General features: G+C 40.9%; 5 protein-coding genes across 7 annotated transcripts; 3 read left to right on the top strand and 2 right to left on the bottom strand.

The window, feature by feature from the left end:
- The first annotated feature begins 4,179 nt into the window (after positions 1 to 4,179).
- Positions 4,180 to 13,602, top strand: LOC129330186 (acidic mammalian chitinase-like). Of its 3 annotated transcripts, none has more exons than XM_054980172.1 (12): positions 4,180 to 4,204; positions 4,814 to 4,843; positions 6,148 to 6,349; positions 7,863 to 7,919; positions 8,034 to 8,199; positions 8,824 to 8,948; positions 9,925 to 10,048; positions 10,182 to 10,367; positions 12,215 to 12,334; positions 12,428 to 12,569; positions 13,298 to 13,321; positions 13,352 to 13,602. In XM_054980172.1, the coding sequence occupies exons 1-12, from the start codon at positions 4,180 to 4,182 to the stop codon at positions 13,600 to 13,602; spliced, it is 1,452 nt and encodes a 483-aa protein (XP_054836147.1). The 3 variants fall into 3 exon arrangements, with proteins under 3 accessions (XP_054836147.1, XP_054836148.1, XP_054836146.1); XM_054980173.1 differs by having other exon boundaries at positions 13,298 to 13,342; positions 13,400 to 13,602; XM_054980171.1 differs by having other exon boundaries at positions 13,298 to 13,602.
- A 6,939-nt stretch (positions 13,603 to 20,541) lies between these two features.
- CHIA (chitinase acidic) lies at positions 20,542 to 30,783 on the top strand. The gene is made up of 11 exons (XM_054980016.1): positions 20,542 to 20,566; positions 21,322 to 21,351; positions 22,182 to 22,383; positions 23,233 to 23,289; positions 23,678 to 23,843; positions 25,996 to 26,120; positions 26,926 to 27,049; positions 27,216 to 27,401; positions 29,499 to 29,618; positions 29,730 to 29,871; positions 30,521 to 30,783. The coding sequence occupies exons 1-11, from the start codon at positions 20,542 to 20,544 to the stop codon at positions 30,781 to 30,783; spliced, it is 1,440 nt and encodes a 479-aa protein (XP_054835991.1).
- A 4,859-nt stretch (positions 30,784 to 35,642) lies between these two features.
- On the top strand, positions 35,643 to 46,386 carry PIFO (primary cilia formation). The gene is made up of 6 exons (XM_054979938.1): positions 35,643 to 35,979; positions 40,456 to 40,598; positions 43,067 to 43,165; positions 43,881 to 44,014; positions 45,066 to 45,183; positions 46,304 to 46,386. Exons 1-6 carry the CDS (start codon positions 35,913 to 35,915, stop codon positions 46,373 to 46,375), a joined length of 633 nt encoding a protein of 210 aa, XP_054835913.1. The 5' UTR covers positions 35,643 to 35,912; the 3' UTR covers positions 46,376 to 46,386.
- Positions 46,387 to 48,728: 2,342 nt separating this feature from the next.
- Positions 48,729 to 64,050, bottom strand: LOC129330071 (acidic mammalian chitinase-like). Its single transcript, XM_054979937.1, has 12 exons — positions 63,967 to 64,050; positions 62,003 to 62,041; positions 61,150 to 61,179; positions 59,761 to 59,962; positions 58,305 to 58,361; positions 57,895 to 58,060; positions 57,101 to 57,225; positions 56,462 to 56,585; positions 55,733 to 55,915; positions 52,664 to 52,780; positions 50,561 to 50,696; positions 48,729 to 49,129 (listed from the first exon to the last, which is right to left on the bottom strand). The coding sequence occupies exons 2-11, from the start codon at positions 62,037 to 62,039 to the stop codon at positions 50,562 to 50,564; spliced, it is 1,176 nt and encodes a 391-aa protein (XP_054835912.1). The 5' UTR covers positions 62,040 to 62,041; positions 63,967 to 64,050; the 3' UTR covers positions 48,729 to 49,129; position 50,561.
- Positions 64,051 to 71,019: 6,969 nt separating this feature from the next.
- Positions 71,020 to 94,178, bottom strand: LOC129330525 (acidic mammalian chitinase-like). The gene is made up of 11 exons (XM_054980583.1): positions 94,133 to 94,178; positions 93,214 to 93,243; positions 87,210 to 87,414; positions 84,251 to 84,307; positions 82,191 to 82,356; positions 78,820 to 78,935; positions 77,403 to 77,523; positions 77,129 to 77,314; positions 75,202 to 75,324; positions 72,387 to 72,522; positions 71,020 to 71,397 (listed from the first exon to the last, which is right to left on the bottom strand). Exons 1-11 carry the CDS (start codon positions 94,155 to 94,157, stop codon positions 71,123 to 71,125), a joined length of 1,440 nt encoding a protein of 479 aa, XP_054836558.1. The 5' UTR covers positions 94,158 to 94,178; the 3' UTR covers positions 71,020 to 71,122.
- Between the last annotated feature and the right edge of the window lie 15,842 nt (positions 94,179 to 110,020).

The raw sequence follows: 110,020 nt of genomic DNA, 5'->3' as shown, positions 1-110,020 counted from the left end.
ATGGTCTCCCAAGTTTTAGGGCGATTGGACTTCGGGGGCCATGTTATGCCCCCCCCAAAGAAGGTCCCCCCAGCCGCATTATTCCCTATGAGGACTAACTTCACACCAGAGAATCACAATAAGAAAAAATCGATTAAAAATACACAAACCCATATGAAGCAAGTGAGTGAGCAACTAGAAGTGAACTAATGATCAACCTCCCTCAATACAGCCAAACTGATGAAAGGAGATCAACTTCTCTCCAGAGAATCATTCATTGAATTCAGCCCAAACCAAATGGGCAGTTCTAGGAGGCTGGGGGTGGCATTTTGGAAGCAAAATGCACCAAACCTTCAGAGGACCCTCTCCCAATCCTCCTCCCATGGCCTCCCAGGTTTCATGGAGATATGACTCTAGGGGCCATGTAATGGCTCCCCAAAGAAGGTTGACCACCCCACTTGTTTGTTTCTGTTGTGGGAAAATCCAGACTCCCACAGTAGAAACACATGGAATGTGGCATCCATGGCCTCAGGCAGAAACCCCCTTTCAATTAACTGCCCAACAGCCCAACAAAACCAAAGACAAACTCCCCAAAATTCCCCAGCGCCCCCCCCCCCGAGCTGGCTGGCCAGCCACTCCCCATGTTTCTCTATGATGAGAACTTTTAAAATGTCTTTCCCAGGGGCACTTATGCACAGACAGGGGGTGCCACAGCAGAGGCACACTTCTAAATGCATGTTCATCCCTGGGAAAGCACAACAGAAGCAAAGAAACAGACCTCAAAATTCCCCAGCACCCCCAGAGAAGGCTGGCCAGCCACTCTCCATGTTTCTCTATGGGGCCAACCATCACAACAGAAAATCTCACACACACAATTAATTTTAAAAAAAATATTTCTTGGTAACAGCATTAAAAACATCACATCAATGTTAAATCACAATGTACAGTCCTAGATTAAATCAACCCCCACCATCACACCAGAGAATCAAAAACACACTAAAAACACAACCAAAAACACACCAAAAATATTTTTTTTAATTTTATTTCTTGGATTTCTGCCCCCCCCCACACACACACACAAGTGGGCTGAGGGCAGGTAGAAGCATTAATAGCACATTCAGATCACACAACAGACAGTCCCACATTGAAACAAAATGTAACATCACACCAAAAATAATTTTTTAGAATTTTATTTCTTGGATTTATGGCATAAGTCAGACAAGCCCCCAATTCATACCAGCTAGTCACTGCAGCAGCAGTGGGGGTGGGGGTCAAAAATAATGTCCTCCCAGAGAATCACCCAAGAGCTTCTTGCTGCTGCAGTGACTGGCTCTTTATCTCAGCCAATCAGTCCCTTCCCTGACTCACCACCACTCACCAGTCACCACCCTCTCCCCCTCCTTCTCCTAAACACAGGAGAGGGAAGAGCTCTTTGAAGCCTTTTTCCTCTTGCCTTGGCAAGAGAAAAAAGGCTTCACAGAGCAACCCGAAGCAACCCAAATCACTTTGGGTTGCTCTGCTTTGGGTTTCCTGAATTGGGCCAGATCATCCCTAGAACCGATCTTTGTCACCTGGAAATCTGTTGTAATTCTGGGAGATCTCCAGCGACCATTTGGAGGCTGGCAACCCTACCGGTTGGTGCTAAACTTCAGGGACAGTTTCTGCAGAAAGCAGGGGAGGGACAGCGAATGAGATCCCAGTTTTCACTCTCATACAAAACACACATATAATTCATGGTCTTGCAGAAGGGGCATCAAGGGAAGGGGGACAGTTCAGAATATGTATGGACTGCAGGAGATCCGCATTCTGCAGAGAAACAGTTCCTCTGCTGGTGGCAATATTATAGATTAGCCACAGGGAAAAGGGAAAGAGTTCCTTCTTTCTGGTATATGGGGCAGGCTCCTGCTGCTCCATGTCATGTACATTTAAACTCAGACCCCTTAGCTGTTGGCCAGCACAATACACAGAGCTAAGATCTTCAGAGAGAGGGAGGCAGGTGGTTAAGGGAAGCCAAGGGCCAGGAGGTTCTGTGACAGCCTCCTCCCCCCACCCCCCCCACACACACTGCATTCCATGTTTTTCCCTAGGATCCCACCCACTTTCACAAGGGTTTTGTTGGGCACATGGAACTGGAGAAAGAAGGGGAAAGCAAACTTCATTCCACTTGCTGAAGTTTGCACCTAACTTTTATGTAGTTTTTTACACTTCTCTGCATTTTTGAGTATCATTCTTTTGCCTACATGCCCATTTTTTTAAAAGAGGAAGAAACAAGGAATGGACATGAATGCAAGCTTGAACCAGTAATTAATGTGATGATGCTTATATGTGAGCACAGCTGAAGATTTGTCTTTCCATATGCCTCTTTTCACTCTTAGTGGTCCACTGAAGAAACTGATATATGGGAAAGAGAGTAGAGATATATGTGGAAATGACATCCAGGTGCAACTCGTTTTGTTGGTTAACTGTTTTGTTTGGGTTCATTTACATGGTTATATATAACAAGAGGCCAATTACAATAATAATAATATTAGATTTATATACCACCCTTCAGGATGACTTAACACCCACTCAGAGCAGTTTACAAAGTATGTTATCATTATCCCCATAACAATAATCACCCTGTGAGGTAGGTGGGGCTGAGAGAGCTCCTAGAAGCTGTGACTGACCCAAGGTCACCCAGCTGGCTTCAAGTGGAGAAGTGAGGAATCAAACCCAGTTCTCCAGAGTCCCGTGCTCTTAAACACTACACCAAACTGGCTCTCACATGGTATTGTTACATTGGTATTTTATTTGGATGGCTAACACTATGTCTTTGTAAACTTGTGTTTATTTACTCTATGGCATTTTTTATGAAATTGTCCTTGATACTGACTGTACTATTCTCACACTGTGTAATCAGCCTTGAGTCTCAGTGAGAAAGGTGAACCATACATGATATAAATAAAATTAAAAATACATTGGTTTTAATGGAAAATGCACTGTCACCAGTAATTTTGTCTTCCAACCAAGGGATGAAATTCTTAAGGATCATATTCTTAAGTATTGTCCCAAGACAACCTCCATCCCAGATAGCAGGCAAGCAAGGGGGGGGGGAATCCCCACTCAAGAAGCAATTAAAGGCATAATGCATTTCTGGCTCTAATTCTCACCTACCCCCATCCAAACGGGAAGAAGTTTTGGGGGATAATAGTTCTCACCCAAGGGCTGCTCTTTGTCAAATTTAAGACAGAGAGGAGAAACAGCCCACTTTTACAAACTATTAACATATTCTTATGCAAGGTAGACACATGCAGATGCTATTATAGTTATTGATTATATTTCTGTTGACAATTCAGTCCATCTATTTATTTCCCCCAACATTTCCAGGTATGTCTCAGTGCTCAACAACCACTCAACCTGGCACATGAAGTCCCCCAACCAAGCATTTCTCTCTTAACAGAATAAGGATTTAGTTGGCCATTTAGAGACATTAGAATCATAGAGACAGAAGGGTCTTTAGAGGCCTTATAGTCCACGACCATCTATTCCTACTGTTCATTGTAGGAGATCCAAAGCTATATCATCCTGGACAGATGGTTGTCCATTTTCTGCCTGAAAATTTCCTATGAGGGAGTAGCCCATCGATACGCTCAAACAGCAATATTTAAAAAACTGTCTTGTAATGTTCAACTGAAATTTACCTTCCTGTAACTAGAACCCAATTATGTCTAGTCACACTTTCTAGAGCTGCAGAGAAAACATTTTCCTTTTCTATGCCCCCTTCCCCCTGCATGGAGAGAAATGTGTCCCCTTTTTGTTACATCCCTGTCTTTGAGAAAGGACAGGCTGCTAAGGGAATAAATGAATCAGTGGGATAAACAGATTATATAACAAAGTATTTATCATCAATCTACACATTTAATCAAAATGGGAACTGGTACAGTAAATATCCAATATTGATTTCTATCTGCAGTTACTCAATTTCTGCCAGGTGTCCAACAGCACTAGTAAAATAAAAGTATTGATAACCATGTTTTCTTAAGTCAGATTTGATGGAGCCATTTTTCCGTATCAGTAATGGAATTTTTTGCATGCTGCTAATTTTAGACAAATGTCACTATCGTGAGATTTCTTTGGTCACGAGGCACTGAAATGGTAGAAGTGCAAATATGTGGTATAAAAGAGAGAGAAAAACAGTACTGGGTCAGTACAGAGACAAAGATGGCCAAGTTGATCCTGCTTACCGGTAAGTGCAAATTTGAAACTCATAGTATTAGCTATATTTCCTCAGTTAAAACTATTCTGGAAGATGGAGTATTTTCATAAATACTCATTCTCATTTTTAAAAGAGAATGATGCACTTTTAACTGAGTAGATAGCAAACCAATCCCAAAAGTGAAATCTGGACCTCATTGACATTATTTTAAGTTTGTCAGAATTTCACTTGAAACAATAATTTTTATTCTTATTGTTCTTTGGGAAGAATTCCTTGCAATACTAATTTTACTTATCTCACCATGTATATGTCAACACAATCCTTTTGTGAATCCTAGCAATAAAGTTCATTGAACCATTATGGAAGGCATTGTAGAAACAAAGAAAATATCCCTCCTCCAATAGCTTCAAAAGAGTGAATACTCACTTTTTTTGGAGGGGGGGGCGGAATTAGACCAAGTGCTCATTAAAATAATTTCTGAACTATATAAGAGTGGGCCAATTAAAGGCCTCCAAAAATATCAAGACAGGATTTGTTAATTCTGCTCTAAAGATCAAAAGTAAGCTATATGGAGAAATTATATATCAATCCATTATACATATATGATCAGATCTCAATTTACCAACTTTTTCTTTGTAGGTCTGGTGCTCCTGCTGAATGCACAAATAGGTATGAATTTTACTTCCTAATGCAAACACACAGTCTAGACCATGCTTTAGGAAATGAGATCAATCAAATACCTGTCTGGCATCATGATCTTCCCTTACAGTGCAATCCAAAGAAGAGTTACTCCAGTCTAAACCCATTAATTCCATTGGGATTAGAACGGAGTAACTCTTCTTAGGATTGTACTGTCAGTGAATTAAATACTGAAATATAATAAAGGATATACTGGTAATTGCTAAGTTGATAGTGTTATTCAAGATGCCACTATACGTGATAAAACACAAAGATTTTGAATAACTTCCCAACAGTATGGAAATTGGTTTAACTTTATTGTAAATATTTGTCAGAATTTTTGTAAAATGAAGTGTTAGTGTCTATGTGTATGGAAATAAACACCATCCACTGCTCCTCCTTCTCCAAACACAGAAGGCACTTCTAAATCCCTTAGAGTGTGTGGCAAATTTATATACTCCAGAGTTTTTAAATAATGATGTCCTTAAACTTCTCTTGATCCTCACATCTTTTTTTTTCCTGGGCTTGCTTGTGCCCTATGCATTCTTTCCAGGGATCAGGGATCAGATCTTATAGGTCACACTCTCTGAATCAAAGATCCAGAGGAGTTAGCCGTGTTAGTCTGTAGTAGCAAAATCAAAAAGAGTCCAGTAGCACCTTTAGATGTTCTTTGGGGACATCTTTGTCAGATGCATCTGACAGGGAGAGCTGTGGTTATCGAAGGCTTATACTACATAGGAATTGGATGGTCTAGCTGTTTTACTGCTGCAAACTAACAGGGCAAACTCCCTTGAAGCCTCACTCAAGCCAACTGACCCCAAAAGGACACCAAAAGGAGATGTTTACATTTACTAGCAAAGGAATGTTTTGATTGCACCCTCCCTCTCCCCCCCTAACTGCATCTTCTCTCTCCTCCCCTCCTCTTCTATATTTGACCAGTTTCTGTACCATGCATCTGACGAAGAGAACTTGATTCTCGAAAGCTTATGCTACAATAAAATTGGTTAGTCTTAAAGGTGCTACTGGACTCTTTTTGATTTCTCTGAATCAAGATTCTTTGGCAGATAAGACTTATGCCACACATTCTATAAGACCGTCTCTCCCAAACATCAGAGCTCTCTCTCTCTCTCTCTCTCTCTCTCACACACACACACACACACACACACACAAAGAAATGTATCTATTAAGGCCTGCCACAAACACATTTTTCAATTTGGCTCAGTGGAAACATGTCCACCTTTTTTCCCCCTACTCATTTGAAACTGCACATTAATCTCTCTCACTCTTCTTGGTAGGCTCTGCCTATGTGCTTTCATGCTACTTTACCAACTGGGGCCAATACAGACCAGGTCTTGGGAAATTCAAGCCTGACAACATTGACCCTTGCCTGTGTACTCACTTGATCTATGCCTTTGCTGGGATGAGAAACAATGAGATTGCCACCATTGAATGGAATGATGTCACTCTTTACAAATCTTTCAATGGCTTAAAAAAACAGTAAGTACCGAGGCATAAGGATTGCCTCTTCCTACATTTTTGCTTCTTCTAATGTGCAGATAAGTTACATAGCATATTGTGCATATTGGAGCAATTGTCTTCTTTGTGTAGAATTTAAAGGCCAATCCCCATAACTAGTACAGTGTTTGAAATAAAGACTGTTTTGTTAGCTGAATCCTGAGTGCATTATTCCTTTTATATATTTGCATCTTGCCATAGAATTCAATGGGTCCTCTGAATGGCTTACAAAATTTACAATCATATGTTTGCTTCACCAGAGCCAGTTTGGTGTAGTGGTTAAGAGCATGGGACTCTAATCTGGAGAACCAGGTTTGATTCCTCACTCCTCCACTTGAAGCCAGCTGAGTGACCTTGGGTCGGTCACAACTTCTAGGAGCTCTCTCAGCCCCACCCACCTCACAGGGTGTTTTGTTGTGAGAATAATAACATACTTTGTAAACCACTCTGAGTGGGTGTTAAGTCATCCTGAAGGGTGGTATATAAACCAAATGTTGTTGTTGTTGTTATGAGGAGAATGGATTACTGTCAAGTCTATGATGACCTAGTGCCAAACTACACAATATGGTTTTTTGGTGAGTGTGTTTGTGCCGCTGCAGAGCATTTTAAAAATCAGTGGGAACCTGAATCAGCTTGAAAATGCAGCACAGAGGGGACAGGCTGCTGCCTCCCTGCTGCACACACTATTTTCCAAAACTGAAATGGCCAGGTCAGAGAGTTATCTATATAACTTTGAAGCTGTATTTGCCTGTGCTTAGAATACTTCAAGGGCCACTCCAAATTATGCAGATAACTCCCTGCCAGACCAATTAGGGAAAATGGAGCAGGAGGGGAAGCAGGACCCACAAACACACTGCAGTTCCAAGTCAAATTGGGCTGTGATTGATTTTTAAAATAACATTCATTGCAGTTGCTATGTGGCTGCAAAGAAAGTAAATTGGGTCTGGGAAACCTGGCTCTGCTTAGGCCCTTGGAAAGTAATCCTATTCAGATCTACTCAGAACCTTACCCAGCTGCATCCAGTGGGTCTTACTCCCAGGAAAATGTCCTTTGGGTTGCACTGACAAAAGTATTATACCATCACCAATGGTCCAACATGTGCTGGAAAAAAAATCATGCAACAATGTTACCCCAGATTAAATTTATTTATGGTTCCACACAAGAGAGAAAGTGAGGCAACACTTTTTGATGCACCAGCTTTTTAAAAAGTTGCTATTGTCATTGCTTTTGATCAAAAGACATCATAAGCTTGGATTAGTTTGTAGTAAACTAATTGAATCTACTACTATTTAGTATACTACAAGTAACTTTAAATAGGTTGTAAATTGGCCTTCAAAACCTACAGTAGATTCTAGATTAATTACTGGATCATCTATCATTAAAATGTACTTCAAGATGATTTCTTAAAGATGGACAGCAAGATAGCATTGATATGTAGCTGTTCCTTGAGCCAGAAGGAGACAAATATATTCATCTCTAATGTTTTCCATCCTAGGAATGGAGAATTGAAGACTCTCTTGGCGATTGGAGGCTGGAACTTTGGAACAGCACCGTAAGTTTGAAGCATTCTCCTAGTACTCTATTTTGTTATTACAAAGAAGAATGTCTATAACAGGTAAATAACTAAATAATTCTCTTTACACTACCCTCTATGACATGTTTCCAGATTCACTGCAATGGTTGCCACTCCTGCAACCCGCCAAACTTTCATCAACTCTGTCATCACGTTCTTGCGCCAATATGACTTTGATGGGCTGGACTTTGACTGGGAATACCCTGGATCTAGAGGCAGCACTCCTCAAGATAAGGCACTATTCACTGTCCTGGTTAAGGTAAGCCACTGGCAATGGGGCTTTTAATTTCTTCCATCTCAGGGAATACAAGGCTGACTGGGCGCTCCAGTGCCAGTCTCCTCTGGCCTTTCTCCTCTTAATCTCAGGGAGGGAAGCTGTTCTCAGTACAGTTGTTGGAATGAGTGACTGTTGGCCTACTAAATCCACTAGGAAAAAAGCAATAGCCCTAATTCTCCCACTGCCACACCTAAACAGAAATAAGGTTAAATTTTTATAACTGGCTCCCATGAAACAAGAACTTTGTTTTTTGGATAGGAGGGTGAAGCTAAGCGTTTATGTAATGCTACAGCACAATAATTCTATAAGCAATGTGCAACTACACTTACGTGCAACAGATACAATATTTTCCTCAGGCAAAGAGAGCAGAAAGCACTGGACATTTGCATTTGATTCTACTCTCCTGTGTTGGTACTTCATAAAAAAATCCAAATGTTTCTTAAGAGCATGGAAATGTTACCAGCACAACTATCTTTTGGTTGTAGCTGATAGATCATCAATAGATATCAAGCCAACCTCACAGCAAGAGTTTGCTCAAAACTTAAGTGGCAACATGAGTAAGATATGGGTTGCGCTGCAATTAATATTTATCTTGCTATCTTCTAGGAAATGTTGGAAGCCTTTGAACAAGAAGCCAAACAAGTGAACAAACCCAGGCTGATGGTCACTGCTGCTGTTGCTGCTGGACTTTCCAATATTGAGTCAGGCTATCAGATTCCTGAGCTTGGCCAGTAAGCAGAGTTATTTTAGATGGATGGGCTCTCTTTTCCAAATCAAATTTCTGCCTTTTTTATCTGTATAGGTGAAAATCCCCCATACCCCAACTTTGCACTAACCACAAATGGGTTGGATGCAGCAATCTGTCAGCAGGACCTGCACGGAAGAATAGCTGAAGGAGTTGGGAGGCTGTAGTGAGAAGGGGAAGGGGATGAAATGCCCCTTCAGTTTCTTCTGTCAGCGGGTCACATGACCCTAATAATTGACTTTCTCAGGGCTGGGAAAGATCCAGTCTTTGCCCAAAGATCCCTAACCCTTGTGCCAGTGGATAAGTGGCCCAATCTCATGTGTGAAATATATTATAGGTCAGGTGTACACTGGCTGCATATTAATATGAAACCAATCTGGTGAACTTGCAATGGTGAAATCACTGTGCCAACTTCTTCATGAGGCCAATACTTATGCTGTATTTTCCCACATAGCACTATTAGTTTAAGAGGTACATAGAGGTACAATCCTTCCTCCCAATGCCAGCTGTAAGGGGCTACAGCAGGAAATGTAATGATAGATGCTATTGCTTGTACTCATTAACCCCAAAATGTTGGAAATGCTCTAGATACTCATTCAAAGAGAGAAATCTGATAGCCTCAAGAGATAGAATAGAAATCCCAATGATCATATTAAGTATATAGTCAAACAATAGTATATAATCATTGCAAATTTGATGAGAAAGCTGAACCTGAGAAGAGCTTACAATATGATGCTGTATTAATAACTCTAATTATACATCGAATAGCAACTTTTTTGAGTAAAAAAAGACAAATGTAATAGCAGAATTGTTGCCCAAGAGAGAATAGTAAGAGGAAGTATGCTTATGAACAGGGGGCGCACAAAAGCCTGGTCCGCGTGGAGTCTGGAAAACAAATCAAAGTTGTTAAAATGATTTAAAAACCAATGTATTAGAGACCAATGTATTTAATCTCTTTACAGGTATTTGGACTATTTCCATGTGATGACCTATGATTTCCATGGCTCCTGGGAGGGATATACTGGAGAGAACAGCCCTCTGTTTAGAGGCCCCGCTGACACTGGTGGAAACATCTACTTCAACATTGTAAGCATACTATGAATGCATAAACCATTTAGTTCAAAGCCTCCAATGTAATGTAATGTTTTAAAAAGAAAACAACTGAGAAATCAATTTTCCACTTGCAAAGAGAGGATTGACTCATGCATTATCTTTATAGGACTATGCCATGAACTACTGGAAGAACAATGGTGCCCCAGCTGAAAAGCTCATTGTTGGATTCCCAACATATGGACACACCTTCATCCTCAGCAACCCATCCAACACAGCCATTGGTGCCCCCACATCTGGGTCTGGGCCTTCTGGACCTTACACAAGACAAGCTGGCTTTTGGGCTTATTATGAGGTTTGTGCACTTATGCATACTACATAACTAAGGTTAAGATATTCAAAACTGTTAGTAATATCTTTTATTAAAGATTGATTAAAATTGAATTTGGGTAATTGTATAATTTGCTGGTTAGAATACACAGTGTATATTCCCTTTGGTTCCTGGCCCATGGGAATATGCTAACAGCAGGCAGTTTATACAGATACGTCCTTTCAGAAGTGGATGTTCTCAGCTGACTCTCTTGCTATTGTCTAGGAACCATAATTGATTTATGAATACTTTCTATTTTATTGATAAGATTAAAAGCCCAATAAAAAAGGTAGAAAAACGTGAGTAAAGAAAAAGGAATACAAAAAAAGAGAAAAAGAGAAGCACAAAAAATAAAGAAAAATAATACATATTTCATTTTCCATTTTTTCTCTACAACACCTGTCATATCTTTACAAACATTATACTTATAGTTCTGATACCTCCAAAATTTACCTTTTCAGTACTGCCCCCTTTTTATTTTTCCCAAATTTATCTTCTTAAAAATCAAATCCACAACTCATAATTTCATTTTTTTCTCATTTCATGCAGAAAGTCAATGAGGAATTTCCAATTAAACCATAAAGGTAGACAATGTTTTATTTGATCAGAGCTGTAAGTTTAGCCTTCTCTGCTAACTCCATCATTTTCAAAATCCAGTCATCTATTGAAGGCAATACTGTACTTTTCCATTTTTGCCCATATAAAAGCCTAGCCATTGTTGCTATATATATAAATAGGATACCATGTTTATTTTCCAACTGTTTGTCCATTAGTCCCAGCAAAAAGGCTTCTGGTTTAAATTGTATCTTCAAAATTTTCTGTATTATCATATGAGTTTGTGACCAAATTTTTTTTGCTTTAGGACAAGTCCACCAAAGATGATAAAATGTTCATGTTGCTCACATTTCCAACATGTTTGACACACCTTTACTCATTTTCGCTAATTTATCAGGAGACATATACCACCGATACATCATTTTATAGAAATGTTCTTTAAGTGTGGAACTCAAAGTGAATTTCAGCCCCTTTACCCACATATTTTCCACTGGTACATTTGTATATTATACCCAAAATTTTTAGTCCATTTTACCATACAGTCTTTTACACATTCTTCTTCCATTTCAAATTTCAACAAAAGTTTTTACATTTTGGAAATAATGTGTTCATCATTTGTACAAAGCTCTTTTTCAAGCTCCATCTTTTCATAGTCAAAACCCCATTTTTTAATCTTATTTAAATCTTTCTAGTAATTGTGCATGGAAAAAACATTGACATTTATAACCTTTACCTATTAGATCTTGCCTTGTCTTCATTTACAATCTCCTTGTGAGAACTCTAATAAATCTCCATAAGTCAACCATCCCAGTTTAGTTGTCATTTCACCTTTATAAAACGCTTTCAATGTTGAAATCTAAAGCAGTGTCTTCTTTGATAATCTCAGTTTATATTTGTTCCAAATTCTCAAGATGGCGCTCCTAATATAATGATTTTTGACATCTAGGATGTTATTTTTGTGCCAGACAATACCTGTTTTAACTTCAGAAGTACCATTGGCAAAACGATATTTCAATATTTATATGGCAAGGGAAAAAAACAAGAGTTAAATACAAAATTTTACAAGATGTGAAGGAGAGAGGTGGCCTAGGTTTACTAGACTTGAAGTTGTATTTTGCTGCCTCATGTCTAATGTGGATGAAGGAATGGATGCTTCTGAGAAATGATAGGCTCTTGACTTTGGAAGGTCATGACCTGAGATTTGGATGACATGCTTATTTGTAGTATGTTAAAGGAAACAACTGATTTACAAGATGTGGGTTTTTTTTCTCTCTTAGATCTGCACCTTCCTTAAAAATGGAGCAACTCAAGCCTGGGATGCTCCTCAAGATGTGCCTTATGCCTACAAAGGTAATGAGTGGCTTGGATATGACAATATCAAGAGCTTCAATATCAAGGTATGATGTACTGTACCAATGTCATTAAATACAAGACTCCCATTCTCCAGTACCATAGAAACTGATTTTGGCCTCTTGTTTGGCATTTAACAGGCTGAATGGTTGAAGAAGAACAACTTTGCAGGTGCAATGGTTTGGTCCCTTGACCTGGATGACTTTACCGGCACTTTCTGTAATCAGGGGAAATATCCCTTGATCACTACTTTGAAGAATGCTCTTGGACTGCAGAGTGCTAGTAAGTAGTAGTACAAGTAGGAGTTCTAAAACGTCTAAGAGGTAAACACCAAAATTCTAGCAAGAGTTTACAACGTTAAATAGGCATGTTGACCCACCGTTGTTTATTGAAGGACATATCTTCCAAACTAAATGTCAGATTTTCAAAGCCTGACAGGCCATGAATATTTTTGATGGACAAATATTCAAAATTATCCATTCTTTAGCATTATGATTAGCAGCATGGACCCTATTCTGCTTACTCTGAAGTCATAAATATAAACAAGCAAAACCAGGATAATCATCAAGTGGGATCTTCTTGGTAGCACAGATAGGGTTGCCAGGAGCTCCAAGGGCTGGGGGAAGCAGGGTACTTATGTCCCTTGCATTGCACAAAGCACACACATGCTCCCCCATTGTGCCAAAAATGACATCATTTTCTGGTGAGACCGAGGAGACACTGGGCATGCCGAAGCCAAGCTCAGTGGGAATAGCCTCCGAATGGGTGATTTCTACTGAGCTCAGCTTCAGTGCACCCATCAGCTCCTCCATTGCTAGTGTAATGGAGGGCATGGGAGCATGTGTATGTGCTTCTTCCTCCCAGTGACTCCCCCACACTGGCCAAGTGATCAGGGCTTGGGGGATGGCAAGCCTAAATACAGATCATAAATATTCATGCAGAACTCCTTATATCAAGCCCTAAATGATGCAGAAGAATGACCCAAGATTGATTATTTTCTTTTTTTTCAGGCTGTACAGCCCCTTCCAACCCCAGTAGTGGGAGTGGGAGTGGAAGTTCCGGAGGCAGCCCCAGCAGCGGCTCCGGAGGCAGCCCCAGCAGCGGCTCTGGAGGCAGCCCTAGCAGTGGCTCTGGAGGCAGTCCCAGCAGCGGCTCTGGAGGCAGTGGGTTCTGTGCTAACAGAGCTGGAGGCCTCTATCCAGACCCAACAAATCAGAACAAATTCTACCATTGTGTGAATGGGAAGACCTTTGTGCAGAACTGCCAGACCGGACTTGTCTTTGATGTCAGTTGTTCTTGCTGTAACTGGGCATGAAGAGATCAGGGTTACTAACCTACCCAATCTGACCAAGTTGCCATGTAGCTGCAACAATTAAATAAAATTCAGCAAAAACAAAGAGTGTTGTCTTCCATTTCAGTTAATTCATACAGTGTATAATGTTTACCTTTCTCATTTCTTCTGCTTTTGGAAGGAACTTGAAGATATTCTCTTTTTCTACCTGCATCACCTTCAGAGTTTTCAGTTATACTGCAACCATATCATATTATATCCAGAGTGAAAAAATAACACAACATAGGACATATTTGTTTATTTATATCTTTCTTTTCTCCCCAATGGGAACCCAAAGTGGCTTACATCATCCTTCTTTCCTCCATTTTATCCTTGCATCACCTCTGCGGGGTAGGTTAAGCAGTGTGTGTGACTGGCCCAAGGTCATCCAGCAAACCTCCATGGCAGAGCAGGCATTTGGACCTGTGCCTCCCAGATCCTAGTCTAACGCTAACATTATACTGCACTGGCTCTCTTTCAAGCCCATAAATCAGCATGGCTCTGCAGGCATAATATGCAATTCCACAAGTATCTGTGCTTAAAACTTCTATGCACTAGTTTATTTTTCCATGTTTCTAATCTCTTTATTTTTGAATAACTATATGAGATGATACTTTTATCCCATCTTTGTAGTACTGGGTGATCTTTTCCAAGAGAAACAGTATAGGAATATATTTTTGACTTAACAGATACAGGTTCAACATCCCTCCCTGCCCAAAAAACTTAATTTGTGTGCGGGGGGGGGGCAGGGGGGGAATTCCTACTGGCTCCTTATTCATACTATATTGGTATTTATTAGTATTATTTAGTACTAACATATTAAGTCTGCAGTACAGCAGCTGTCAATAGCCCAATTAATGAGATGGACTGCTTCTTTACTTTCAAAAACTCAGATGAAAGGCTCTCAGTTTGAAAGAAGCTGGATGGCCAAGGGATGGGAGAGACAGGATGGATCTGAATATTGCAGGGTGTGTATAAGTGCACTGTGGAGGTATAGAAACCAAAAAAAGTCAGATTCAGAGTGGAATCATATGTTATATTAGGAGACAAATATGGTTGTTGTTTTCCATTGGTTTAAATGGGAAACAGGTTTTGGGGTGCACCTGCCCCTCTTTTATACACATATACTCAATATGGATGAAATTCTCACCCCTCACTCAAGGACAGAGGAGAGAGAACTATATAAACCGCCCAGAACTCCTTGGAGAAATTGTTCATTAAAAACATGATTACAGATAGAAGAAAGTATCCTTGTTGTATAGACAATTAAAATTAAATTTCTTGCATGCAGAGTAGGCCCAAGGAGATAAGAATTGGCATGTTGAAGTTTCATTCTGTTCCCAAGATCCTCGATTGGAGCTCAGCATCTGGTTTTTCACAAAGTGTGAGAGGAACTGGTGAGAGGAACTACACCCTGCCCAGTCCCACACCTTAACTGTTATTTATTTATTTGAACATATTATTTATTTATTTAGAAAATGTTTGTGCCACCTCTTCTGAGATTCCGTCCGAAGTGACTTACAAAGTAAAGGATAATAAATAAATATATAATTTAAAAAACATAAAATGTTAAATTTTTCAGTTGGATTGCGCATATATTGATTGAATCACTCTCTGCCCTTGCTGCCCCTTCCTTTCTGTAAAACAAAATGGACATCAAGGCACTAGAATAGCCATCAGACCTGAAAACTTCCGCTGATTCCCAAATGTCGGGTATAATTATGTTCAGATTCTGAACATTTACTGTGTTTCAGAATGGGGTATTGTTTGTGTTGGTTTCAATTAGGAAATTTCCAACTCCATATCCCTGGTAGACAGAGGCACATTACAGCTTACTGTAGCATCCCTGTCAGTGGAAGCCAGGCCACCCAAGGTCCACACTGGGAATAAATTTGACTTCCATCAGAAAAGTTACCCTAAGTACAGTGTTGCTTGACTTTTTCCAAAGAAGCAAATGGCAACTATACAAGAAAGCAAAGGGATGCAGTGTGATGGGTAGGAGAGAGGTTCTCCCCTCCTAACAGTGTCCTTGAATTTATATTCCCCCCCGCCCCCCGCTCCATAGAATCTTGTGAGAACTAACAAATCTACCCCTTTGACATAACTTGTCCAGGTTTTTGCTTCTTGGTCACACTAAGATGTTACCTAGATTGTGACAAAGAAGCTGAACACAAAAACAGCACCAGCAGAAATATTCGAAACGATCATCACTTATGAAGAGCTATAATTTGCTTTTATTTATTTATTTTTTAAAAGGTAGTTCTTTCCTACAACTCTGCTGTAACAGAGAGGTCCAGTTCTGCCTCTCCCAATAAAGAGCTAACAGGAGATGACAGAATGTTGGGAGAGACTGGCAAGTGAAAGCCATGAAAGACAGTCAGAGAGAGAGGGAGCTGAGAGCTGTGAGTCTGAGGAGATGGATTTGTGAAGCAATCAGCCTGGATTACAGGGCTGACTTCTGTGAAATATTATTTCGAAACCATCCACAGCAGTAATGGTCTGGGATCAACAGTTCATTTATTAAACACAATGTATCTAAATGTTGAATTCACTCCAATAATATTTAAGTTGTAAATACATTTTTTCTCTGTGGAGTGAAGCTCAACTGTGTCAGGGATAACAACACATCACACACAAAACCTAGTCCAGAGACACAACCAATATCTATAATGAACTACATGGTGGTAGCGTAAAAGGAAAAAGATAATTGAGTTGCCTATTCCAATAGCTCTGGGCATCAACTGAGTGAGGAGGGATGAATTTAGGGAACAGCTACCTAGTCTGGTGAAGTCTTAGGAAGATGAAAGAAGGGACCCTGTCAGTGAAATCCTATGCAGAGTTACGCCAGTCTAAGCCCACTGAAACCAATGGGTTCAGAGTGGAGTAACTCTGTTTAAGATTGCACTGTGTGTGTATTAGAGTCAGGACGCTCTCCCTAACTGCCTTGAATTCTGACTACTTTGAACTGCTTGTGTAGCCCATAACATGTAAAGGGAGGTTTATGGTGAGGGGCAGAGTATAAGAATGTCAAACATGCCTTAATAGGAACTTTGTTCTTTAGAGCATTTAATGAAGTTGGTAGAATAAAATAGCAATAAATACTGGAAGCAAAGTCTAAAACCATTGTAGTATAATGGTTAGATTGTTGTACTGGGATCTGGGAGACTCAAGTTCAAATCTCCACTACGAGCCAAAACACACGTTAAGAAATACCTAGGTTCAGCACGTGTTCTCTTACCTCAAGGTTTGCCGGGATCTGTAGGCGTCCTGGAAGCTTAAAGTAGGCGTCCTGGAAGCTTAAAGATCCTTAAAGATTCCTGTGTGTTCTTTTCTTTGCAGTTATCATTAGCCTAATTTGCAACTGGGAAAAATAAGTTTTTGAGTCAATTTAGAAATGTTTGAAGATCTTGAAACCATTATGCTTATGAACTACTCTGAAACCATTACACATATATACCTACGAAATCTATTTTTGATTAAGTAAAACATCTATTTTATCTAGTATCAAGGATCCTTTTTTTATTTCACAGCCATCCCCACATGCTGACCATTCAATCATTCTACCAAATATAACAAAGTCTGTCAAGCTGAGAGATCTAAGGCTAAAAAGTATTTGGGAGCACTAAGTGAGTCAGCATACTGGCCATTTTGGAGCATTATAGAGAGGTGCCATTACAGATGTTACATACCAGCAGTCTCAAAAAGGAAGCACACAAGCAGATTGACACTGAGAGGTATTTTTAAACCACCCAGTAGGCAGGAGTGGGAGAAAGAGAATTGACAGATATATCTGCTCCTCTACCACTTGTCAATTATCAGCACTGTAAGAATGTCACTGTTCGCCAAATTTAAATATGCAGAAAGAATACATAGTACACCTTTCTGGACTGCCCTTGTTCAGACTGCCAGGAGGGAAACTGCATGACTGAATGCTTCTTCCATGTGAAAGATTCCCTGAACACAAGGAAGGTTAGGATAAAAACATTTAATTTAACATGCTAACTTTTCATGCAGCATTTGCATGGGGGAACAGTTAAAGTAAATCTTCACTGTATTTTGAACTTTCCAAGGACTCTATCAGAGCCAAATACATCATTATGGTGGCTGATTCACGTAATACCTTCCCCACATGAACACATGAAATGGCCATATACTTAGTCAGACCAATGGTCAATCAAGGTCAGTGTTACCTACTCTGATTGGCACTGGCTTTCAAGGATCTCAAATGGAGGCCTTTCATAATACTGCTAACTGATCCTTTTAACTGGATATCAGGGGTTGAATATGGTACCTTTTCTGCATGCAAAGCAGATGCTGTATGACTGAGCCACAGTCCCACCTGTGTGATCACAAAAAAAGTCATCTGTACATTCATCATGTCTGTTGGGATACACATGGGGGTGTCCACTAAAAGAAATTTGGTATTATTCAGATCTGGGTATCTAGAATACCAAATGCATTCAGTATTCCTGATATTCAGGTCCAAAGATACCAGTATAGTATTTGGTTTGGGGTTTTATTCAGGAATCTGAATATATTGGTTTCATTGTTTCATATGGATGAACCTCTCTGAGCAGCTGAGGGTACTTTTTGTGCAAACTCCACCAAAATTATCAGGAGCCTACGTCTTTCTGTCCACTACAGAGAAGTTTCAAGAAGATTGGACCAAGGGGTCCAATTCTATGGACCCCTGAACAAAGTGCCCCCAGTCACTCTCCATTATTTCCTATGGTGAGAGGGGAAATTCCAAGGCTTTCCAGGACAAAGAAACCTTAACCAAACACACAGGGGCAACCCCTGGCCCAAAGCCAAACACAATGCAAGCTGAACCAATAAAGCCCAATGGAACCAGTGTCATGTACAGATGCCAGGCAGAACCCAGAGCCAATGCAAGATCAACAGAACCAATATCAAACCAGAGAATCCTAGCATCCAACCTGGCAAGCCAGAAATACCAAGGCAGCAAGCCAGACCTAGCAATGGCATATGGCAAGCAAGCAACACTGATACAGACACAGAGAGAGAGAGAGTAATGCTGCCTCCCTCCCCCCTCCTCCTGTTGCCTGGGAAGCCTGCGGGAGAGGGGAGCTGTTTCAACCTTTAAAATGAAATTCTTGGTTATTCCTGAATATAATCAGATTATTCAGAATGTAAATACAGGTTTATCCAAATATATCCAATAAGCCAGAAATATCCAAATATACTCGAATAATGCCCAAAAGGTATTTTTCGGTTATATATTTGGCTTGAGAATGCCAAATTGTACACCCTTAGTTACATATACAGTTAAATTTCACACACACAAAGGCTATCTCCATGTTAGAAAAGATATATGGAATCATTTGTGTGAATTAGTCTATCTGGAAAAGAAAACACATTAATAAGATTCTATCTTGCTTTTAATTGTATTGACATTCTGATAATGGTTTCAGTCGGAATGGTAAGGCTGACACCATTAATCACTGAGACTTAAGATCCTTTCTGTGCAGCAATACCATGGGATGGGATCCAGTGAATGCAGTGTTCTTTCTTTCAAACATTATCTTACATTGTGAAGTGACTTGGCTGCACTGGATAACCTACAGGTTTAAACATACAAGCTAAATACTGTTGACTATTTTTGGAAAAATATTAATTCAACTCCTTGACTTCATAATACTGGCCTCAAAAAGAGCAGACCAGCATTACATATATGTTTTTAAAACATTAAACTCAGCAAAAACATTTTCGCCTCAATCCAGCAAGGGTTGGATCCAGCAAGGGCAAATGTTTTCCTGCATCAAAGTATATGTAAATATAAGACCTTATATTCCAGGCAATTACATTTGTAATGTCCTCTCAATATCACCGAAATTTATTTCATGTTTATTTCACAGAATTTTTTTAGGATCAGACTGTGGCTGAATCCACATTACCTCAGCGCGTCCCGGTGTTGCACTAAATGTTCGCTAAACACGCGGAAGTATAGCATCTTTCAAGTGCGATTTCTGAATCGCGCTAGAAAGATGCTATACTTCCGGGTGTTTAGTGAACATTTAGTGCAACACTGGGACGCGCCGAGGTAATGTGGATTCAGCCTGTGAGTGACCTTAACATTAAAATACGTTATTTAACTGGTTCACCATCTGGGTTATAAAAGCAACAAATATGTGAAGTTAATCCCTCACCTATAAATGTTTTTTTAGATCAAGATGGGTAGCTGTGTTAGTCTGTCTGTAGCAGTCTATCAATTAGCATTGATAATGAGTCAGGAAGTCTATGTCTTGATTCAGTCCAGGTGGATGCATTGTCTTCTGCTTCGTTATCGGTTGTTTTTAATCAGACTTCACTGAAATCTATAGTAAAGAGTCCTTTCCTTCAAAAACTCACAAATTAGACCATGAATATTTCTATATGTCAAGGCCAGATGAATTCAACATAAACTGTGGCTGAACACAGAATTTCAAACTATGGCCTGCCAGAAGCTGGCAAAATGAATGCCAGCATCAGCATGACAGGAATATAAATATTCTTTAGGTTCCCTCTCCTTCAAAATTCTCTTTCAGATAAAATTATCTACAGCTTTTCTCTCCTCTAATATTTAACAAAGTTATTCAAAAGTCCATTTACATAGCAATACAAATACTGTTAAAATTGCTAAGAACACAATAAGCCACTAACACCTCTTAGATCACACACATCCCCAAACTTGTTATCTTGAGGATATTGCTTTAGCACTATTATTTAGACCCAATGAAGGAGACAAAATAGTGTATTACAAAGGTGGGATGGAAATATCCATTTATTTATCCATTACCTACCAATTACATTTGTTTAAATGGCCTATGTGGTTATCTTGAAGATAAGGAACCAAGTGATAAGAAGAGAACACTCACTCTATAAAAGGTAGTGAGAGACCGTGGAACAGTGGTACATTAATTAATCATGGCCAAGCTGATCTTCCTTACAGGTAAGGCCACATTTTCTACTTGATATTTATATATATTATTATTGGGACATGAACTATGCAACTTTATTCTTAAATACTTCATTGAAGAACTAATCAGGGGTGTTATTATGGATAGTGCAGGTCCCTAGAATCCCATGGGGGTTATGAAGTATGGTTTGATGGTAAGGACATGTGATATGTCTAGATGGGCTACCGTGATAAGCAATGGCTTTGTTCTCTTTTCATGATGCCAGATCAAAATTTTAAAAATAGGGGATAATGTGGAATTTTGGTATCTGAAGTTAAGGTCTTCTATTACACGCTTTAGATATCTGGTCTGATGTTCAGTACAGGCATCTGTTAAATTCAGTCTCAGATGTGATCTCAGATTACAGTCTGTTAAAATAAGAGACATTCAGTATCTTAAAGCCTCTAGATACCAAGGGTGGGAACAGGTACATCAATTATGCATTTGACAATAGGAATTTCTTTTAAATTGAGAATGCTTTTACTGAATGAATGAATTCAGACCTCTGATAGACTAGGCTTGGGGCCTGAATCTCCTTTAGCAATCCGACAAAAAAAATTATAACATTTAGATCTGATCTAGTAAATGTTGATCAGAAGTTTCCAGAATATTTTGTCATGTAGCTTCAAACACGATTTAGTAGTTTTCTTGCATGAAAACTCAAGGAGATACCACCCTATGTAAAATATTGTATTAGGCTCAGAATAATTAATTTGAATGACAATTAATTACTTAATTTTCTTCATAGGTCTGGTCCTTTTGCTGAATGTTCAGCTGGGTAAGTAACGAGTGAGAATATAAGCAATGAATTTACTGGGTGACCTTGGGCATCTTCTGTGCCAGTGTGGTGCTGCCCTAGGAGGAGAGAAATAACTAAAATAAATAAGCCTAATGATATTGTGGATATGCCAGTTCCAAAAAAAAGAGCATAAAAGTAAGCTGATGCTTATAAAATATTTCCCTATCTAGCAGTGGAAAGGTGCTGTACAGAAATATTAGGGAGCTTCCCCCTTGAATCTCTTTCGTTATTAACATGCCCTATTGTTGCAGTCCTCAGCTTTTAGTGCACCGCAGCATTTTAAAATTCTGACCCTGCCAAGATTTCTATGAGAACTCTGACTACCTAGAATGGATACAATATTTCACTAACAATGGCTGTTGATCAGTATCTACATTATATCCCTGTAGAATTCAATTATCCAACGGCTAAGCCTCCATTCTGAGTGCTGATTCACATGACCGCATGGATATGTTCAAACTGCAGCTTGATCTGCTCCACACAAGGTGTTGAGCTGGTTGTCGCAATGGCTTCAGCACACAATTCGTTTCACACTCATTTGCTGTGCCAACATTAGATCAATACTGAGCAACTTTGTATTGGGAATTGTGGACTAACCTGCAAACTGAACCCATATTAAAGCCATCACTACATATCCTCTCTGTCAAATGACAAACTCTTCTGAAATCACAAACCCATGAGTGAACTGCCTGTAGTGTAGCTGAGTCAAACTTTTTTGTTCATATTTAAAGAACATTTATTTTCATGGAGCACTATAGTTTTTGATGTCAAATCTCCTACTACCATCTCCACTTCTCTCTTGATCACAGGTTTTTCCTACCAGCTGACATGCTACTTCACCAACTGGGCCCAATACAGGCCAGGTCTTGGGAAATTCAAGCCTGACAACATCGACCCATGCCTATGTACCCAGCTCATTTATGCATTTGCTGGCATGAAGAACAATGAGATTGCCACAATTGAATGGAATGATGTAACCCTTTACCAATCTTTCAATGGACTGAAGAACCAGTAAGTAGCTTGATGTCAAGACATTGTTGCCTTATCTTCTTACAATGCTGTTTAGAGATCAGTTCACCAGAGGAATTCTGAAAATGTTGCACTCTCATGCTGGTATCCTCAGATTATAAAGGGAAGGAAGCAACCATGGGCCCTTTCAAAGTTCTGAAGTCAAATTAAAATGAATCTAGCATACCTGCTAACAGAGACAGTGTGGAATTTCTTCATATACATCTCCTACCATGAATAGTATAATAAAAGGTTCAGAGCTCTGGAGCTTTCACTTTGGAACTTTGATAAGGTATCACTGTTTGATGAGAATGGAACAGCAAATGAAATTCAAGAAATGGGCCATTTTGCCAAGTGCTCTCAACTTGTTCTCATGGTCAGCCCTCTGATATATTACTTTCATTTTGACTTACACCCTAACCTATATACGAAAGTATTCGTCCATCATTTTAGATGATACCATAATATTACAGGATCACTTTTAGGCCAGCTGTACTAAAACAGATAGTTAAGAGTTGTATTATCCTGGGAGTAATCTTAAGCTCGCTCAAGTACTAGATCCTCAACTGCTATATACAGTTGTTAAAAAAGAGAGAGAGAAAGGAAACAAAATACTTCATTCTTCTCCACTATAAATGAAACACTATACATTGATCCAGCAAAACTAAAACAGTAGTGAATGGAATAACCTTATTAGACTGACCAATGGTAGAAGTAAAAATGTATTGCATAAGATAAGGTGTATCAAGTAATTATAAACATAATAGTATCCCTTCTCTCTCAGGATGATAAAGGATGCCAAATCAACAAGCACAGAATTGCACTGAACTTCTTCTTGTTGTCTCTTCATAGGAATTCCCAACTGAAGACTCTCCTGGCTATTGGAGGTTGGAATTTTGGAACTGCACCGTAAGCCTTAAACCATTTGTGGACGGGGGCAGTGATAGTGGAGGCCCCCTGCCCTTTCTTCTGCGAATTGATTTGTTGACTTGACAGTTCTAGGTTTTTTTTTTAACTTTAGCATCAGTCTATGGAGCCTCTGCTATATGATTATAGGACTCTTGTTCAGAATTGTATGGGTTGATCTCTGTGAGGATGATCTCTGTGGGGGATGCTGAATGGATTGTCTTACCTTGAATAGCAGATTAAATTACATTGTCCTTTGAAGTTTTTTTTTAAATGAAGTCTGATATTGTCTCTTCTTGATGTATTCAACAACAAGACAACATTCTATAACAGAGAGGAGTGTATTCTGTATACCAGAACTGCTTCTAACTTTTCTCTGATTCTTGTCTAGATTCACTGCAATGGTTTCCACTCCTCAGACTCGCCAGACTTTCATCAACTCAGTCATCAAATTCCTTCGCCAGTATGAATTTGATGGGCTGGATTTTGACTGGGAGTACCCTGGTTCCCGAGGCAGCACTGCGCAGGATAAGTCCCTCTTTACTGTTCTGGTAAAGGTAAGGTGGCATCATAACTTCATTTCAACAAGCAGCAATGTTTATGATTAACTAAGTCCACTTTAACATTGGTTAGTTGGTGAAACACTTGCAGCAGCTAGTAATAACTGTCACTGCCATTAATCAACTACATTATTCATCTATGGAACTTTAGATCTATGGATCTTTCCACGAAGTATTAACTGCTCTGCAAGTTAATTAACGAAAACAAAATAAATTAGTCAATTATGTTTTTTTTAACCAACAAAAGAGAAAAAAAGCCCTTAAAACATATTGGATAGGACTCCTAAAACCTCCACAAATAGTTCAGCCGTGTCCAAGAGATAATTTGGGTTTGTATTTTACAAACGGCACTCCCCCTCTTCCCTTGCATGCTTTCTAAAGAACCCAGTAATAAGACATAGGGGTCTGGCGCATGAAGTCAAATATGCCCATCCTTTTTGGATCCCAGCCATTCATTCATTCATTTTAATTGTTACGGTCCTTAGACCAGACATACATTAAAAAATATATAATTAATAGCCACATAATTAAAAATAATTAAAAACATTAAAAATGTTTAAATAATATACGAATGTAAAACTGTTTAACAATAAAATTACAATCTAAATAATAATAATAATAATAATATTTGATTTATATACTGCCCTTCAGGACAACTTAATGCCCACTCAGAGCGTTTTACAAACTATGTCATTATTATCCCCACAACAAAACACCCTGTGAGGTGGGTGGGGCTGAGACAGCTCCAAAGAGCTGTGACTAGCCCAAGGTCACACAGCTGTCTTCAAGTGGAGGAGTGGGGAATCAAACCCGGCACTCCAGATTAGAGTGCCACGCTCTTAACCACTACACCAAACTGGTGTAAATAAAATGTCCTTAGCCTGAGGATTGACATACAGAAACTGGCAACTTGGTAGGTAGTCTTGGTATCTCTATCAGATAGAAGAAACTCAAGTCTAGCTTTTTCTGAGAGGCCCAGATTTTTTTCTAACAACGGGGTAATAAACTCGTTGTATGCCACCTTATAGAACAGACATGTAAAAAACATATGTTCCAGGGTCTCAACCTCCCTTAGCTGACAAGTACAAAACCTTTCAGTAAAAGGAATATTCTTGTACTTGCCTTCAAGAACAGCGAAGGGAGGGTAGAGCACCTTGCCAAAGAGAAGGCGCTTCTAAACCCATTTACTTCCAGAGATGTTAAATAATTTGCCAGTTCTGCAGAATATTTGATGTTTACCAAATTTACCAATGGATTCCAGCCATTGTTTCATCATAAAATTTTTCAATGTCTCTTAATCCTTTACAGCTGCTATAGCATAGTGGCAAAGTAGTTGGGTTGTAAATCCACACTTTGCTGGTTTGACTCCCACTCAGGGCCGGCACGCCCATTGAGGCAGGTTTGGGCCCCGCCTCGAGCGCTGAGGCACCGGAGGGGGCGCTGGGGGCGAGCGTGCACGCCGTGGAGCTAGTGTGCCTGGCCTGTGGCTGCTGCAGCCTCCCACGCTGCTGCCGCTGCCGCTGCCACAACACGCCCCTGGCCAGGTGCAGCAGCCATGGGCCAGGCGCAGCAGGCATTCAAGGCCGCGTGTGGAACAACCCTAGCCACCCGCTACGCCCGACTGGGAGTGCAGGCAGCCTCCGCGTGCCATCCCAGCCACTCGCTGGCCAATGGGGCAGGCTTGCTGCATGATGACATCACATGCAGTGATGTCATCATGCAGTTCGGGGGGGGTAGGGGCAGCCTTGGGCGCCAGAAACCCTAGCGCCACCCCTGCTTCCACTATTGCCATAAGCTCTGCAGAACCAGGTAGCCTTGAGTAAGCCCCAGCTCCCCAGCTGGGGATAATAATAATATTGACTTTGTTCACTGTTCTGAATGGTCACTAAGCTGTCCAGAAGGCTGGTATGTAAGTGCACTATTATTACATTTTAGAATGTGATATATAAATATTAAAATAGCTGAGATTTACTTATGGATCAGGATACTGAGAGTATTAGGAAGAACTCTAAACTCCAGCACCTTGATACTAAAAAATATTAATACATTTACTACTGTCATATATTATAAATGTCTTTTTTATATAAAAAGCAAGAGGACAATGTACACTGGTACAGACTTTTGGGGGGGTGCTGCTTGTGTTTTATAGGAAATGCGGGAAGCCTTTGAGCAGGAGGCCAGCCAGACAAACAAACCCAGGCTGATGGTCACTGCTGCTGTGGCTGCTGGACTTTCCAACATTGAATCTGGTTATCAGATTCCTCAGCTTGGCCAGTGAGTACTACAATATCAGATAGACTGATGAGTGGCCCTAGGCAGATGCTTAAAGCAATATAGGTTTAAACATACAGCACTTTTATTCCAGAAAAATAAGGCCTTCCTCTGTTGCATTGCTTCTGCTGTTGTGGATGGAACTGATGGAGAAACTGATACAGTAGTGAAGAAAGGGAAAAGGGAATAGCGGGGGGGGGGGGGACAGCTAACGAAGAATAGAGTCCAGAATCTAAATACAAGATGGGCTGGTGATAACAGGGTTTGCCAAAGGCTAGGAAGGGGCAATGTGATGACAAAGACCTCATTATTGGCTATGGCAGACAGCAGCAAGATGGAGATGCAAAGATTCTTGAGCTTGTCCATCCTATTCCAAATCTCCCAGTTAGCTTGACACTCAGTGTTTGGATATTTTAGGGATAGAAGTGCAAGATGCAAAATATGCAAGAAGAGAAGGGAAAGACAAGGTACCATAAAGCGCTACCTGTAGAAGATCTAACAAGCAGTCTCTTCTGTGGTGTGAAATAGGTAGTGTCACCTGATGTGTAAGAAGAGGTACAAGACTAGCCAAAGGCATTCCAGATCTCACTGTGGGAACAGCTGTGTTAACTGTTTTACAGAACGAAGCTATATAAGAGCTCAGACTAAAGCCTCGTATGACCAATTGCATAGGGTCTGCCCTGGATCAACCCTTCTTTAAAGAAAATGCAAAATCCCTTATTGGACAATATCATGTCCAATAACCCAGCAGAATAGAAAACAATTTGCACAAAACTTGAATGCTGTTGTACTATTCCGTCTCCTACAGGTATCTAGACTATTTCCATGTGATGACCTATGACTTCCATGGCTCCTGGGAAGGATACACTGGAGAAAACAGCCCCCTGTATAAAGGTCCTGCTGACACTGGAAGCAACATCTACTTCAATGTTGTAAGTATATTTTGAAAATTTAGTCACTTATAATGTAGCTAAACTTGCCCCCTAAAGCAGATCATACTAAGCTAAGAGCTCCCAGAAAGAAGAATTAACTAACAGAGGTCAATTAAACTTTCATCTATAATTCCTTGAAGAAATTCCAGTTCTTTTTTCCTTACAGAATTATGCCATGAACTACTGGAAGAACAACGGTGCCCCAGCAGAGAAGCTCATTGTCGGATTCCCAACTTATGGGCACACCTTCATCCTCAGCAACCCATCCAACACAGCCATTGGTGCCCCCACATCTGGTGCTGGGCCTGCTGGACCTTACACAAGACAGTCTGGATTCTGGGCTTATTATGAGGTATGTGTCATATAGCTTACCTGTGAATGATCAGAAAAAGATATAGTCATCTTGCAGCGAGCACCTAATCTTCTTCCAGTAAAATCCACAGGAATTTTGCTTCAGGAGGCCATAACAAAATTACAAATGGAATGCCCTGCATGGTTATGGCTTACTTTCCAGTGCTGTGGCAAACTTGTGTCAAGGCTGCATCCCTTCAGAATTCAAGCAAGGGCTCATACCATTGAATGTTCCTCTATACTGAAAAATAAAAATCCTTATATAAGCAACAGCCCACCTCTATAACATGGCAGCTCTTTTTGGAGAGACTTTTTGGATGAAACATGCAAAAACTCATCTGTACTCTAAAAATGGTCCAGATCAAACGCAGAGATGCTACTTTTGTGAGAATTAAGCCTTCTATTATATTTCCAAAATGGAAACTAGTCACTAAATTAAGCAGAGATTGTAGACAGATTTGTTGGTCCATAGAAAAATCCAAACAAAAGAAATTATAACTTAGTTTTTAGTAGGACCAAGAAAAATATCACAAAGTAGTGTGCAAGTTATGGAATTTTCATGAGGTCTGATTTTTGTTTGTTTAAAAAGACAGAGAAAGAATTCTCAGATCCTCACTGAAAATTCTGTTGTCAGTAGCTTGTATAGCGTGTGTTACAGCGTTTATTAAAAGGAGAAGGTACTGGGAACTGGCTGGATCAAGTTGTACCAAAAAACCTTCTAAGGATGAAGAAACAAACAAATGGCAGTCTCCGCTTGAGAATATAAAAGACAGTGGGTAATCAAATGCCTCTCAAGCAACACAGGCCTTCAACAGGCTGCGACCAGAGAGGAAATGTAATAGTCTTTGAATTAACAAAACTGGAAATTAATTTAGATGATACACAAGGAATTGTTCACCAAAGTGTTTCAGCAGTGCAGACTACGTTCAATATTCCCTGACTGGTCCTTTCTCCTTTGTACTCCCTTGTTCTCCCTATTCTTCCTTAGCCATTCACTTTTGTCTGCTCTTTTCTTTCTCTACTAATTTGGATTGTTGAGGTTAGGGATGAGATAGGATAGGAAGGATAGAAAGACTCGTTTATTAAGGGTTATTTGTTGACCAGTTTCATAGTGTTAAATTTAAATCTTAAACTGTTGTAATTTTAAGCAATTATTACACATTGAAATAAGATATTTCTGCAAGATTTCATGACACTACTCATTAATCTCCATGGTACCATAAGGTCAATCAACACCCAACAGTCTTTTCACTATGGATATGCTTCTGCAATAATACTTAAAAATCAGTGATATTTAACTTCTCAAGTAATTGCATTATTTAATCTTTAACACTGAATTGTTTTAATTCTATTTTCCTGCATTCCCTATTCCCAATTGCACATTACCACTGTGCTTGAAGTACTAACCCATTCAGAATACGGGGTTTCTATTCCTCTCTGGATTACTGGTTCATTATATGACTTTAATGTCTTTATTAATATTACAGCAGAGATTCTTGCCACAGGTGATGGAGGGCCAGAGCCGGAGAGTCTCTCTACACGAGACACCTCGGCATGTGTTCATGAAGTGAGGGAGATGCAATGTTAGCCAGGAAGCATAGTTTTAAAAGACAGAGCTGGTGGGAGAACACTCCTCAGAGGGTTTGTTAATTTCATCATCAGTTTCTGCAACCAGAGGGCAATGAGGAATGAAAATGGGCTGGAGCTGCCTTCCAGAGCTGGGCGTGGACCTGGAGAGGTTATAATGGGCTGAAGTTTCCCTTCTGGTATTTCACACACCCTTCACATAGCTCGAGAGTACAGCAAAGCCTTTGTCTTGCTGCTGGCTCTGTCTTTTTAAACTACCCTTCCTGGCTAACACTGCATGTCCTGACATGTGTTCTTCACATGTCAGATGTCTTGTGCAGAGAGACTCTAAGAGTCATGCTTTTAAAAACTAGTAAAACTGGACATAAACTCTGAGGGATTCAGATCCTCCGAGTATACTTGTAACTGAAAAACCAAATGTTTTTGTTTTTACCTGCAATCCTAAGCAGTTATGCTTCAGAGGATTTACACTGAAGACAGTGACTGAAAATGTGCATCTTTCCTCTTCCAGATCTGTACCTTCCTGAAGAATGGAGCCACTCAAGCTTGGGATGCTCCCCAGGATGTCCCCTATGCTTACCAAGGCAATGAGTGGCTTGGTTATGACAACATCAAGAGTTTCAACATCAAGGTATAAGAGGAACCCCCGTTTCACAAGTGTGCACATTCATTCTTGTGCATCAGCATCTCTCACTACTTTCTGTAGGTTTTCAGACTGATTTTTAAAATTTCCTTCTTAAAGGCTGAATGGCTGAAGCAGAACAACTTTGGAGGTGCAATGGTATGGGCAATTGATTTGGATGATTTCACTGGAACATTCTGCAATCAAGGCAAATTCCCCTTGATCACCACTCTGAAGAATGCCCTTGGACTGCAAAGCACCAGTAAGTTGCGGCAATAAAGGATTTTTAAGTCATTTTTCAAATGTAGGTGGACGTTTACATATTCCAAGTGACAATATAACCCAGATTTGTTATGGCTTGGCCATAGCAGTCCTAGAGGAAACAACCTCGAAAGACATATAATCACCTCAAACATGTTAGCAGTGCTACTCACAGAAAGATAAGAACATAAAAGCAGCCATGCTGGATCCTTTCTTGACTTCAAAGGATTGTTGTGGAGAAAAAATATGCTAAAAATTATAAACCACTTTGTGTACTGAAAGGGCTAGATAACTGACAAATAATTATATTCAGATTATTCTGACAAATATTCTTTCTGAAGATGTTGGCAATTTATATTCTAGCACAGGCCAGGTTATCTAGGCAACAAACCTTTTAAATTTCTTGCTAGGATTCTGACATTTTTAATGCTTTCTTTTTGGCTTTTATCAAACTGTTTTGTTTTGGTGGGCTTTTGAGGTCATTTTTATATTTATTTAAATTTTTACCCAACTTTACCACTTTATTTATTCTTTGACTATAGAGAGGCAGTATATTAGTTGCATAAACAACCAAGTAACACGTAATTAAGAAGTGAGAGATAAAGAGTACAGACTTGCGTGTGATTGTGTGATGCCCTTTTCTATTTCAGGTTGTACCCCTCCTGCCCAGCCTCTTCCTCCAATCAGTGGTGGAGGAAGTGGCAGTGGAAGCTCTGGTAGTGGCAGCAGCTCTGGTAGTGGCAGCAGCCCTGGTGGTGGCAGTGGATTTTGTGCTGGCAAAGCTAATGGTCTATACCCTGTGTCCAACAACAAAAATGCTTTCTGGCACTGCCAGAATGGAAACACCTATGAGCAACATTGCCAGACTGGCCTAGTCTTTGATCCAAGCTGCAGCTGTTGTAATTGGGCATAAATTTCAGATTGTCCAGCTCCTACAAAAGCCAGATACAAAATTCTTCAGGTGAAACACATGAAAGCATAGTAACAAATAAAAGTCTGCAACATAAACTCTAGTATATTGTTCTGCTTCATTATGATTCTGTGCTAGTTATTTCTAAAAATTCATTTCAAACAAACTGTTAATTCTTTGTTTGAGTACATTTAATTAGTTATATGTGTCCCACAAAGACATCAAAGGTACAACCAGATGTTATCTTCCCATACTTTTAGTTCAGTGTGTGGATAAGCAGACCAAATGAGTGATCTTTTAAAAATAGGGCAGGCTCATAAGATCACTTCTACTGTGTCTATATCTAACCTCTTTTTGTGTGCGTTCTATGGGGCTAATTCAGGAACAAAATGCAAGGTAATGTAAGTTAATAAATTTCTTTAAATCAACACTCAAATATTCAAAACAAAACAAGATTTGTATAACTAAACACATAGGTGGAACAGAGAACAGGTATTTTCAGAAGGTAACATCTTTGAACTTCAGTTAAGTAACTTCGTGGTGAACAAAGTCCAACATTTCTAGCCCACCAAGTGCCAGAGGCTTCCAATGTAGTCCTCTTGTTTAAAGGACATCACAGAAAACAGGCTTCCATCTTCCGCTTAAAAAATACAATCCTGTAATAATAGTATGATTCCAATACTAATACCAATCATACTAAATTTACTCCCTCATTTCCAATTAACATTTCACATATCTAAATTTCAGTTACATCATACTAGGTGATAAGAGCCCAAAAACTGTATCCAACCTGCCAACAGACTCTTCCTGTGCTGCTAGTATCCAGACTCCACCCCTATTGGGCTAAATCACTAGCTCTCAGAAGTCACATATACACTGTCTATTGTATTAGTCGCATACTTCCTAGCTATCTGTGATGTGGATTGGCAGGGATAAGAGGGGAACCACTGTGTGATTCACTAGTATGCAGGATGTACACCCATCCCCCCTCAAAACCATCATCCCTACAGTAGTCAAAATCAGGTGGGTTGAATTCCTATAACAGTCTGATCCACAAAGACTACATGGGCGTGCGTATGTGTATACATGCATGCACATGTATAGACATGGATGGACATGCATACACATGTGTACCTGATGCCTCATAATGGTTGAACTGGTTTGAGAAGAAAGAAGCTCAGAAAGAGCTGCTACTTTCTTCTTCTGATAGTTCTTTATGCTAAGTTTTTTTGGGGGGGGGGGTCAAAGAGATATTTTCTAGTCTTATTTATTGGAAGCAATTTCTGTAATCCACAGATGCTCACATTTGCACACAACAGTGTTATTAGCCACAGGATTAGCAACAGTGTTGCTAATCATGCTCACCTGTGAACATCAACGTTGATGCTCAAATTGAGAGCTCCAGAAGAGTGTGGAGAGGAGCAAGTTTAAGAAACACTACAGCTAAAAAGGTCTCAGGTTCAATGACAGTACCAGGTTGGGGAACCCCTTGTTCTAGATATATAACCCTGTTAGATAAATGAAGGATCATTTATCCCTTTTTACTGGTGGAGATTGTGATTCCCCCCTTCCATATTTATTTATAAAGCTGCATCAAAGAAAATGAGGGCAGATGTTCTTTGTAACTATCACAATACAATCTTTGTTATATTTCACACGAGCTTACTATTCTCTCCTCACCTCAGAACAATCACCAAAACACTACTCTTTCAAATAAGTTGAACTAGACTATGATTTAAAACTTGGCAGAGTTTAAACAGAAGCCTGTGCTGTTTTAGAAATGTGATGCATCACAATCAAGAGATTCTCACATGAAAGTTCTGTAGCCTTTGTGATGTCAGGCTTGAAATGTACAATGACCTGGAAAAATGAGTTGCTGTTCCTTTCAGTGTCATACCATGAAACAGCAGCATGTGTACCACGTTCTATGAGTTTTGGCCGGGTAAGCATGATAAAACCTATTAGTCAACAGTGCATATAGCATTCAGCTTCTCATCTGACTGATTTCACAACTGTTAATATTTCAACAGGTCATTATCTGGTTCACCTACTGCAATGCAAAATCAATATCCATCGTTGTGTGGGTGTGGGTGTGGGTGCGCGTGTGCGCCCCTCAATTGTACTAATGTGTTTTTTAGTTTTAATATATAATTATTGTTTTTAATGCTATACACAGCCTCAGGCCTCATTCAAGGGAGAGGCAGTATAAAAGTGTAATAAATAAATAAATAAAATCTGGGTATCAACAGTATGCTAGATGCTGTACATAACATAAAGCTTACAAAGTTCTTGACCAAAGAGATTACAATCCAAGACAGAAGAAAAGAAAAATTAGAGCCTGACAAGTGACTTGTTACAGTAGAATCAGGTGCCAATAGGAATGCAAGTAAAATAAATAAAGTCAGATGTGGATAGTTCAGGAAATTCTTCCCCTACGGGGGGCTCTCGTTCTCTTTTGGGTCTCCAAGCAATACAGCTGTGGCAATCACCAATGAGGACCATCAAGGAAGGGGCATTAAGGAAGAAGGAAAGGGTGAAGGAACAGAGCGATAGTGAAGATCCAAAAGTGACAGCAGTTCTTGAGATACTGAAGGGGTGCCTGAACATACATTTGTATTGGAATATAATGTTCCGGAATAGCTTTAACTCCTGAGTTGAGTTTTTAAAGTTAAAACAGGGATTTTCCCTACTTTCCCAATTTCAAAAAACATGATTTGCACTGAAACTGTTGACCTAAAAAGGGCGGGGGGCTCTTGCATGCCATCATGAGTGTTCCCCATTTTCATGTTACACATTCTCAGCCTAACCTACCTCACAGGATGTTGTGAGGATAAGATGGAGAAGGCCAGTTAGGATCACCACTGGAGAGAAAAGTGGAGTATAAATAAAGTAAATAAACAAAAAGGTATGGGTGTACTTACAGACAAGGGTTATGTATAATTGAGTGCCGTTTGGTTCAAAAAAGTTAAAACTTTTTGTGAAGAACTTGAATACTTTAACTTATCCAAAAGTGTGTTCCTTCAGTTTCTTACACTAAGCCCTCAACAGCTACATGTAGGGTTCCCAACCTCCAGATGGAGTACAGCGCGTTCCCAGAATTACAACTGCAGAGATCAATTCCAGACTGTAGCGATCAGTTCCCCTGGAGAAAATGGCAGCTCTTGAAGGCATAGCAGTGTTTCCCAGCCTGTGGGTCACAAAGCCTCTGAAAGTGGGTCACAAGCCAGCCTCCCAGATGGCCACCCCTACCCTTTGCATTGCTCTTTTTCTCCTCTTCTTTCATGCCAGTTTCTCACAATCTCACTTCCCCCACCCTTTGCAACAATGATGAGCGGGGAAAGCCATCCAGCAACTAGTAACTTTACAGGTATACACATTTTTCAATGTAGAATACAATTTCTGTAGGAAAATCACCATGTGTGAAGTGGCTTCTATAAGCAGGGCCGGCCTGGCCATTGAGGCAGGTGAGGCGGCTGCCTCAGGGCACTAGGGTGCTGGAGGGGCGCCGGCCTGGGGGCAGGGGGCGTGCCATGGAGCTGCCGCTGCTGCCGCCAGCCAGGAGCGCATGCCCACAGAGCAACTGGAGGGCTGGAAGGCCCCACCGTGCATGCATCAGCCCCTGCATGATGATGTCACATGCAGTGATGTCATCATGCAGTCCGGTGCGCGCGCACTCACGCACAGAGGCAGCATTAAGCTACCTCAGGTGCCGGCGACGCTGGAGCCGGCCCTGTCTATAAGAACCAACTTTGGTGCTTAATTTGTGGCCTTTGATCTGTATTTTGGAAATGTAAGACCTGACCCTAGACACAGTATCTTTCATGTCATACATTAGTTGGTATCTTTCTCTTCACTGCATATGCACACTGATTGATAAAGAATCAGTGTGTCCTGATGGTTACTGCAGTGAGTTTGTTATAATCTTAAAGGAGAGTAAAGGAAGTAATGGAGTAGAGGGCTGTTGAAGGCTAGAATATAGTCCTCGTATGCAAAGGCTGTGTACCTCAGGATGCCACTTCCCTTAAGTTCATAATAGGATGTGCTGTTTGTTGGTTTCTCAAAAACATATGGTTGGCTACTGTAAAAAACAGAATGCTGCACTAGATGGGCACCAAGGTCATACTTTGCCTAGGGCACCAGAAAACCTTGGGAAGACCTGAACCAAGTAAATTTGAACTTGTTGGTCACTATATCCAAAAGACTGTGAACCACTCTCTATAGCATCACACCCTTGCAGTCCTCCATCACCTTCCCAAACCCCACACTCCTCAGGCTCAACCCCCAAATTTCCAGGGATTTCCCAACCCAGACTTGGCAACCCTAGGGCAGGAAAAGGAATTTATTAAGGGCCATTTCCCCCTCATTACTGCATGTTCATGACAAGCTAGTTAAACTAAATTACGTATTTCTGCTATTAAAGCCACCCTGCTAGAGGGAAAAAAAAGTGGCAATGCAACTCTTCTAGATTACTTCCCGCCAAACTTCCGAATAATAGCCATCGGATGTTTCTGAACTCCAGAGTAGGAAAAAGTAATTCTGATGTATAATACAGTTTGAAAAAGATCGCGCCTGTGCTTAAAACCGCAGGAGCGTTTTGTTCACCTTCAGCGCCACCCCCATTGCCTCTTTGTTTTCTTCTTTCTGGGGGTGAGGACTGTGCAGTCACAGGGCGGGTTGGTTTCGCATTGCGTAAAGAAAAGCCAATAAGCTTTACATAAGAAACAAAGAAGGGTGCCCGAGGCCCAAACTTCCAAGAAAAGTCGCACCTAATTGACGGGAAAGCCCGTTCCCCAACCCCGGGTGTACGGAAGTTGTGAGAGCGCATGCTTCGAGCTCTTCCCCTTTATTAATGCTACTTCCAGGAGGTCTGGGGGATCAATCCTCGCCTTCCAAACGGGCCCCACAGCTTCGGTTGTTCCTTATTAAGAGCGCGAAGCTGAAGACGCTTCATTCACGTGACACCCACCCTCACCCCACAGATGAAAGCTCCATTTTGGTCACGGGCCACGCACTCTTTCTACGCCCCTTCGGGTGCCCTTGCTCGAAACTGGAGCGGCCGGGCTCCGGCTGTTGCTTCTCCGGGCGATTAGCGCTTCACGCCCGTCCCGCCCACTCCCGTCGCCGCGGTAACCATGGTCGTGAACTGCGAGAGCGGCAACATGTTACTGAGACCTCGCCAGTTGGCGTGGGACCTCTCAGGTGAGACGGGGGCGAGGCGAGCAGCTCTTCTCCAGCCCCTTCCTGGCCAATAAGCCCGCGCTGAACTTGGCGCCCGCTTGCTCGGTGAGGTTGGCCTGATCCGGCAGGGCAGCAGCTCCTGGCACACGTGTTTTCTGGGTCCTCCTAAGACACAGGTGCGGCTGGGAACTGTACAGTTCTCAAACAAAGGGACAGGCTTTAATTATTTCTTGCAGCAATACTGACCGCCGGCAGGAGTTGACCAGCACAGGGTACCCAAGTATGTTACTGTTGAAGTTTAGAATTCTGGTATAACAGTTGGAGAATCCTGACGAAATATACCATCTATTTTCATCCCTGGAAAATATCTCATACTTTCCCCTTGAGAATAACAGGCAGCAATAAGACACATTATCCAAGACTTGCTACAGTCTAAGCCCATTGATTTCAATGGGCTTAGACTGGAGTAACTCTGTTTAGGATTTCACTGAATATTTGAAGGTCCTCTTTAAGCTTGAGACCCAGACCAAATATCCCTTTTACCTCCCGCTCTTGACCTTGGATGGAAGCTTTGCACAGGTCTAGACTGGAGGCTGAAAAGACATTTCCAAATCCCAGCAGACCTTCAACAGTGTATGCTGTACCATCCTGTCATGCCGCAGAGAGGAATGACTGGATAGTGCAACAGAAGATGTTTTACTTATTTATCTCATTTATAGTCCTCCTTTCTCACTGAGACTCTAGGCGGATTACATAGTGTGATATTAGTACAATCAATAGCAAGGACAAGGGCAGGTATTTCCATTCAGTGTCAAGTACATTTCAATAATGTCATCATGGGGTAAGTAAATTACAAAGACATAGCATTAGCAAGGATCCAATACAGAGTTGAAGAATTGCTGAAACAGAACATAATCAATTCTAGGACTGACATTAAACAACATGAAGCACAAGTAGTATATAGGAGTACATATTTAAAGTAGCAGATAATATGTAAGGCAACATAGTGATGTCTATGGTCCCTAACTCTTTAGCAAAGCATTTGAGACCCCCTCTCTACAATACCACCCTCCTATCTGAGTAAAAAGCCTTTTTGAATAATACAGTTTTGTATTGTTGGTGGAAAGCCAGGAGTGAGGGGCCTCTCCTGACCACCTCGGGTAGCCCGTTCCACAGAGTGGGGGTCACCACAGAAAAAGCCCGTGTATGTGCTACTGTTGATTTTGACCCATGTGCAGGCTGGCACCTGTAAGAGACCCTGTTCGGATGAGCGAAGTTGCCATGGAGGGACAGGGAGGGAGGCAGAACCATAGGTATGCCAGGCCAAGGCTGTGAAGAGCTTTGTATGTATTCAATACCTTGAATTGAGCATGGTAACTGATAGGTAGCCAATGAAGTGACTGTAGGATGGGAGTGATGTTTATGCTCCTGCTCACTCCTGCTAACAGTCAAGCTGCAGCATTTTGCACCAATTGGAGCCTCCTAGTTAACTTAGATGGGAGACCTATGTATAGTGCATTACAATAGTCAAGTTTTGATATTACCATAGCATGGATCCAGGTGGCCAGGTCGGCCATGTCAAGGTAAGAAGCCATCTTCCAGGCTACTAAATAAAGGGAAGGAAAATTCTAAATTATTGTTAAAATCACTTGAAAAGGTTTATAAACTGTTGCACTATAGTATTGTAGAATTTTCCTTCCCGATGGTCTTTTGACCACCTTTATTTAGTGACTGTAATCGGGAACAGCCTTATCTTTTGGCATATCTTCCAGGCTACAGCAAGATTGTAGAAAGCATTTTTTTTGTGGCTGCCTTAACTTGTTTTTCTAGTAGTAGCACTGGATCCAGTATAACCCCAAGTCTGCAAGGGTCAAATGAACTCCATCGAAAGTGGGGAGTACGATGTCTTTCAAGATCTCTGCCTTCCCAATAAGCATCACTTCAGTCTTGTCTGGGTTCAATTTCAATTTGTTATTTTTCAGCCACTTCACCATGGCTGTCAGGCAGCAATCTAAGTTTTCTACTGCATCCTGGAACTGGATAGCGAGTTGGGTGTCAGCTGCATATTGATGACATCCAACTCTATAGCTGCGAATGAGTTCTCCTAAAGGTTTTACATAGAGGTTGAATAACATGGAAGATAACAATGCGCCCTGCAGAACCCCACAAGATAGTTCCCATTCTGGAGATAGCTGATCTCCAATTGGCAACCCTTTGAATCCATTCCATGAGAAATGATTTAAACCAGTCCAGGGCACATCCTTTGATGCCCACTTCTGTTTCTAAATGCCTCAACAGGATGGCATTATCTACTGTGTCAAAAGCTGCAGACAGATCCAGGAAGAGCAATGAGGAAGCATGGCCTTTGTCTATATTGAGTAGGAGATCATCCACTAATGCTACTAGTGCTGTCTCTGTCCCATGTCCTTGTCTGAATCCAGACTGGAAAGGGTCTAGAGCACTAGAGTTTTCCAAGAAGATCTGGAGTTGGTCAGCTACTGCTCTCTCAATCACATTGCCCAGAAAGGGCAGATTAGAGACTGGGCAATAATTGGCCACATCAATTTTGACTAGGAATTATTTTTAATTAGCGGATGGATAACTGCCTGTTTGAGTAGCAGGGGGAAGGTGCCCTGATTTAGCGATTGATTTATAGTAGATCTCAGTGGTTCACTTATGTGATCTTTACTTGATTTTAACAGCCAAGATGGGCAAGGATCAAGCGCACAAGTAGTAGCTTTCATAGACGCCAGGATGCTGTTAAGGTCTGACATTGAAACAGGTTCAAAGCAGTCCAAATGTAGGCCAGATAGTGTATTAAGCATTTCTTCTCGTTTGCATTGTAGCTAGCATCTTGATCAGAGCATATTCATGCCCTTTTGTCAGTGGAAAACTTAGCAAAGGCCTCGTAGATAGTCTGTTCTTGGGACTGTAAAGGCTCAGAGTTAGGGGTTAGAAGGTATCTGGATACGCTGAACAATTGAGACAGTCCTGAACTAGCCAATGCGATGGTTGCCAAGAAGTAACATTTCTTTGCCGCTTGCATTTCCACTTCATAGCTCCTCCAGTGTGTTCTGCGTAGCAAGTTTTATCAGCTTCCGTGCAAGTTTTTCACCAGTGTCTTTCTAGACATCTTCCAGCCCTCTTCAGGTCAGCCAGTTCCGTGGTAAACCATGGTGACAGCTTCCATCCCAAGGGCCGGAGGGGTCGACAAGGAGCAATGGTGTCAATAGCTTCAAGGAGTTTTGTGTTCCACACTCCTACAGCAGCATGTGTGGAGCATGTGTCTGGAATTCTAAAATCCTCCAATGCATTTTGGAATCTGGAAGGGTCTATGAGCCTTTGTGGGCAAATCATTTTAACTGGACCCCCTATTTTGTGGGGTGGTTGGGGCCATAATCACTTTTGTCTTCAGCAGATGATGATCTGACCATGGTTCAGGCCAAGTCTCTAATGTTGAAATAAGACTTTCCCTTAAAGGCTTAGTGCAAAATATTAAGTCTAGTGTGGCCTCTTTCATGTGTAGGGCCTGACACAATTTGAGAGAGGCCAAGGGTTGCCAGGGAAGCTATAAATTCCTGAGCTGGGCCTGACTTTGAACACTCAGCATGAATGTTGAAGTCTCCCAGAACTATCGGTCTAGGTGTCTCCAATACCATGTCTGCTAGCAGCTCTGCCAACTCAGAAAGGGTGCTTATGGGGGAGCTGGGTGGTCTGTAAACAAGCAGGATACCCAGTCTGTCTTTAATTCCCAGAGACGGGAATATGCAGTCAATGCCAGTTATAGCTTGTACTGGAGATCTGCGGAAGTTGAAGGACTTGCAAAGAATAATTAGCAACTCCTCCGCCCTGGCTACCATAGCAAGGTTGGTGTAGGACTGCATAGCCAGGGGGAGTTAGTTGGGAAGGATACGCCTTGTCATTTTCCTGCAGCCAAGTCTCTGTTAGGCAAGCCACATACCTTTGTATATCTATAATTTTGCAATACTATGAAAGAAAGATATTATTATGATTAACAGCCAAATTCAGGTGTAACAACAAATCATGGTTAGTTACATGTGTCAAGTTATCATGGTTTATTGTTAAAGGAATGAGCCTTAAAAGTCCTTAGGTTCATGGACGCCTCATCCCTTTTCTAGCTTGCAGCAAATGATCATTAGTTGTTATTCCTGAACCACAAAGTATTTGCTGTTTACAAACCATGATTTTAATGCAGCCAAAGAGTCTTTTGGCACATTCAAAAACTAATCAATTTTCTTGTAGTATAAGCTTTTGTGAGTTACAGCTTAGTTCGTCCATTGCATGTATATATGCACACACACAAGAATACAAACAAAAGAACTGTTGCCAGATGGGAGAAGAAAATTACAAACATTTTATAACAGGCCTAGTGTTCATTACAGTACATTGCAGAGCATAGATTGAAACAAAGTATGGTCAAAAGTGTAAACATACATATTTTTAATTAACTCTCATCACAGTACCTTGTTTTTACAGCTGCACAGACACGACATTCATTTGGATCATATCAGGAAAGGAGACTTTTCCCTTCTTTTCACGCACCTGACCGGTTAGGAAATGAGCGTGTACCAATTACAGGTCATCCCAGCCGTGGACCTGGGACTTATAACCATGCAGAGGTGAGTTGTACAGTCTTTGAATTAACTGTATTGTCTCTATAGGATTTTGAGTATTAAATGAATTGAGTATTATCATTTTGACCTTTCTCTAAAATGAAATCTTCATTATTGAGAGCACTCTCCAATGGGGGTGCAGGGCCCTCCCAGCCTTCTGCCGTGGTCCCTGAGTACTGAGGACTCCCTCTTTGGCTTCATATGGGACACGGTCAGTTTCTTTACTTCTCTTGCCCCCTGGGAGATAGCTTCAAAGCACCAGAACTTTCTCCCCATCTCCTTCCTGGCCAGTATTCAGAGTCCTCCTTTTATCCCACTTCCAGCCCCACCCTGAAGGCATCTCCCAGCATCTGGGCCAGGGGTTGCAGGACAGCCATTATTAGTGCCTGGCTCCATCCCCTTCCTGCCCTCTGGAGCCACTCTCATCTTTTATGAGCCCAGCCTGGTACACTGACCCTAAGGGAAAATGAAGGCCAGCTCTGTGGCTTGGCTGACATGTGGCTGCTAGCGTTGGGCAGGGCTGACAGTGTCCCAGCCAGGCCAGCTGCCATTGTAGCTGCAGCAGGTTGCATGCCAGTGGCTGATCTCATCAGCGTGTTCACTGGGGACATGGCAAGGAGGGCTGCTGCTTCTTGTACTTGCTGGTCATCATTGGGTGGACCATCCTTCAGGCTCCCAGCCTGGTGAGCGCAGGGTGCTGGGTCCTGCACTTTCTACTCCTGAACTCCTGCTATCTCTACTCTTTCCTATTCTCAATGGAGTTCTTGAAATAAAGGACTCCTATTTCTTTTCTAAAGCAGGCCCTGTGTGTGAGTTTGTTCCTCTGCACATACTCTGAGCCTCATATGCTCTTTTGCTGTAGGTACTATGCTACTCTGCTAACATCTAATTATTCAAAAGCATATGAGGATGAATGACAAAGTTTTACAACAGTTGGTTTGTATTAATTCAAATGGGGTTAAGAATAAAAACTGAAAATAACTGGTTAACTACAGTCTCTTAATTAACAAGGAACATGAGAAGCAGAAGAAAAGTGTGACCCTATATCTTATTGTCCTGGTAAATGCAGAACCCAATGATTTGGACCTGTTTTGAATACCAGGCTCAAGCACAAGTATATATAGGGATGTGCAAATGTGTATTTCTTGTTTCTCTTTATTTCCTAGCATTGTCAATATGAAGAACAGTTTCTGTCCACTTGTTTTTATTGCTGATACTAATGATTTCGCCTTCCTGCGTTAATTTACATATTGTTGCACTATTTATGTTTTGTTTACGCATGCAGTGTATGTTGTTTATATGTTCATATCTATATAAATGTTGTTTATACTTAAATAGTTTATTTTACTGATGCTCAAAAAATGTTGAAAAAATGCATGGATCACATGCAAAGAAACAGAGCATGATGTAAAAATAAAGACTTGTGAGTTCAGTTTGCACAAGGGTCAAGCAAATCGAAATGGAGATATTTGAAGTGAACTAAGCAAGCTTCTGAAATTTGACAGCATCCATTGGCACGTGTGAAGCCATAATAAGGGCAAAAATTACATGTTACATGTACTTCCATGACTGCTTTTCCTGAATGCTTTCTTTTTGTACTGTCAAATAATGGTGGGTTCAAATTAGAGTTGCCAGTCCCACACCTACAAATCCCAAGAGCTTTTGCGTGATGGAGCCTGGAGAGTGGGAAGAACCATAGAAGCTGTGACACCACTTCCTGATAATCAGGCAGAAGTGATGTCACAGCCCCCATGACACTGTAGAAAGTCTCCCAATTTCTATAATTAAGACCATTGAGATTAGGGGAAATTCTAAGACCTTTATCTGTGTGACTCAAAAGTGATGTCACACTGTACAAAATATCCCCCCCCCCCATTTTTCTTCTGTTGCTCAATTGATTTAGGCAGTTGAGGGTGGGGGTGGGAGTTCATGTACAACAGGTGGGCACATAGTAAGCCTCAGTCAGAGTGAATGGAAGATGAGCAAAAATAGAAGGAAGAAGCTGTTTACCTCTTTCCTTGTATCCAGTCAAAATGTCTCTCTTTGTCTCACATACACACAGTTGGTTTTCTCCCCTAAAGGTTAAATGGGACCCTATTTTTCTCATGGGTGGGAAAGGACTGAGGGCATGTTAACTGGACCAAAAGCTGGGGTGGAAAGGGTTAAAAAGAGCCTTTCCCCCTCCCATCACTTCACCACAGAATCTGAAGCCACCTACAACTGCTATGCACTGCAAAATAAAATCAGCGGAGGAGGGATCATGGAATGACATGTTTGGAACACTCCATGCTGGGAAAGTGTCTTTATCCATGAGTGGACTGCTTTTCCCACACCTAGGTAACATCAATCAACGCACATGCCACTGGGGCTAGAGACTGAGCTCCAGACAGGCTTGAGGCCCAGCATCTCTGCCAGTATTGTTTTACGCATTTCTGTACACTGGAACTAACCTCAGTGATATTTTTAATACACAGAGGAGCAGCATTGTATACCACCTTGCTCACAGACCCGAAAGTATTAAAGGTTACACTATGGGAGCGAGAACAACCCCACGTTTTGCACTATCTGACAAGGTAAAGGCAGTCGTCAGCAACTCCACGTTCTATGAACTGTAAAAACAATGTGCAGTAAGTATAGCATAGGACATATGAGTCCATGATTAGACCTACTTGTAAATACATATTCATGAGAGACAGGATTATGACTGCATGGAAACATGTTTAATGACAGTACATGATATTGTGTTGTTTTGTATGTCTGTAGTTTTCTATTTAGTTCATTTTTCTCCTGCACTTCCTCCAAGGAGCCTAGAGAGTCATACATAATCCTTCCTTCCTCCATTTTGTCCTTATAACAATTGTAAGTTAGACTATGAAAGCGTTACTGACCCAAGATCACCCAACAAGTTTCATAGCAAGAGAAATTTGAATCCAGGTCTCTGAAATCTTAGTCCAACATCCTGATTGCTACACCACACTGACTGTAGCCAGACCTGTCAGTCAAACTGAAAACAGCTGTTGTGTACAACACACACCATGTTATTAATTCATTAGTGCACAAAGAGTCACAAAAGGGGACTAAAAGGAATTCTTAACATCCTTTTTTATTTATCCATGAAACCGAATTATCAACAAAATGTTTTAAATAATCATTCTTATTCTGATGGTACGTAGGAGGAGATGGGGATCGGACTAACATACTATGCTTTGGACTGGTGTCTTATTGAGGCATTTAGATATGTCCTACAAATTCTCATCTTAAACTAATTTTATTGCATTCTATTTATAGTATGCGGTGCCTGACCCAACATCATACCAGACTATACTGACCAAAGTCCAAAAGATTCAGCCGAAAGATGCTGCATTTTCTAGCAAATTGCCACGATTTTCACAGAAGGTTCTGGATGCAGAGCTTTTCCCAGGGTACTCTTTTTCGTTTCTTGAGCTGCAAATCTGATAATTACTGGGAAGTACATGATGGTCTTTTACAAGTTCTGATGTTATTAAGTCCACCAGACGAATCATGGAATGCAAAGGGTTGCTTGAAAGTCATGACTGATTTATCAGGGCTTTGTCATCATGTAAAATTAACCCTGACTGAGCAATAAATGGGTATCACCTAGTAGCTCTGCTAATGAAATCTCATCACAAGCGTCTTCCAGCTCAGCTGCCCGTAATTCTTGCTTAAATAAAAGAGATTTTGGAACATAAGAGTAAGTTGCTAAAATATTTTAAAACACAGCCATCAAAACTAAGTGTAAGTGCTCTATTTTGCTAATCTTTCCGTAATGATATATGATTTTTACATGTCTTTTGATGCGCCCTGATAGCCAATGTCCATCAATTTGGGTTTTTTCATGAAATTGCAGGAGTCATAAGTCCCACCTTCAGCTGCTGAAAAGCTATCTTAAATGTATTATGTGTGTGTGGGAGAGTGTGTGTGTTGGGGGGGGGGGGTACTCACTGGTACTGATTACCAGCACCTTTTCTGGAGCTCACCCAAGTCCTGATACTCATGCATCAGCCCACCCCATTCAGCCAGACTGAGAGTGAACTCTCAGAAACCTCATAGAGGGGATCTGCAGAGAGAGAAGGAAATTGTTGCAACCTTATATATGAGTATTGGCATCTTTGTTTTGTTTTTTTTAGCAAAAAATCACTGATGCTACCAGGGCTTTTTTTCAGGGGGAACGTGGGGGAACGGAGTTCCGGCACTTCTTAAAAATACTCGGCAATAGTGCTTGAAAATAATATGATTTCAAAGCATCTCATGTGTTTCTTCCTCATTTTCCTCTTGAGATTTCCGCCACCTCTTTTCCCAGAAAAAAAACCCTGGATGCTACCATGACAGAATAAAAGACAGTGCATGTAAATCTGTACCCTTCTCACTGATAAACTGTAATCTTTGTGAGCTACATCATTCCACTGCATCCATGACACACTTTAAAGGGCTTTTCTCTTTTTCTCTCTGTAGACCTGGCACATACGACCCTTACAGGATGCCACACAGGCATGTCACCTGGCCAGGAAAGTTTGGGGCTCCAGACTGGTCTTTAGTACCAATGCCAGCAAAAAGGACTCTAAGGACTGAGGTATGACCTTCAAGTGCAGACATCCAAATAAGTGTTGTGACAACAAGATCCCACATTGTCATCGCAGATGTAATCACCTCTGTGCATGATTTCAGCAGGAGGAACCAAATGTTTTGCAGCCTGTAGGCTTGGTGTGGTGACAGTGCTGTGGGGAAATCATTCCACTGTTGAAACAGATGACTGACATCCTTAGGTTCTTGACCAACAATATATAAATCGATGGCTGTTGTAGGTTTTCCGGGCTGTATTGCCGTGGTCTTGGCATTGTAGTTCCTGACGTTTCGCCAGCAGCTGTGGCTGGCATCTTCAGAGGTGTAGCATCAAAAGACAGAGATCTCTCAGCGTCACTGAGAGATATAAATCCATTTTGCTGCCTCCTGGCATTGTAATGATGCCATCACACTGGAAAGCAAGATGGGGCTTCACAATACTTGGAAGTTTTTATTCTCTGATCTTGTATATGTCCCATAACCTTTGCTGAGGTGCAGCCAAAATTAGACGTTTAACTAATATTTGCTGAGCAGCCTGTCCAGGTCTCCAGCATTTATGTATGGATCATAATATTATGCTGACTTGTTTTCTACAGGGCAGCCATGAATCTCCAGTTGCAATGAGAGGGAAGCAGAATTATAATGTAGTTTTATCTGGCCATGAACAGAATAATTAACAGCATTCATTTTATTTATTTATATACTTTAACATTTGTATCATGCTTTCTCCAATGTTTAAGGTTAAGGTAGTAAAATCAGTACAAATATAACAAGATAATACCAACAGAGAAACAAAATGTGAAGACTGTGCCATAAAACTGATTATAGCCCCCAAAAGCCGTGATACCTTGCTGATTAAGTGCAAACATGGTGTTTGGAGGCCACCATCAGCAGAATATGCTGGGAGGACCTAAGTAATTTGGAAACAATTGAGTATTTTGAATGAGGAAACCCAGTGCATGCATGAAAGCTTTTGGAAAGTAATAGACTACTTTTTCTGGTCTTTTTGAGTGGACTCCTTTTTTGTCTGTATTGTGGATATGAAAATATTAGATTGAACTGGTAACATTTTCTTGTTTACGGTGCAGTACTTTTCAACACCATTGATTCAATATGTGTATTCATTTTAGCTGATTACAGACAGAGAATTCAGGAAGCAACGGAACCTGTTGGCCTACCTGAGCCTGTATTACAGTGAATAATTCTACTGACTGGAGTCTTTACCCACCTCTGTACTTAGACTGCTAATTTGTCATGTTGTTGTTAGATAGAACTGAAACACATTGTTACACTGATACTATAGTCCTGGGTGATTTGATAACCAAACAGCTGGACTGTCATTGTTTAGCTGTAGGTTCATTCCTTCTAATGCTTCTTGCCTTTCTAATTTTAGATTGCCTGGTTTAAAATTCTCAAAGAAGTTCATAAGAAATGCTTGTAATCATGTAGCTTTAAAGACAACTTCAAATGTAAGGTTTTGACTGGTTTTCTTTATGCATTACAGCCACTGGAGAGCCCTGTTTCTCTTCCAACTGTCCCATAAACTCAAATATGTGAAGATTTCACTCTAATAACCTTAGGCTCATCCATGAAACGTGCATAAATAATGTCCTTCCCATTCCAAAACAGACCACTCTGCTAGCCACTGCTTCCACCTTCTCTGTGGCATTCATATACAATATTTCTATACAACCCCACTCTATAAACTTCTCTTATAATTTTCTTTGGATATTCTCGATATCTCAGAGCACTTGGTTTCCACTTCATGGCTCCAGCTTTGGAGCCACATGCCAGTCATTCATTCTCTCTATTCCCTAAATATGATTTCCCTCATATGTCTTGTAAGTGCATGGATTTTGATTAGTCAACAAAATAGAAATACTTTTTTTTCAGTTAGCAAAATAAACCCAAATAACTGCCAGGCTTTGCAACATAAATTCTGTATCTCTGTATTTTTCTATCCATCCAATCCCCTGCTTATCACTGTAATTAGTAATTTATTGATGCTAATAGCCACAGCTCTCTCTTTTTTTTTGTCTTGTGTAACAACTTCACTGAAATAATAAAATTCAGAAACATGTCACCAGTGTGTCTGTACTTTCATTTTTGGGTGATATTGCTTAATTAGCAGAAGTTTAACATGGGCAGTTACTCTGATGTTAAAACATGAGATGCACTAGCAGCTCTACTCACATCTGTATCCTAATATACATTGCTCCTAGCCAAAGAAGAACATTCCTAGACAAACTTTCAGCTTTTCACAATCATTTGGTACACTGAGAAACAAATTACATGTTATATTTTGTTCAATTATCTTTTTGTTTTGTTTTCCAAATGGGGCTGCTTTTTCACTGATAAGAACAGTTCACAGATAATGAAGTTACCCTTTTCTCTCCTGTAATTTCCTCACTGAAAAACACCACCTTGTGCCACTTTTACCCCTGCAGGGGCAATCTTAATGGAAGTAAACATTTGGTCTGAGGAGGAATTCTGCTGGTACCTGCCCATCCATAAAAGATTAAGACCATAGTTTTAGGGGGGGGGGCACACACAAAAAACAAGAGCCCAGAACCGTAAGGCAAGGGCACTGATCCAGCAGCAGCCTCCGTCTGTGCCTATTCCTGGCACTGGAGTGAGGCAAAAAGTTGGGTTCCATCTGTATACGGTGTCCACATCCCCAGCAGCACCACTATGCCCGCCTCCTGCTTCCCCCTTCCAGCACTCATACCAAGGGGGAATTTGGGCAGAAGGAGGACTGGATAGGGCATTAGATTTGGCAATTTTCTCCCTTACTGAGAAAGACAGTATGAGGAGGGTGTGGAGGAAGGCAAAATGGAACCCTCTAGGTCTCTTTACCTCAGCATTCTTGTGGGTCCCTCAGAGCCAAAGGCAGCAGTCCCACCCCATCAGTCCCACTGGAAGGCTTCGACCTATTTAGTGTATTTGTATCCTGCAATTCCTCCCAGATGCTCAGAAAACAAGGTGGTTTTCCCGTATTTTATCCTCACAACAAACCTTTGAGGTAGGTTAGGCTGAGAGAGAGTTACTGACCCAAGATCATCCAGCAATCTCTATGTCAGACTAGAGAATTAAATCCAGGACTCCCAGATTCTAGTCTGACAGTCTAACTATATCACACTGGCTTTCTACTGTGCGAGAGCACCTCTGCCTGAGGTAGAATCCTCAGTTATCGTTGCCTTAGGCGAAAGAGAAGGAAGACAGTGAGATATTTCATACGTGGCATGCTGCATCACCTGAAGGCTCATCATGATTCTGAGCTGCTGCAAGCCCCAGCAGCAAGCACCAGGTGCATTGGTGAATGCCCTGGACAGTTGCCTCATTCAGCTAGCCTCTCCCTACCGAGTCCACAATGCCATCTGTCATCAGTTTTAGCTGGAAGGCAGAGTTAGCTGGAGCACTGTCCTTGTTTTTTATAAACTTGATTTCTAGCAATGGGCAGAAACAAATGGCATAAAGGAGAAATTTCTAGTGGTGCTTGTCAATTTTTTTTTAAAAAAATCATTAAATATGTATCTTCATAGTCAGTGTTCCAGCTTGAATTTAAATTATTTATAATGGAAGTAAATGAAATGCATAGATTTAAATACATCTTTCAAAGTACAATGAATCAGGGTGCCCATTAAAAAGATGTGCATTCTAAATTCTACATACATTTTTCACAGTGAACAGAAGGTAAACAGAATCCAAAGTATTTAGCTGGATTAAATTAGAGTCTATATTTGGACAAATGAAGCAGTCAGGTGTAGATGATTACAACTGGCTGTAGAATCCTTCATATATTTGGTTGCTGTGTGTAGGTGACATCACCACATATATATAGCTGTGTCTTGAATTCAGATCTGAAAATTCATGAGGGGGGGTTTGAAATCTTGGTTCCATCTTTCTCTTGCAGCACATTGTAGCCCTCACATTCTATGGCAGGACTTATTCGAATGCTGTAGAAAAGAAGGAATTCATATCAGAACAGACGAACACAGATATTATGTTTACAAAGAATGCAACAGAAAAGGAGTGGCCTTTGAAGTCTGTCTAGAGGCAAACTACAGAAGTGCTGCTAACCAACATGAGCTGTTGAGAACACATCTGGCCAGTATTGAGCAGCAATTGCAATAGGCAACCCACATTCAACTTTGAGTTCATATCAGAGTTCTGGTTATTATATGTAAAGCTGTAAATAGTGTGGAACCATGGTGCTGAAAAGGCTCCTTAGTCCATAAGAGCCCACCGGTTATCTGCAGAACTCCTTATCTGTGTGCTTCCTCCCCATTCCAGAAGTGAGATGGGTAGTCTCCAGGGGGAGATGACCCCCACTTCTCTACAACTGTGCTTCATTTATGGATTTCCCTTCCCATAGTTCCTCGCTTGGCATCCAGCCTCTTCAGTTGCCAGGTAGAAACCTTTGTTTGTTGTTTGTCTGTTTGCTTGTTATTTCTTTGTTTTCTTGGTTGCTGCTGGTTCCGTGCTTCTGGCTACTGCAGGTGGTAGTAGACAACTGGTTTACTGTTACTTTAAATCTTCTGTTTTTTACTCTTAATTGATCATTATCATGTAAGTCACCTCAAAAGCCTTGAGCGGTGGCCATCTATCTGGGATATCTTTTTAAAATAGATAAATATGAATAAAGGCTGGGATAGGTCAATGCTACCTTTTTTCTGTCTGTCTTTCTGTCTTTATCTTTTCTGTTTTAAAGTTTAGAATTGTGTTGGATAAGCTTAAAAAGTTGACATGGGCAAGAGATGGGGGGATCGAGGAAATCTTAAAATAGGCACTGAGTGATGAATTTATTTGAAATATTTGTATCTTGCCTTTCCCTCCAATAATGAAAGTTTAAAGCAGAAGATGTTTGGAAATTCAAGCTTATTTTTTTTTTTAAATCAAGCACATTTATTTTAAAGTGTTGTTGTGCCCCATAGCTTATCGTATAAATCCATTTATGTCTGTTCCCAGAATTTTAATCTTAAAAAATAGTTTATAAAACATTCTTATGAAATCATTTATTTATTTAAAACATTTCTATGCCACCTTTCTACCCAAATAGAGTCCTTCCCCCAAGGCAGCAAACATCAAGGTATTAAAAACATTTAAAACATTAAAACTGCATTTAAAATGTGTGTACAAAAGTTTTTAAGAATACAATAAAAACATATAGACATGCAAACACGACACAACAAGGGAAACATTCTGGACTAATTCATCTTGGCATAATTATAATGTCACTAGGCATCAGTGCCTAATCAGTGCCATCCTAAGCAGAGTTATGGCTTCTGAGCCAATTCAAGTTAATGGACTTACAAAAGAGTAACTCTGCCTAGAACTGCTTAGAATTAGTGATACACATGGCCTAATGGCATGATGAATGTAAGTACCTCAATTTTCCAGGGTACGTTTTACTGTGTTGACAAGAACATTGTTTCCCTGACCGCAGAATGTGCCAAAGAAGTCATCCATGCCAAGAGTCCAAACCATGGCTCCTCCATAGTTCTCCCTTTTCAGAAACTCAGCCTGCAAAGGAAAGGTATATGTACATGTGTATGCATATGCATATGCCTGTCTATGTGTGTAAACTGCATACAAAACAGCTCTTCCTAGATTACTGACCAAGGGAAACTACAAATTACTCCCAGACAATGGCTGCATTCAGATATTACAAGTGAACCTGTTTTTCTGGAACAAGAAAGGGCCTCTGAATTCCATGGGCCTGCATTCTCTCTCCCCCTTCCCTCATGCCTGAGATATAAAGTGAACACTTCCTGGTTTAATGCATACCACAGTTCATTGTGATGTCTGAATCTCACAAAATGAGAAACTGTGATTTGTTTCTTCCCTACAAAATGAGATTTTAAACCACAGTTTAGAAACACTCTACAGCTTGTTTTTTGCCCAGTTTGGATGTCACAGCATTTTTTAAAAAAAAATCATAGTTGGAAGTTTTCAATCTGTCCCCCGTGTTCAAAGCAAAGAGAGAGGGAGAATAAGAGAACTATAGAAGCTGACTCTCATAAACAAACCAATATTTGTTCGTGATTCCAAAATGCAGCCACTGCAGTTGCTAAGCAGCACATTTATTACAGGCATGCCATTTACATTTAAGAATAAAATGTAAGGCAAGCAAGTCAATGTATGGCAACCGAGTAATGTATTTTCTGCAACATTTCCTAGTAAAATAAATAAAACCCTTTCCTTTGAAGGAGCCTTGTGACTGGCTAAGGAGCTGTAGAACTTTATTTCAATTTCCTCCCAGGGACAAAACAAATAATATGCTTGCAACCTTTGGCAGTATATGCACATTCATATTCTATTTCTGAACAGGGCAGTTTAAAAAGGCTCCTTCCCCACAGGGATTTTGCCCTGCATGGATAGAGGGGAACCCCTGCAGCAAAGGGGAATGTTCAGGTAATGTCCAATTTGGGCACAACTAATCTGGTCCGTCCGTCCCCCTTGCTAATATATCAACCTCATTTTCTATGGTATAAAGGGAGAACTGATGGGTGGCTGCAGGTGAAGCATCCATCTGGGTGCTCCCTCATACAGGGGTGGCGTGGGAGTGCAGCTAAGCTTCACTTTCAAAATAGCATACAGCAGCTTGCCATCCCCTCCCTTTTAGTCCCTGCTAAATCACACCATAGTGTTTCAGCGCGGCTCCGCAGAGAAAGAGAAAATGAGGGAAGGAAGGGTTAGGCAGCAAGAGGTTCTGATGAATTTGCCATCATTAATGCACTTTTATGATGGGAAGAAAGGAGATTTGGGGGAGCAGTCGTGAGTGGCACAAGAAGAGAGGGATGTAGACTAGAGATGGGCACAAACCGAAATATGAACCAAAATCAAGCATGAACCAGACTGGTTCGTGGTTCGCAAACCATGGTTCGTCGGATCCCATTTCTGATGAACTACCACGAACTTTTAGGCTGGTTCGTTTGGTTTGTTTTTTGGTTCATCATTGCAGACAGCCTGGTGCCAATCAATCAGTTTCCTTGGCAACAGGGGATGGACTTCCTGCAGTCCTTCTGCTGAGCCGGAAGTGAACTTCTGCTGGCCCAGAAGTGGTGATTTTCTGACCTGGATATGACGTTTTCACGAACCAAACAAACTGGTTCGCGAACCAGGGGCAGGTCCATGAAAGTTCATGGATCGTGATTCGTGAAATTTGACGAACCACGAACCGCATGGTTTGGGGTTTTTCCAGTTCGTGCCCATCCCTAATGTAGACACTATTTCCTCCTGCTCCTGCACTGCTTGCTGCTAACGCCATGGGAGGGGCACATTTTCATACCCCCATCTGGAAAAAAACAAGGGTCACTCAAACATTCATACCCTTAGCTGATGCAAATTAGCCATTTCACTCAATGCCTGAGGGTTTAATCAGTTTAAGCTATCAGAGAATGACTCTGGTTGGAAGTTTGCATATACCAGGTGGTAAGGGAGATTACCACACTTGTAGGATATAAGAGGTTAAAATAGTAAGGACGCACTTTGACTTGAAAACTCCTTTTGTTATCATATCCAACCCAATCTCCTTTTTTGACAGCATAGGGAACCTTCTGTTCTGTAATCCAGTACTTGGTAGCTCCTTGCAAAAATGTACACACCTGTCAAAACAAAACAAAACTGGAAACTAAACCTGAAAGAAGTCTATAATCCTAAAGGCATTTCATTCCTCTTTCTCATGCTGAAATGTATTTATTGAATAATTCATATTCCATATGATCACCTGTGAAGGCTTCTCAAAACAGCTTCCAAAACAGATAGAAAAATAGGTGAAATTAAAACCATTAAATAAACAACGTATAACAACAACAGCTACAAAATCACAGGAAACAGCAGCTAAAAGCAACAATCTAAACTAAAATCCACCAATCCAAGATCAATTAAAACAGCAGTATCATTTGAAAATCTAGACCAAAAAAAAAACGTTTCCATGTGGTGCCAAAAATAGTACAGATTAGGCACCAAGCAAATCTTTATCAGAAGAGTTCCAGAGTGGAGGCACCATCATAGAAAAAATGATTGTCGAGGCAAAGGTCTCTTCCAAAGATCACCAACAGCTATCCAAACGATGTGTTTTGTGAACTGCAACTCCCACCAACACAGCTTTATTGTACATTGTTTTTAAAAGGGAAAAAAATGGGATTGATACACTAGGAATTGTCCTGATTTACATAACCAAACACCTGTTGGACCATGTCAACTTCAGTATATCATGATGACTGCAGCCCTGGAATGTTGCATAGTTCTCTGTGGGCACTAGCTTGTTGACTGTGAGGTACCTGAGGTTTACTTTTCCTGTTGTGGGGGCTATTTTTACTTGGAGCAGAATGTATGAGGTACGCACTATTACAGTACAAATGGGAGCTGGTAAATATGGGGGTAGGTTTTATCAAAGATGACCAATATCAGGCAAGGTTGCTCACTGCCTGCCCAACCTCCGTAGCATGTCTAGAATTGCTGATGCAAGGCTCTCCCCTCCTTCTCTCTCTAATGCTATACAGTGCTAGATTACTGAGACACAAATCTGCCCACCTGGCCATATTGTTGCAGAAGGAGAAAATTGACATGGCTTGCATAACCAAGACATGGTTGAAAGAAAATTATGTGGTGTGCCTGTCCTATCTAACTCCACCTGATTACGCAGTTCTCTGCCAACCCCACACAGTGTGCAGAGGGGGTAGTGTTGCTATTGTCCTCCATGAGACTTTCAGTTTCCACTGACTCCTGGTATAAACTATAGCGGGCATCGACTATATGCTCCTTACATTGGGGACTAAGAACAAACTGGATATTCTGCTAGTCTACCAGCTACCTAGCTCTCCAACAAGCACACTTTCTCAGCTGATATAGGTGTTCTCTGACATGGTACTGGAGACACCTAGGCTGATAGTTCTGGGTTACTTCAACATCCATGTTGAATGTCCCACATCTGGGCTTGCCCCGGCCTTCATAGCTTCCTTGGAAGCTCTAGGCCTTTCTTAAATAGTAATGAACCCCATGCATTAAAAGGGCCATGCCTTGAACTTAATATTTTGCTCTGAGCCTTTGAAGGAGGGTCTTCTTTCAGAATTGGATCATGTTATAAGGGACAGCCTGATACAAATTTGGGAATCAGTTAGAGAATGAGTCCATTGATATCGCCAATATTATCACCAATTGAAGCTTTTTGTGATAAAAACCAGAGAAAAGACAATCACAATAACATATAGAGATATGATAAACTCTCAAGGGAAGATAAAATCTTGGCAAGAAATCCAAGATGAAGGAAGAAAAATACAATGGCTGATATACTTTCAGGCTGTCGCAAGATTAAAAGAAGCTCTTAAAGTTTATAGAGGACAATTAAGAGATCTTACAGAATTCGAGAAAATAATTACACAGAAGAAGGAGCACATTCTGGGTCACATTTATAAACTTTTACTTCAATATGATACAGAAACAGAACAAGTTAAAATCTGCATGGTAAAATGGATGCAAAATTTTGGAGAAGAGATAACATTTCAAAAGTGGGAGAATCTTTGGACAAAGGGTATAAAGTTCACGACAAGTCAAACACTAAGGGAAAACTGGTATAAGATGGTTTTCAGATGGTACATCAGGAGGGCATCATACCCGAATTACAAGACTGTGTCATAAGAAATAGCTTAGAGAGATGCCTTGTCTGATTGTGCTTTCTGCTGATGTAGATATGCACTTAATAGTGAGTTTCCACGCTGCTAAACGTGCCATGGAAATTAGTTATGCTTTGTTTCATATAGATTTCATCTCGATGCTCAGCTTTATGCTTATTTAATAATTTTTCTGTTACCATTCCATATTGTATCTGTTTCTCTGAATGTCCTAACTGTTTTTTATTATTGTACATTGCTCAATAAATGTCCTAGACTCCTAGCTATTGATTATATTGTATTTTTACTCCCACTGTTGTAATCCACTTTGGATATCAGTGAGAAAGAGCAGACTATAAATAAATAGCATTTATTCCTTAGAAATTGTATTTAAGATTGCAGGTCTATAACATGATCCTGTGCATGTTTATTCAGAAGTACAAACCACTGGATTCAGTGGCAACTACTCCAAAGTTAATGTACATAGAGATTACAACCTAAGATCTTTTAACATGTATATCATGCCCAGGGGTGGCTCATGTGGAGGTTTGGGGAGGGGGGCATACTCTAGCTAACACCACTAAGTGCTACTAGAGGGGAAAGTGGATTTGGTGTCTTTAATAGAAGGCATCAGAACGCAGTAACAGAAACACTTGGGGCTGCTCTGATCATGCCATTCTTTCAAGAAGGAAAGTGTACACAGGTTTAATCTGTTTTACCATCACAATATCCTTTTGAGGAAAATTAGTCAGAGAGATAATTTATCCAGAGCCACCCAGTGAATCTGGGGTTTGGGGGTTTGTTTGTTTGTTTGGGTTTTTTTTTGTCTATTTAGATTTAAACCCAAGGCTCCCCAGCCCACCATTATTAACTACCACACAGTTGCTCTCCAGTATTTTGATATATGTTTACAATAAAATAGAACAACAAAATAGAAACATTTACCTCAAAATAAGCCAAGATACCAGCTTCTTGAGTGTAGGCCCCAGGAGAACCTGCACCGTGTACTGGAGCACCAACTCCAATTTTTTCACCAGAAAGTCTGAAAGTTCGTCCATATGTTGGAAATCCCATAATGAGTTTCTTGGCTGGTGCGCCATTGTCCTTCCAGTATTTCATGGCATATTCCTGCAGCAAATAATGAACATATTAAGTAACTATAACACATTGTAAAGAGTTTTGTGATTCTTTCACTACTTTTTTTAAACCTAAGGGAGACTTGATAAGCTGCAAGTCAAGACAGAAGAAAGGAGAGTGGGAAGAGGTCACTTAATCCTTTTTTTCCTCTAGCTCTTTTTCAGCTCAAAAAGTGCTCAAGCTGCTCTTTCACCCATGGGGGAAAAGGTACATGCCCCATATCTTCTCTGTATCATTTCCATTGTGGATCAAAAAGCAGGTTGGGGAGATTCGTTGTGAGCTGGATAAAGGCATGGGAAAGGGAAAAGTTAAACAGTCCATCCTGCTTACTTTCCTTTTCCATAGACAGCCAACCAAAGCTCTTTTTTGGTTAAAAATGCAGAAGATATAATCATGGAACTTCACCTCATGTAGATGTTAGGTTTCATTGCTCGACTTCTGTAAATATGGGCTTAAACCAGTTGTAACTGAATACATTGGAAAGGTTTTACATATGGTTTTATTATCTAACCCAATGTTGCTTTTTGTTCTTCTTACACAATTGTAGAAGGGAACTGGGTCGTAGGAAGCTAAACCCTTATGAAGGGGGCTGTTATGTCCTGTTACAGGTGCCCACTTTCCATGGAAGTCATAGGTCATCACGTTGATAAAATCGAGACTCCTGAATACAAATAAAATGAATGGCAGAAGTAAGGAATATTTTTTTAAAAAACATTTCAGTCTCTAAAATGGAACAGCCACATTCACTAATGATAGACAAGAGGGGCTAAGTTATGACACCTGTCATATAACACTTTGGTTCATAGACATATGTACTTTTCGGTTATAAAAGGAATTCCATTTCCGTGGAATTGGCAATCTTCAAAAGGTCTTCTGAAATATTTTTCAGAAACAGTCTACAGTGGAGCCTAAATAGAATCCTTTATCGGAAGACTACAGTGCAGACTGTGCTTGGTTCAGTAATACGAAAACTGAACTTAAAGTTTCCCATTTGGGGATGTGATACCTTCATGGAATAAAAGATATAGATGAAAACAAGTATTCAATTTAAACGGCTTTCTACTGAGCGTGTTAGCAATTCATAACTCAAGGTCAGCAGCTCCTTCAAGCAGCCAGTCATGGAGCATCAAGATATTGCTCTTGTGCGGGTCGCTTTATAGAAATCACATGACTTACTTCCCTAGGGCAGGAATTTCATACCCAGCATCAATAATATGCTTGTTGGAAGACACTGCTGCAGAAAGCAGAAGCCGTGGACGTCCTGTCTTTTTGCCCTCTTCCACAAAAGCAGCTAACAGTTCCTTCAGAGGTAAACAGACAGCAGTAGCAGTTAATGTTGCTCATGGGCAACAGAACATGATCAAAAGAAAGCTGGCCTCTTTTAGAGTGGCAATGGCCATAGGAGTTTATTCACAGGAGCATCTCCATAAAGGAAATGTCTACATGATGACTCACAGTCCTAGGCTTCTATGTCTTCATTTGGCTAAGTGACCATTTTATTGGAATACAGCCTCATAATTCTTATTGCTTCCCAATCATTTTTTATTCTTTAGAGTCTGTGATTTATTAACATAATTCAGTTCTTCTACAATTAATGGTGCTGGGACTCAAAACCCTTCCCAGGCATATGTTCTTAATGCCAGTTCACGTTCCAGGAGTGAGTGGCACTCCTAGAAATGTAGTGAGAACCTGGGACATATAAAGACCTCCAAAGGACATTAATTTTAAACACTTCTACCATAATCCATTGTTATGTTTTTCCAATGCTTTGATAATCCATATCTGAAAACATACATAGTTTGCAAAGCCTTCTAAAGATTCCATGCCCTTTATTTATTTTTATTTATGTCATTTCTCACTGAGACTCGAGGCTGATTATACAGTGTGAGATTAGTGCAGTCAATAATTAAAGACATTTCAATAAACAATGCCATAGTGTAAATAAATGCAAGTTTACATCAGTTTCTTACCTGAGTCAAGATGGTAAAATGATGCTTATCTTCTCGAGGACTACCTTTAGAACCTGGATATTCCCAGTCAAGGTCTAGTCCATCAAATTTATGTTTGCGGAGAAAATCTATTGCTGAGTGAATGAATATCTGGCGATTAGCCTGAGAGGAAGCCATGGCAGTAAACCTGGAAGAAACACATGCTTTGATTTTATTTTTTAAAATCACCATAAAAAAAAATCACCATTTTTTATTTTTTTTCAAAATTAACCCTCTAAAATCTTTGCAACTGTTTTAGAGATCCTAATTTCTAGCAAAACATATCTACCATGTGAAACACAAGCTTCTTCTACCACCTCGAACTGGGTATCCTGAATATGATGGCTATAAAGAGCATCCTGCAATATACAGAAAAAGGAGAAAGATCTCACTTCTGGGTACCAAAGCTTCCTCCTCCAACAGCCAGCAGTGTGCACAGCTTGGTATTTCTAGAAAACAAGAAAAATACATAGAAACAATAACATATGCAAAGACGACATGATATAATATCAAAACTACTTCATTATATGTACTCTGCCTAGAAAATGCAATGCCCTTATCACCAGTCTTGTGTTGGAGTTATATCTGGATCTTCAAGACATTCCCAAGCAATGTGCTTTCTCAGGAGCCCATAGTCTTAAACACTAACTCTCTGCCATAGAGGAAAAGAAAAGTGTGGGGGGGAGGGGTCTAGTGACAGAGCAAAAAGGCAGATTCGCCAGAATGCCATAGCATTTTTGCCTAATAGCTCCATGACAAAGCAAGGAGAAAACTTCTCAGGCATATTTCCAGCACAATTTTTTTCTCCCCACAGACATCTGAAGGCTCACTTCTGACTCTTCCTGCACCTGACTCTTACTGCAAGGACCCACATACTCAGGGGAGAACATGCTTGGCCATACACATGTGTTGACAATAAAATAAACATGCATGTAGTTCTTCATAACTGACATTTGCACTCCTCTTCACAAATGATTAACATCAGCTGTGATCCTTGAACTCTTACCTCTGACCCTTCAATTCCATTCCACATTCCAAATACACAGTAGGGGCATGCTGGCCCCAGGACGTTTGCAGGAATGGGATATTCAAACTTAGTACATTCTGCCCTGAAAAGCACATGCATTCTTAGCAGAATCCACACCAGCATCACCCATATTACTGAAAGCATGATGCGTGCACTTGCACTGCAGTGTACATTCTTTTATCAGTGGACTTCTTTTCAGGACCAACCAAAATATACAAGAACACCCACAAGTACACCTTACAAAGTGTACTCCACTGTACCGTAATGTCACTGAGCATGCTGGGGCCCAACTCTTTTGTGCACAATTCTGCATAGTTCTTTGAAAACCCACAAAAGCTGCTTGGCCAGAAAGACTACTGGAGAAAAGAATGAGTGCATTGAAAAGGATGACAACTCCTTCCTACCATCTTTTCAGGGTCTGAGAATCTATTGAGCTCCAATGCAATAGCAGTGATTAATACAGGAATCGGATGGTAGTGGGACTCCACAAGGATCACTCTAAACTGATGATGAACATTCAAACCCCTGGCAAAATAATAAGGTATTTTTGAAGTACCTTTACATATTGCATAGCACCAACCCTGTACTTGCCTTCAGGTGTTTACTTAAGGAGCCACAGTCATTCCCAGTTCCCTGACATTTCTTTGTCAGAGTCACACTTTATATTTACAAGAGGACACTTTAAAAGTCTTAAGCATAATCTTTAAAAAATGAGGCACTTCCACTTTGGGTTTGGTTCTGCCATCAGAAGGACAGTATTTGGTAGCAATCACCAACTAAACATCATTAAGAGAATGCACTCAATGTTGAAAATTGCTTACCTCTTCTTTAAGGTGTTGAGTTGTCTGTAAAGGGTTTTATCATTCCATTCTGTAGTGGCGATTTGGTTGTTGGTTATTCCAGCAAAAGCATATATCAGGTGCGTACACAGGAATGGGTCTATGTCACGTGGTATGAACCTTGCAGCTCCTGCCCTGTACTGAGCCCAGTTAGTGACATAACACACAAGTTTGTAGGCACAACCTGATGAAAGATGGCAGAAGGAGACAACACTTCATGCAATTTTCAGTGCACTACTTTCTACTCTGTATACTTCCAGGTCTCACAACAAGTCTTGCTTCCTTCCTGGGCAATAATGGCATCTCAGCTCAAAACAAAAGGTATGTCAACCCTTTTCAGATTTTGGTAGGACAACCGTACATGATCTCAATATGCTCAGTTGGCATTTTGTCTGACTAGGGCAATGTGCATATTTTCTGGCTTCAGTATGTACAAATGGAACACTTTTCAGATTTTGGTAGGACAACCGTACATGATCTCAATATGCTCAGTTGGCATTTTGTCTGACTAGGGCAATGTGCATATTTTCTGGCTTCAGTATGTACAAATGGAACACTGAATTGTCAAAGGTGTACTGAAGCTGGAAAGTATATATATTGCCCTAGTCAAACAAAGTGGTGATTACACGGCATTGTTATCATTTCTTCATGCAGCTCTTCATATCGTGTCTTATTCTTATCATGTGTTCATACAGCAGAGAGCTGCTGTAGCATAGTGGTTAAGTGGCTGGGTTGCAAATCAGCATTCCACTGGTTAGAATCCCACTACTACCAGAAGCTCAGCAGGTGGCCTTGGGTAAGCCACTCTTCTCAGCCCCACTCCTCAGCTGTATTGTGGGAATAATAACAACACTGACTTTGTGCACCACTCTGAGTGGGGCACTAAACTGTATAGAAGAGCCATATATACGTGTGTTGTTGTTATTATTGGTGGATCCCTGACTAGGGATTCATTAATAATAACTTCATAAAACTATATTTCCCTCATTCATTCATATAGTGATCCACCGTCCCTCAGCTCCTTTGCATAGCAATTCCCTGATCTTTCTCTGCAGCCCCAGTTTCACCTACTGCCTATCAGCTAGTGTAGAAAAGGATGGAAACAGATTTAAAACAGTCCAGTCCAAAGGCAGGCATATACATCTGGCCACTTCTTGCATCCGCTCCCTTCCCTAGGAGTGGTTGAATTGAAAACAACAGAGTTATATTTGAGTGACAACAGAGTTATGCATTTTACTTGATTCAAAATTGTTTACTCTGTCACTGCCCATGAATGACATCTAGGCTAGGAAGAATAATTAAATACTGAACTGGAAGATTAGACTTTTGGCACTGGTCCCAAAGCACAAGCAGAAGTGAAGATATTCATACCAAGTTGTAGATCCAGCAAAAGGGTGAAACCTGCAAAGCAATTGATACAAGAAAGTTCACCACAAGGAAAGGACACTGACATAACTTATCATTTGTTTTTCTTCTCAGAACTGGATGATGATAGCCCAATTCCATGAATCCTGTCAAAACTCACATCCAGAGTTTTAAAAAACATGGCTCTGAACGCTGAGAGCTGTCTGCCCACTTCCATGTAGAACTCATAGTTAGTTAGTCAGTCAGTCAGTCAGTTAGTTAGTTAGTTAGTTACATTATTTATAGTCTGCCTTTCTCATTGAGACTCAAAGCAGATTACGCAGTGTTAAGTCAATACAATCAACGGCTGGAACATTTGGTAATGCAATATGGTAGGGATTGCAGAGATTTGAAAACAAGCAAAAATCCGACACAGAGCTGAAACCATGATGGGAGGGGGGACCATTTAACATGACATATTAAACATTGCTGAAACTACCCAGTAGGAACTACTTTCCTCAACAGACAGTTCTAAGATTCTATACATTTCTACACAAACAGAATCTGTTAGTTTTCTCCAAGACCAATGCCTACATAATTGTTATTTTGTATAGTATGTAAATATGTATCTTGCTACTGTCCTTATCCCCTATACATGGGACTGACTTGAGATCCAACAGAGAACTACTTACCTGTGTAATTTCTACCCATCAGTCCTCTCCCCTCTCCAGCTGTTTTTGTTTGGAAGGAAAAGCAGCTGAGTAGACTAACATCTAAGACAGATTTCTTCCACCTCCCTATGTCTGCTATACACTACTTATTGACTGCCCACCCATCCTCCACTCAGAAAGAAATGCAGAAAATGATTCAATTTACTCACCTGCCCACAAAAATAAGTTTCTCATGTTGACTCTCATACCTAGATACAGATGAAAAAATGTGGAGATTCAAAACAAGAACTGGTGATTAACTTAAATTTTACGGAAAAATGAGTTCCAGAAAGATATTCGTATTTTAGTAACCTTTTTGCCTAATTTGAAACCATAGTTCTCAGGTGGAGCCAGTGTTGGTCAAATGGCTGTAATGAATGGATCTGAATATATACAAAAAGTTGTGTTCATAAATTGATAATGCACTCTTGAGAGTGAGAAGAACTGAATGCTGTGAACTTAAGTCTTGCTTTCCTTACTAAATAGAAAATCTCTGGGAAGAGAGACAATAATTTCTGACCAATTATAGGGATCTCGTGCTGTGCCAGTTTGGTTAATAACCTTTCTATCCACATTCAAGGAAGCCAATTCTGTTTGTCTGGTTTTTTCAATCAGGAAAACAAAAGGCAACCACACATAGGGGGGCCTTTATGTGTGGAACTTTTTCCCATTCAAAAATCAAGGGAGGCTGGTCAGGTGAAGGGGCTATCTGCTTGGGGAGCTAGTCTGGTAAAAACTGCAATACAATGTCAGGCAATATTTTAGCAGATTAATCTTGGATGGTACATGTAGGTGTTGCTTCAGCAACCTTTCTCTCCATGGACTAGGCCCCAGGATGCTAGAATAATATAGAAGGCATAAGAAGACTCTGAGGGCTTACAGTTTCTTCTGTGTTTATTTTAAATGGTTCTTCTTCTTTTGCAAATGTGGGTTCCAGGTCTGATTTATCAAGGGAGACTGTTGTGGGGAGAAAGGGACACAGTAAATCTTTTCTGCTCTGTTGTTTTGGTTAAATTTAATTTAAGTTTAATTTATTTCGATCAGCGGATAAATGTTTACTGGTGGTCCCCAGCCCTAAGGAAGCCCGCCTCGCTTCAACCAGGGCCAGGGCCTTTTCAGTCCTGGCCCCAGCCTGGTGGAACACTCTGTCAATGGAAACCCGGGCCCAGCGGGACATATTATCGTTCTGCCGGGCCTGTAAGACAGAGCTGTTCCGCCAGGCGTTTGGTGGTTGAAGGGGGCGGTGCCATGTCAGCCTCTCACCTTCGGGGGGGGGGGTTCTCCTCACCATTGCACTTGGTTAATTTATTTCATTATTGTTTTGTATATTGATTTTAGTATTGTTGTTTTCTTGTTTTTATTGATTTTAAACTGTTCACCGCCCAGAGCCCCTGGGGATGGGCGGTATATAAATTGAAATATAAATAAAATAGAAATAGAAATAAATGGGCCTCAATATTAGACTATTAGGCAATTGTTAAAATATAAATAATAATTAAAATATAATAATAAAATATAATAAAATATTATTCATATTTATATTGCACTAAAATCTTACATAGATTAAAACAAGACAGGCTTATAATCTTTAAAATATAATGGCTACATGTGATAAAATGCCCTGACCTGGATAGCCCAGGTTAGCCTGATCTCGTCAGATCTCAGAAGCTAAGCAGGGTCGGCCTTGGTTAGTAATTAAATGGGAGACCTCCAACGAAGACCAGGGTTGCAGAGGCAGGCAATGACAAACAACCTCTGATAGTTTCTTGCCATGAAAACCCCACCAGCGGTCGCCAAGTCAACTCTGACTTGAGGGCACCACACACACACATAATAAAATAGTCAAATGAGCAGAATGTAGGGAGCTGTTTCCTCAACATAGCAAAACCCTTCAGTTTGTAAAAACATCTCATTAAACTTCACAGAGTTTATAGTAATTAAAATATAACATAAGAAAGTACATGATAATTTATTAACACTCCTTCCAAATGCTTTGCAATCCTTTATCCAACAGTTTACACATTTAAACAAAATCTTAAATACACCATCCAACCACACAGCGTATTAGTCAGCACACAAAACAAAGCCTAAATTCCCCTCCCAAAAATCCCCGCTTGAAATGTTTGCCACAAACCTGACAAAGTCCTTCAACTTCAAAAAGCACAGCTCTTTATGGTGCTGCCTGCCTGCCTGCCATACAGCAAAAGGCCTCTTTTCCAGTCTCCACCTCTACAAATTCTGCCTACTCATTCTCCACGCCCTACATTTTTCTCCTTCAGAAACTCTCTTGAGGTACTAACCAGAACTGAAAAAACAGAACTTGACACTACAGTAAAACATCTGATGAAATATGTTAGACAAGAGCTGCCAATACAGACATTGATATCTCTCCCCTTCAGTTATACAACTTCTCCGGAAAGAGATGCTCTCCCATATGCATTTTCCATTTTCCCTCAAACTTTGTTTACTAATAATATAAGCTTCAGCTCTTTGCATCTATAGATGTAATGTTGTTCAATAATATAATGCTATTCAAATATATTCTAGCATTACTGGAATCTAGGCAGCCCTGTAATAAGATATTTTCCATTTACTCATGCTCGGTCAGCATACAATAAAAGAGCCATATGCCCCTGTCTGGCACATTGTTACAACTTATGTGGCTAAGTTCCATTTTTATGGCTTTCCAGAAATACAATCAAAACTTTCTTCAAAATAGGGTTTCTAGGTTGCCACCTCTGGCTCCTGTGCCTGATGGCCTTCTGCCAACTCCATAATGTTAAATTTGGTTCCTGCTTGCTGTGTGCCACTTTATAAAGCTCTATGAGAGAAATCTAAGATCTGGGTTTTACCACAGACTTTTTGGCAATTCCCAAAGAGGTGTGGCATCACTTCTGGGTTATCCCCATGTTGCCACCTCCTGGATCTTCACCAGTTGCCAGGTTATGCCTGCAAACCCTACTTCAGAACACGTTTATTACAGAAGATACCACCATTTTGCCTAGTCAACAGTTAGTAGCCAGCTACAAATTAGTTCTCTAGTAGTAAAAGGGGCTGCTTTGCAGAGTGTAAAATTGCATGTTGCTCAGACTAGGTGTCCTTTGGTGGAAAGGGAGTCTTGGCTCTGCAGATCCCCCTTTACCATTCTTGGGCTAGCAATGCTGATAGCAAAGTGCGCCCTGATTGGCTGACACTACTAGAAAAGATGGCTCCTCACTGCACTCTGTATCATGCTTCACTTTCTCACTGAGACTTGGGGTAGAGTTGGAATTCATATGTAAATCTGAATCAGTCAGACTTGGATTGAGGGACTCTGGATGGTTATCTCATTACCAGGAGTAACTGCCTTCAGGCATTCCATTCAGATTCAGCAATGGAAGGAAGGGGTCACACCCAACCTGGATTGTGCACTCCACCTCTTCCATGACTTTTGCAACTGATTTACATTTACATGTCCCTCACTCCCTGCACCCTCTTCCCCTCCCCTCAGCACCTATATATCTCTGGTCAGTTTCTTCATATCCTCCATGCATTTGACGAAGAGAGCTGTGGTTCTCGAAAGCTTATGTTACAATAAAGTTGGTTAGTCTTAAAGGTGCTACTGGACTCTTTACTATTTTGCATGGGGTGTTTTCTCTGACAACTTCTAAAAGAAATGGAGGATATGAGCATGGGCATGTCTAGAAGAGCTACATATAGGCCATTATAGATACACTGGTTCAGGCTTCTAAGATCTCACGGGCCCAGTTTTGACTTGTTACCCTGGGAATGGAATGAGTTAATTAACTGCACCTGCAAGCTGTTGCTCAAACTAGGTGTCCTTGGGTGGAAAGGGAGTCTTGGCTCTGCATGTTCCCCTTTACCATTCTCGGGCTAGCAATGCTGATAGCAAAGTGTGCCCTGATTGGCTGACACTACTGGAAAAGATGGCTCCTCACTGCACTCTGTATCACGCTTCACTCTCTCATTGAGACTTTGTTTGTCCATCTGAATGCTACCTTATTCCATCAGCATGTGAGAGACTTTGCTCCATGTCAGCCCTGAGATGACCAGAGTGCCTGGCATGGTTTGGGGGCTGTATTTGTGAGTATGAGCAACTCAAGCCTCTTCAGAGAAAAGCAAGCTAGCAAGCTTCATATCTAGACAAATAGTTTTAGCAAGAAATAGATACGTTGTTTGTTATTTTATTTGTTTTCACTTGTGCCTTATAGAGTGGTTCCTGCAACCCTGCATATACTCTCCTAAGCTAATAAACAACATTACATTTAAGCCTGTGTCTTGAGTTTCTGACCAGTTGTGTGCAAATCCACCTAGAGAAAAGAACCTGGAGACTGGGAAGTCTCAAACAAACTCAGGTAGTTCAACCCTCCAGGAGGGCTGCTAGGGGTCTGAGTGGCTGTCAGCAGCACTTGGGACAGTTGAATGCCAAGACAGGGCACTGTACCCATGTTGAGAAAAAGCTGAAAGACAGGCACAGTCAGGCGTGGGCAGAAAGCAAGGCCAATACATTATACCACTCTGCAGCTACATGTGCTGCACAATCCTGTATGTAAAGAACTGGAATATCTCCATGTAGAACAGTGTTTCTTAACCTTTAATCCACCACTGCCCACCAAGAATGCAACTGTATTATCGAATGTCTCTCAAGTAAATAATTAAGACATAAGAACTGCATTGCAGACAGAGCAACTTTATTTATATAGGTGTGTTCATGAAATAGGCATACTACAGATATCAGGCACACATCAATGGGCCCTTTGTGCCTGATGGCCTTTTGCCAGTTCCTTAATGTTGGGTTTGATTCATGTTTGCTGTGTGCCACTTTATAAGGATCTATTAAAAAGGAGTAATCTAAGATCTGGGAGTTTATCCTCAGGGCAAGGTGAGCGCTCTAAAATCTTTAAATGGTTGGACCTCTCAGTGGTTTTAATTAGTATCAGTTATAGTATCCTTCTGAACAGCTTTTCCAGGCTGGGATTGGGAGAGGCTGTTCTGCAGTGGTTCTGGTCCTACCTGGAGGGTAGCCTTCAGCATGTGGTGCTGGAGGCATGCTGCTGAGCTCCTCAGCCTTTGACCTTTTGGGTCCCACAATGTTCCATCTAGTCCCTCTTATGCTCTTTAACATCTACATGAAACAGTTAGGTGAGGTCATTTGGAGATTTTGGCTGGGTTGTCACCAATATGTAAATGACTCTCAGCTCTTATCTCACACTTCTAGCCAGTCCCGGGGATACTAGAGAAACCCTGAACCAGTGTCTGGAGGCAGTTTTGGTGTGGATATAGGCTAATAAACTGAAGCTTAATCGCAACAAGATGGAAGTGCTCCTGGTGAGTGGAAGGTCTGACCTAGAATTTAAGGTGTCACCCATTCTGAATGGGGTCAATTGGCTGGTTGGTTTAAAATATTTGTATGCCATCTTTCTACTCAAATAGGGTCTCCAAGGTGACAAACATTAAAAAACTTAAAACAACATTTTAACGCAATTTAAACTTAAAACAACATTTAAAATAGTTTTTAAAAAACAATTCAATAAACACACGCAAAGTTGCAACGTAAAGAACAGGAAACAGAAAACAGGGCCAGTAACATATTGCAAGTATGCCAAACAAAACAAAAGAAGTCTTCCCTGTTGGCAGAAGACAGCAATAGAGAGGGACAGATGAATCTCCCTGGGGAGGAAGGACCAAGGTTTTGGCTCCACAACTGAGAAGGCCCTTTCTTTGGTTGGCAAGACCTCCAAAGATGAACAGAGTGAATAGGTAGGTTCATATGTGAGAAAGTCAAAAAGCAAAGTGAGAGCCAGTGCAGATGGGAAAGGGCTAGAGTGATATGGTCTCTACAGCCCACTTCAGTCAGCATTCTTGCCACAGCATTCTATATCAACTGTAGCTTCCAGATAGTCTTCAAGGGCAGCCCTGCATAGAGCACATTGCTATAATCTAATCTAAATGTTAACAGGGCATGTAATACAGTTGCAAGATCTTTCCTGCCCAGGAAGGGCCACAGCTGGCTCACTAACTGAAGCTAGTGACAGGCACCCTGGCAACCACTGCCTCCTCTTTATCCCATAAGAGGCCCAGGTCCAGCAGTACCCTCAAGCTACAACCTGTTCCTTTAGGGGGAATATAGCCCCATCTAGAACAGGAGATAACCCAGCAGGTAAAGATATTTTTTGTTTGTTTGGAATTCCTTCAGTGATTTCCTTCCTCCTGCCAAATGTTTTAATGGTTGTGTTATGACCCTTTACTTCCTCTTGGGTAGATTTTGACTTTAATCTTTCCCTTAACACCCTCTGGGTAGTTTGCTGCCACCAGGAATATTATATTCCATGATATTTTATTTAAGTTTTCCTTTTTGTAACATGCCTAAGCATCAGGCTCCTTCGTGGTTCTATGTGGCCCTGAGGATAGGAATGGGATATAGTAATGACAGCTACTCTGGGATATAACAAAAACAAAATAAACGTTTATTTTTTCAAGAAGCGTATTGGTTTCATAAACGTAGTTCTCGGTTCTTAAAGTTACTTCCTATAAACTCATTCACGCAGATCTCTTCTAAGGCTTCACACACAGTTAACCTCTTTCTCTGACTCAATATTTCTCACAGATGTGCTTAAAGTTACTCAGGCTGCACACAGCTTGCCTGCTTTCCTCTAACTCCTTCACAGAAATACTAAATCTGCTCAGGCAGCACACAGCTGGCCTTTCTTTCCCTGACTGAGTGTTCTTTCACAAACATGCTCAGTTCAGGTTCCATACAAGTTATATTTCTCTCATAAATACTTCCACATACTCAGGCAGCACACAGCTAGCCTGTTTTCTTCTGACTGAAACTTTGCTCTCTACTCTGTCTAAACTGCCTTCACTCCGCCCACACTCTCAGTCATAAACCAATCATATCCCTCACTCATCCCTCTCTCACCCCCACTCGTCACCTATCTCACACTAAGCATTTAAAGACACATGCACACATTTACTTGAAATCATTACAGGTTGTCTTTACAGTTTTGTATGTGTATTTTAGCCTTGATTTTAATTGTTTTAATTATTTTGTTTGTTTTGATGGTTTTTAAGACATGATTTTATTATGTATGTTTTTAACTTGATAGCCATCTTGATGGCCCTTATGAGCAAAAAAAAGAGTATAATTTTTGTAAAATAAACTAACAAATATTCTGAATGCTTCCCATTTGTTTCCAAAGCTATATATGCCCCCTGAGATTTGTAGATCATTCTGTATGCCCCCATTAAAAATTACTAATGTAGGAAGCATGTTGCATGTGTTGTGATCCTTCTAAGACTCCCTACTCCCTTGTTGTTGAAGGAATTTGTCAACTTGTATATTAACCCTCAGCCAAGATTCTCTTCTGGGTTTAATTCATATTCTGATTTCCCAGCTATAAGTTTTATCTTATCTACAACATAGCTTCAGAATAATTTCTCTGGATTAAAAAAAAATATGGTTGCCCAATAACACTCCTCTCAATGTCCCAATTCTTAACTCTTCTACTTACACCAGCTGGATGTTAAAGAAAATCACTTGAGTAATCTAACATGGCTGCTAGGGAAAGTTTGAATTTCTCTGTGAAGGTATTTAACAGTCAAACTTAACACGTTTGAAGGCGTAGCTCAGATATGAGCAAACTGTCTAGTTAAACAGCCTGCTCAGCGGAGCAGCTATGTAGCAAGGACTGGGTGAGGGAGGCTGTGTGAGAAGGCACATGTGTAAAAAAATCAGTTGTGCTGTGCTGCATGGTTGGGAAGAGATACGGTGAAGCTACCTGCCAAACAGCCATAAATAGGTTGACTAGTGAAATGATAGTTGAAAAATCAGCTCCCTGTTCACAACTGGCAAACTGGACAAGAGCCAAACTTGTAAGTGTTTGAGCTTCCCTAACTGCAACAGTTTCCATTAAAGGATTAAGGATTTAACTGCACTTGGACTCCAGCTAGGCAAACAATCAGACTTTTCATTAAGGGGCAAATTAATCTGGCTCCCCTTTCAGACATCAGTATAAGACAAGTGTACTGATACTTCTGCAAAAATAAATCAAGTGACGTATTAGGCAGGAATGTTTCCATTTGCATTCTACATCCACAGATATTCTTGCTACTTCCATGGTAATAGCAACAGTATGCTTTCAACAAAGAAGATTTTGGTTTGGATCCTATGACATTGGTCCCCTTGGACTTCTCTCTAGCCGCTGCAGGTGCTTTCTTCTTGCTGTAGCACTCACTTCCTCTGTTGCTGGCAGTTCTGTCACATAAGAGCTCCTTAAAAAATATTGATCCTGCACATGGGAAAGTCGTAGCAGGAGAGGAAAGCCTCTGCAAAGGCCTGAGAGAAGCATGAGGGGGGGAAATATCAAGGTGCAGCAGTTTAAACCACTATCTATCTGCCAGCCATAGAGATGCCAGGTATCCGCTATGGAAGGAGACTTCCTGGCAATCCCTTGTGTTACCCACCAGCATCTTAAAAGATGACGGGAGAAAAATGGGGGGAGAACCGGGGCAGGCACATTGGCGTTGCACCAGCACACAATATCATCTCCATCAAAAGCCAGAAATGCCATAATGATATTGGGGTATCACTCTAGGATTTGCCAGAAACTCTGTGGTTTAACTGATGTTATGTTATCACTTCTGTTTTTTTCTGGAAGTGAAATTGCATGGCAGCACAACTGCAGCACACCTGTCCTGCTCCCCAAATCCTCTCACAGGTGCAAGACTGTGACCTAGCATCCCTAGCCAGCCATAATATGAAACCAAAAGACCAAAAGAAAACAATCATAGGAAAAAATCAAACAAATCTTTGAGTGATTAAAGTATGTCATCTACCCATACTCTCTAGACCAGCAAATATGCTTAAATGGTTTCCTAGTTCTGCTGGGAACAAATGCTGGGTTCAAAATGTCTTTTTTTATGGTGATCATGTGGTTGTTCAGTGCACAGAATCGCTCAAGATTTTTAAGAAGCAACCACCCATACTTGTCCACCAGCTGACTGCCATCTCAATGTGTAGTTTACACAGGATGAGGGGAAACACAGTGCATAAAATCAACCACAACCAAAATCAAGGATATTGATTTGATTTTGTCCACATTGGGCCACTTACTGCTTAATAATATTGATCATATATGAAGAGCCTCCCAAGTTAGATGTTATACAGTGATAGCGTATTGATAGGTAAGACAAATAATGAATTAATTTTATTATTAAATCCAACAACTTGGCTGCCTCTCATTTTTATAGAAGAAAGGAATTTGACAGAGTGTTTAATCTGAGCAGTGTTAATGTTTTGGGTAGTCGCAGCACTTGCAGTCAATATTGAAGATTAGATCAGTTGGACAACTGAAGCGGAATGTACGGTTTCCTGCACAAATGTAGAATTTTGATTTGTCTTCTGGGTCAGGGTGTAGACCATCCACTTTCCCAACGCAAAAGTTTTCATCTCCTGAGCCCCCTGGGGAGGTAATGGTGGGATCAACTGAAGGAGTCACAGAAGGATCAACCGGAGGGGTCACTGAAGGATCAACTGTATTAGGGCAGTTTGGCACAATGGGATCTGAAAGAGAATTGAGTAAAAACATTTAAAACAAATGTAACAGTGGTGGCATTCTCAATCTTGTCCATTCACCTCAGCTACTATGGCTTGCCAGGTAATCACTAGCTCTCATACACAACGTTTTTAAGCATGAATTTTTAAGCTTTGGATTTCAGCAGAATATGTCTTAAATCAGCAAAATATACCTCTGCCTGGGATATTCATCACAGATTTTAACTTTTAGCACTGATTGAAAAAAAATCACAGAGCACAACCTTGGAAACCTTGCTAGTTGCTACTTCTATTTATGCCTCTAAATTGAGGCTATAAAAATCAGGTCAATAAATTGCCTCAAATTTTAAGATTGGTAATTTGCACTGATCACATGAAATAATCAAACAACCTGAGAAATTAAATCAGTAAGCATTTTGAAAAGATGAAGTGCATCCTGCTACAAGGGATTGGACCAAATGATATTTTAGCCCCTTTAAGTGTTCATTATTCACATTTTTGCCAATTTGGGGACCCTGTTAAGTCAGCTGTACTTGTTCTCCCTGTCTCCACCAGATTTTTGAGGGTATTAGTTTGTGCATACGGAATCTGTACGTTAATGGGAAATATGTGTATTGTCCCATTCACCAATATGATGAACTTGCTTATCAGGAAGATCTGAAAAGGGCTATAGACATACACACACTCATTCCCCACTGCACTGGCATGGATAATGTAACTGAGAAAGAAATGGAAGTTCCATTTCATTCTTTCTGTTCTCTAAACCCATTCCCAAATTCAGGTCCAGCATCAGGAATGAATAGCCCTCTCATAATAGGTTTCCCTCCAGTGGGTCTAGATGAACGGGGAGCTTTATTAGATCAGAAGTAAAAAAAAAAAAAACAAGTACTAGGAAGGCTCTGCTGTTCCTGTGCAATGGCAAAGATAGTCCATCACATGAGATCTGGGAGGAGAGGAGATGACAAGCTACTGAGTATTTAAGCATTGCACTCTCTTACCACTTAATTCAAGCAATCTTTTCAGCTCGCTTATTAAAGGATTTATTCCTTCATTGCAGAAAGTACCAAGGAAGTCATCCAGATCAATAGCCCATACCATAGCACCTCCAAAATTGTTCTCTTTCACGTATTTGGCCTGCAAAAGAGAGGGTTTTTTTTAAAAAAAATGATAACATCTTCCATTTCCTTGAAATATGGAAACTGCAGGGTATGGTATATCTTATGATTTTCTTGAGTCTGATTAAGGAGTGAATGAAGAGAGTTTATTCAGGAACTACAACTTTGACAGAAAGGAGAGAAACAGAATAAATACTAACTGCCTCACTAAACAGGGAGGAGGGACTTACAGGAAGAAACAGGAAGCAGGAAGTAGCCTAAAAATACCAATCTGGAGACATGCAAGAAGGACAGAAGAGAGGAGGAAAGAAGGATCCCACTCTGCCATCTGTCTAACTGTCAGACCTGCTGTCTCCTGCAGGTATTCTGTGCCTTCTACCTTCTCTGTACACAAGACATTGTATTTCCAACACCCCTTCTCAAGGTCTAGTGTACAGAGTCCACAAGGTTTAACTTCTTGTGTAGACTTTTAAACTTGTCTTTTGGGAGTGGCTTAGTGAGTATATCTGTGATCATCTCCTCTGTGTGGCAATACTCCAACTCAATAAACCTATTTCTCACTAGATGTTGTTTTACATCAATATGTTTGGTTCTAGAGTTCAGCTTTTCTGTTCGTGCAAGTTTTATGCACTCTTGATTGTCCTCGAAGAGTTTTATCGGTTTAGGTTCTTGTGCCCCAAAGTCATTAATCAGTTGCAGCATCCACTTCAGTTGTCTGCATGCCTCTGCTGCTGATACATATTCAGCTTCAGTTGAGGACAGAGCCAGAGTTTCTTGTTTTCTGCTGCTCCAGCTCACTGCTCCGTTGCCATAAAAGAACAACTGCCCACTGGTGGACTTTCTGTCCTTGGTATCTCCTGCCCAATCTGCATCCATATATCCCACCAATCTGGGATTATCACTTGTTGGCAACTTCAGTTTCAGGTGCATAGTCTCATTCAAGTATTTGGCCAGTCTCTTGACTGCATTCATATCTCTTTTGCTTGGTGATTCAACCTCCCTGCACAACATGGCAACTGCTGCTGCTATATCTGGACTCATCAGGGTACTTATGTACAGCAATTTTCCATTTGCTTTCCTGTTTATTGTCGGGCAGGGGTTCATCATTTCCTTGTTGCTTTAGGTAATTTACTTCCATGGGAGGATCTGCTGGTTTACAATTTTTCATTTGCATATATTCCAGAAGCTCTAGGACTTTCTGTTTTTGGCTGAGAAGATAGCTCCCATCTTTTTCTCTTTCTACTTGGACTCCCAGGTAGTAGGTGATAATTCCTAACTCTTTCACTTCAACCTCTTGATTCAGATGTTGGACTATTTCATCATAGTCCTTCTCCTCTTCATAACAGATTGTCGACGTAAACTAGAATGTAAGTCCATCTATTATCCTGGTACCTCGAGTAAACGTATTGTTCAGCTTTACCTTGTTTAAAACCTTCTTTGGTCAACATTTGGTGTAGTTTTTCATTCCAACACCTTGCACTCTGCGAGAGCGGGTGGCAGCAGCCGCAGCGAGAGTGGGCTGCAGTGACAGCAACCCATGCCGGTGAGGAAAGGGCCCCCTTTGATCCGGGGGTGCCCTTTGACCCCCATGAGATGACATCACTGCCAAAAGTGACATCATCACCCAAGCGGGGAGTGCACGCACATGAAGAAAGAAGCCAGGGTAAGTGCTGGCTCACAATCCCCCCGCAGGAGAGTCCAGGGTCCTGGGAATCTCCTGATGAGAGACTCCAGGTCCCTGGCATCCCTAAAGGAAAGAGGGACTTCTAGGAAGAAACAGGAAGCAGGAAGTAGCCTAAGAATACCAAACTGGAGACATGCAAGAAGGACAGAAGAGAGGACAAAAGAAGGATTCTACTCTGCCATCTGTCTAACTGTCAGACCCACTGTGCCCTGCAGGTATTCTGTGTCTTCTGCCTTCTCTGTACACAAGACATTGTATTTCCAACAAAACCAACCACTTAAAAGATAGCAGTAAATCATAGAATAGCTAGGGAGCAATATGTCGTTGTTGTCTAAAAACTATCCTTATAAAAACCGGCCACTGTTTAGAGTTGGCCATGATATAAGGGGCTTTTTAGACAAAAGATAAAGGGTCTGAGGGATATAAAATTATGGGTTGTCTTTTAATTACCCTAATTCCTTTTGTAAAAGGGAAATCGAAAAGAGTCCAGCAGCACTTTTAAGACTAACCAATTTTATTGTAGCATAAGTTTTCGAGAATCACAGTTCTCTTCATCAGATGCATGGAGGGCAAAAAGAGAAACTGGTCAGATATAGAGGAGGAGAGGGGGGGCGGGGTAGATGCAAACATCTCCTTCTGATATGGAGATGCAAACAGCTCCTTCTGATGTGGAGATCAGTTTGCTTCTGTAAAGGTTCAGAGGACTTAGCCGTGTTAGTCTGTAGTAGCAAAATCAAAAAGAGTCCAGCAGCACCTCCAAGACCAACCAATTCCACTGCAGCACAAGCCTTAGAGAAGGCTTGTACTGCACAAGCCTTAGAGAAGGCTTGTGCTGCAGTGGAATTGGTTGGTCTTGGAGGTGCTGCTGGACTCTTTTTGATTTTGCTACTACAGACTAACACGGCTAACTCCTCTGGATTTGTAAAAGGGAGTCTTCATAGCATGAAATTTAATCAAATGCTTCCCAATAGCTGAACTAAAAGTAAGGTAAGCTTAAAAGCAAAAAAGTCTTACTTTGTATCTGTAGCTGCAAATGTCATCATAAGTTACCCAGACATCTCCATTATAGGCAATTGGACATTTTTGTGCATCAAGCCATTTCACTTGAGTGCCCTTTTCGTTTAGGAAAGTGCAGACCTGACAAAAGAGCAGGGCATTAACACAATGGTCCACACTTGCCTTGAAACAAATAAGTGATTACTTTTTGAACAGGCAACCGCAGAAACGTTTGGAAGTTCTGTGCTCATATTTCCTGGTTCTCTTAATTCAAATTGGTGGTGGGGCTTCCACTTCCTCTTGAAGATGCAAATAGTGGGAAAGACTCCAGTATTCTAGAGTATGGCATGAATGATCATTGATCAGAGTGTAGGTTAAGGGAGGCCAACATTGCAGGAAATCTTTTCTCTCCTAGCATATAGGAATGCCCTCCATAACAATATCTGTGGATGCTGCAGGCAGCAAAACTTCCCTTTAGTCTGAGTGCAGGGAAAAGATTACTCAGGTCATTATGGGGCCCCAGACACAACTGTACTTTGCTATAGGCAGATTTGGAGTCCAGTAATTAGACAAATGTTTGGAGATGATGTGTCTTCCTTATAAGGAAAAATTGAAGCATTGGGTCTGAATGAATTCAGGATTTTGGAGCCTCCAGAAAAAAGATTATGTGTGTCTGTTTAGCCAGTGAAAAACCAAAGAAAAGGACATGCAAACTGAAGGAAGCCACATACCAAACAGATCATTTGGCACAGTTCCTAAATTTTTCATCGTAAAGTGCTGGTAGCAGCAGGACCATCTTAGAGCTGGGATGAGATTTTGGGCAGCTTTACCTGTCCTCTAGTAGCCCCATAAAGAACAGATTGGACTTTTCAGAGTACCAGTATTTATGTTGAATATGTATAGATAGTTTTTGATTGCACTTACTTTTGTTCTCAGCTGTTCGTAAAGACTTTGTAAGTATCCAAAAAGGTGCCATTACTAGACATGTCTACTAGTCTGGGGCCAATTTTGAATTTATTTATTTAAAATACTTATATGCCCACCTTTCTCCTGCGCATCTCAGGACTCAAGGCAGGAAGTATTCATAATAAAAGTTCTTTAAATTAATCACAAACAGTATTTAGAAAAATCTAATTTGTAAGCAAGTTACTGCCTGTTCTTTTAAAAGGCAAAAGAAGTAAATTGTCTAAACTAAGAACTGGGTAAGCATTACGACAGAGTTGCATTTGTCCAAAATTATCCACCAATGTTGAATGAAGCCCTTCAAAATCAAAATATTCAATGATGTGAGGCATGCGATACACTTCGCATAAAGAAATTTTGTTAGAATCATTAACTGACATAGTTCTTTTATATTCACCCCACTCTTGTTAACCAAAGTACTATTCATTAGACTTTCAGGAAAGTCTCTGTAGGCAGGGCCATAGCATAATATTTCTGGCCTGATATAAGATTTATGACACTCCCCAATCCCATTCCAAACAAACTATCTGCATTCTCATGAAAGAATTCCTATTTGATTTCTGAAATCTTATATGGTAACTGGTTTGCAGCCCAGTCTCTATAAAGTATACCTGTTTCTCCACACACAGAGAAAGGAAGTCCTGAGTTTGGCAGCTAATTAAATCAATGTGAGAGATTCTGCATTATAGAGGTCCAATGAAAGTGTTCTTGAGTGTGAGACCAAAAAAGTACATCTGTGACTTAAGGTTATAAAAACTTACAAGCATTCCATTCAGCTCTCAGAGTTGTTGCAATCTTAAATATGATTCAGTGATACAGAAGTGCTAGGGTACAGGAAGAAAAGGCTTACCTTATTGAAATAAGAGAGAATGGTTGATGTGAAAAAGAGGATTTTAGCAATATTTTCTAAGCCACACAACTTTTGATATATAAGGATTATAAAACGTTCCATTGTGAATGACCATCTTCTCAGGATTCATACCTCAAAGTAAGCCCAATATCCTGCTTCTTCTGTATACTGCCCAGGAGGACCAGCCCCAGAAACTGATGCACAGAGACCTGTGCTACCACTACTACTAAGCCTGAAAGATCGTCCATAGGTGGGGAATCCCATCAGAAGTTTCTCAGCTGGGGCGCCATGGTCCCTCCAATACTCCATAGCACATTTCTGCCAAAACACAAAAAGAATAAAAATTACAACATATTCTCAGCTTCCTGGAAGAACAAGAAAGGGAACTGAAGAGGTGTGTACTCACACAATTGAAACACTCATCTTCACACCACTCAGAACCTGAGAATAAGGGGCTGTTGCATCCTGTCATTGGATCCCAGTCACCGTGGAAGTCATATGTCATCACGCTGATGTAATCCAATAATCTGACAGCAATTCAGTAAACACTAGTTAGGAATAAGATTGCCAGCCTCCAGATGGGGCCTGGAGATCTCCCAAAATTAAAGATGATCTCTAGAGCACAGAGATCAGTTCCCCTAGAAGAAATCACTGCTTTGGAGGGTGGAGTTTATGTCATTATACCCTGCTGAAGTACCTCCCCCCCCCCCAGGAACCACCCCAAGATCTCCAGGAATTTTCCAATTTATAGTTGACAACCCTAGTTAGGAAGCATGAGGGAACCAGACTCTAAATGCAACTATATTATCTGTGATTGATGGCTCAAATCAGACATTATAAACTAACCGTAGCTCATTCATGACACACCCTCCTTCATTCATCTGCATTGCATACTACATTGGAAGCTGACAGTTTTACAACTACCTTTAATTAGCCATGACATCCAAATGTGGGATACCTTAACAAGAATCCTTTATAAATTAAGGTTAGTGTCTTTTTCCCTAGTAATTTAACTGGGATTAAATAAGGTTAAGAAAGGAATTAGCCTCAGTTTACTAAGGAGTCCACATTTGGCTAACTGCAGTTTGTTGAAGACTTCAGTCTTGGCATACCACAGGAGGGAGCAGAGGAAGAAGAGAGCCTTTGAGCTTCACAATTAACCAGATGAAATTAACCAATAGAGGCCTCTTGTATCCCTTTTCCTCCCAAAGTCCAGAAATACAGTTTTTTCCAGCAAGAGCGTTTTAATTAAAAAAACTGACAGCATTTCCAAAAAAACTAAAAGTTTATGTATTCTTCAAAGCTGGGGATGAATATGGTGCATTGGATGTTCCCTAAACCTAGTGTTATTTATTTCCAGAAAGACATCTTAGCAACATTGAACACCCCACATTTTTACCATGTCTACACCGAACATATTAGGTGTATCCATAAAGCATGATGTGTGTGCACAACAAACAAGCAATAGCTGGGAAGCTAAAAGTGCAGTCCTAAGCAGAGTCAAGAAACTAGCAGAGATGGGAGGAGGATTAAATACCTTTCTTCCTTACTCTGTAGCTAAGGTCTAAATTGGATTCATCCAATTAAAAGATTGGGGAGACCTGATCACAGATCTCCAGCATCTATCCACTTTGGCCCTTTGTAGCGTAGATGTGCCCTCAGCGTCTTTTGCAAATACTGATGATCGCGACTGGAAGCCTGTTCTATAATCATAAAGGCTATAAATGTCTCAGGGTTTTGAATCGCTTGGAATGGACCTACGCTCAGTATGTGATGCTGCTGCAAGGCCAAGGTGCAAGAAGAATTTTAAGGAGTCTACTTACTTCCCTATCTCAGCAATTTCATATCCAGCATTAATCGTTTCCACACCAGCAGATACTGCAGCTGTGATCAATAGCCTGGACTCTGCAGACTCATTTTCAAAGGCAGCGAGCATTTCCTATAATGTAAAATAAGACTAGTGAATGATGCTTATTAGAAAATTATTTTAACCAATATTTAACAATTTTATGTATTTAAATATATTGCCCAGTTTCCTAGATATGCTTAGACATGTAATCAATGTATTTGTTATATATTATTGTATATGCTGATGCAAATTCTGATCCTAGATTGTAATAACAATAAACTGAACTGAACTGAAACTGAAAATTATTTAGGTTTAATCAAAAACATCTAGAATTGAGAGCTGAAATGCTAATTAATTGATTAACTGTGGATTAAAACATGGACATTTCATCATTTTAAGTAGCATGGAAAGGTTTCAACAGAACTGTTTTTAGCAATCTCTGTACATCCTTTTATTAAAATTCATTACTCGATTGGCAACAGCACTAGATATACTGGATTGTTTTTCTGCTTCCGATTATTAGAACGTTCTGTGACAATGCAAGTTTTTTTTTAATATTTTTATTTCAATTATTAACAAAACTGTTTACAATATGAAATACAACATGGGTAAATTGTTAAAAACTACATAACAGAGAAAGGTAAAACATGGAAAGACAAATTCAAGTTGAATGATCTGATATATTTGGGATTATAGATTCAGGATTGTTTGGTATATTTTATTGGGAGGATATAGATTTTCTTTAGAAATGTATTCAAAAAAAGGGAACCATTTTTCCATAAAATTTGTTGTTTGGGGGAAATTTTCAGCTTGATAGATTCCATCATTGATTTTTTCAAATAAAAAATGGTCCCATATTTTAGAATACCAACTGGTAATTGTCGGTACAGTATGTGATTTCCATTTTAAAGCAATTAAATTTTTTGCTGCCATTAAGAAGATATTGATGAGGTCTCGTCGAATTGTTGGGATCTCTATATCATCCCATTGATTCAGAAATATCAGCTCAGGTTTCTTTGGTATTTTGTAGCCAGTTAACAAAAAGATTTGGTGCAAGATTGTATTCCAGAATTCTTCTATATAATGACATTTCCACCAGCAATGTATATATGATCCTGTATCCCCACATCCTTTCCAACATAAAGATGAACTGTGAGAGTAAATAGCTGCTAATTTTTTGGGTGTAAGATACCATCTTGTTAATATCTTATAGGACTGTAGTTTAATATTAATTGTTGATGAATTAAATATTTTAGAGGACCATAATATTTCCCATTGTTCTTTTGATAATATTTTGTCACAGTCTTGGTGCCATTTTGACTGATATGTTAAGGTTTTAAGTTTAAGGTTTTGTAGCAAAATATTATAAATTTTGGAGATTACTCCTTTATTTGAAAGGCCTTTCCTATCTATAATTTGTTCAAATGCAGTCTTTGGTTGTTTCATAATGTCCTTTAAGTTTATAGAAGAGGCTAGATTCTTTAATTGAAAATAAATAAACCATGATATATTACTATTAATTTTTTGCTCCAATTCTGGTTTATCTAGTAAGCCTTCTCGGGAGGCAATATCAGTTAGCCTTGTTATGTTGTTTTGGTTCCATTTTTTAGTGAATGCGGGTGAGAGACCCGGTGGAAACCAATCCTGAAAAAGAAAAGAAGAGAACCTGGAATATTTGGGTGTGATTTTATTTCTATAAGCATCCCATACTTTTAGGATAGCTGTAAAAAAGATGTTTTGTTTAGTGTTTGTGGGGCGGACGTGTTGTTTATTCCACAGAAGATCCTGAATGGATTCATTTTGTTGTGTGTTTTGTAAAAGGTTGATCCAATCTATATGATCTTCCTTCTGTATTATAGAAATTACATCTTTTAATCGTGCAGCTTTTTGATAGAGATCAATGTCTGGGAAATTAAAGCCTCCTTGTGTGTTTTTTAATCTTAGTGTTGTAAATGCAATTCTTGGATGTTTATCTTGCCACAAAAATTTATTGAAGAAGGTTTGCCATTGTTTTAAAAGTTTTGGTGGGATTAATATTGGAATTGTTCGAAAGAGAAAAATTAACTTGGGAAGTGCAAATGATTTAATTAGATGGTATCTATCATACCATGATAATTGTTTTTTATTCCAGTCACTTAATTCTGCTCTTATTTTAGCCATTTTATCTGTGTGATTTAACTTTAGTAACTGGTTGAGGTCAGATGGTAGGATTATACCCAGATATGATAGTTTTTTTGGTTCCCACTGGAATTTATATATGTGTTTAATATTCAATTGAGTTGTAGTTGTTGTGTTTAAAGGAAGTATGTTCGACTTAGTGTAGTTTACTTCTAATTCTGAAATTTGACCAAATAAACTTAAAAGATTTGATAAGCGTTGAAGCGATAGGATTGGGTTTGTGAGGTATAGCAGCATATCATCTGCAAAAGACAATGCAAGTTTAATGGATGTTTTATTTTACTCAAATTTATGTAAACATAAAACGTTACAGGAATCAAGGAGGTTCCAAATTGTGGATGTGCTGCAAAATATGTATTTGTACAGTCTTCACATACAACGATGTACATGGATGTAAACTTTTTTTCCTACTCTTAGCCACCCATCTAGGAAAAGAAGTAGTTGTGTAGTGATCCCAAATGTCAATAATTCCACAGGGCCTGTAAAACGGAAATGTTCTGCCAGGCCTTTGGCTGAGTGCCAGTGGGTGTCCTCCTTCTTTCATCTAAGACCACCACTTTTTCTGGGGCTGCCCTCAGCCATCTACTATGCCCATATATGGACTCCCAATATTTGTTTAAACAACCTGCTCCTGGACTATTTTAATGACTTCTTAAAAATGATTATTGATTTTATGGTTTTGTGATTTTTAATGTATTTTTGAATGTTGTTAGCCACCCTGAGCCCATCTGTGGGAAGGGTGGGGTATAAATCAAATCAAGTCAATCAATCAATCATATTTGCAGAGAATTGGAAGAAATCGGGCTATCTAGTTAACATAAAGCACAGTTATAGAGGTTGCATCCCCTCCTTAAGAAGAATTCCATCTCCAGGGGAAGACCAGCCTGGCCTAACTATCAACTGGAGAGTAATTTCAAAGTTCTAGCTTCCCAGTTCCCAGACAGTGAGATCACTCTCCTCAGATACTAATTTCCCAGAGACTAAAGACACAGGAAGAATTCTCTGGCCTGCCTCTACCACCAGCCAGAACTTCAAAGGCTACTGTTGAAAACATTTTTAAAAATATTATATCTAATTTGTTGTTTATAAGTTACTTTGAGCATAATTGACTGAAAGGCATGGTACACAAATTAAAACAAATGAATGCATCTTCTATTAGATTCCCACCTGAATCAAGATGGTAAACCGGTGCTTATCCTCGGGGGGACTGCCCCTAGAGCCTGGGTATTCAAAGTCCAGATCAATTCCATCAAAGCCGAATTTACGGAGGTAGGCAATCACTGAATCAATGAAGGTCTTGCGATTCTCTGCTGTAGAGACCATGGTGGTAAACCTGTGGAAAGCCCCACCTTTAAATGTGATTTTTCTGTCGGTACTTTATGACAGTCTTTAGCGATCAATCCAAGAAAAATTCTTTTTAATTTCACTTATTTCAAAGGGTGAGTTAGGCCGCAATTCTATGCACATTTACCTGGGAATAGACCCTATTGAACCCAGTGGGACCTATGTCAGAGTAGACTAGACAAGCATTAGATTGCTTTGTAAAGCACATTTGTGTACAAACTGGGACTTTAAAATGTTTTGTTGTCATTTAATCAAGTCCTGAGATACTTCGTGCTTCCTAAATATAATCATGTTTCATAACATCAAGTAAGAGATGCTAGTTGTTACCAATCCCACCCCCTTTTCACTTCACTATCCTAATATTACGGCTTACTCAATTACTACATTTTCTATTATCAATAACAAAAAACCTTAGATCAAAAGCCTGTGAACTTGGGGAGGGGTTCAATGGTAGAGCACTTGCTTTCCATGTGTAGAGATTCAGATGTTATAATAGAGATATTCAGGTTGTATAACTAAGCATATATTTAATAGAGGGCAGATATGAAGCTAAGACTGTGCATTCCATTTATTAGTCTCACCTATTTGCCTTTTTTCTTTTGCTATCCCAATACTCCACAATAGTACCTGCAGTCTTGTTTCTCTTCACTCATATTCACATTGTTTTCCTTATAAAATCCCCACCTTGCTCAAGTATCTGTTGTTCTACTTTTGCCTTCTCTTCAGCAACCTGAATCATGGGACTTTTCTCCTTGATGTGAACAGTTACTGAATCCCGTCAAAATTTTTGGACATTATTTTTTTTAAAAAACCCTCTTTTCATGCTGTTAGTGCTACATGGTGATTCAGGTTCTCACTTCTCACAAGACACCAACATTATAGCAGATGTATTTCATTAAACATAAAGCAAAGGATGTAATGATTATCACCATCGCTCTACAATAAATATAGATTCTGACAAAGATTCTTTCCTTGCTCTCACAAAAAAAAAACTTCCATGCAGATTGGGTTGGTTTAATGCAGATTAATAGAAGATGGTATTTGGATTTTTTAAAATCTTAAACTACCAATGCCTAGACCACTATTGTTTCTTTAGATGCTAACAAAAGCCTTTGACCATATTCAGTGGCCCTATCAAGGTATCCTTTCATAATGGGATATGAGTGAATGATGTGTATCCCATTTCCTGTCTGATATGGCCACTTTTAATACACATTCAAGCATTTATGAACAATAACAATAATAATACAAAACAGTTTTATAAATTAAAACAGTAAAAATAAAATATTTCTCGCGAAATAAAAAACTGTGGCATAGAAATGTTTTAAATAAAATAAAATAGTTTGGCATTGGATGACTATTTGTGTATTTAATTGCTATGGTTCCCTTTAAATTGGGCTTGTTTTCTTTCAACCACATTGTGATAATGCACAGGGAAAACATGCAAAAAGTTTGCAAAGCAGAAATATTCCACTTAAAATAATGGCATATCAATATAGCACAGAACTTTAACAAAACAAACTGACAAATGGCAGGTGCCATAGAAAATGTGCGACTAGCCAAAATAGATAGTGTTTTAAGGGCACTTCACAAACAGATTTTATTGCTGTCTAAAAAGCATTCCCACTTTGCTTTAGAAAAACAGATGGGGCAGGAATGGATACAAATGGGGTAAGGTTGCAGGGTGAAAGGGAGAAACTACTGTGGATGACTTTCTAGGGTAGTGAGGCTTCCATGTTTCATTAGAATTCAATAGCACTTGAGTACATAACAAAAATAAAACTCCCATTATCACCAGTGATGTGGAACTGGGCTGCATGTTGTTAACAAAAGTATTCTTATCATCAATGATATCTACATAAAATATACAGAAAGAGTCTCACATTGCAGTGCCAAAGTTCCATCCTCCAATAGCCAACAGTGTAACCAGGTGGGGATTACTGTAAGAAAAGGAAACACTTAATAGAACAAACAGTACAGTCACTTTGGTCCCCTGAACTCTAATGTTTTCTTTTAATGCTAAAGAAAAATGAAGAGAACATATATGAAAATGTTTATACCGAGTTAGACCATTGGTTCATCAAGCTTAGCATTGTCTACTCTGACAGGCTGTCTTCTCCTTACTCTAAGAAAGGTCTTTCCTAGCCTCTCCTATCTAAATTACTTTAACTGCCAGGAATTTAAACTTGGCCATTCTACAACAACAGCCGACCCTGAGCAAGAGACCAGCAACAAAAGCTGATACCATCTTTTTGAAATGAAATGTGTGAGGCTTATCAGTACGGTTGTGATCATTTGCTCACATCAGTGGTTGGCATTCACAGGAGCAAGCAACATGTGAGGGGGGATCCCAGCTCTGGCTTAGTTTGCAGACAGTGGAGAGGGAGAGACAGTTGCTATTGGCATTTTGATAGAGAGAGTGCATTGGAGCTTGAATTTTCTTTGTGCGTGCTGGGATAGGGATCTACCTCTTCAAGTTCCAGGGCTGCTGCCAGGCTCTGGGCCAAGCTATTATTTGTTACTGGTACCTTTCCTGCTGCCTGCTCAGGTAAGGTTTCTGGGAGTAGTACGGTAAGGATCAACCCCATCAAGTTCCAGGGCTGCTGCCAGGCTCTGGGACCAAGCTATTATTTATTATTGGTACATTTCCTGCTGCCTGCTCAGGTAGGAGTTATGGGAGTGGTGTGGTAGGAATCTTGATGGCTGGAAGAGAGCCTGCTGGCTCCCACAAACAATGAACAACGAACATGTTCGTGAACAGGTCATGTTTGTCAATGTTCATTGTTTGTTGTTCGTGGATGGCAACGAACAACGAACACCATGTTCAGGGGGTTTTCTGTTCGTGCCCATGTCTAATCAAGAGTAAAGCAAGTGACAATACCCATCGCTGCCTTCACCTGGTCAGGATCAGGCATGGACCAGGAAGCAATGCCCCTCCCTCCCTTCCCCCAGCTGGGATTAGGAGCAGAGCAGGTGGCAATACCCTCCACCCCTTCACCCGGCCGGGATCAGGCACAGAGTAGATGGCAATGCTCCCCCCCTTCATCCTGCCAGAATCAGGTGCAGAGAAGGCTGCAATGCCCACCCCCCCTTTTCACCCAGCAGAGAGCAGGAGAGAAGCAGGTGGCAATGCCTGACCCTCACCTTCACTCTGCCAGGATCAGGTGCAGAGCAAGCAGCAATACCCTCCCCCCTTCAACCTGCCAGAATCAGGTGCGGAGTAGACTGAAGTACCCACCCCCCTTCATGCAACCAGGAAAGAAATCCCAGCAAGAAATCCAAGCTCAAGGTAAAAATATTCCATGGCTGATATATTATCAAACAGTATCAAGACTAAAGGAACAAACTCTTAAAGAAGGTGGTAGGTTGAGAGAAAAAACACAATTTTAACTATTAATATCTGGAGACCTGAAGCATCTCTTGGGGAAGAGCTACAAAATTTTACTGCAATACCACACAGAAATGGAGTAAGTAAAAACTTGTGTGATAAAATGGATGGAAAACTTTGGAGAAACTATGAACTTATGGGAAAATTTATGGACTAAAGATATAAAATTTACAGACTGCCAGATATTGATAGAGAATTGGTATAAAATGTTTTTTAGATGGTACATTACTCCCAAAGACATTACTAGAATTAGTAAGAGTTACAGTGGACATTGTTGGAAATGTCAAAGCATGAATGCAACATTTTGCCATATGAGGTGGACTTGTAAGATAACGTGAAAATATTAGATAAAGATACATGATGAGATGCAGAAGATTCTTAAACTTAGATTTGAGTTAAATCCGAAAAATATGCTCTTAAACATCCTACCAATTAATATCAGAAAAGAACAGGGGTATCTTTTTCATTACATGGTGACAGCAGCAAGAGTATTATATGCAGCCAAATGGAAAATAGATATTTGTCCTGATGTGTCAAAGTGGAGAGATAAGATTTATGAATATGCATCAATGGCTAAATTAACTACTTATCTACACAATAGACCAGTAGCCGAATTTTGGGGAAAATGGAAAGATTTCTTTGACTACTTAGGTAGAAATTAATATAAATTAAGGTATTTTAGTATAAACATAAGATAAAATACATGGAATAAAGCAGGGAGGAAAGTAGATATCATTGTATAAGTAAAACTAACCAAGGAAAGGGAAGGAGAGCTGTTACATAATTCTGTTTAGTTATGGCAAATTTTGAAAGTATTCTTTACTAGTTCAATGTAATTTCAAATGCAGTGCTGTACAACTCTTAAATTAATTTCAAATGTTTTGTTTATATAAGATGGTATAAATTTCAACTTAATCTCTAATGTAGTGTTTTTTTAACCTTTCATTATGCACTTTCTTCATCTTTTTAAATATAATTTCTTTTTTTAAAAGGGAGGGGAGCAGGGAGCAATGCTTGCCCCCCACCATCTCCCAGCTGGGATCAGGTGCGGAGCAAATGGCAATGCCCGCTCCCCACACACACACACCTTCACCCAGCCGGGATCAAGCATGGAGCAGGGGCCAATGTCCAACCCCTCTTCACCCGGCCGGGATCAGGAGCGAAGCAGGCGGCAATGCCCGCTCTCCCTTCACCAGCACAGGATCAGGAGCAGAGCAGGTGGCAATGCCTGCCCCCTCTTCACCCGGCTAGAATCAGGCATGGATCAGGTTGCAATGCCTGCCCCCCCCCTTCATGCAACTGGGATCAGAAGTGGAGCAGGTGGCCTTCACCCAGCTGGGATCAGTCATGGAGAAGGAGGCAATGCCTGCCTGCCCGCTCTCCCCTTTCTAGAGCCTGTTGTATTTTTTCCCACAAGGGCTTTGTTACTAGTCCTTATATATTTTGTGCCTTACCTCTTTTTCAGTGCTTGGAACTGAGGAAAGAGTTCATCTTCATCATTATATTCATAAGGAGCTATCTTGTTGTCTTTCATAGTAGCAAAGGCATAAACCAAGTGGGTACAAAGATTTGGATCAATGTTGTTTGGGAAGTACTGAGCAGGATATGGCCTATATTGAGACCAGTTAGTGAAGTAGCACACAAGTTTATATGCAGAGCCTGGATGGAAGACAAAAACCCATAGTTAAATTGACAGAAGAAATCATCTGTTTCTAGAAAAGACATTGTCACAACTGAGAGTTAAACCATTACTGAGAATCCTTGTAAGTGGGACAGATAGCACCCATATTCAGATAGCATGGCTAACGAGTTAGGCTGAAGACTTCTGTCTTCATTCCCAGTGTGGGGAAAGGACAGTGCAGGTCTGGCAATTAACCAGCCAGGTTTGTACCATCCATGAACAAACTGCAATTTGTTCCTAACATTTGAATTGAGCCTCTGTGTTTCCTCCCAAAATGACTGATGCATATTACACTCAAGGCTTATTCTCACATGCTCCCTCCTCAGCAGTACAATCAAAGTTAAATAGTAACTTGCTTTAGATTTTTTCCCTGTCAATTGTACTGGTTTTTTTTCATGCTGAGGTAGTTTCTGCTGTTTCTTTCCATTAACTGCCTGAATAGCTGCATCATGTAACTGACACGCTGCAACCACATTTCTGACATTTCTCCCTACTAAACCATTGTCCTTTTTTTAATTTTGGAAGAGATTTTTGGGTTTTCTTTAAAATTCTGTGAATGCAAGCTGCTGATTTTTCCACTTACCAGTTTCAAACCCCTTCACAGATTCTGTAAGAGTGGAAGGGTTAAATGCAACTTGGTTCTAGGGCACATGCGTGTAAAGGTGTAGACCTGGATACAACATGTCCTTCCAAATCCTTCACACTCCAACAACTTCCAATCGGCTCAGTAAATACTGTTGATTATGCTTGAATAAATGAACAACGGGGAGAGAAGAGACCTACAACCTCAAGAGGGGTGTCAAAAGTGCTTAGGGAGCCAATGAGCCCCTGGATCGACATAGCTCTTAGTTACGTCGTTGTAAAGCTGAGCTATGTTGGTGGAGCTGTTTGATGGCACCTGCCAGAGTTTTGCTTTGGTGGGGGGGCTGCCACAGCCTGCTGTTGGTGAGCCTTGAGAATAAATCCCTGTGCTGGCAAGGGAGTGGGTGGGCCAGGGAGTGGGGTGGGAGTTAATTGGCTTCCTAAGCCATTCCAGGCTTGGGAACACCCAAACAGTAGGAGAAGGTTACACCACAAAAAAGGTGGCATAGCCCATAGTCACCCATGTAACAAGAAAAGTGGATTCCCCTCCAGGCATGGCCCCACCCAATGGCTGTCAGGAGCACAAAATGCCTACTAAAGCCGCAACCCCTGGCAGGAGCCAAACTCCCTCCTCAGCACCCAATCATTGCCCCTCCCCCTACATAAACTCCAGCCAGGGCACCCATGAACTCAGTACGTAGGAGATGTGGGGAGGCTCTGCCTGAGAGCCCTCCGCCATGGGAACTTAGAGCGAGAGGCACCTCAGTGGTGAGGAGAGCACTGAGGGGGCACTGCAAAATTGGGCAAGCACTTTGCATTCACACATGGGAGGGAGAGCTAAGTTCAGAATGTTTTATTAAAATCTCCCATTTCAGAACCCTAACAGGTACCCCATCTCCAGAGTCTCAGCTCAAAGGGGTGAGGATGCACTGACAGGTAAGAAGGAGCTGGGGAGCCCACTGCCCCAGCTTGCTAGTCCACAGCTGCCTCTCCTATTCTCCTTGCACATGGGCTGGCTCCTCCCCCAAACACTGGCCTCCACATTCAAGACTGGAGGCATGTGAGAGGGAAGGCCTGACCCTGCCCTCTCGGTACTATGGGCCATGCCTAACAAAGAGGGAGCTGCCCAAGCAACTGTGCTCGATAGAGTGGCCTCAGACAATGGGGGGGGGCGGCAGCAGGGATTGCTTGTATCTCATGACAGGGCTGCATGCAGGCTGGTCCAACTGGACTCCCCCCCCTTCAGGCAGAGGACAGATCATGGCCTTGGTCAGTGTGCCTGGTTGCCAGCTCTCTGAACTTCCCTGGCACAGTGGTCAAGCAACACTTGCACTTGTTTCCTCACAGGAATCCCCGGCCCATGAGGCCTTGGACCCTCTCAAGGTGCAGCAGATCTGACATTGCCATTGCTGCTTGTGTCTCTGTTTTCCTTCAGGCAGGTGGCAATCCAACCAGGAAGCATGGCTGTCACAACTAGAGATGGTCATGATTTTATTTATTTATTTATTTATTCAATTTATATACCGCCCATCCCAGGGGCTCTGGGCGATGAACAGTTAAAATTGATAAAAACAAAAACTAAAATCAATATACAAATAATAAAACAAATTAACAAGGTGCAGTGGTGGGGAGAACCTTCCCCACCCCAAAGGTGGGAGGCCGACATGGCACCGCCCCCTTCAATCACCAAACGCCTGGCGGAACAGCTCTGTCTTACAGAGCTTACATAATGATCCACATTATGAATGGAAAAAGCCCATGATAATGGTGATCACGCGATCATGACCTGGTGGATCGTGATCGTCCACGGCCAATGATCTAGTGGTTTGGAGAGGCTTGGATCGGGGTGTTCGGGCTCGGTTCGAGGATCCAGACACTCAGGCGCCAGCAATCTATTCCCCTGGCAATGGAGCCAGGGGAATGCCTGAGCTCTGTTTGCCCTCCTTCTGTCCCCCTGGAAACCCGAATGGAAGCCCAGCTTTCCTTGATCCGCAGGGCTTCCTTCCAACCACGGAGCAGCAAAGCAGTCACAAGTTGGGAGAAGACACCCAGGGAAGGGAGGGGGAAGGGGGTGTTCTGTAGCCATGGGCACTCCAATCTCATCCCTGCAAACCCTGATAGGCAGCTCTAATGGCCAAACACAGACCTCCTGTGTTGCTGAATGGGACCCATGTTTATAAATAGCTGTGGTCTCCCAGGCTGGGTTTCACTTTCTGCGAGCAGTGGAGTGGGACAGAGCTCTTGCTTGCTACTTGCTAGCCTTTGGAGAGAGAGAGAGAGACTGAGAGAGTTGGCCGCCGCCACAACCCACCTTCCCCCATAGCTGGGAATACCAGCGTGCCCTGCTTTGGCATCCATGATCCACGATCCACGGTTCGGGAACGGGAGATGATCAGTGTGGATCGTTAATTCGGGATTGTCGCCGGTGCCAAACCACGATCTGCTGGCTCGTTAATTTTTTTGGGATTGTGCCCATCTCTAGTCACAACTACTGGCAATCCTCCCAGACTTCATTTCCAGCCTGGCTCCAAAAGCATTCTCCCCCAGACAATCATTCGACCTGCAAGTCTGCCTTGCTTACTTGGAAGCAGTGCAAGGGCTGGCTCAACTGGCCTCCAAAAGGCTCCTGGGAGCAGCATGCACAGACACAGTTGCCACCCCATTCGAAGAGAACAGGAAACCTGTATACAGACATTGTCTTCACATTTGGCAGTTCAATAAAGTCTGCACTGTACCACAACCATCTCCCTGTCTGTTTGCTTGCCTGTGGATGACAGTAGCTCCATGCCCCTCCCTGCCCCTACTCCCCCCATCTGTCACTTCCCAGAGGGCTGCCCTTCACTCATCCCAGAGGACAGCCTCTGGCTCCAGGCTGGTAATGATGCAATGGCTCCAGAAGATGCTCCATGTGCCAGTGAACATCCGTTTTGTTCTGCTGCACAACAGTGCACCAGTCTCCTGGCACCTTGGAGGCTGAGGCCACACTTAGCTTCCCACCAGCCCCTTCTTCCCCTTTAGACACACTGCTGGGAGCAGGGTGGGACTTGTAGTATTATCTGCCATATCTACCCTGGGGAGGGGGGCTCTAAGGGGTCTCACACTTTCCCACAGCATTGTTGGTGTCTGATAAACCAGACGGGCACAATGAGGAGGATCCGTGGTCAGCATGAGGCTGCCGCTGCCAAGGATGTGGCAAAGGGGGACTTGTGGAGCAATGTACCAGCCAAAATGAAGGATCTCTGGGGCACCTCATCAGCTAGATGAGCATGCTCCCCCTTTGGCTGTTTTGGGGGGAGTCAGAGCCTGAGCTTTAGTCCACCTCTCCCCCCACCCACATGGAGCCCCAGACAGGCATATCCCAGTGTTTTCCACTGAGCCATGCTGATCTGAGATATTCTCCATCTGGCCACATCTGGCTGGTGGTGATGTCTGAGTAGCAGAGGGGTCTCTAGCCCCTCCTGGCATGTCTCTAGGCAACTGCCTGCCTCTCCTGGCTCTGAGGCTTGGGCACTAGTGCTGAGTGTCAGGGGCTGTGGGTTCAAGCCTTGCCAAGGACTTCTTGGTCCTGCTGCCTTCTGTTTTTACTTTTCTGGGAGAGGGGTGTGTGTGTCAAATGGGGGCGGGGTGGCTTTTGCAAGTGGTGGTGCTTTGGCTGCCAGTGTGGCTTTCATAAACAATGGGGTGGGTGCCCTCTCTGCCACTTGAATGTGCATCCCTTCTGAGCTGGGAAGAGCGCCTCTCAAACCAGATGTCTCTGTTGGGGCACTGTAGTTGCAGAATCTTTATGCCCTGAGGAAGGGCAGTGGCATTGGCAGGCAGCAGCTACTATTGCTGCCAGGGATTGGTTCCGCCTTTGCCTGCCACTCACACAGCTGTCAACGACAATTTTCATGCAACTGGTGGATGATGCCAGAGTTTCTATGGAAATGAGGGAGTATGCTCTGCTTGCCATATGCCTGGCCACACTTGTCCACAAATGTATCTTCCTCCTGAAAGGCCTTAGAGATTAGACTGGTGGTGCTGAAGTTAGACATGTGGCCACATGCAACTGCCTCAGCAGGGCTGAGGTTTGCACTGCCCATAATATGTACTAGTGTGCTCCAGCAGAAACTTACAATGCAGCCCTAGGAATGCTTTCCAGGGAGTAAGCACCATTGAATAGACTTCAGTGGCTCTTTGTCCTCACAGTTGACAAAGCTCAAGATCAGTCTCCCCCGCAGTCCCTTTCTTCCCAGGACAAATTTTCCCCTTCACTCCTTAATTTCAGTAAAGCAGGTCAGTGGTGACACTGCTACTGCTAAAACTCAGAGCTGCCAAGAAGCATTATAGTCCCCTGGACAAAGTTCACTATGCTAACATACCACTTGTACATTTAAAGAACAGTTAAGGGCATGCAAAATCTAGAAGAAAACAAAAAGTAGGGAAGGGAGGAAATAAATTTTTGTGGATTTACTTTGCCTTAATTTCTCTCTCTTATCATGGGAAACCAGATACACAAGGGACTTATCATATAAGGTTACATTATTATATTTGTAGGTATTCCTGTTCATTGGTTATTACATTGCACATTTCAGCACTTTGCACTTTACATAACAAGAAATATTTTTAAAAATATACAAAAATATTTATTAATGTACTATTGAAGAATCTCAATTTTTTTCCCCTTCAGAGGAGGGTTATTTCCCTTACTGGTTTTGCACCGAAGGAGCCCTCACATTGTTAGTTATGACTTCAAGTCAAGCAAAGGGCCAAAGTGAGCAATTATGGATTCCTACAAAAGCTTCTGGTTGTTGCCAAAACCCTGACATTTAAGCTATCATCCCAGACCAACCTATGCCGTACTCTCTGGTGCTCTGCTCTTGCATGAGAGCTACATTGGGAAAGTAGACTGCTTGGCCTCTTAGTCAAGCAACCTGTTACTCTCCAGGTACCTATTTACCCAGCATCTGAAGCTCTGAAGCAAGTTTCAAATCCTGGCTTAAGGGGAGCCTTTCATCTCCAAGATGATGCTTAGAACACAACCCTGCTGTGCACTAATAAAACAGATTGGAAAATGACAATGAACAAGTTAATTTATAATCGAGGGTTGATGTTCTGAGTTACTTCTACACTGCAGGATAAATTCTTTAAGCCAAAGTAGAAAACTATATTTTATTAAGCACCATAGGCACTAATAAAATGAACAAGATACTCACCCAGCTGCAACTGCAGCAAAATGGCCAAAACTAAAAGGAAACAAAACAGTCAGATTAACAACAGGGAGAAAATAACTTAAAATCTTAACAGTTGTAGTGACCAGACAGTCATGTCTAATCTCCAGCCTCAAGGCAAGTTCAGATTCCTCACTTAGCAGTGCCACACAGATTAATGTGCATATTACTCCATATTCAGAAAACAAGGAAGGCCAGTAGACACTGCTTCAGATATATTAAGAAACTGAATCAAGAGTTGACACTCAGAGTCACTAGGCAATTTGGTCTGACAAAAATATGAGTTGGACCTCATTACTGTGAATACACCTTTCTCTGTGGATTTGTCTAAGTGTTCTCAGTCAGTAGTGAGGGACTCAACAAAATAATGTTAACTGTCTTTTATAATTGGGAATTTCTCTCCAGTCTTAGAATATTATACCCATCAGTGTTTGTGGGAGGTAATACCCTAGTGCTAAGTGGATGGGCAGAGAAAATACACTAGAGAATTCACAGGCAGGCAGAGGCTTGAGTTGGCTGAAGCTAAACATCAGTGCAGTTGCCCTCTTTAGGGACCTAATGCAGGATTAATAGCTATGTTATCTGCTGAAAGGGAAGATTTATGACTACTGGGATTATAAAGACAATATGTCTCCCTTGCTTTCTCATCCAAAGAAAACTAGTGTTGCCACTTGACTTCTAGCCATTAAGTAAGCATCAGTTTCTGATTTCAGATCTGGTAATCAAATAGGACCTGATCATGAAGGAAAACTCCAGTAACTGGATCTTCCCATAAAGGAAATGTTATTAAGGTCACATCGTACTGTAAAGATATGTTTACCTAAATGTTCAGATGTACTAGAAAATGTTAAAATGGCCTCCACAATTACATTAACTGAAAGGCTCAACATACAAAATTACTTACCTGTCCAAAGCAACACCTTCCCCATCTTTCCTCTTTCAGCTAAAGTTAGATCAGGAAATGGATGTTGCTTTATATGGTGGTAAAAATCCCAGCTATCACTGTGGAACCCAAACAGCTGTAAATGAGAAACCATACAACCACCAGATTACATAAAACCAGGCAAATAGAACAAATAATTAAAATCTCATGAATGACGTAGCAATTCTCAAATAACCTTGATCCTCTTGGCGTTCATAGATAAATTAGCCTTGATCTATTATAAATATGGACAAGAGTCAAGCAAACATTAAATCAATCAAACTAGACTATTGAAACATTCTAACTGTACATGGTGTCAAGCTAACCTTCAAACAGGCTAATAGATTGGACTTCACCAAGTAAGCCAAGGCTATCTATTTTTTACCTCAACAGCCACCCCACCATTTTAATATTTGGCATGCCACAATCACAGAAAGATAGATTATGCTGTTAAAAAGATAGTTTAGCCTTACATTAAAAGTGCTTTAGGTTATATTAACATAAACGAAACCAATGAACATTGAATAATAAGAACAGTAGCAGTTATTCAGATATATATTTATTTAGAGCACTTTTAGTTTTTTTCTGAAATCAGACCTGATAGGTTACAATGATAATAAAAATAATATGGAATTAAAAAGCCATACAAACTAACATAACTAACTACCATGGATGGCAGTTTCTAAAGCCCTCTGAACTATTCTGCCTTTCAAAGCTTGTGGATTCTCAACGAAGTGGATATCTTCCTAAGAATTTCAAGAAGGCTATTCTATAGAGAAAGATTAACCGTGACAATCCTATCTCTCTCCTTTTATAGTTCCAGTATTCCATTCAAAATTTTGGCTAATCAAAACTGGTGTAATATCCATGAGATCTTCCCATGGAAGTGCTATCATAACTAGGCATGGGCACGAACGGGGAAAAAACCCCGAACACCCTGTTCGTCATTCGGTGCAATCCACGAACAATGAACAATGAACATGAATGAACATGAACTGTTCCTGGACATGTTCATTGTTCATGGGGGCCAGAACCCCACCCCACCCCCACCCCCACCCCACTTAGCCCCCCTCCCCTCAAACCCACTTACCTGGCCCTTTAAAGATCCCTTTAAACTATCAGCTGGCAGATGGCAGCAGGGATTCCCCCCTGCCGCCTGCCAGCTGATAGTTTAAAGGGCCCTTTCCTGCGACATGCAAGGGGCAGGGCCCTTTAAACACCCTACAAACTGACCTTCCCAATGTCCAATACCCACCAAATTTGCAGGGGACAGAGTCCTCACTGTCCTCTGAAGACCCCCCAAGTTTCAGTGAGATTGCACCCCAAGAAAGGCATGATCCACAGGTCTCCCTATTGGCTGTCATTTTCTCTTCACAGTGGCAAAAACGGGACTCCCTGCTGGAAGTACTTTGAAGGGTCAAAACCAGAAGGAAAGCCAGAAGGAGTTCAGACAGAGTTCAGTCCCTTCCTGTCTCCGGTTGCCAAGGGGATTGATTGCAGCAGGTGCCAGACTGTCTGGCTTGCCGAACAGCTGCCGAATGGCTGCCAAAGGCAAGAACGAGGCTTTTAACGACCACCTGTTCGTTTAGGATGGGGCCTCACGAACAGCTTGTTCGAGAACAGCAGATTAGGCTGTTTGTGGGGTTTTTCTGTTTGGAATGCTGTTCATGCCCATGTCTAATCATAACCCAACTGTAACACTGCTTGTTCCCCCACCCCGGAGAAAATCTCTTATCAGAAGGTAATAAGGAAAGAAAAGGTAACAGAGAAAGGAATTTCAACTCTCTTAAAGAGAGTGAAATTTGCTATTAGAGATAGACCTCTGCGTTTTCACCAACTAAGAAAGGCGATGTCAATAAATCAGAATGGTCAGACAAATTTGCTTGTAAAGGACTTAATTTAATTGATGAAGTTAAAGGGAAGGGAACTGAGGTAAAGTGTTCTTTATATTTGCTTCAAACTGAAGGGAAAGTGAGTGTTGCTTTGAAAGAAAAGATTAATTTAAATTATGATCTATTTTATTATTGATGTGTCTTATTTGTTATGTGCTTCTGTTTCTATTATTGGTTGTATTAAGAGTTGTAACTAGAAGGGGACTTTATATTATCCAGGACTCAGGAGAGACATCAGCATTTTCATACCTGCCAGTAAGCCAGGTCCCTATTGCTCCCATTAAGGTAGAGCTCTGTCCTATGCAGAGTTACTCCAGTCTAAGCCACATTAATTTAAATGGCTTTAGACTAGAGAAACTCTTCATAGGATTACACAGTTAGGCTGAACTTGCATGTGCCTTGTAAAGTGTAGGAAGGTTGAACAGTGACTGCGAATCAACCTTCCAGCATAGCCATTCATCACATCAGAAACCATGGCTGCCTCTTATACATTGTCTTCCTAGCAGTGCATGTGTATCCACAATGGGAGAACAAGTATAGGGTCTTTTACTTGAGTGTCCCCGTAAAAGATGTCTTGTGTAGAGAGACTCTTAGTTTGTTACATGTCAGAAACTTGACACTCTGAGCTGTCTTTCTGTTTTACATACTTGCAGGAAATAAGCTGAAACAAGCTTTAGGTGGCACGTGTTAATTCAGTTTAACAAGCACAGTGTTGCACAATTGTGTTAGAAAGACAGAATTGTGGCTATTTCCCAGAGCTTATTTTTACTTCCCAGACTTAAACTGGTTTAATTAATGTTCCCTCCCCCTGGGGAACCTGAGGAACTGTGAATAAGGAGTAATGTTTAAAAATCCATTCCGTTTTTACCAAATACTTCAATATACCAGAATCTGGATTCGAAGAAAGCAAAAAAAAGACCTTATCCAATATGATAGCTGGCATTAATTTGTTCTAATAAAAACAGACATTCCCTTTCACTCTTCTCTGTTTTTGACTGAATTTATGCTAAGGAGGCTAAAGAGAATTCTCAGCAGATACGCCAAGCAGGCATTACAGTTAGGGAGCAGGGGGAGTAAGGGCGAGGTATGTCAGTTAAACGTGTATAAAGCTGGTACATATGGGTTACACTGTATCTATGGACTGATAATACTTGGCTCTGAAACTTTTAATGTCTTCACACCCAATACAAATACAAAGAGAGAAATATTTTTATCTCAATATCTAAAATAGCAATATGCCAGTACTGATAGGATCATGGGACTAATCTTGCAGGCCCAGCAGTATTATGAGTTGACTCAAGAATCTGCAAGGACCTCAGAGGACAAGATCTGAAAATCACATTCACAAAGGTTTAAAGAATCTTCAGACAGATTTACTGCTCTCCTGGACGGGTCAGGGGATCTCCCACTGTCAGCAAGTGCTTCCTGTTACCACCCAGCTGGCTGGTGGAGGTGGGGAATGGCAGGAAAAGGAGGGAATGCCAGAAGCACTCCAACACATTAACGTAACTCCCGTACACCTGAAGGTGATGCTAGTGTGTTGCTGGGGGCACTGGAGATGTTTTAGCATTAGGGTTAAACCAGAGAGTTTTGGCAAATTACCAGAGAATCCCCAGAGGCCCACAGCAATGTTCTTACATCATTTCCAGGCAAGACACACACACCCCCAGTGACTGGGTAAGTCCCTCCAACCTCCAGTACTGGTAACCTTGTCTTCATATCAAATGATATAGATTTTTTTTCTTCAAAGTTTTACCACTTTGTATTGGGGGGGCGCGGATCTTTGTCCAGCCTGATTTTAAACTTGGATGGGAAATTTTGCTAAATAAAGCAAACAGTGATATTAAGAACATAAGATGAGATGTATTGTCGAAGGCTTTCACGGCTGGAGAACAATGGTTGTTGTGGGTTTTCCGGGCTGTATTGCCATGGTCTTGGCATTGTAGTTCCTGACGTTTCACCAGCAGCTGTGGCTGGCATCTTCAGAGATGTAGCACCAAAAGACAGAGACACACTGTGACACTGAGAGATCTCTGTATTTTGGTGCTACACCTCTGAAGATGCCAGCCACAGCTGCTGGCGAAACGTCAGGAACTACAATGCCAAGACCATGGCAATACAGCCCGGAAAACCCACAACAACCAACATAAGATGAGCTCTGATGGTCAGACCAGTTGTGTATCTAGCTCAGCATCCTGTCTCACATAGTGACCAATAATTTGCTATGGAGGACCAAAACCAGGATATAGAACCTTCCTCTGAAGTTGCTTCCTGACATTAGTATTCATAGGTTCACTGACTCTGAATGTGGAAGTTCCCTTCAATCACCACGGTTAGTAGCCACCGATAGACCTATTCTCCATGGCTCTGGCTAATCCTCTTTTAAAGCTGTCCATGTCTGTGGTCATCACTACACTCTGAAAGCGAATTCCACATTTTAATCACTCGTAGTATAAATAAATATTTCCTTTAGTCCATCTTGAATTTACTGCCCATCAGCTTCATTGGATGCCCCCACACCATAAATCTATGCAGGGGTATTATAGTAAGTGCACATAGGGGACAGGCACTAAAAGGAATTTTGAAGATTCTCCCTGACGAAGCTGATGTGAAACCTGTAGGGATTACTTTATAATGTAAGGATTCTTCCCTTTGCATCAATTGCTGTTTCTTCTTCATTTTGCCATGGTGCGGCCCTCTTCATTGCATTATAATATTGACCATTTTATTTTCAATCCCTTTCCTAATAATCCCCAGCACAGAATTTGCCTTTTTCACTGCTGTAGTATACTGGGTTGACACTATCATTAAACCATCCACTACGATCTCAAGGTATCTTTCCCTCTCAGTCTCAGCAAGTTCAGACCCCATTAGCATATATCATTGGGGGGGGGGCGGAGTTATTCCAATGTGCATCACATCACAATTGCCTACAATGTGCTTTATTTGCCACATTCTTGACCACTCAACCAGTTTGTGGAGATCCTCCTGGAGCTCTTCACAGTAAGTCATGGTTTCCACTATTTTGAATAACTTTGTGTCATATGTAAACTTAGCCACTACACTGCTTACCCCAGTTCCAGATAATTTATGAACAAATTTAAATAGCACCAACACCCATTATCAATCCTTGTGGGACCCCACTCTTTGCTTCCCTCCATTGCAAGAACTGTGCTGTCTTTGCTTCCTGTCATTTAACCAATTTTTAATCCATAAAAAGCCCCTTCCTCTTATCCCATGACTACAAAGCTTACCCAGGAGTCTTTGATGAGGTACCTTGTCAAAAGCCTTTTGAAAGTCCTAGTATATAATGTCTACCAAGTCACCATTCACTTTCTCGAAGAATCTTAAAAGGTTGGAGAGGCAGTACTTCTCTTTACAGAAACCATGATGATTTTTTGTTCCTAAATTCTTTTATTATACTTTCTACTATACTTTTTATTATACTTTCTACTACTATATACTTTATTATACTTTATACCTGAGACAGACTTTAGGCTAATTGACCTGTAATTTCCTGGTTCACCTCTGGAGCCCTTTTTTAAAAACTGAGTGAAAAACAGTATTTGAGATCAGCTGCTGCAGTCTGTATAAACATATTACTACATAAAAATTACTGTACAATTTGATATTTATGTTATTTAACTCCAGTAGGGATTAACAATTATAGAGGTAACAAATCTCAGCAAATGTTTTGCATATACAGGAGCAAAACCTTGTCATTTATGATTACTGGAGGGAAATCATGGTACAAATAAGTTGAACAGGTGCCAAGCTACCAATGGATCCTAAAATCATCAAGATTATTTTATTCTTCAACATTATAATACAGCATCAGGAATGATTTTTACAAAAAAACTGGCAGAATGTTAAAATTCTTCACTTTAAAATATGAGTTAGAGGATTTGATAAATTGCTGATATAAACAACTATAATTGTCTTACATTAACTTGATATTAGGTTCAAAATAATGAAAAATGAACATATCTTTTGATTATTTTATTTGTTTATGCTATTTCTTGTTTGCCTTTCCTATTTCTCAAGGCATATTACACAATGTAAGTCAACGCAATCAATAGGATGAGACATCTAACCCGCAATGCATTAGGACTAACTGCAGAATTCTGAAACAAAGTATTAAACATGGCATGTTAAAGAATGCATAAAACGGAATTGCATAAGAAGGGATACAATGCAGTGAAAGCAAGAAAGTGTTTATAATGTTTATAAAATAGACATGGTAGGGGTTTCTTGTACAAAATAAAAAAATGTCTTTATGTTGCAAAAATGTACAGATGATTAAACTGAGCTGAAATGTTGCTGCTACTGCTGCTCCTTCTCATGACAAAAGTTTGCCTTCTTCAAGCAACTGAGTTCAGGAGCTGACTGAAAATTCCTCAGGAGGATCCACAATAGCTGGAGGCTGGGATCTGCTCTTCAGGCTGCAGTCTGGAGTTTAGTGGGTTGCTGTTTAACCTGAGTTCACAGGTTAAACAGGAACACACTACTGTCCAATACAAAGTGGTTGAACCAGTAAGCCTTTCCGCTCTCTCTAGGGCTTAAATAGCAGGAAGGTCTATCTATTCCATGGCTTCATCCAGTCAGGGCTTCATCCAGATACCTGAACCCACAAGGAGCTAGATGTACCAGAGCAGTGATCTGGACCAGTGGGAAGAAGCATAGACTGCAAGCCTGGTGTTTCTTTGCAGTTATGTTCTTCCTCACAAACTTGCTGGTGGGGGGAGAACCTGGAGGTATGGGGTCTGGCCCCACAAGGGAGAAAGATAACCACCTGGGTAGGGTTGCCAACATCCAGGTGGAGCCTGGAGATCTCCCAGAATCACAACTTATCTCCAGACTATAGAGATCAGCTTCCCTGGAGAAAATGGCAATTTGAGGGGATGGACTCTGGCATTGCATACCACTCAGGTCCCCCCTCTTCAAATTCAATCCTCCCCAAGCTCCACCCACAAAAATCCAGGAATTTCCTAACCCACAGTTGGCAACCCTATGCCCAGGGTCTGCCAACTTGGCAGTATTTACTTTGAACCAAGGCTTCAGAGGCTGGCTGCTTAGTCAGGGTCTTGGAATCCTGGGGCCGTGGGGCTAGAGGTTCTTAACCTAGGGTTTCAGAGCATCTGTGAATTTGGATGGGGGAAAATGATAGCTATTTCAGTATGTATTTTATCTTATACATTTAAAAACATTATTCTGAGAAGGGGTCCATAGGTTTCACCAGACTGCCAAAGGGATCTGTGGCATAAAAATGGTTAAGAACTCTGAGTCTAGAAGGAGCCAGGAGTCTGTTCTGGGGTCTTCCAGCCCAAGGGGGAGGAGATATTTGAAAATTGCCAGACCTGTATGCAAGGGAATGTGGATCAGGAGGCTGTGAAGTTAAATAGGAATTTTAAAAAATGTACACATTTTAAGTTTTCTAAAAGTAATAAAAAGTAATTTTATTGGCTGACAAGAAAGTTCTAAGATTAATAAAATGCCTTTGTTATCCTCGGTATACCACTTCAACAGTACTTGGTATACCTTGGATATTCTTTTCTTATCTTCTTTAAGAAGGGTCTGCTCTAGTTCCGAATTCTCTATTCGTATACCTCCCTTTACAGAGTCCGAATTATATAAGTCTCTGATCTGTCTATACTGGAACCAGTCGTAGTTAGGTGATAGTTCCTCTTGTGTCTTTATTCTGAGTTTGGATGCTTCAGTTTTAGTTATTTCTTTGTACGTTAAACATTGTTGTTCATTGTCAACAGCTCTCGGGTCTATCACCTCATATGGAACCACCCACAAAGGAGTTCCTTCTTGTAGATAAATTCTGTACTTCTTCCAGATTATATATAAACTTCTCCGAACAAAATGATGCAGGAACATCGAGTTGACCTTTACTTTGTCATGCCATAAATATGCGTGCCATCCAAATATTTTTTTATATCCCTCTAGGGCTAATAGTTTCTTGTTCTTTAATGTCATCCATTCTTTCAACCAAACTAGGCAGATTGCATCATGATAAAGTCTCAGATTGGGCAGTTGCATTCCGCCTCTTTCCTTTGCATCTTGTAAAACTTTCACTTTCACTCGAGGCTTCTTGCCTGCCCAAACAAAATCTGATATTTTCCTCTGCCATTTTTCAAATTGTTTGGAGTCTCTGATGATTGGTATTGTCTGTAGCAAAAACATTACTCTTGGTAACACATTCATCTTAACTGCTGCAATCCTGCCCAACCATGACAAATTCAATCTATTCCATTTAGTCAAGTCTCTCTCTATCTGAATCCATAGTTTTTCATAATTGTTTTTGAATAGATCTATGTTCTTTGCAGTTAATTCAACTCCCAAATATTTCACTTTACTTGTTACTTCACAATCCGTTGTTTCCATTAACAATTGTTGTTTCTGCTTAGTCATGTTTTTGCATAGTATCTTTGACTTCTTTTTGTTAATGAAGAAACCTGCCAAGTCTCCAAACTCCTTGATCTTATCTATCACTCTTGGCATGTTCTCCAATGGGTCCTCTACAATTAACATTATGTCATCCGCAAATGCTCTGACCTTATATGAATAGTCCTTTATTTTTATTCCACGAATTTCCTCATCTTGACGTATTTGTATCATCAGAATCTCCAATACTAAAATGAACAACAATGGAGATAACGGGCAACCTTGTCTTGTTCCTTTACTTATCGTCAATTTCTTGGTCAATTCATCATTCACCACGATTGCTGCAGTCTGGTCTCTGTAAATTTCCTTAATTGCTCTGATGAATCTTTCTCCCAATTGTAGCTTTTCCATAGTGGCAAACATAAAGTCCCAGTTTAAATTGTCAAACGCTTTTTCAGCGTCTACAAAGAAGAAACCAACCTCTTTGTCACAACGCTTGTCATAATATTCAATAGCATTGATCACTGTCCTTAAATTGTCTCTTATTTGTCTGTCTGGCAAAAAGCCTGCTTGTTCCTCCTCTATAACTTCCGAGAGCCACCCCTTCAATCTCTCCGCCAATATCTTCGCAAAAATTTTATAGTCATTATTGAGTAGCGATATAGGTCTATAATTTTTCATGTTAGTCAGGTCTTGGCCCTCTTTTGGGATCAATGATATATTCGCTTCACTCCACGTGTCTGGAATCCTTTGATCCCTTAAAACCCCATTCATCACCTCTTTTAGGAATGGTGCCAGTTCATTAGCCATTGTCTTATAAAATTTAGCCGTAAGTCCATCTGGCCCTGGCGCCTTTCCTAAATTTGCAGATTGTATTGCCTTACTTATTTCCTCGTCCGTTACTTCACTATTCAACTTATTTCTCCAAGCTTCCGAGATTTCTGGAAGTTTGGTTTTCTCCAGATATGACGCTATTGATTCTTTGTTTACTTCTTTTTTATTATACAACTTAGCGTAGAATTTATAAAAGGCTCTACTAATGGTAGTCTGCTCCAAATGCATTTTGTTATCTTCACAGATTTTATTTATTGTTTTCTTTTCCCTTTTCTTCTTCAATTGCCATGCCAGGTATTTCCCAGGTTTATTAGCACCCTCAAACGCTTTTTGATTCAGTCTTTTAAGATTCCACTCCAATTCTTTATTGCTCATTGCTGTTAGCTGTTCTTGAAGTATTTTAATTTCCTGGTATACCTTCTTTTTCCCTGGTCTCTTTTTTAGCTGTATTTCTTTGGCTTTTATTTTCTCCTCAATCTCTTGTCTTTTCTCCTCTTTCTTCTTTCTTGCTCTACCATTTAAGTCCATTAGTATGCCCCTTACAACCGCCTTGTAAGCATCCCAAACTTTATTGGTTGGTACTTCTTTATTCACGTTGTATTGTATAAAAAACTTTGTCTCTCTTCTCAATATTTCCATATTCTCTCTTTCCTGTAACAAGTCCTCATTTATTCTCCATGCTTTCCTTTTTCTCCTTTTTCCAAATTTCCACATAATTGGGTTGTGATCTGAGCCTACCATCAGCATTATTTCTACCTCCTTAGTCCATAACGCTAAGTCTTTTGAGGCCCAGATCATATCAATTCTTGATAATGTAGAATGCCTTGCAGAATAGAAAGTAAACTGTCTACTTTTAGGATATTCTCTCCTCCATACATCTTCGAGAGTCTCTTGTTGAATCAACTCAAAAAAAAGCTTTGGCAATAGTCCTCTTTTCTTTTGTGCCGTTGTAGTCTTTTTGTCTAGTTCCAAGTCTGTCACTCCATTGAAGTCTCCAGCAAGAATTATCTGGTCATATGCAAGATCGTCTAAATGCTTCCTTAAATCCTCAAAGAAGCTTTCTTTTGCACCGTTAGGTGCATAAAGTCCGACTACCAACACTCTCTTTAAATTCCAAATGCATTCCACTGCTACAAATCTAGCTTCCACATCTCTCATAACAAATTTTGGCTGTAGCTCCTCTTTTATGTACAACACCGCTCCTCTTTTTTTCTTGTTGGAGGCCGCTACAAATTCTTTGCCCAGTTTTCCAGATTTTAAATATTTTACATCCTGTTTTCTAATATGGGTCTCTTGCAAACAAATAATATCACATTTTTGTTTTAGTAGCCAGTGAAAAATATTTTTCCTCTTATTCGGTGAGTTTAGTCCATTTACATTCCAAGATAATACTTTACACTCCATATTCATAGTTTTGTTGGTAAGTCTTTTTCATTGTCCTTAATAAATCGCTCCATCTCTCGCTCAGATCTGATGCGTTTTTTTGCCCCTCCAAACTCAAAGGACACTCCTTCCGGTAACTCCCATCTGTACCTGATTTTCATGTCCTTCAAAATCTGAATTAGCACTTTATATTTTTTCCGGTCCAATAACACTGATCTGGGCAGTTCCTTCATTATAATAATCGTCTTGCCATCAATCTCCAATGGATCTTGAAACTGTTTTGTCACAATCCTCTCTTTCATATTTCGTGTTGTAAACTGCACAATCACATCTCTTGGTAATTTCCTCTGGGTTGCAATTCTCGAATTCACACGGTATGCCACATCTAGGATAGCCACAACTTCCTCCTCCTCCTTCCCCAGGTATTCAGCCAACACCTCAGTCATCTGTTCTTGCGCTGACTTCCCTTCCACTTCTGGCAAGCCGCGAAAACGTAGCTGCTTCTCCATGTGTTTAGTTTCTGCAACTGACATTCTCCCCTTCACCAATCTCATCTCTGTTTGTTGCGTGTCTGCTAAATTCTCCATCGCGTCTTCTACTGTTTTAACTCTCTGCTGCGTTCCTTGTAATTCACTTCGTATTGTTTCCATACCTTTTTTCACTTCTGACAGCTCCGATTTTACTGTCTGTGTAACCTCTTTAACCTCTTTTATCAGCTCCAATTTCGTGTCCTTAAGTTCTTTAATCATATCTAAAAGTTTTTTATCCAAGTTTTTATCCAGGTTTTCTATTGCCGATTGCCACTCTTTTTTTGACATCGTGGGGCTTGCTTTAGCTCGCTCCCACGAATCTGCTCTCTTCCTTAACTCCGTGGCGTAAAATTTAACGTTTTTCTGTTTTAAATGTCCCAATCTTCTTGTAAAAGTTAAATTTTAAAGAGTCCAAAATGTCGGGCGTCTTTTCTCTATGGTTTCTCTATGATTTTGTAATCCAAGATGGCCTACTTCCTCTTCCGCTGAAGCCGCGACCCTTCCCCTTTCAAAAATGGCGATTCCCTACTTCCTGCCCTCCAGCAAGGGCCGCTTCTCTCCAGCCACTCTATTGTTATTACGCACTTCCTGTCTCCCGTCTTCCCACAGCAGATCTCGCGATGGTGTCTTTTTCTCACAGCTCCAAAGCCACAGGTATTCAAAACAATAGTCCGATTTCTTTAATAACTTCTTTAAACTTAATCTCTTTTCAAATACAGTTCCTGCCGGGTCTTCCCCTCCTTTTCACTAGTCTGTTGCAGTTTAAAAATCTACTTTTTTTCTTCTCTGTTTTTATCAATCTGTCCCGTATCAGAAGATAATGATCTTTACCTTCTCTTCACTTTTCTCGGGTTGTAATCGCTGTTTCGATTTTGAGTTCTCCTCTCAGCTTCTTCCCCCAATCGAAGCTTGGGTATGTAGGTCTTATGCCAGCCGAATTGGCCCCAAAACTGCCGCAGAGATTATAGCCGACCCGTCGCAAGGTGGGACCTCAAGGATCGGGAGGAGACCCGTTGTGTAGAGCCCCCCCTCGTCCGAGATCTAGCTCACCCTAGGGTCTTGAGCGTTCTTTGCCTGCTCCCCGCCTGAGAGCAGTCGGCCGCGGGCTATTTTCACCCCACCGGCCGGTTAAAACGGCAGTCCGGTCAGCTCCGCAAATGGAGCTGCGTTAGACCTCCATGGATCCCAAACCGGAAGTCGTATTATGTCATTTCTGGGGAAAACCCAGTAGTGACATCAGTTTGTTCTTGGAATCTCCAGAAACTCCAAGATATCAGTTCTGTTTGCGCCCTGGAAGTGACATGACACTGTTGCATCAACAGCCAGTTTTTTTCCTCCTGCCGGCTGTCCAAGCAGCAGGAGCTGGGGGTTGTGTTGGTCACTGGGCCAAATTGCACAGTGGTGAACCTGCAAGGGCTTCTGAGAAGCACCTCATTTTCCCCTGTATCACCTTCCCTACACTAATCCCTCTTTCCCTCCTCCTCGCAACTCCCATATCCTCACCTTTCCCTGCTTCCTTTTCTCTTTCCCCCACACCCACCACCTACTTTTTATCTGCCCTCCCATCTTCAGCTTTATTATTTATTATTTACTTGATTTATACCCCACCAATGGAGATCCAAAGTTGCTTACTTCGTTTTTCTCTCCTCCATTTTATCCCCATAACAAACTTGTGAGCAAGGGTGGACTGGGGATGGGAAAAAAACCCTACAAAGGGGCCTGTCTCCCAGCCCTCCCTGGACCCACCTTCCAAAGGAGAATGGGTGCCACTTTCCCTGCCTCAGGTGAGCCAGGTGCCGCCACCCCTTCCTCATATGGGACTTGGGTGGGCTGGGCTCAGCCCTTCAGTCACAGAGCTTGCCTGGACCAGGTGGGGTAGAGGTGCCATTGGCTCATTGATGTATGTCTCAGTGCTTGTAATTGTCAATCTGCCCCATCTATTAGGCAAGTTAGGCTGGGAATGTGTAATGGCCCAATGTCATCCAGTGAGTTTCCAAAGGAGAATGCGGATTCAAGGTCCTAGTCTGAAACTCTAACCACTACACAACACTGGCTTTTCTGGGTCGCAGCTGTTGAACAGTAGCAAGTAGCAAAGCCTGGATAAGTCAGACTAGTTGCATGGAACAAGTCCACCAATGGCTGCTCTGGTTGCTGCCGGACCTGGCCCCAATGAGTCATCAAAAGCCAAAACAGTCCTGGAAAGAGCCCAGCCTCCTTGCTCTGCCTTTTACTGCTGAAAATTAGATTGGAACTCTGGTGAAGCTGTTATGGTTGCCTAGCAATGGCTGCTGACGGAATCAATTTCTTAAAGATACAGATACTTCTTTTATGATTTGGGTTTGTTAGTACTCTTGCAAAATACAATGAATTCAATTTTATTGGGAGGAAAGATGCCAGAGACTTGGAAAAATGCTAACATTACACTGATACCCAGTGAACAGGAAGATTTGACACTAGCAAAAAATCTATAGACCTATATCATTGCTGAATAATGACTACAAACTATTTACCACGATTTTAGCAGAAAGACTTGAGTATATTCTTAAAGACATTATTCATGAAGATCAAAGTGGTTTCTTACCCAAAAGACAGTTGAAAGACAATGTTATAACTGTATTGGATATAGTGGAATATTTGGATAAACACAATGAAAAACAAGCAGCTCTAATTTTCTTGGATGCAGAGAAGGCCTTTGACCATTTAAACTGGATTTTCCTGTCTGAAGTTTTAGAAAAGATTAATTTGGGGGAGAATTTTATAAAATGGGTGAAATCAATTTACACTTCACAGAATGTCAAAATAATTGTTAATGGAGAATTAACTAAACCATGTGAGATTCAAAAAGGAACACGTCAAGGATGTCTGTTGTCACTGCTCCTTTTGATTTTGATGTTGGAGATTCTGAATAGAAACATTAGACAGGAGGAAAGGATTAGAGGCGTAAAAATTAAGAGTCATACAAATTAAGAGCCTTCACAGATGATTTAGTTTTAATCCTGGAAGACCCATTAGAGGGAATTGAAATACTGATGGAGAAGTTGACCGAGTTTGGTACTCTGTCAGGTTTCAAAATAAATGAACAGAAAACAAAAATGTTAACAAAAAATATGGATACTATAAACCAGGAAGAATTGATGAAAATAACAGGTTTTAAGGTTGAAAAAAAGGTAAAATATGTAGGTATCAGACTGACAGGGATGAACTGTATGCTATTTCAAAATAATTATGTTAAAACTTGGAAAGAAATTAAAAAATACATGTTAAGATGGGATGGAGTACAGTTGTCCTCATTGGGGAGAATATCAGTTATCAAGATGAATGTTTTACCTTGGATGTTATTCCTCTTCTGGACAATACCTGTGTTAACTTCAGATGCACCATTTAAACAGTGGCAAAAGGATATTTCAACTTGAGTCTTGATGAAATAATACAGGTTGGTAAGATGCAGCTCTTTAGAAATATAGTTCATCATTAATTTGTTGTTTGGCTAAAATGACTTTTCTTCATAATGCATCTCTAAAACAATGTGCATTTTAAAAGAGTGACAGCTTCATTCTTAAATGACATAATGAGTGTACTAGAAAGTCAAATAGTGTCAATAGAAGTGACAATGCAAAATTGTGTTCTGGTTATTCTCCCTTTCAGATAACTAGATTGCAACTTGGCAGAGGTAGCAATCTAGGTAGCATTTTTAGCAATGTGGTTACTCAAGCTACAATCAAAAGGAGTGATCCCTTTCCTCACATGCAGCGGCATTAATGGTTTGAATAGGTGGTCTTACCAATAATAATAAGAGTATAGTAATAGTAATAATAATACTAATAACAACAGTACTTGTTCTTGATATTATTATTAAGACAATAAATACTTAACCATGCCACCCAAAGAGAGGTCTGCCCCTTCCAAAGGAAAACAACCAGCTAAGAGGCCCCGCCTAAGAGGCCTCCACCCACTTTGTCATCTTTAGATGAGGATGAAAGCGCTAGTTGCCAGGCTATTTTGAGCCACATTGCGGCCTTGGAGCGAGCAAAGCATGGTAGGCCTGTTTTGCTGACATCAGCTGCTGCTTGTCAGGCTGAGGTTCTTAAACGGCTTTCTGCCCTTGAGGGGCCTTCTGTTTCAACAGACACTGTGGTGGCTGAGAACCAAAACAAGGAGGAGAGCGGGCAGTTTTGAACCTTGAAGTGGCGATCCAGGCTGGATGACTGATGTTGAACCTGTGGCAGTGGCTGTGGACCCAGTGTGGGATGGTAAGTCTTCTCTTACACAGCAGGGTGATGGCTGGCTATGGGGATGCCGGAGTCAGGACTCTGCCTGACCATTCTCAACTCAGGTATGCAGCAAAGCAATGCACACAGTCAAAGCGCTTATGGGGCTGTGCCAGCTTAAGAGTAATCAGGCATGGGGTGTTCAGTATGCTGCTGCTGACCCAGGTGTTAAGGGACAGATGAGCAGGGCTAGTTGGCAGGGTTTGAAGGGTCAGTCACTGCCTGGCCCATCATCTGCCTGGTCCAGTTAGGCTCCCTGGGTTCCTGATTTATGCAGGAGTAATAGTTAGGGCACAGCCATGGAAGGCTGATCTCTTTTACAGTACCTGGACATAATATACAAAGGGTACACAGGCTTCCTCGGGGATGATTTGCTGTGGGATAAGATTCTGCAGCAACCTTGGCTGCAGGTGATGGCTCTACTAAGGCTAATCTTACTGACTGCTCTGACAGCGGCCATTTAGTACAGCGGTTCTCCACCGCGCCCAGTTCGCCTGGACTTGGCGAACCAGGGAACATGCACAAGGAAACCGTGCAGGTACAAGCATGAATGCCCAACATGTGGGGGCTCCC

Source organism: Eublepharis macularius, chromosome 5 (assembly GCF_028583425.1).
Source record: "Eublepharis macularius isolate TG4126 chromosome 5, MPM_Emac_v1.0, whole genome shotgun sequence".
Taxonomy (NCBI): Eukaryota; Metazoa; Chordata; class Lepidosauria; order Squamata; family Eublepharidae; genus Eublepharis; species Eublepharis macularius.
The sequence above is the reverse complement of the archived record's forward strand: the minus strand, read 5'-3'. Positions and strand labels throughout refer to the sequence as shown.

Bases quoted from the DNA above. Each gene is read 5' to 3' on its own strand.
- LOC129330071 (XM_054979937.1), bottom strand. From the start codon at position 62,039: ATGAGAGTCAACATGAGAAACTTATTTTTGTGGGCAG. The intron at 61,180-62,002 runs GTGAGTAAATTG...ATTGCTTTGCAG, and splicing joins AAACTTATTTTTGTGGGCAG to GTTTCACCCTTTTGCTGGAT. The intron at 56,586-57,100 runs GTAAGTCATGTG...ATTTGTATTCAG, and splicing joins GAAATTCCTGCCCTAGGGAA to GAGTCTCGATTTTATCAACG.
- LOC129330186 (XM_054980171.1), top strand. From the start codon at position 4,180: ATGGCCAAGTTGATCCTGCTTACCG. The intron at 4,205-4,813 runs GTAAGTGCAAAT...TTTTCTTTGTAG, and splicing joins CAAGTTGATCCTGCTTACCG to GTCTGGTGCTCCTGCTGAAT. The intron at 12,570-13,297 runs GTAAGTAGTAGT...CTTTTTTTTCAG, and splicing joins TCTTGGACTGCAGAGTGCTA to GCTGTACAGCCCCTTCCAAC.
- LOC129330525 (XM_054980583.1), bottom strand. From the start codon at position 94,157: ATGGGGAAGGTGTTGCTTTGGACAG. The intron at 87,415-93,213 runs GTGAGTATCTTG...TCTTCCATCCAG, and splicing joins TTTGCTGCAGTTGCAGCTGG to GCTCTGCATATAAACTTGTG. The intron at 78,936-82,190 runs GTGGGAATCTAA...TTTACATTATAG, and splicing joins GGTTTACCATCTTGATTCAG to GAAATGCTCGCTGCCTTTGA.
- PIFO (XM_054979938.1), top strand. From the start codon at position 35,913: ATGGTCGTGAACTGCGAGAGCGGCAACATGTTACTGAGACCTCGCCAG. The intron at 35,980-40,455 runs GTGAGACGGGGG...TTGTTTTTACAG, and splicing joins GTTGGCGTGGGACCTCTCAG to CTGCACAGACACGACATTCA. The intron at 43,166-43,880 runs GTAAAGGCAGTC...TTCTATTTATAG, and splicing joins GTTTTGCACTATCTGACAAG to TATGCGGTGCCTGACCCAAC.
- CHIA (XM_054980016.1), top strand. From the start codon at position 20,542: ATGGCCAAGCTGATCTTCCTTACAG. The intron at 27,050-27,215 runs GTAAGTATATTT...TTTTCCTTACAG, and splicing joins GCAACATCTACTTCAATGTT to AATTATGCCATGAACTACTG. The intron at 29,872-30,520 runs GTAAGTTGCGGC...TTTCTATTTCAG, and splicing joins CCTTGGACTGCAAAGCACCA to GTTGTACCCCTCCTGCCCAG.